The sequence below is a fragment of the Anguilla anguilla genome, chromosome 4, assembly GCF_013347855.1.
Source record: "Anguilla anguilla isolate fAngAng1 chromosome 4, fAngAng1.pri, whole genome shotgun sequence".
Taxonomy (NCBI): Eukaryota; Metazoa; Chordata; class Actinopteri; order Anguilliformes; family Anguillidae; genus Anguilla; species Anguilla anguilla.
The window spans coordinates 10,409,660-10,551,901 of NC_049204.1; the positions used below are offsets into that span (position 1 = coordinate 10,409,660).

General features: G+C 43.0%; 4 protein-coding genes and 1 non-coding gene across 13 annotated transcripts; 3 read left to right on the plus strand and 2 right to left on the minus strand.

The window, feature by feature from the left end:
- Positions 1–975: 975 nt before the first annotated feature.
- LOC118225340 (ecotropic viral integration site 5 protein homolog) lies at positions 976–70,279 on the minus strand. 6 transcript variants are annotated; one of them, XM_035413546.1, is made up of 21 exons: positions 69,782–70,004; positions 47,841–48,070; positions 37,696–37,885; positions 34,177–34,401; positions 32,758–32,832; positions 31,517–31,642; positions 30,812–30,955; positions 30,205–30,294; positions 29,965–30,062; positions 29,382–29,442; positions 28,945–28,998; positions 27,666–27,698; positions 27,064–27,216; positions 24,784–24,918; positions 24,466–24,606; positions 23,977–24,135; positions 22,824–22,970; positions 20,171–20,266; positions 11,588–11,683; positions 3,740–3,749; positions 3,036–3,229 (listed from the first exon to the last, which is right to left on the minus strand). In XM_035413546.1, the coding sequence occupies exons 2-21, from the start codon at positions 47,987–47,989 to the stop codon at positions 3,180–3,182; spliced, it is 2,232 nt and encodes a 743-aa protein (XP_035269437.1). In that variant the 5' UTR covers positions 47,990–48,070; positions 69,782–70,004; the 3' UTR covers positions 3,036–3,179. The 6 variants fall into 6 exon arrangements, with proteins under 6 accessions (XP_035269433.1, XP_035269432.1, XP_035269435.1 ...); XM_035413542.1 differs by lacking the exons at positions 3,740–3,749; positions 69,782–70,004 and adding an exon at positions 70,140–70,279 and having other exon boundaries at positions 976–3,229; XM_035413541.1 differs by lacking the exon at positions 3,740–3,749 and having other exon boundaries at positions 976–3,229; positions 69,782–70,003.
- A 1,888-nt stretch (positions 70,280–72,167) lies between these two features.
- On the plus strand, positions 72,168–79,131 carry LOC118225220 (60S ribosomal protein L5-like). The gene is made up of 9 exons (XM_035413325.1): positions 72,168–72,189; positions 72,867–73,045; positions 73,578–73,647; positions 73,829–73,944; positions 74,679–74,813; positions 75,618–75,820; positions 76,686–76,863; positions 78,099–78,187; positions 78,963–79,131. Exons 1-9 carry the CDS (start codon positions 72,168–72,170, stop codon positions 79,063–79,065), a joined length of 1,095 nt encoding a protein of 364 aa, XP_035269216.1. The 3' UTR covers positions 79,066–79,131.
- On the plus strand, positions 77,596–77,691 carry LOC118226640. Its single transcript, XR_004765070.1, has one exon. It is a non-coding gene; the product is annotated as a small nucleolar RNA SNORD21 (small nucleolar RNA).
- A 1,487-nt stretch (positions 79,132–80,618) lies between the features above and the next one.
- LOC118225638 (divergent protein kinase domain 1A-like) lies at positions 80,619–114,933 on the minus strand. Of its 4 annotated transcripts, none has more exons than XM_035414375.1 (6): positions 114,746–114,933; positions 114,118–114,204; positions 84,044–84,178; positions 82,618–82,725; positions 82,336–82,512; positions 80,619–81,989 (listed from the first exon to the last, which is right to left on the minus strand). In XM_035414375.1, exons 2-6 carry the CDS (start codon positions 114,169–114,171, stop codon positions 81,177–81,179), a joined length of 1,287 nt encoding a protein of 428 aa, XP_035270266.1. In that variant the 5' UTR covers positions 114,172–114,204; positions 114,746–114,933; the 3' UTR covers positions 80,619–81,176. The 4 variants fall into 4 exon arrangements, with proteins under 4 accessions (XP_035270266.1, XP_035270265.1, XP_035270267.1 ...); XM_035414374.1 differs by lacking the exon at positions 114,746–114,933 and adding an exon at positions 114,330–114,704; XM_035414376.1 differs by lacking the exons at positions 114,118–114,204; positions 114,746–114,933 and adding an exon at positions 96,496–97,060.
- A 10,349-nt stretch (positions 114,934–125,282) lies between these two features.
- si:ch73-389b16.1 lies at positions 125,283–127,748 on the plus strand. The gene is made up of 2 exons (XM_035415687.1): positions 125,283–125,555; positions 126,313–127,748. The coding sequence occupies exons 1-2, from the start codon at positions 125,414–125,416 to the stop codon at positions 126,528–126,530; spliced, it is 360 nt and encodes a 119-aa protein (XP_035271578.1). The 5' UTR covers positions 125,283–125,413; the 3' UTR covers positions 126,531–127,748.
- Positions 127,749–142,242: the final 14,494 nt, after the last annotated feature.

The following is a 142,242-nucleotide window of genomic DNA, read 5'->3' on the forward strand; positions in this document are numbered from 1 at the left end:
ACATACTGTGTGAGATATGCAAGTAATGTCAGAGTAATGTAAACACACTGCTGTAAAACTGTACACTGCAGCTATAAAATAATACTTGTTTACAGGAAAAAGTCAGGGTGTCAATTTTATCTTTCAAAAATTATTTAAACATCCCAAACTGACTTGTTTTTCAGCTCTGCTAGTGATCCCAGTAACTCTTGGCTTATCAAAAAAGTAGTGTACAGTCATGGATAGTGGTAATTTTGGTAAACATAGGCTTCATCATCTCAAGCATGATCATGCCCACTTTGAATGATGTTCAATGCCACCGTCGCCATCTGAAGGCTTGTGCTAGAGTGTAACATTTCTTTATGCAGTAATCTTCTCAGTAACTAGCCGTATTTGTCTTCAGATGTCTTTACATATTGATTATACAAAACTTTATTATCTGTAGTTGATTTTCTGTTCATAAATTGTTATTGAAAATATCCATAAATAATATTAATTTGTAAAAATGTTTGCCTGTCAAGCACTTCGATTGAACATGAGAACACCTAACATTAGAGTGATGTCCCTTTAAGTTGAATTGTACATTGAATGATACAGAGCAGTTGATCTGCAATGATCCAAGTTGTTCGTATATTCAAGTCAATATTGAAATATTTAGAGGAGAAAGATAAAGCAAGGAGAACATATACATAGTGTGCGTATATATATATATATATATATATATATATAGAGAGAGAGAGAGAGAGAGAGAGAGATACAGGTAAAGTCCCTAATTGACCATAATATACCAACAAAGCATGAGTCTAACAGACTGACAATTCTGATATTACAGGTGCACTTATCCTGGAAAACAGTTGTATGATCCATGTCTCAGATAAGCTCGGGAGAATTGGGGGGTTCGGATTTATCTGCACGCACCGAGGTATCGAGCTGGGTTGACCTACATTAGCGTTCCTGAAAAAATCTGAACCAGATACGTGTCCAGCTTACCTATGACCCAAATTTCAGCGTTTTAGCTTTAAAGAACACTTTCGCACTGCAGGCTCTCTGCGAGCCAGATTCCACACAGACTACTTGCGCTGGGCTTAGCCGAGAGCGCAGCGGCTCGGTCCGCAACGGAGCCCGGCAGACCGCTCAGAGGACCCGACCAGAGGAAAAAACCATCCTGGACGGCGGGCATTTCAGAGCACGCCACATGTGCTGATACAAGACCACCGGGGGGGGGCAAGGCTCCCACCGACACAGAAACCCTGGAACACAGGTGAGGGCTCTGAATGAATTCAACTCAGTAGAACCTCCGAGATACAAACGCTTTGGGTGCTTCAGAGCTCCGAAGCATTCGTAATTCTGAAACCCATTAAAACATGAATCCATTTTTTTTTCTTTGATGGCTTTCCAAATGATAGAACTCCTGTTGAGTGACCTGCTATATGCATGTCACCTTTTTAAAACTACGTGACTTTGTTCTGGAAAATTCATCTCACCAGATACTGACTTTGCTACAATTTGGGTTTGGATAAGAAGTGTTTTTAGAGCTCACCCCAACTTTCGGTGATGCACCAATATTGAAGAACAAGCGAGATGTGATTAACATACGTACGCAGCATAAAACTAATTTTGTGTGAAGTTGACAAGTGTTAGCAAAAAAATTTAATAGCCCTCTTGCTCTCAAATAGAAACTATTTATGAAGAAAGAAATGCCTTTATGTTGACAACTGAAAAACAGAAAATTACTAGCCAAGTACAGAACTAGGTAGAATGACACATGGGCTGGACTGAGTTTAAAGCATGCGAAGGGCGGTTCTTGTCAGCTTTCTATAAAGATGCTATAGAAAGCATCTATATATTGCATTGAGAAGTTAAGAGATGAGATACATTTTTATAATTGTCATAAAAGATGAGGCATCAGTGAGGGAACATCAAGAAAGCAGTGGTCTGCTAACAAGCTACATGGGTCAACCAAAACTTATTTTTCATAGACCCCAACAAACGGGTACAGAAGGTGTATTTGCTTCACCTGTTGTTTGGGAAAGTGTGAGTACGTTCTGTTCAATGCTTGCCTTTTGGCATCAGTGATTAATAACACACAATATATTTATTTTATTAGGAGGACCTTGATAAACCCTAATTGTGCATGCTACTTCCAGGTTCAAACCCTGTTCAATCTGATGTTTGTATCTCCAAGGTTCTACTGCACCAAATGTTTTTAAGGAACAGCACATAACTTTGTTTTTATTCATTTCTGATGGACAAAACTTTCAATTTTCATGTCCTGAAGCTTAATTAATCCTGGATATGAGGCTACAACTCTGTTTACCAGGAGTTATCCCTGTGAGAAGAACAGTATGGATGGAATACCTTACAAGATCATACCGCTTCATTCGCATTATTTTGAATAAGCTCTTGCAGACCTGTAGCTGTCTTGTGGACTCGATTATTCTAGAAAAAGGCCAAACATAAAAAAAAACAAGTCAACATGCATAAAACATGATATTGCACAAACTCCCCCCGTACGGTAGGTGAGGGAGTCCCTCGGTTGCCTTGGTGGAGTCTTCCTCAGCGTTCAGTCTTGTGAAGTCTCTGCCCACTGTCGCTAAATAGCAGCCATCTTCGCATTTGCTCATCCAGCTGCAGTCTATGGAATGGCAATGATATGTACATCCATTTGATTTTGGCAGAAGTAAGGCAGGTGCAAACAAACAACAACAAAAAAAAAAGAATAAAAACAACAGCAACATTAAGAAACCATAACTGTCTCTTAGGTCAGTCTCTGTGATTGAAAAAGATGGCAGATTCCTCGCATGGAAATCGCGCTTAGCCATCAAAGTGACCCTTTCGATCGAGCCCCAAACGTTTGGCTAACAAGCGTAGTGTTAGACCCCCACCCCCCCCTCTCCCACACCACAGGCAGTCGGGGAACGGGTTCCTGCCTGGGCGGCGGTCACACGGAGGTGGTCTTGTGGCTGTTGTGGGCGTGGCCTCCGGCGGGGGGGACCGAGAGGCGCAGGGACTCCTCTTCCTCTTCCTCGTCCTCGTCGCTGTCCGTGTCCGGCAGGTTGGGGCGGAGCACGATGCGGCCGCCGCCCGGCCGGGACTCGAAGGGCCGAGGGACGGCGCAGAGCAGGTTCTTGCCCACGTCGTCGTCCGAGGAGTGGTAGGACTCGTCGTCTCCGATGTAGTGGCTGACGATGTGGAGGCGGTCAAAAGCGGGCGGTTTGGTCAAGCCCCGCTGGCCTTTTAAGCAGCGAATCTGTACGGAGAGGGAGGCAAACGCATTGAACGGTCCGCAACGGGACAGAACAATTCACACGCAGACTTCCACGTGACGGCACTGCTATCAGGAATTTCGCTTTTTTCCCCCACAGACATGCAGCGCTTTTTAATCTCCCCAAACAACCATGGCGTCCAGTGCTCTCAAATCAGGAGCAATACAACATCTCTACTGAACATAAACCATCTGCAAAATCCACAGGAAGTGGATGCTAAACTCAAGAGCAGAAGATGTGATATCAGGTTATTATCACTGCTAAAGGTCACATCGCATGCAGCGTACTTGACTAGAAAAAGGGCAAATATAAAATCCATTCGACAGTATCATGTAAAAACAAATGTTAAGCCACTGCATGATCGACAAACTCTATTTCCAGGTAAAGAATGCGAAACGTAATTACAAATCCATGCCGAGTGTTAAATCACGAGCATCACAATATGGGACTGTACCAGGACGCACTCTGAAGGGGACACATGCTGACGTGCTTACCTGATACAGACTGCCTCCACACGACAGACATGTGGGGAGAGAGGTAGCAAGACGGGTAGTTTAGAGAAACCACACACACAGAGAGACACACACATACAGACAGACACACACAGAGACATACAGAACGACACAGGCATATAGACACAGACACACACACACACACACACAGACATACAGAACGACACAGGCATATAGACACAGACACACACACACACACAGACATACAGAACAACACAGGCATATAGACACAGGCACACACACACATACAGACAGACACACACATGCACGCACACACATAGACAGACACAGGCATATAGACACAGGCACACACACACACGCACGCACACACATAGACAGACACACAGACATACAGACAGACATCGGCATACAGACACAGACAGACAGACACACACAGACATACAGACAGACACAAGCATACAGACACAGACAGACAGACACACACACGCACGTATGCATGCACACACACAGGCACACAGACATACAGACAGACGAGCATACAGACAGACACACACAAACACGCACACATACACACACTTGCACACCATGGGAGCTGCTGTGTACTCCAACAGAACAGTGAGAAGTGTTAGCGAACCAGTTTGGCTGCTTTGATACTAAATATGAAATATTAAACACTTCAAGAAACAAAGGGTTTATGATTAATTATTAAGAAACTGTTGTGATTTTATTTAATCGAGATAGATAGTACAATGTGGTGACAACTGAAGACTCAATAAATGATGCCCCTGAACGTGTACATATCACTTGCTCGTATCTTATCATATCATATCATAACTACTTGCTCAAGTATGACCTGGCCAGGTATTCTTAGTGTCTTGGACTTAAGCTTATCTGAGAACCATTTTATTTATTTGTAGATCATTTCAACTTTAAATTGAACTATTTTTGAAAAATATTATTTGAGCGTGCTGGAACAGGTATATATTACAAACATATCACTGCTCTATTCATGTCAAATAACTGTTTTTACAAAATGCACTGCTTGCAATGCTATGACACACAAAACATTCTTCAATAACATTATTTCAAGCGAACGCATTCATGAAATGTGAAATTATCAAAAATATTTTGCTAATTGTAAAGGTTTTGTTCTAAAAGCTTTAAAAATCTCTTAAAGCTTAAAAAGGTTTTATTGGAACTGTGAGGTGTAAAAATGAACACGTCTTCAACAGGAAACAAAACACAGAATAGAAAAGCCACTATCGAGGACATGGCAGGGTCATGACGTCTTAATGTTATGAGTCAGACAGGCTATGCTCAGAGCTCTGTGGATAATGGTAACAGCTTACTAATTTATAGAATACAAGACTGAAACCGCTGCCTATAGTAACCATAATATGTTTTGTTATACAAGTCTCTGCACAGACATCATTCAGCCATTATTGCCATTTACACACTGATGATCAATTCCACTGACCGGACAGAGTATTCTTCAGCTGGAAAATTAAATTCCACCGGCATTTAAAATGATTTAATCGTACTGCATTTTATTATGAGTTTAAATCTGTACATGTGGAATGGCAGCCCTAGCAATCCATACACGCATATTTGTCCTTTGACCTCGGCTTTATTTGTGCAATCAATTTCTGAAATAAATGAAGAAACAATCTTTGCAAGTAGGGCCGCATTTATTTAAAACGATGTGAGATGAGTTGCAGTGCACAACTGGGGGAACATCATAGGGTAGAGTGCTTGGGACAGTTCGAGGGAGGGGGCGATGTGAGCATGCTCAGAGTGTGGCCCACCTGATCAGACCTTAGGCCTCACGTTTTGAGTGGAAGATCAGGACTTGGGAAAACATTTTGTACCCACTCAGACACCGGGGATTTGATTCACCAGCTAACCACCTATACGACACTACAAACAGTGCTAAAGTTAGCACCAGGTTCTCAGACCCACAAAGGGGAAACGTTGCCTTTAACAGCATAATGTATTGGGTGTCGTCTTTGCACAGAAAGTTCTGCAGTTTTGTTTTTGTCTCGGTCTCGCCCTTCGGTTCGTGATCTCTGCCTGTGTATAAACGACTCCGGAATTGGCTTAGGCCGTGACAAAGGGGGCGGGGCTGTGGAGCGCCTGCAAACCGCGTCTTCTGAAGGGGAGCTATCTTATCGCTGCACTGGTTCCTTCCACCCACCGCAACCACTTAAATCAGACAGAGGCAGCGAGGGACGCTAGCCAGTGCGACTATCTGACAGTTTCACAAGGGCCAAAACTTAGCTAAAGAGCGAAAAGGAGTGAGAGAGAGTGTGTGTGTGAGAGAGAGAGCGAGAGAGAGAGAGAGAGATAGAGAGAGAGCGAGAGTTTGTGTGTATCTGGGTGAGAGAGCAAGAGGAGAGAGCAAATCTCATCTTTTTGCTCGACTGCACTCCCCAGATAAAGTGCAGGCTGTCAGCTGCAACACAAAGCATGATTTAATACAGCTCTATTTAACCACAAGCCACTAGGCATTTTTACTTTCGACGGTAGGTAAAATCTGACAAAATCTTTGCCTGCAAATCATTTATTAGAAGGAAGAAAACAAGTTTGGTTGACTTCTGAACTTTTGAACCTTTTCAGGGAGGGGGGTGGGGGGTGGCAGGGGGAGGATGACTAACTTATTTCTTAGGTTTGATGAACGTATGAGCAAAGACGCGTACATCAAATTTCATGATGATCGGCCGTGACCCAAGGGAGTTTTTATATTGTAATAGCCTACAGAGCAATACTGCATTTTGATTGGCATGTGGTGGGCATACCATTTTCCCTACAAATTTGGTACTTAGTCATTGACTATCAACCGATACCTTGGCCCTGGAGATCAATTGGGCTGCTACTAAGACCGCAAGCATTCTGCGATTGGCGGGTATGGGCATCGATTATACAGTACAATTTTCTGTGCAAGCTCGCACTCTGGTGTTGAAATGGTTCTGGTGGCTATTCTTATATGTATCCACTGTTAATCATTTTACCTGGCTAATGGGCTAACGCTAGTTAAGCATGGTGGCAAAATCTGTGATGTTAGAATGCACTGACTAATATGAATATGACACTTTTGACGAAGTTTCTCGCGGGCACGACTGGGCTTGCAGTTCAGTTTGCAGAGCTAACCATCATGTTCGAGCTGCAGAGATAATTAACCTGTTTCTCATTTCCGAGTAAGCTCGAGCAGCTGTGGGCCAGTTCACTTCCTGTGTAATTCTAAAAATGGCGGAATTTTGCAGCAACAGCACTGCTCTGTGCTTCAGTGCACTAATTCTATATCTCCACATAGTAGTGGTCACGGTCCCTCAAAAGGCTGAAGTACAAAGCAAAAACAGCCAAATCAGGCAAGAAACTGCCAATCATATCACTACAAATTCCAATCTGGTTCCAAAGAAGCCAGTTGCCATCAAAAATGGTGTTTATTTAGTTTATTTACCTCTTATTTAGTCTTTACAATTTTTGTCAACTATATGTGTTTTCCATATAACCGATGAATAAACAAAGACAAAATATACACTCATAATATGAAGCACACACAAGAGAGGACCTTGCAATTGCCCTGTCAGAATTACATTCTGACAAACTGCACCCAGAGTTGGTTTCAGTGGATGTTAAGAGAAGCTGTTTGTATAAGGTGAAATAGGCGAAACTAGCACCTTTGACAGGCTTTTAAAGACACGCCTATGTCAAAATCCCCCCATCCCCCCGTATGTAAGACGCTCTTGATAAGAGCATTTGCTAAAAGCCTGTAATGTAATGTACTGTAATGTAACCAGAGTGAAACGTTGGCCACCCAGAGCTGCAAAATGGCTGTCATGTGCAGGCGGACCTAGAGTATACAGTATGTAGGGACAGTGACACCAATGGAAACCTACGGGGAGCACATCAGAACCAGGAAGTACCATTTTTTCACTCAACAGACACACTCATTTGTGTTCCTTGGTCACATGCCTAATCACGTATACAACAAGGACAGCGCAAAGCAGTGACGTGAGGGCTACGCAAAGTGCCCCCCCCCCCCACCCCTTCTCCACGGGTGATAATTAGACGGCAGTTTTAATTTCAACGAAACTGACAACAATTCCCTTATGTACCTGGAAAAAAAGCACCCACATTCACAGATTGCAAACAACACTTACGATACCGAGAAAAATACTTTTGGACCGCAAACAATTTACGTTGTCAAAACTGACATCAGCGAGCTCCTAAACTTTTCCGCATCATCGGACAGCTAAAATTAGCTGTACTCACACGGCCGACCGAGATGAAAAAGGTAGTCATACAAAACCTGACTAATAAAACTAATAAAGATTTAGTCATGGGACTTCAGCAGCAGAGTGAAATTTTACCAGTACGCTGGATGAAATGTGGCAATATGCTTGCGTTTGGGCTTTGCATTGTTCTGTGGATGAAAATAGGGGTCTTTGAGCTTAAGCTCTGACGTAATAGCAGTTCACACCTGCCCCAACAGAGTAGAAACAGGGAGGCTAAGAACCCAACAGCTTTTAAATTGTTCCCCTCTAAATTATTACAATACTGTTCTGTGCTTAGGGGAGATGCAAATAAAGGCACTATTTATAGTTATTTCCGAATGTGTTCGCTCTTACACAGTTATTTTAAAGGACGTCTTATTTGGGAATCGGTTGGGGACGGTAGGACTTTCTAAAACGTTTTTGAGGACTTTTTCATCCATCCCCAGTGACGCGCTCAGCATCGCTTCCTTCGGATGCAGATTCTACAGCAGGGATGAGGTCACTGCGGTCACTCACAGCAAAACTAACCACCACGGCTTGAGAAACCGTAGCAGCATTACCAGAAGCGAGTGCAAAGAAGAAGAAATCTGAGAAGGACGCCAATTCGCACAGCAAGAGAAGGGAAACCAAGAACTAGGAAGAGAGCTCAAAATGACAGCGTGCACAAAAATAAATAAAATAGAAAATCACGTGAAAGCACACTCAACACTCTTCCATACACAGCACGAGACCCAGCAAGGCTAACCAGAGCATTCTCTACACGTCTTCTGCAAAAATGACTAGGCCTTTATTTCTGAAAAAAGCAACAACAAAAAAAAAGGGAAAAAGATTTTCGATTTTCTGATCACAGTTTCAAACTTTCAAGAATCTGCTGGCGAGTACTCATTTACTCGAGTAAATGATTCCACCCCTAATTACTACATGCAGCTAAAAGCACTTTCAGCCCTTTTTACTAAGGGTTTCAGTACTCATTTCAATACTCTCATTTAAAATATTACGCTCATCTCCTGATCCAGACCTGGACCACTCATGCCAGTGCAGTTGGCTTCGAATATACATACAGCCATCCTCCAGTAGTGGGCGTACTGCAAGTATTGTATGCGCGCACCTCAAAAACCGCCTGCTCTTGCACACGAAAATCCATTCATCTTGTGCTCTCAAAAACAAAAATCCTCTTCCATCACAAACAGCAAGCAGAAATATCCAAAACCAAAGGAACGTATGCATGAACGCTTCAGAGAAACCGAAAGCTTCTGACCCACAAAAGGAAGAACCAGAAGGACGCTGCAGTGCCGCTACACTGCTTCCAAATTTCTTCTGACTACCCAACATAAACAGCTTACAGCACTTTTAATGAATAAATGCATCCACTGATGCAGCAAGCAATGCATTAAAATGCACGTTTTATTGTCCAAAACTTTATTTAAACCTCAAAGAAGTACTGAGGGAGAGTCCCTTATTTACAATACTACAACATGCTGGTCAGGTCTCAAAGACAGAGATGGCTAGCCTCAAAGAGGACAGTGACGTGTGCCAAATCCATCAGCAGTAATGAATCTTATAGCAGAGTGGTACGTTGCATCTTGAGGTTTAAGGGTGGTAATGAATGCCTGCAAGTAATGTCTCCATAGTCTAAAACAGAGACAAAAACTGGCTCAATTACTCTGTTTCTGCAAAAAGCTGGAAAGGATATTTTATTTCTATACAGAATACCTCATTTTGACCACAATTTTCTGCATTCTATGAGGAAGGCAGCCCCTTGTAAACCCCCTCCTTTCAAAAAACTAATTTTAATATTTTAAAATTAGGGATTTATCTATTTAATGCACACATGTGTAAGTTTGAGGGGTAAGATGTACACGTGTTTTTCCATTTTTTCCATTATTATCGCTACCACACTTACCAATGAAAATCCAATTTCCTTAAAACAGAGTGCACCTCAATTCTTAATCAGAAAAGAAACCCTTCATTTTGTGCCAAGAGGCATGATAACAAGACATCTTTAGGCATATATGACAACAATGTAGGGTTTGCTAATCTCAAAAGCTACTAAAAATGGAATGAGTAGCCCAATAAAACTACATTTCACTTACATTCTCGCCGAAAAAGGGCATGAGAAAGTGCCTAAAAAAGTACAAGCCCTTGTCATTGGGATGGTACCCTACAGGTATATAAAACTGTATCCCTAGCCAGCAATACATAATTCATTTGTAACTTTTTTTGCTTGTAAATTGGACTAAATTAGTACCAAATAGAACACCATCATACTTTCAGGGTATATGTGGGAAATGCGTTCCTTAAAGAACAGAAATCTACCTCCACTGTACCTTTATATCTGACAGTATACAATACTGTAGCCAAAAAAAAAAAATGTTTACGGTTTGGCTTACAACATCGCCCACTGCCCTGGCAAAACGTCTTGGGTGGCACCGTGACGAAAAACAAGAGGAAAAACAACTGCCTTATTGGTATTCTCTTTCCGGCTTGTCACTTTCCGTGTGGCCAAGTGAGATTCTGGATCTACCACCTGCAAAATCCTCAAACGTGTGCCCAAACGGACAAACCAGAGCACGGGCTGTTCGGTGAGTGGCACTGCTCATGGTGGTCTGAAAGATTGATACCCGGTACTTCTTGAAAGTCTAATGAAGCCCATGCTTTTGAAAAGGTGAGAAATGTACGCAGTGTTTTAAAAGTAAAAACGAGGCGTGCTGGCACATTCCACGCCCTCCTCACAGGAAGCGGAGAGCTACAGGGCGTAGTTAACACTTCTTCTGACAGGCAGGTGGCCTCGAAATATAGTAAAACCTGTTCAAAAAAAAAAAAATAACAAAAAATAAAAAACAACGACAAAACCAAGAAAGCCACAGCAAAACGCGCAAGTGGCAAGTAGAAACGAGAACTGGAAATGATGAACATAGCGAAGATCGAGCATGGTGCGTGCTCAAAAAGTCATTGCCTTCTGGCAGCAGGGTAGGAACGTTGCAAAAAAAAAAAAAAATGAAACAAAATAATAATAAAAATAAAATTTTGACAGTCTGGGGACAGTCTGGACATATGGATGTTCTGTGTGCCTCTTCCTCAGCCGCCCCTCCCCCAACTTATCAGCTCTGGGCCTGTAGGCCCATAGGCCACATTCACTCATTACACTCAAAGGCCAGCATGACTATCACAGCCCTGGGAGTGAGACTGAGGAAGAGATTTCCTGATGGGAAAATCTTGTGGAATGAAGAGAATGATGCTTGAAGGTGAGCTAAAATATGAGAAGACGATGGCGCAAATGCGAACGTGCAGCAGTCACGTCAAACTGGAAACAGGTCATGTGAAACCGTGGAAGAGGGAGAGGGAAAGAGCACTACCATTGTTCCTACATTATGACGTTTCCCATTTTTTAATTCCTTAATACTTTTATTTTATTTCTATTATTCTACTACACTGTATGTCCGTTATCTCCTGTACCTCCACCAACCTTGAAAAGTCAATGGCTACATTAGGTCTGCTCAGAGCTTGGGGCGAATCTCTTATCCGCCATGCACACCAGCGCACACAAACCCGGGGTCGTAAGCTCCTCCCCCCTCGCTGTCCCCCAGGCACTCACCTCGTGTTTAAGCTCTGCGATCTGCTCCTTCAGGTCCTGGATGTACTGGCTGGAATCGGAGCTGTTCAGCTGGCCTTGGACCTTGCCTTCTTCTTTCTGCGAGAAGAGGGGAGCACCACCACATAAGAGGGTCACTCTTACGGCACAATCGCAACAAGGCTCCACAGCGCCCCCCGTTTCAGGAGCCTCTGCTCCAGAAAGTTGGCATCTGCTAACTGGGAAAAAAAATTTTGGAGCACATCTACTCATTTTTGACGGTGTGGCGTGCGTCTAAATTTGTCAACTTACGTGCACATTTGCTCCTTCGGAGAAAAAAAAACAAAACAAAAACAAGTTGGCGTAAAGCCCCGCAAACAGGCAGTCGTTCTTAGGAAACTGGGCCCGAGGCATTTCACTGCAAACGAGCGCTCCAGTTCTCAGTTCCCTGCAGTTACGGATTCGCGAGAAAGAGTGGAGGGGAAAAGTCACGGCGGGGTTGAGCGGCGCTAGCCGTCTGCGGCCTAGGGGGGGTGTAACCACCCGGGTTGTGTCAATCGGCGAGGGCTCAGCCACCTCCTGCAGACAGGTTGCCACGAGGTCACACTTAACACCTACAACCTGGAAACACTGGTGGGGGGGAAGGCGCAAAGACGAAGCCCATAACGATCACATGGAAAATGACAAATTGCTAAAAGCGCTTTTCATCGCACAGGCTTCCAGATTTCCAGCGCGAGGCGAAGACGAACTGAGTCACGGACGGGAGACTCGAACGTACTCGAACCTGCTCAAGTGTTTGTTTTTTTCCAGAGGCCCGGAGGAGTTTGGGGAGTACGTTAGTCGCTCAACAGCCAAACCCTCGCCACGTGCTGTTTGCGTCCTTCGCCCGACACATCTGCAGCGCTGAGCCGACAACAGATCACAAAAACCTCAAATCGCTCGCTGCGCGCGGCATCAAAACACATTGCTGGTGGGGTTGGTGAGGTTGGTGGGGGGGTGGGGGTGGAGCGGGAGGAGGGGCTTCACACCGTGCCAGCTGCGGTCACACGAGCAGAAGCAGTCCCAGTGGCCCCCGGGGAAGGGAAGGTGAACTGGGAGGGATGGGGGAGGGGGGGCGGGCGCTGAGGTTGAGGTTGCGACCTAGCGGATCGCCGCACCAAAAAGAAGGGCGTTCCCGGCGCCTGAGCCGCAGCGGGCTTGTGAGCGCGAGCTCCCGATTGGCTGCCGGCGACGGGGATCCGAAGGCCCCGGTCTTCCAGGAATCTGTGTTTTTCTTGAGGTTTCCCCCCCCAGAGAGGGCGATAAGGGAGAGGCGGTTAGCCGCCGTCCTGCGCTCAGCTGCGAGAGCCAACAGGTGCCTAGCTGTGGCCGGGGATGTCAAACGTCTCTAAGTAATGGCTTCCTTGCCCGTCCCCCTGTTGTTATCCAGGAGGGCTGCGGCAGTTGGCCAGTGGCTTGCTTGTTTATTTTTACCACAGAGTCCAAGCTCATACAGCTGGATGACTTCAACAGGAGTGCTAGCGACAAGTGTGTGTTCTATAGTATTAAGCATGGCTTGAAACTGTTTTTTTTTAAATTTTATTTTACCATTTTAATCCTTATGCTCCTGAAAAATACACGCAAGCGACGACATCTAACTATAATGACGGGCCATAATGAAATTTACCACAGATAAAATTTTTTTTTAAAAACAGTAGAATCTTTAAGGCCACCCGTCAGCCATTCCACTTCCATTAAGACCACTTCCGTAGTATCTCATTTTCCAACTAGCCACCTGGCCTCAAAACTAACAAAACAAAAAATAAGGTCTTAACAAATTAGATATTTTGACACTTCAGAGTCCTTACACTTACAAACTTGCACATTTGAATCGGTCTGTCACTTAGTAAATAACGCACAGGCACAAACAGGAAATGTGGCCTCGACAGATTTCCTCAGATAAAAGTGCAGTAAATTTCAAAGATTTCAGCAATGTCAGTCATGACCAAAGGAAAACTTGTCTGCATGTTAAAACATTACTACCATGGAAACGGAGTTACTTTGTTCACTGCTATGAAACGGTAGGGGTTCCTGTCAAAGAGAAGCTGAGACTCCGTAGCAGTTTTATGGCAGTAAGGCTGTGGTTCTTTCAAATTAGCCGTCACCTTATTTGTTACAAGTCTGTTCTCTACAGGATAAACTGTTAATAACAACAGAAATTTTTTGTTGGCATTTGACATCATACAGTTAAATAAACAGATTAGCACTGAATTATATACGCAACGAGTTTAGCCTTGAATTTAATGCAAAACGAAAAAAAAAACAAAAACAAATCATGATATGTTAACTTTCAGTCCTGTTGTTAGTGAGACGTATGTATACGGGAAGTGGTTTCCCAGTATTGAAGACTCAGTGTTGTGGTCGACATAAGGGTCACAGCAACAAAAAAAAAAGAAAGAAAAAAGTGTTTTCAAAACTATGCCTGTGTGGATGAAAATACACAGAAATAGCCTCCATTTGTACCCTTTCATTTCTACGAACATATTCATGCACCTCAATGCCAGCACAGGTCTACTAAACTCTCAAGTTCTAAGGGCAGATAAAGACGCTGAAGTTTTTAAGACGTACCTGAATTCTGAAAGCCTATCGAAAGCACATTGATGGCCCACACCAGCTTGTGCAGACTTTAAATGTGAAACGTAAAGGTGTGGGAAAACCCCTGTGCCAACAGGGCCTCAGAACCCTCTGGGGATCTATGGAACTACTTAACAGTGCCGAGCGATCAGCCAAAACTTCAAGAAGCTAATAATTTATCAAGCTCGGTTCAAATATTTAAGTTGCTGCATCCTTTCAATTGTGCTGCTGTTTCTGTTTCTGAGAAATCAACGGGGAAAATGTATTGAGCCATCACATATGCAATTAACCTCCTTTTGCCAGAAATGTAATTTAATTAAAAGGGTGAATTACCAAATTTTGCAATTGCAGGGTATATGAACTACAGTTCCCAATCTGCATCCTGACAATGAATACAGCAGCAACTTGTAGACAGGTGGGAATGAGACACAGAACTCTAACTTAAAGTAAGGTTAGACTGTAATGGACATGTTTTAAATGTTTTTAAAAATCTTTTGTTCATGGATTCCCTTTAAAATAAACTGCTACTACTATTTTGTATGCAATTATACAGAAAAGATTTGATAATAAGTGAGCCACCTGCTAGAACACATAATGTCTATCAAAAATTATTGTAAGGTGACAGTGCCAGAGTTTCGCACTGTTTAGATGCTAAATTCTTTAGCCAGCTTGTCACCAGTCACACAATCACTTCTGCTGCTTTCACAGCTACAAGCTAATGGGCTTCATCTGATTTTATTAGAAAAATTAATTGGCTTCCATGATCTGTATGTCTTCATGTCAAATTAAGTGTAAAATATAGCTTCAAACGAAAGATGACAAGATAGCACCAGAGTTTTGTTAACCTACTGAGACCTACAGCCACCCCCTTTTGCCACCAGTCACACGTACCGACTACTTTATGTTTTGACTTTCATGATCTGTATGTCTCAATGTCAAATTCAATGTTAAATATAGTTTTGAAGCTTTTAAATGTAAGATGACAAGGTTGCACTGGAGTTTTGCTTCATTTTGAGGCTAGCCAGCTTGACATTAGACACATTCACTTCAGCTGCTTTTGAGGCTACAAGCTAATGCATTGTGTTTCATCCAATTTAATTAAAAAAATGTCTTTTCTTTCATTATCTGTATGTCTTAACGTCAAATTTAGAGTAAAAACAGTTTTATAGGTTTTTAATCTAAGACGACAAGGTCATACCGGCGTTTTGTATAATTTGTAGGTCTAGCTTTAGCACTGACTTGCCTACCTCTGCTCTGCTCTTACCTGTGTACCCCTGCCTGCTCTCATTGCTCTGGCAGTGCAGTGAACACACAGCAACATGACTGACAGGCAGGCATAGCATGTCCTGATTGGTTGCTAAGATTCAGGCCTGGTGAAATTTGGAGTGGTTTCAGATCCTGGGGCAGACAGAGAGCCAGGTTTGTTTCCTTAGACATTTTATATGATTTATTGATATCTGTCGGGATGTGAAGGAAAAAACCAAATGAAAAAAGTGTTCTACAACAAACTTAGATACTGCACCTTTAACACAGTAGAATGATATGTGGAGTTAATGTATATAAGGGCTGTTAATCTTAGGTCCTGAAGGGCCAAGGGCACAGGTTTCGTGGTTTGATTAAAGAGGTATAAGCACTCGCCTACCACCGCAGAGACTCGCGTTCAATCCCCGGCAGGGGCACTTCCGGCTTGGTCAGACGTTCCTGCGAACACAATTGTTCGCGGGTGAGAAGCATTAGCGACTCCTACTAGTTGGTCAGGGTGCGAGTTCTGCGGGGAGGGGGTCTGGGGGCGACAGCGTGAACGCTACGCTCTCCCAGTGAAACTCCTCGCAGTCAGGTGAACAAGCGCGAATCTGCAATAGCTGCGACCAGCCAACAGAGGATAGCGCATCGACCAGGACCGTGATACACACGGGGAATTGGTATAACGACTAAATTGGGGAGAAAATGGCAGCAACAAAAAAACAAAACACATCTGCAACCAATTAAGGCCTTGGAAGCAAGTTGTGTAGACTCAAACAAACAACTTAAATTAATGACTGGTGTAGAAACACACCAGAAAACCAGCCTGAAACACTATGCCTGAAATCAGGGGTCTGACAGTCTTTTAAAAAAATGTTTTAATCCAATTTCCTTTTTCATTTAAATTATGATGAGGTCAAAGCTTCAATGGTGGAAAAAAAAAACATTTGATTAAAAAAGTGAATAAAATGACAAAATCATATTCAAAAACAATTTACTGGCTGATTTGTGTAGTTGCAATTGAATAATCACAGCTTAAACTGGGACGCATTTCCAAAAAATTGAACTGAAGTCAAACTGAAAGCTAAAAGTAATCATCGCTCAGCGCTAACGGAAGACAAAATAACTCGCATCTGTGGCGTGATAAGAGGCAGAGGTAGAGATTTCCTCTGATAATGAAACCTTCCTCGCTTCAGAGCAGGATTGTGAAATGGGCCTGGGCCCTATCTGTGCACTGACTCGTCCGTCGCCTTTCAGAGGGCGAGAAAGCGGTGACGTCACCCACTCGGTTTCCGAGTAATGGCAGATGAAGCTAAGCGAGGCTTAGCGTACGCGCTCATCCAGAGCGACTTAAAATACAGAGCAGAATTCTCTCAGCCATCCTCAGTGTCGGGCATTAGGGCCGTCGTGAGGAAAGGGCAGTCACAGGTCGCTCCCAGTGATCACCTTTGCCTCTGGAAAGCAGGCACTGGACAAAACTCGACATGAGCCGACGGGCGGTTCAGGTCTTCGCTTCTAGGCCGGCAGGGGAGGCGCTGCGCTTGTGGGCGAACCAGCCAGGGCTCCTGCCCACAACCCCCCAGCGCTTGCAACCAGGCACCCAAACCACAGACCGACACTTCACCACCTTGCAGCGCCCACGCAGGCAGGTCCCTCGCAAAGCCAGCCACTTCCTGCTGCAGCTCCCCGGGCCGGGCGAGGCTGAGCCCGGGGCCCGGTTCGGCAGGTCCCAGGCTCGCCGCGGCGTCCCGCTCGGCTCGTATGTGGAAACTCGGGTTTCCTGCTTAGCCAGGAAGTCCAAAAGTGACCGCTGTGTTCTTCTGATAACATTTTAACATGGGTGGGGGAGTGGCCCGATCGCTTGACGTTTACGCTCGGTTGCTGCGGAGGCGCATGGTAACAAAACCCCAGACCACAGTGTGCGAGGGACGACTGACTCAAACATTTTTTTTTAAAACCAATTTTCTGAAAATGATTCCACTATGAGAAGGTGAGAGCTCAGGGCACGCTACTGACACAGATTTCACTATGAGAAGGTGAGATTAAAGCTTTTTTTCATATAGCACCACTCACAGGGCTCTCTGACAAATGAACAAAAAAGGCTCCTCAAATCTTAGCAAGCAGAGAATGGAAAAGCTGCATCTTTGCACTGTGTCACAGACACCTTTCCATTAATCACATACAAACACACACACACACACACACACACTCACACTCACACTCACACTCACACTCACACTCACACTCACACTCACACTCACACTCACACTCACACTCACACTCACACTCACACACACACACACTCACACTCACACTCACACTCACACTCACACTCACACTCACACACACACACACACACTCACACACACACACACACACACACACACACACACACACACACACACACAAACACACACAAACACACACACACACACAAACAACTGCATAACGGTGTTCGAAGCAGCCCCCTCAGGTATAAATCAGTATTCCTGGTATGTTAATCAGTAGTAACGTGGGTGTACCTGTGGGTGTTTTGTAAAACTAGATAAGAAATGTCTGACACCTTTTTCAACCTACGGACAGCAGCATTCTGCCAATCAACGAGCTTCAGAGACAGGCTGAAGTCAAGCTATAAATATAAAACACTCTCCACTCGTGGAAAAAACCAAAAACCACCCATCGGTCTAGTACACAAATGGTACCCTTTCACTAGCCCTGAAAAATGAGTGTGGGCAGACCTCGCATTAAGTGCAGTGTCTCAACGTAGCATACTACTCAGGCTTCAGACCGAAAAGCCAAGCAACATACTGCAGTATTAATCATGGAAAAATGATTTATGCCGAGGGTTACCTTTACATTAAATCTAGAGTAACACATTCCTGTCAATACCTTCAATTTTTCGTCCACAGTTGCGGGGATGATGCACACGTACAGGCAGCTTATGACAGAAGTGAAGTGTCATTTTGACTGAACTGCTATTAATATAGTGTGTTCCCAATTTGAATTGCCCTGTGTTAAGAAAAGAGTTTCAGATCTACAGAACCAACACCTAGACGAGGAAACTCAGAGATTTAAAAATAAACAAGCATGACCCAAAAAAAAAAAAAAAAAAGAAAGATGACGGCATTGGCTAATCAGAAAATCAGTATCACTTCACTCTACTGTCAGTGGAAACTTTTGGAAGCTTATTTTTAAATTGCAGCCACGCCTCCTCTGATCTGATACCCTCCTAAGACCCGGAATATTAATTAAGTACTTTAATTAAAGTGTCCTGGATGACAAAAACATACTGCGGTGAAAGTAATTTCAACAATTTCACTCATTACATTTTTGTTGGATGTCCCTTGTAGCATGGGTTTCAGCATAGTAGACTATATATGGTTTTGGAGATTAAGACCAGAGACTCATGTCCCCTACAGGGGACAAAAATAAATGGCTCGGTCTTAGGAGGATATAGAATCCGCAACCAACTCTAAGATTGCACACTGTGACAATGTCCCATTACACAACACCCAGGATATTTGTCTTTGTGTGACAAATTTCCAGTCCTCAGCAATTTGATTTGATAAATCACTGTATATCACAAGCCTGATTGTATAGCTTTTTGGCATTGTTCCAATTATTATTTTCTTCTGAAAGACAAGTTCACATTTAAACCAGAGTACTTATAAGAAATGATTCATAGCCCCTTCCTTGTACCTTCAGGCAACATAACGCTTGACACTGTGGGCTCCAAACTTGCAATCATCAAACCAATTGAAATTGTCAAAAACATTAAGAAGTATGACACTGGCTTAAAAGCGGAGGAACTGTGAAGTGCTGAAAGAATTTACTGAAGCTGGTAATGAAAAAAGGAACAAACGTACAAAAGAAAGAAAGAAAGAAAAGTCAACCGTTTCTTCTGACTAGCACCTAAGAGGACCGTCACAAAGCCAAATCTCCAGCACTGTCCATAGGCGGTGGCCTACGAAACCAGTCAACAAACTAACTCCTGAAGTAGCAGCGGCGAGCTCGAGTGCAACAGGAAGAGCATGACATCACTCACAGGTTTATTCAGAGGCTCTGTAGGTCTTTCTGCCAGGGCTGCTAGGAACGATAGGCCACTAAGAGGAATCACGTCAACTTTTCATTTTGAGAGCGTCACAGTTCATACCGAAACCGTACAGTTCTTAAATTCTCTTACGAGATTTTCACACCGATTAGCCGATTAAAATAAAGCAATATTCTTATTGTGCTTTTATTAATATGATAGAATCAGAATCAGGAACATAATGTAAATGAGAAAAAATAATGCTGCAGAAGCTTCAAAGAAAATCCACCAACAGAAAATAGTACAAGCTGCAATACATTTTCATGTGCGTGGTGGCTACGCATCAGATATTCATTCTTGTCCCACTGCAGAAGTTTAATCTGTCAGTGGTGGGTCGGTCCATGCGTTCAGCATTGCCTGACCATGAGCTCGACAAAGGTAGCAGCCAAATGAATGTTGCAGTGGGTATTTTTTTTTTTACTGTCAAGTGCTTCTCCTCTAAATAGCATTTCTCAGAAGAGACCATGAAAGCTACTTTTGATCTTGTTCATGTCACCTTAAAGCCCCCCTGGCCCACCTAGCAGTCTTCCTCACACAGACGCAACCGAAATACAAACTCGACTCAACACCTCCCTTTCTCGGGGGCACGTTTTGGCTGATGTGTGTTCGCGCGCGGGTGCGTGCGTGCGGTGTGTGGTGTGTGTCTGTTTCTGGTGCAGTACCTGGATCTCCAGCTCAGAGATCTGCTGCTGAAGCTCAGCCATGGCAGCAACCTTGTCAGCTTCCCGGAGCCTGATGGCCATCACCTCCTCTCTGTTCTGCAAAGGGTGGAAGGGAGGGGGAGAGAGAGAGAGAGAGAGAGAGAGAGAGAGAGAGAGAGATGCCATCAGTACGCAGAGCTGGTGTGCCAGACAACTGTGAGGAAGTAGCGGCCCAAAACATATCTGCTGACGACTACAGTGCAAACTGGCAGCAGATTAACACTGAGTCAGCGCAATAACGTTGAATATTGCAAACTGATTACAAGAACCTACCGGTACTACTTAGTTTCCTAACTGCTTACCTCCTACGGAACCAATGTATGTGTTGTTAATGTGTCAAATCTAGTTGCCCTATTTCAATTACGGAATAGGAGGAATTGAAGCATAGAGCTGGGTCTGTAGCCCAAAAAACCACATTGGAGTCATTGACTCCATACCTAACTTGGCTGGTTATCTAGCCATACCTGCTTTTTAAAATATAAAACAGGCTCAATGAGGAAACAAATAAACTCTTCTGGAAAAACCTTCACGCTTGCGCTCGTTTCACGTTTTGCGAACTATGAAATGAATAATTTACCCCGAAAAACGGCGTAAAGTAAATCAGCGACGGCCCGCCTGAAGGTTGGGCCGGCGTGGGATGAAGGAGAGTTTCTGACAGGCGTGGTGAGTCACGCCGCTAGCTGCCTCGACGAGAGTGAAAGTGCCTTGCCCTTGTTTTGATTTCCCTTTTAGGGCACGTTCTCCATACACACCCGTTTCTGCTTAGCCCTTCGGTGAGTACCCCTAATGGCTGAGCATCACTATGGGAAGAGACCTGCATGACCATAGCGCCGCGACAGTTTCAAAATTCTCGAGAATTTCCTGCCAACTGATTCTTCTGCCAGGTGAAACCTTAGCTTTCTTTAACTGGCCTATTGCATTATGGGAGATTGCACTCATTGCCTGAAGGAGAAGGGAGTCTTGTTGAGGGACAGAGCTTGCGAGATGTCTGTGATCGCTGAGATGGTGTGGGCTGTGGTACAGAAAGCAGAAGACCTTGCTTCCTTTTTCGAACTTCTGGGTCATGGGATGGCACCTCCAGACCACCACTTCCACCAACTCACCGCTGTTGCGATGAGGAAAGGCCATGTCTTAGTGCTACGGCAGATTTACACGGAAGGTTCCGGAAGCCAGGGTTCTCAGGCCAGAGACATACTTCCCGTTCAATACCCTGAATGAAGCAGGACTCCTAGATGCACCCCCATTGAGTACTGGAGTGTCTGAATAATGCCTAGGAAATGGGGGAGTACCACTATGAGAAACCACCTCTGTTCTGCAGTGGTAGTGAGCATGGTCTGGAACCTGCTGAGGACCAAATTAGACTCCCCACAAACCACAAATCAACTGCAAACAGACTGACGACTGCAAACTACAAAACAAAGAACTCAAGGAACTGCAGGTTCAGGGACTAATTACAGGCCCTGTATTTGTACAATTTGAATTTTAAGAAGCCCACTGAGGGTAAATTGAAAAATAATAGAGAAAGGAACTCAGACTATGCATACGTTTCCCCTTGACCTTGCGGATGCATTTGACACTGTCGACCATTGCATTGTCCTGTCTTCCCTGTCAACAGTGGGGATCTGTCCATGGCCCTTTCTGGGATTGCATTGTACATCACTGGATGCTCCTTCCAGGTAACCTGACCAAGCATCTGCAGTCGGTCACTTCCTCTTCATCCACTACACAAAATCCCCTGGTCCCGTCATTGCTTTGTTTATGGCCTGTCATATCGTTACTATAGCAACGACGCTCAAGACTTTCTGTCTTTCCCACCATCTGACCAGCAGGTCTCCGCAAGCATCTCGACTCGCCTGAATGACGTCATGAGCTAGATGGAAAATCGTCGCCTACAGTTCAACAGCACCTGGTCTACAACCTGCCAAACCACTTCCACATAACCCCCCTTCTCACTGCCTTCCACTGGCTGCGCGTAACCACTCATATTAAATATAAAACCATGGTGTGAGCCCACCAGGCCACTGAGGGGACTGTCCCTTCAGGCTTTCAGAAGAACAGAGCGTCTGACCACCCTCTGACCTCCTGACCAGCCTGACCCGTCCGTTCAGACCCCTCCCACTCTCTGAGCCAGCACATCGCGATCGCTTCACGCTGTCCATTCTCACGCCTCGGTGACGGAACGAGCTTCCCACGCCAGTCAGAACCGCAGAGGCGTCGGCCATCTTCCGACGCAGACTAAACCCCCGCCTCTTCACACTGCCCCTCGGCTCCTCCCCGCCCTCCCCACTCACCCTCTGTAGCACTTTAACCTGGCCCAAGCACCTATTTAGGAGTAAATTCTTTTTCTTATCTTTTTTGTTTTCAGATGCTATGGGTCTTCGCTGTCGGCTGAAAGTAGTCAAATGTTCAAAAGGCTGGTCGAGCCTGTCAGTTGTGTGTGCATTTGCTGTTTCTTCGGACTACAACATTCCCCCTCTAGGAAACACTTAGATCCACGATCTTTGCGCATGCACATGTGTTTGCATTGTAAGTTGCTCTGGATAACAGCGTCAATCCAGGTAAAATACATAAGGATATGCATGGGGGGGGGGGGGGGGGGGGGGGGGGGGGCTACCTTGCACTCGGTCTCGGCCTGCTTGCGCTTGGACCGCTGCAGCTGCGCGTGGAGGTCCTTGTTCTGCGCCGTCAGCAGCTGCACGCGCTCCTGCAGGCCCCGCCCTTCCTGCTCCGCCCGTCGCAGATGGTTGCCTTGGATCTGGTTCTGGGCGGGACCATGAAGAGTTGGGGTGGGGGGCAGAGAACAGAGGGAAATTAATGGACGCACCCTGCGTGGGCGTGTAAGCAGTCAGCGGAAGGACAGGGGTGAGCCGAATAGATTTTGGGCCCGCAAGTAGGACGGCAGTCAGACATGATGCACACAGTAATATGAGTAGTCACCCCTGCCCTAAGATTTAATCATTCTCTGCACACTAATCTGCACCCAAATCAGAGTACACTGCATTTTAACACCTCTAGAGATTTACATTCTGTTCCGGCATATTCCAGTGTCAGCCAAGCACAATTGCACAAACGATTCGTCAAATGAAAATAAGCAGAAAACTAGAGAAATGTAATCTAATATTAAAATGGAAATAATATAGACTTTCATTGATAAAATATTTAATTAGAGGGTACAGTTCTAAGCACCTGTACTGTACATCTGTCAAATTATAACTGATACCACTGACTCGCTCTCTGAAAATGCTTTCCCTGTGTGTAACAGCCAGCCAGATTGAAGCCGTTACCTCCTATTAGGGAAGTTAAAGAATATCCTAATGCTTGAAAAGGGCCCCCTTATTCTCTCACAGATCTCCACCGCCCCCTAAAGTACAACGATCGTCATTACATGTTGGTAACACGCAACGTGCGCCAAAACAACACACACACCAAAAAAAAATCATGGGTGCATTAACCACTTAGTGTCAGGGCCAATAGTTCGGCATGCAAAACAGAATGCGGTTAGTGCAACGCTTGCATTCTCTGTGTGCTCTGTCCCCTTAATTTCAGAAACTGAACCAAGCTTTAAGAGATTCACTTGGTGCTGTATGCGCAATTTAGCCCTGTGCTGCACTGCCAAAATGAAGGTGATAAAGGTTTCAAAGTTCCAGGCTGATAAATGTCCGCTGTCTATATCAGAGGAAGTCTGGCGAATACGAAGGCGGCAGCGTGAGCTCCAGACGGCGGCAACGCTTCGGGAAGCAGACGGCGGCGGCGGCGGCGGAGGGTACCTGCGTCTCCATCTCCATCATCCTGTGCCTGTTCTCCCGGAGCTCCGCCTGGACCTCGGCCTCCCGCAGCCGGACGCTCATCAGCTCGTCCTGCAGCTCGCTCACCGCGCTCTTCCTGGGGCTGTCCTTCCAGCGGCCCGTGGTGCGCGCCAGATGTTTCTGCGACGCGCCCGTGAGAGACGTGTTTTAGCCGCTCCATGCCAATGTTAATATGCGCACAGGCACACATACACACAGACACGCATGCAGACGCAGAAATACAGACATACACACACACATCAGAGACGTGTTTTAACTACTTGATGCCAATGACCACATGGCACAGTTTTCACGCAGGTAGGACAGACAGACACACACATACACAGATACACACACACAGATACACAGACACAGACAGACAGACAGACAGACACACACACACACACACACACACATACACACACAGATACACAGACAGACAGACAGATACACACACACACAGGTCCTCACCTGCCAGTGCTCCTCCAGGTCCTTCACCTGCTGCCGCAGCTCTTTGAGGCCGGTCAGAGCCTCAGCCTCCCGCAGCTTCACCCCGATCAGCTCCTCCTGCAGCTGAGCCACGTTGCTCTCATCCGGGAGGGCCGTGTTCCTCTGCACCACACACGCACAGTCACACACACACACACACACGCGCACGCACACACAGTCACACACAGTCAGACGGCCCGAGAACCAGCCTTAGTCAGGAGAAACACGGCAGCGCGCGGCACCAGAGCGCGTTTTAAGCTTCCCATGCCCGCCGTGATGTCATCACACCCCCGCACGCACCTTCTCCATCTCCAGCACCTTGTCCTGCATCTCCTTCATGGCGCACTGCGACTCGGCCTCCTTCAGACGGGCCTGCACCAGCTCCCGCTCCAGCTGCAGGATGAAGTCCTCCGTGTAGCGCGGGTTGCGCTTCTCCTGCAGGGGGCGATAGAGAGGCGAAGGCTGAAAACCCCCGGACCAGGCTGGTGTCACACGGCTAGTCGTGCGGTTTATTGTGGGGCTCCTCTGAAGAGCCGTGGTTTTGTCTGCCAATGTCTTGATGGGAGTGAATGTGTGGAGCAGACTCAGACACTTCTCTCCCATTAAAACGCCAAGAGGAAAACAGGAATTCATTAGGACTCACAAAGCTCATTTTATTTCCCCCGTGCACTGTTGTACTGCCGCTCAAACGTAAACATAACAAGTCAGAACCTTTCATGACCCGAGTCGCATTTCAGAGAGCAAATTGCAGAGGTGGATTCAATACATAGAATTCATACACACGCTCTCTTCCACATGCTGCCAGCAGGGGGCACTGTGTATAACAAACACAAATCACAATTAAACTTATCCAACCGATTCAGACAATTACACAGCACACATTTGCATGCATACAATCCATTTATACAGCTGGATATTTATTGAACCAACTCAAGAGAATAATGGCATGGCCACCACCTAACAATCAAACCTTTGAGCCTTTTGCACATTGCACTGTTATCCTTTCCCTCGTGTTCAACATGCTACCTGACACTGTGCCTTCAGAATATTACTGTACTCTCCCCTAGTCCCACTGCTGTGCGCTCGATTTCAGCAGACAACCATTATAAATCAGTCCGCCTCTCCCTGCAGCACAATGAATGTTTAATGGTGACTCACTGTAGGAATCATAAAACAACATTATGTAAAACACCACATTATAGCAGGCAGGCAACAAGTTACATTATGATGCCTGCATGCAAAATTAGCCCATTAATAGTTAAACACCCCTCTCTGCTGTTTAGCCAAGCACCGAAAGGTTTCGGTTGCTCGAAACAGGGCTCCCAATCAGTGTCATGCCATCCAGAGCCAATCGGAGGGCTGCTTAATTATTCATGAGGCATTTACTGCATGCAAATGATAGCCCAACAGACTGTCAGGGCATGCATGTAGAATGGTTCATTAGGACTAGAGTAGCAGACCACCATAATTAACTGAAGGTCCTACCGATGTAATAGATTCGCAAAATAAACTTTTAAATCAAGTGCAAACAGGGAGATTTACGGTTATCTTCTTTCCAGTTTTTATATTTATTCAGATAAAGGAATTCCAAAATTGAGAACGCATTCTGAACTGAAGCCCACTAATGAAAATTATTTTTGAAAATCTTGTGAGAAGACAGACTTTGATGCAACCTAATAAATCTTGCATTAAAAGCATTTCTTCTTTCTTAAATTCAAAATGCAGTCCAGTTATTTCTTTTAATACTTTTTGGATCCCCATTTTTGAATGCAAAATTCATTGTGCCATTTAATGACCCTTAATCTCTTTTTTATGATGGTGCTTTCCAAGAACTGCGCCAAGAACATTGCATCTGTACACCTCAGGTTTAAAAAAAAAAAAAAAACGTTTCTGAGCTTGTGACGGTAGAGGAGATCAACATTAGTGTCAATGCATCCGTTTATAATTCTCAACTTATCTATAAATTGATTAATTTGTTGTTTCTAAAAACAAAACAATGTTCCTAATTTACTGTATTTATTTCTCTTTCCAATAGAAATAAATGGCTTTCTTTTTTAATGTAGGAATTGTGTGCAATACATTTTTGCAACATGCTTGTGTAAATCTTCAGGGTAATGGGGAAATGCACAGGTAAATATAAGCAAAGTACAATATCTACATTAATTTTCCTGTAATCGTGTTGTTGTGCATTAAACAGCATCCCTTCTCCATCCCGTAGTGAGAAATTTTAGTCCTATATAATTTCACTCTTTACCCAAACATCTTTAATGCGTTCAAAAACAACAGTACATTCAAAACCATAGCAGCTGCATTGCTGAAGACCCATTGTTTTTGTTAATTGGTGCAAATAGTCTCACTGTAAACGAATCACTCCCGTGAAGTCAGTTTCCAATCGCATGGGACGACACAGCCATCGAGTCTTCGCCCGCCCATACCATCCCTACCACCGGGGGGCCGGAAGGTTCCGACGATAGAGTACCCGGTGCGTGTACGTGCATGTTTCTGCAATCTCCCCCCTCCCCCCACGCGCACCTGCCCGTCGTGACCCCCCTCGGCGGGGGCCGCCGAGCGGCTCCTTACCCCTTGTGGCTGCTGCCGCTGCTGGAGCTCGCGGAGGGCGATCTGGGCATGCTCCAGCTGGGCGCTGGCCTCCTCGCTCTGCTGCCTGACCGTGGCCAGCTCCCGCTTAATAAGGTAGTTTTCCTCGGCCTCCTGGGCCCTTGTCACTTGTCCCTTGGGACATAATCGTCGGGGGGTGAGCAAGGCGCGAACGGGCGTGACCGAAAAAAAAACAAAATGGGGGGGGGGAGGGAGGGGGGAAGGCGGGGGGGGGGGGGTCGGGATGCGACGTGCCAGCATGCCATCTAAGGAGGGGCTCGAGGCTCTCCTCTAGGGGCTTGGGCCACCTAAATTACGCTTTCTGATTGGTCGGTTTCGGATTGGCCCCCTTCTGGTTGGTTGGAATTACGTGGGCATGCGGTTGTCCTGACGTTCATGCACTGCCCCTGTGTCCCTGAGCTTCATTCTGTCATTGCTCGGCGGGGGAAGTTACCTCACGTTTACTCTGACCCCGGGACTATAACAATCAAAAGGTAGTGACCCGCATGCAAAGCTAGGGGGAGCTAGAGGCCTCAGAGAGAGGGAAAGGCAGGCAGACAGACAAGGAGAGCGTAAAGATATACCTGGATCAATCTATCTGCCAAGGAAGCACTTTCCTACAAAAGGGGAAAACAAATCCATAAAGAAGCACAGAAATAGAGAAGAACAAACCAAAGAATAAATTTCAGCACACAAAAAGTGACAATACTGATTTTTGACAGAACACACAGAATGTTCCTTTTCCACCCTCTTATTTTGGCTACATTTATTTCCAATTGCAATCGCTTTTGTCTCTCTTTTCGTCCATAATTTAGTCTAGGAGGTGTTTAACTTTTTGTTAGCATCTGAGGAGGGTGGAGAAGAGACAAAGCCAGAGATGTGGTGGCAATGAAGTGTGGGCAAAGTGGTGGTGAAGCGGACAGCGGATAGCGACGTAGCGCGCGGTGACAAACTTCAGACAGCGAAGCAGAAGACAGCCAATGAGGGCCAAGCAAAGGCAAGCTGGGCGCTACTGTACTTATAACTACTTTTAATATGTTAGAGGAAAGGCCTTAAGCTCAGCAGCGCTTTAGCAAGAAGAGACTGCGCTGGCGATACTGTGGTATGGGCGTATGCGTTCCTCCAAGCAGTACCCCAAACGTCAGTGTTATTAGCAAGTCAGTCCGAAGCACGCATCATCTGCAGCCTTGTGTTGGCGCACAGCCTGCTGTTGCATACCAGATTAGGTGAGCATCATTAGGAGGCAGGAGCCACACTACAGATCCCAGCATGCACTGATATTTCAGCTGTCAGCCTATCAACATCCGGGATGTCATAGACCAACCTCGCTCATTAGTGTCACGCGTACTGCAGGCGTCGTACAAGGTTCCTTGTTAAAGTTACAGTGCGTACACTTCTAAATGTAAAAGCCTTAGTCGATTCTGACTTACCTGTTCAAAAGTACACTCATAATTACACCCATGTACGAAAACGAGAGTCGCCAAACGTGCAGGCGCCTTCCCAAAACGGAATGGTTTGGACCACGCGTTACTTTTAACATCAGGCAGCAACGAATTCTTGAAAAAGTGTCCAGTGTTTGCAAGCGTTTTAGTTTAGTAAACCATACATACTGTAGTTTGCAAAGCCCAGTTAGTGAACAAGATGCATGTGTTTTAGTAACCCACAAGAATCACACACACACACACACACTCACACACACACACACACACACACACACACACACACACACACACACGTGCGCACACACACACACACACACACTCTGGAGGAGCGTATGCAGATGGCGTGCTTCTCTCTCGTATGAAAGCCCCCGGTTGGTTGGGCGATATGCAGGATGAGGGGCGGAGTCACAGCAATACTCACTTTCTCCAGGGTGTCAATTCTCTGCTTCAAAAGCCTGTTCTCTGTACGGAGCCTCTGTAAGACAGTTGCATCTCACAAAGTCACAAACAGGAAACAACATCAAAGTGCTTACATGGCCACTAAGCAACTGTGTTTTCAAAATAACTTAATTTTAGAAGCGGCAAGCAGAGACGAAGATCCGGAGTAACTATGAAGTAACGGACTGAAGGAAGGAAGCGATAAATGATTTGTTTCCGATCAGGCACTGAAACCAACTTCAGTGAAGGTACTGGAAGGTAAGTTGCTCTGCCAGACTATTTTATTCCTGTATTGTCTCCATAGGTGAGGCAAGAGAGACATTCCAGGTGACGTTCAGTTCTGCTGCACCGAATGCAGTATTCATCTTCCATTGTGTCTACTGTAATTGATATCCTCATAGGCCACAGTGGAGGACTCACCTTGATTTCCACCTGCTCCTCCATCTCCTTTGTTTTGATTGTAGTGTAGTCCTTTTCTAACCTAATAACACAATATCAGAATACATCATTAAACAAAAGCCACAGGAGGAATTTCACCCCATGCCAATTCACTTTTTCCACACACAGTTACGGTCATTTAACGTGCACTGAAACTCAAGTACAGAGATTACGTACATACTGAAGGATCTTCTAGCAGTGAACAAAATAATTACATTTGCTGTCATTTGTGTTAGTGCCACGATCCACACTTTCTCTTTATTTCAATGAATGGGTGTCCTTGGTTTTGGATTTGGATATTGCAGATTTTAGCTGCAATTCTATAAATTAATCAATTAAAAATGCAACCTCTTTCAAAAGGAAGTTACCCACCAATACAAATTATAGAGAATTAAAGGGTTAATTATCGGAGAACTGATATGGGCAATCGTCTAAATGAATATGGAAGAGCGCCTTGAGTGGTTCAGGGCTGGAGTGCTACGACACAACCCTGATGTGCTTTGGTTCGTGGAAGACCCGCAGATTCCACCTCTACTGTAATGATGGACCCCAACGGAAAACCTACTTCTTCATCTTCTTTGCGTTGTACTTGACTTGATACGCGATCAGGATCACCCTGTCAGGGCCGCTGTCCAGCTGCTGTGGCACGACCTTCTGAAAGTGCTAGAACAAGTACAGGGCAGTCAGTTAAAAACCAAGTATAAATCGTGTGTCTGTTGATGTCACGGTTGTCAAAGTAACCAAGACGGACTGAAAAGACAGCGGCGACGGCCGGCCCCGAAACGCGGGGGCGAGAGGCTCTGACCTGTAACATCCCCTCCATGTCCAGCTGCATGAGCTCCCCCTGGTTCATCTGGAGAATGGCCAGTCCCACGCGGAACACTATCTCCAGGCCCTGCGGATGGAGTAGGACACAAAGGCGCTTCACCGCCATGTAATACCCACATTCGGTCACCAGGGGGCTCCCCTCAGCTACTTTTACACAGGCACGCTGAGATTTTCACAATATTATATTATAAAGCACGGATACTCAAATCTGGCTCTCGAATCCAAATCCGGCCCTGGTTTTCTTTTCCGCCCAACTAATTAACCTAAAGCTAGCGCTACTGACTGGCCAGGCTGGCTCCACACCTGAATCCCAGGTAAAGGGAGGGTGGAAAACCAGAAGTCCTCGGCCCGCGAGGAATGCGATTTGAGTAACAGGGTCATGACACATTGAACAGCCGCAGTTCTCAGGGAGACATTATTACAGTCTCACAATGAAGAAATTATTTTTATTACGGCTTTTATTTACCGCTTATTAAGGTAATCTTCTATTACTGCCACCATAACCCTACGCTGTCGTCAGGTGACCCCCGATCAACCGCCAGGGACATTCTGCGAAAACCATGGTGGCCGCGCACGCGACTGACCTCGCACATGAATATGTCGAAGATCCTCGTGGCGACGGGAAGAGAGAAGGAGGTGAGGAAGATGGTGAGGAACCAGGAGGAGGCGTACATGGAGGTGTGGAAACTCTGGGACTGGAAGTGCTGGTGGAGCTCCGGGAGCTGCTCCTGCAGGAGGAAATGCGATCAGGCGACAGGACAGCAAACAGCATTCAGCAGAAACGCCCACACCCAAGTGTTTAAATGATATTGTCTGAGTCACACGCACATCAATTATCTTCATTATCGTAGTCATACTACCAGCTAACTATTGTTCACCATCTTAGTTATCCATCCATTATCTATACCCACTTATCCTGGGCAGGGTCACAGGGTAAGCTGGAGCCAATCCCAGCGTGCATTGGGTAAGTCATACATTAACCAATAAAATCCACGATTTCTATTACCTCACATGCGTACCGCCAATTAAATCTCGTTCATGAAGTCAGCCAAACGATCAGTTCCATAATTTCACATAATACAGATATAACCCAAAGCTAAATAATATTCAAAATCCTACACGGTTACCATAAATAATGCTCATAATCCTAGAGGGATACCACCAGCAAAACAATATTCACAATCTAACAGGTACACCCACAAATAAAATAAACAAAATCATTTTCATATTAATAACCCTATTGGCACAGGGGGAGAGGCAGATTTCATAGAGGACCGGTGCTGTCTTACCTGGATCATATACTCAAACTGGTACATGCAGAGTCCCAGCTCGGCCATGCTGGGCTTGAAGAGCTCCCTCAGTCTGTAGTCCTGCATCAGCTTCACAAACACGCAGAAGGCCTCCTCCTCCGGCATCTGCGCACAGACGAGAGAGCCTCGTGAGGCCTGACTGTGCTGCACTGTACAGCAGTGTACTACACTGAGCACAGACAACACATGTCACAGTCACATGGCCTGGCTGTACTGATCTGTACTACACTGTACTACACTGCACACAGACAACAGTCAGATGGCCTGACTAATGCACTGTACCATACTGTACCGACTGTACTACACTGCCTGAGTCTGCAGTGCAGGTCTGTGCACAGACAACAGTCACATGGCCTAACTGTACTGATCTGTACTACACTGTACTACACTGCACACAGACAGCAGTCAGATGGCCTGACTAATGCACTGTACCATACTGTACTGACTGTACTACACTGCCTGAGTCTGCAGTACAGGTCTGTGCACAGACAAGAGTCACATGGCCTGACTGTACTGATCTGTACTACACTGCACACAGACAACAGTCAGATGGCCTGACTAATGCACTGTACCATACTGTACTGACTGTACTACACTGCCTGAGTCTGCAGTACCTGTGCACAGACAACAGTCACATGGCCTGAATGTACTGGTCTGTACTGCACTGTGCAAAGACAACAGTCAGATGGCCTGACTGCACTACACCGTGAGTCCACAAAATCTGTGCACAGACAACAGGCCCCACGGCATGACTGTACTGAACAGTTCATCAGTATTTATGACCTGAGACAACGCTTAGGAAATGACTCCAAAAAAACTGTCAGAACAGCATGAAGCTTCTATTCTCAATGGCAGACTACCGCAAGGGACGTGAAGATGTGTGCGTGTTTGTGTGTGTTTGTATATGTCGGGCTGGGGTGAATTCAATCTCAGTTCAGTCGAGCCGAAATTCAATTTGTTAACCGTAAAAAAAAAGCCCACAATGTTCAGCAAGCCTTTTACAACCAGTGAATTAAATGGCAATCCATTTCCTGAAACGACAGAATTTAAATGGAATTTACCACAACTCCAGGGTTTATGTGTGCGTGTGTGTGTGTGTGTGTGTGTGTGTGTGTGTGTGTGTGTGTGTGCCTGCGTGTGTGTCTGCATGTGTGTGTGTGCGTGCGGGCGTGCGTGCATGTGTGTGCATGCACATGCAAGTTGAAATGTTATTACATTACCTGCATGAGCAGCAGTCCGACAATGAATGCGCTTCCTTGACAGTAACCAACCTCCCGGTCCACGAGAGAGTACGCCTGCGACAACAAGGAAGTCACCTCAGGTGAACAGCCAATCACGCGAAAGGGAAGCTCCTTGCCCCGAGACACACAGCGCTGCAGATAGTGCCTTTAATAGTTAAGGGTGTTACTGCAGACATCACACTTTTCCATCCTACCGGTGAATGAAGTCAACCGGCTTTCCACAGAAACCCTGCCTCCGACTCAGCTGAATAATGCATATACACAAGCATTCAATTATCTTCTTGATGCCTGCTGCCAGGTAACTGCCTGAAACCGATAGCACTCTGGGCAGTATAGCATCCTACCGCTGAGGACACGGCATTAGAAGCTTAACTTCTAATGTTAGCACGGCTACCGTCATAAAAGATATTTCATAACACAATAATGAAAAGAGATTATCGAACTGGATGCAGAAAGAACCAGATAATGCAGACACACGTAATGTAATGAAGCACAGCATAGTTTCCTCTCAGCACAAACACTCTGAGATGGGAAATATGTAAGTGCTTTGAAGGGATACCGTAACTTAAACGATTACCAATTTTGCCTCGAAAGGCCAGCAGGGTGGCAGCAGAAATTAGGGCTTCCTTTCACGTCGCCTTTTATAGTGTGACAAATTTTCAAAGACAACACCATTTCTGACAAAACTAAACGATCTTGCATGCATTTAAAATAATTTAAAAAATAGGCCGCTATTGTGTTTTATGCTAGTGTGCCGTCAAAACTATATTATCACCAAACCTGAATGTTTGCTTACCAAAAGGTAATCCAAAGCAAAAGGGTGGCAGTATAATTAAACTAGAACACACACAATCATAGCTGCAAATTAAACTGGAACAGAACTGAAACACGCGATTGGAATGTGATAATTCAAACAGGCGCGGCCAAAACAGGAGCAACAGGCTATGGCCTAACAAAGCCAATCTGACCTGTTCCATTTCACCTCCATGCCTTTCACCTTTCCCTGCACTCGACAATATTACTCCAGAGTCAAACTAATGCGGTATTCAGACAGGGGGAAATTCCCTTTATGAGGGACGGTGTCAGAGGGACTCCATGAGGGACGGTGTCAGAGGGGCCTCTATGAGGGACAGTGTCAGAGGGCCTCTATGAGGGACAGTGTCAGAGGGCCTCTATGAGGGACAGTGTCAGTGGGCCTTTATGATGGACAGTGTCAGAGGGGCCTCTATGAGGGACGGTGTCAGAGGGACTCCATGAGGGACGGTGTCAGAGGGGCCTTTATGAGGGACGATGTCAGTGGGCCTTTATGATGGACAGTGTCAGTGGGCCTCTATGAGGGACAGTGTCAGAGGGGCCTTTATAAGGGACGGTGTCAGACAGCCTTTGCGAGTATCTCACCTTCATAACGTTGAAGAGCACCTCCTGGCCCAGGCTGTCCTTCTCCTTGAAGAACTCGTGCTCAGGGTATGTCCGGGCGATGTCTCTGCGGATGAGCCTCTCACAGGGTGACGACATCTTCAGCAGCTCCGAATACTGGTCCTTAATGGGCATGTTCTGGGCATTGCACAGCAGCTGCCACACTATAGCCCTGAAGTGGTGCGGTATCCCCTTCCTCACCAGCTCCTATGAGGGACACATCAACAAATGCTACAACTCTAGCACTGGATGCTAACAACTAGAACACTAGATGCTAACGACCATCCCTTTCCTCACCAGCTCCTATGAGGGACACATTAACAGATGCTAAAACTCTAGCACTGGATGCTAACAACTAAGCACTAGTGCTAACAACCATAGCACTGGAAGCTATCAATTGTAGCACTCAATGCTAACGACTATAGCACTGGATGACAACGACCAGCATTGGATGACAGAACCTACAATTATCACTGATATTAATCAAATTGTCTGTTACACTATAATTAATTCTGACAATGGTTAGGGATCTGAACAAAACAGCTCTTAGTTGGTAGCCCTGGTTTTGTATGTTTTGCTAATCTGCAAGATGTCTAGCTGGTGGCTTAAGGATCAGGTAGCGTTTGATTCAGAAGGTGTTTTTGCAAGCATTGAGATTTCGGGCAACAAACAGCTACTTTGGGTTGCCTCAGCTGGGAAAATATGCCTGAGATTGTTTCACAAACACGGAAAATCGATCTTCCTTTGCAAGCTGACTAGATGAAAGCAAGAATAAAAAAGAAAACCTCGTTCTCATTTGTGCCCACGCTGATCTCATGCTTTCTGTACAGTGCGAGTACCTCTGTCACAGATGATACAATTTTGCGCCGCTATATTTACCCTTGACGGCGATGCTAGCTGGGGAGCCAATTTTCCCCCTCAGCAGCAGAGTGGATGTTATTCAGTTAATGCATTTCCTCCTCTAATGACCCACTGAGAGACAACTGGCAAGTGTGACCGGTTTCGGTGGCAAACAAGATTAGCTAGCTTATTGGGTTTTGACTGAGTCTGGATCTGGAATCCGTGGAAGGAGAGTGGCTTCCTCAACCCACCTCATCGCTCTTCTCCCAAACGCAGAGGCCAAGAACAGGTAGTTCAAAAGACTACAGCAGTCGATAGCAAAACAAAATTTTAAGTGTGTAGAAAGAACCATCCCAAAGTCACTGGAAGTGAAATCAAAAAATTATCTCCAGAGTGTGGGGTGTAAATATCAACTTCCACAATCTGCAGAAGACTTCAAGAAAAACACAGAGGCTGTACAGCCGGGTGTAAGCCCCTTATAACAGCTGCAAGAACAGACAGGCCTGATTGGAATTTGCCATGAAATTCGGAGATGAGCCACAGGAGTTCTCGAACGAGGTTTTATGGGCCGATGAGACCAAAATAAACATCGATGAAAGCGATGGAAGGCTTAAGCGTGAAGAAAAACAGGAACAGCCAATGATGAAAGCACAGCACTTGAACAGCGAAGCATGGCGGAGGCAATGCCCGGGCTTGGGCCTGTATGCCTGCTTATGGAATGGGCTCTGCGTTCTTTAGTGGCGATGTAACTGAAAATGGCAGGAGTAGGATGAATCTGGATATACACAAATGGATCTTGTCTGCAAATGTAAATAAAAATACCACCAGACTTATTGGCCAGCAGCTTATGCAGCAGGAGAATGACCAGAAATATACTGCAGACTGAACACAGGAGTTCGTCAGACAAACATACCGCACACTTAACACAGGAGCTCATCAGACAAACATACTGCACACTTAACACAGGAGCTCATCAGACAAACATACTGCACACTTAACACAGGAGAACATCAGAAAAAAAAAAACATACTGCAGACTCAAGACAGCAGTTTATCAGATAGAAACATACTGCAGACTTAACACAGGAGTTCATCAGACATTAAAGGTGGAAAACGTTCAACTGGCCAAGTCAATCACCATACTTGAATCCCGTAGGCAGAAACCCTGACCAATGAGCACAAGCTTGAAACAGGCCTGGCAAAGCATAAAAGCCTGGCAAAGCACCACAAGTGAAGAGTCTGGTGATGTCAGTGAGACAGAGGTTTGATGCAGTTGTTGCAAGCAAGGATTCTGTAACAAAATACCGACTTTTTCCACATAAGAATTATCTAATTACCTTGCATTTTAGCACTGACATTGTTTTGCCTTTAATTACATCCCTGGTTTTAAGAAATCTTAAAAAGCTTAACCCACAGGAAGATCATTAGAAAAAATCTTAGATCTTAGAAAAAAATCTCAAATCATGCTCGTTTTCATAAGCTGTCATTTTTTTTCCAATGTAAAGCAATTCAAGTAAGGTGCCTTGTTCAAGGGGAAAAAGATAGCACACTTGACCTGAGGATTGAACCTGGAACCTCTGGGATGTAGGCCCAGTTTCTTAACCATTACACCTGACGAGCCATCAAGCCACAGTTTGCACAGCATCATGGGATAACAGACGCAGAACATAGCCTATAATGTATAAACCCAAAGGAATTTGCCTTGTGCAAACATTAGGCTTTACATCTTTAGTCCGTTTACCCAGCAAAAAGCCTCGCACGGAAAAGTACACCCATCTTTCCCTCCTCTCTCTCAGAACCACCCAACTCTTAGGAGAAGGAGAGACACGTGGATTGCGTTGGCAGAACCGTCCACTACGTTGTAGAGAGAGAGAGAGAGTGAGAGTGAAGCACGTGACTGCAGAAAGCACTGTGGACAGGACGTACGACTGCAAGAAGAAAAAAGGCACGGCCAGCCTTCATCTTAACAGGAAGCAGCCGCGCGAGGCGAGAGGAGGTTGCGATTTCAGTGTGTTCAGTCACACAGAGGCACGCTCGGCGGCTACGTCCTCAGTAGGCTAACAGTCAACACCACACGGCCGGGTAATGAGCAGTTACATTGGTAGAAACAGGACACTCTTGATTGGCTGACTGATGGCCTTATTTGGTAAAGAGTAGAGATCGTCTCCGATTCCCCAGGCTTGATGAGTTGAATATTTAAAGAGACAAAACCAGAGACAGACGAACTACGGAAACACTACAGAGGGAAAAGCGTCTGGCTTGTATTTAATTGGAACAGCATAAAATATTCCCTAAATCACATTTTCCACCCCAGTAACCGTACACTTAGACGGTTGTGGGAATGTTTGCTAATGAACAAAACAAGAATGGTGCACCCAAAATCCTCCTCAAATACTCCTCAAAGGAGAGTACTGCTGAGCTCTGCGCAAAATAATTTATATCAATAATTTTCCAGTCTTAAAGTGACAGTGAATGCACATCTGTGTGCAGGGGGTAATCATTTCCAAATGAAAAACCCCCTTGCTTCACTACTCATGGGGGGGGGGGGGGGGCTTTGATGATTCGAACCACCTGACTTCAAAGCCGGAAGGGAAGATTCCCAACGCAAGTCCCGCACGTTGCATATTTATTCGTTCACGCGCTTATTTATTCCTTCTTTTACCTTGAGCTGCTTCTCCCTCTTCTTGCGCACGTCCTCCCAGTCGTTGACGATGCGGCCCCAGAGGATCCAGGTGTCCTCCTCCAGGTGGGAGAGGTTGGAGGAGGCCGAGGAGCTGGACACCAGGGAGGCGCCGCTGTTGCGCCGCGAGCCGTTCACCGACTTCAGCGACTTGCTGTCCGTCTCCAGGAGCCTGAGAGAGCAAACACACGCATGACCATATGCACACGCACACATACACACACGCACGCGCATGACCATATGCACACACACACACACACACACACACACACGCACACACACGCTTACACACGCACGCGTGAACATGTGCACACACACATAAGCATACACACACGCACACACACATAAGCACACACACGCACACGCACGCAAGCATACACAACCACACACACACACACGCACACACACACACACGCTTACACACGCACGCGTGAACATGTGCACACGCATGTGCACACACACATAAGCATACGCACATGTACACACGTATGCAAGCATACACACACACACACACGTGAACATGTTCACACGCATGTGCACACACACATAAGCATACACACACACACACACAAGCACACACACGCAAGCATACGCACACGCGCGTGAACGTGTTCACACACACGTGCACGCACAGGCACACGGACACACACACAAGCACACACACGCAAGCATACGCACACGCGCGTGAACGTGTTCACACACACGTGCACGCACAGGCACACGGACACACGCACGCGCACACACACACGTAAGCATACGCACACGCACACAAGCGGTGAGGTCAAACGCCGGTCTTTGGCTCCCACCCACTTCTGTCGACAGTGCAGAACGCGTACTCGCAGTATCACACACAGAACAGTTAAACGCCAGTCGTCGTCACCGCTGTACGCAGCGCTGCACGGACTGTGTGCAGAACCAACGGGCTACTGGACACGCAAACACGAGCCTTCAGCACCTACCGTAAAAACGGCTTTCACGAGCGCGCACACGATAAAAACAAATTCTTAAAGCAAACATACGGGAGCAACGCACGCGCACGCAAGTGCACGCACACGCACACAAACACCAACGCACACAGCTTCTTCTGACCTTTCATTTGCAGCGGCAAAAGAGGTTTAATAGAGTGAGGAAAGAAGTCAAATTCCAGGCGTAGCACAAACTGTCAATCGGACACAGTCCGTTTGCAATCAAACCCCATTTGTCTCACAGTCAGTCATTTTCCTGACACAGAAACACCAGCATCTAATCTGGGAGAAAAACGTAGGCCTTACATCTAACGCAACATTAGGTATTCCACACCACGCAGGCCCCTGGTGTTTGGAAGCAAAGACATCACATCTTGGCACCATCTTGGCAGATGACAGATCTAATTCTAGACAAAAACCTGAATGGAATCGGCTGCAGCACAGAGATTGAGCTGCATCCCGCTCCCCCTCCTCCCCAGTTCTGGCGATACTCGAGGCGAAAGTCGCGTGCAAGTGGTCAGACTGCACACGGAAGAAAAGGGGAAACAAATGGTCTGTGCAATACCGCTAGGAGAGCCTCAGAGACTATCAACAGAGTGCCAAGAAACCCGTTTGTACAATGATCCGGGATCCGGTAGGTCTCACCTCACATTATGGCAAACAGAGAAACCAGGGGCTCAACAGAGAAGCCAACGCCAATAAGAGCAGAGGTCAGGTTCCAGGGTCCGTTTCAGCGAACCTTCCACGATTTCCCTCTACACACCGTCCGCCTGCCTGTACGCACGCACGGCCGTGCTACACGCTAAAGGGGGGTTCCGCTAACGTGCTCCAGAGCCAGAGACGGGCTAACAGGTGCTGCACTCTGAGAGACCCCTGCCTCCCCCTGAAGAGCACGGTGCGTGACGTTCCATAACGGAAACAGTCTTTGTCTGACATAATAATGCACGCTTGACCGTAACGGAAAAACTTAAACGTACGTGAAGAAACATAAGAATAATTCACATGCATGTCAGTTGGAGAAAAATGTAAAAAGGGGACGCTTGGCAAGACTTCCACGTTCCCAACAGGGAGCCACTAAAAATGTGGGGCCTCAGAAAAATTTGTGCAGCGATTATTAGTCCTGAGTGGACAGTGCTGTGTAAAATGCCTGACAACACACTAAAAATGAAAGAGAAAAAAATAATTAGATTTTTAAGTGATTAAAGGGCTAAACTTAAAACATGCAAAGGAAGTCAAGTGCAGAGTCACCATTCTTTAAAAAAGACCTAATCAAACGATCACTGTCGCGTGCTGGACGACAATATGAGCATAAAGGCACAAGCAGGTCAAGGGAACCCTTCCGACAGGTTAAACAGAAACACCAGGAGGGGGAGGCGGGTGAGAACAGGGCAGGACGGCACGGGCCACGAACGGTTAACAGCGGACGGGCACCGGGGGGTGGGGGTTGGGGTGGGGTGGGGGGGAGCCGTAACCGAATCTGCCGCGCGAGAGCGGAACGGCGCACCCCTCCTCCTCAGCGGGCCACAGTAGCCAATGATAGAGGAGCACAGGCACCGAAACTCGATCTCGGAAAAAAAAAAAAGGCCCCCGCTCCTTGTGTAACGCCACCGCGGAGCTTGGGGATGGCTACCATTACGCCCCCAGACGTAACGGGATTCTAGAATAGGGGGAGTGTAAAATGATCACATTTAGAGTTAGCAGCCACTGTTAGCACCTTTTTGTATTTGTACTGCTATTCCGTACTCTGTGTCGCACGCATTTCAGGTTCAGTATATTTTTTACCTCCTTTGACCCATGTCCCCGTTGGGCTTACAGCAGAGCAGATGGCACCAGGTAACCTCAAGCCGGGGCTGTGTGGAGTCTCATATGAGCTAAGAGAAGAAGCACCTCAGGTGCGAGTGGATAAAAGGCCCTTTGGGAGACTGCTCCATCCACAGCACCGTCTCCTGTGAGCATTCACAGAGAGCGCGCTCGGCAAGTGTAGCCAGCGAGTGCGTTCAGTAAGCGTGTTAGACGAGCGCGTTCAGTACGGGCGTTCGCATTCGGCGAGAACGTTCCGCCCCTCCGAAAAACACACGCAGTGTACTTCCATTGGGGTCTTGCACAGTCACAGAGAACCTTCTCAGAGTGCGTTTGGGGGCGACTGCAGGGTGACGGCTCTGCGAGTAGGTCTCCTTCACAGCAGGGTCAGCTAAGCTACGGCTAAGGCGACAGGGAGGAGGGAGGGGGGCTCAGTGCGGGTTCACGCACAGCAACAGACTTCGCAGGGAGCGCTAACTTCAAGCGGGCCGCCTGGTTGCGACTGCGGCTCGCGAGCGCTGAGAATTTCCTCACGCACAGGGGCGGGGCGCAGTCAGTTCAAACCGCCGTCGAATGATGTGGATAACAGACACGTCGCCATGGCGACGCAATTCTGTGCCCCAGAAGAGAAGAGGAGTGCAACTGTCTGAGAACCCACTTGAAGTACTGCACATATTTTTTCAGAGAATGCACATATTTTTTCAGAGAATGTAACATCTTGAAAAAAAACAAGCAAAGTGAACACTGAATATCCAAAACAGTGGATCCAACAAGTGAAAGAAATGAATTTAATTAAGGCCTTTCACAGGCAGGTTCCATTTATTCTACCATCTCAATCCTTAGCGCAAAAGAAAAATGTAAATTTCAATACTGCATATAACAAAACAAAGCATCATTATAAGTTCTATTGAGCTGTAAACGCCCCAGACGCATTTGTGTAATAACGGGTAATCAAATGAGCGTTAACCGAAAGAAGGAAAGCTCAGAAAGAACTGATTTCAAATCTAGACCTGACGGCATTGCAATCTCCAGCTTCTGTGCCTATTGCTTCCCGTACCTCTCCGTCTGCCTCTTCCACAAATTCAGCACACTTATGTAACGAAACTGTGTAAATGTGGACGTGCTCCGCATTCAGAAAACGCGACGACCCGACTCCATGCTGCGAGCGCCGCGTCTCTGCTAATTATTTACCAGAAGTCAAACAAGAGGACTGGACAGTTTTCTGACTATGAGAACAACAAACAAAACGCAACAACAAAAGTACGCTTTTCACCACACAAAAAAACAGCGAAGCGGCCCCGCAGCGGCTCACGCAAAAGACCCCGCGAGGGAGGCGAAACGAGAAGCGAACGCGCAGCTAGCACGGGGGAGCGACGGGTAGGTTTCGTCAACGCGAGGTTTCCGCGGGGCTCCGCTTCGCTGGCACGTGCGCCATTCCGGCTCTGAAGTCGCGACAGCGGGTCCCCTGGGAGGGAAGGAAGTGCGGAAGCTGCTTACCACGAGAGACTCATGATTCCTTCCTCATGCCTTTGTTATCCCTGTCGTCGGGGAGCCAGGTGAGCCGTGACACCCACGGAAACGGCTGTCGTCGCGGCAGCTCGGGCTGAACCACAGAGTGCAGGCGAACAGGGTAGAATTATCTCTCTCTCTCTCTCTCTCTCTCTCTCTCTCTCACAGTCTCTCTTTCTCTCTCTCTCTCCCTCTCCCTCCCTCTCTCTCTGTCTCTATCTCTCTCTCTCAGACTCTCTTTCTCTCTCTCCCTCCCTCCTTCTCTCTCTCTCTCTCACACACACACACTGTTGTTATCGACACAGTGCAAAGGCCTCACCACCGCACACAAACACAGCCCTAAATCAATGGGGGGCCTCCAAATGTGTGTGATGTGCATTCAGAAGCATTCAGAGTGAGCTGCCTTCCTCCCACAGACACACAACTGCCTGCTTCTGAACTCTCACACGCTTCCCCTCTGCTTGAAACTAAGCAGACAGCACGGCAGCTGTATGAAACATTTAAAGCACTTCATTACACCTGCCCAACTGGCCCATACCTTCACAGAAAGAGTATCAGAATCAATAATTGTTATTATTACTTTTATTACTGCTATTGTAATGAAGAAGTAGAAGAGGAAGAAGAAATCTACTGTGTAATGTATATTCAAAACATTACCTATCTTCTAATTATAATCAGGGAATGCAGGGGAGAATGTCAAAGTTATCAAATTCCAAACTTTAAAGATGCACGATAACTGGGATCTCATACTCTATATGACCAAAAGTATCTGGACACTGGGTCTGGGGCTGTTTTTCATGGTTAGGGCTAGGCCCCTTAGTTCCAGAGAAGGCAAATCTTAGTGCTACAGCATACAACCACATTCTAGACAATTCTGTGCTTCCCCAACAGTTTGGGGAAGGCCCTTTCCTGTTTCAGCATGGCAATGCCCTCAGGCACACAGCGAGGTCCATATAGAAACGGTTCTGTAAAGAATGGTGTAGAAGAACTTGATTGGCCTGCACACAGCCCTGACCTAACACCCCACCAAACACCTTTGGGATCAATTAGAAAGCCAACTGTGAGTCAGGCCTAATCGCCCAATCAGTACCCAACCTTACTCATGCACTTCTGGCTGAATGGAAGCAAACCCATGCAGCAATGCTTCAACATCTAGTATAAAGCCTTCCCTGAATAGTGGAGGTTGTTAAAGCAGAGGGTGGACCAAGTCCATATTAATGCCCATAATTTAGAAAGAGATGCTGGATGTCAGGTGTCCACCTACTTCTGGCCATGTAGTGCATCTTCTGGGCATAACAGATGTATTCTTCACTTGACCCAAATGTTTACTATGTCTAATGAGTGATGCATGGCATATAGCCCCACTAAGGAACTGAAAGTCCACCCCGCAAAGCTCACAGAGAAGATCTGATCACCCAAGAACCACCGAAAACATCTGACCTCAGTATAGCCCTGTGAGGTCTGGACTGGAGGATGGTGTGCTCAGTTTGGGATTATTGTGTTTGAGAGTGAGTCTGGCTGGGGATAGAGACTAACTGCTATCTAATGGCCTTCACAGTAGGTTCAAGCCAGAGGAAAAATTTGAAACCCAAGATATCTTTGGAAAAAAACACACATTCTTTGGCACTGTGAGACATAGGCTACATATACACCAGTGATGGAGCGGAGAAATTTCTGGAATTTTGTGGGGGAATTTGCTACATACAGTGAAACTGAGTCAGAGATACAAATCCCTGTTAAGGACTGGTCGGTCAATGGAATTGGTGTGAAATCAGAAACAGCATATGTAATTTAACTTTGTGTGAAGTCCCTGATTATAACTGATGCAAATATACAAATGAAAACAAGACATTTTCCACTGATACATCACTTTTACTATTACTATTAAGATAGCAGATATATTTATTAAATAATATATAACATTACATTACATTCATTTGGCAGACGCTTTTATCCAAAGCGAAGTACAAAAAAGTGCATTTTATGGTCGTAGACAACTGCTGAACACGGGTTCAGTAAGGTACAATACTTATTTTGAACAGCTATTTCTAGCCGAGAACAATGAACACTATTCTGGCCTAACATAATTTATCCAAATTCACATAAGTATCATTTTGTTTTGTTATTACAATGATATATAAATCTACACAGGCTAGTGACAGTACGCTTAAGTTAAACATGCGTGGAAATCCACAAATCATCAACAAACTCACTGTTGACACACTGATAACGGCACAGATCGTGCTGGGAAAGGGATCTCTCCACAAGCGGGAAGCGTCGACTCCGCAGGAGCGGGAAAGAGATTAAAAAACTACAGGGACAGGAAGAGCCTAGTCCATGGGAACCAGTAAGGTCAACGGAGTGACGGTGAGCTCTGTGCCTTTTCAGTCAACCTTCACTCTCGAGAGCCCCGCTGAAGCAGCGTTTTCATTTCGAAGTGAACTCGAATGCCACTGCAGGTGTCGGTTCAGCGGCTAAGTGAATTTCCTGTGTGCGAGGGTTCATGCACAGCGCTAAGTTCTGTGCAAAGAAAGCTGGAAGAGACTTGGCTTCTATGGCCTTCTCCCACAACCCAGGAAACTGGGAACAGCAAAACAAACAGTGGCTTTTCATCAGATCAGATCAGACTGGATTGGATATTTTTTTAATTTGAAACCAGAGACCAGAATAATGGCAGAAGGGTTTAATTTTATTTTGCAATTACATGCATCAACAGGCAGTGTGTAGGCTTTAAATGAGTATGTGGAATGCTTGTTATATGTCTCAGCTGTATTTTAATACATCGCTCCGTATGCAGGAAACCAAAAGAACAAATTCCACCACTTGACAATAAAACTAATTCTTGACAATAAAGCCATTCTATTAGGCCTATATTCTGTTCCGTTATGTGGAAAACAAGACAGCCATAACAACTAAGAACGCATTCCATAAACAATAATAATGATGAACCCATTGTCTGGAAAAACGTTTGCTGCGGATTTGACTCATCTTGTCCATTACTGCAAGGGCCACAGTGCAAAGCAAACAAACTGCATCTTTCCCATCTTTTCACTATCATCTTTGAGGTAACGCCCAGATGTGCCTTCAACCCATCCATCAATCAATCAATCAATCAATCAATCAATCATCCAAGCATTATCTAATCCACTTATTCTTGATCAGTGTCATCGGGAGCTGTGGCCAATCCCAGCATGCATTGGGCGAGAGGCAGGAATACACCCTGGGCAGGTTGCCAATCCATCGCAGGGCACACACACCATCATCAATCAATCGATTCTATTTTATTTACGTATTACAGAATGAATATTACAGAAAGAAACAGTCACAATATGCTTTACAGTATTCCCGGGCCTGTGACAGCAGCACCAGCGATAATCACAATGTTGCAGATAAACGGCCCGTTGAAAGGACAGCCAATGCAACAAAGTCGTTAGCTACGTATTTTTTTTGGCATCAATCCCCATTCTGGTTTAAGCTCAGCCAACACCCCCCACTGCCCCCACCAAAGCCCTGCCACGCGATTGGCTGAACGCCGGCTACATCAACGAGCCAATTGCGTGGCAGGGCTGTGGTCACGGCTTTGGATAAGTGCCACCTGTTTCTGTGCAAGCTCAGCCGCCGCACAGTAAGAGCCCTTTATCTGACTCCGTGTACCACGCTAGCACCGTTACACAGAAGACAAAGCAATGCAAAGCGTGAGCCCGTCAATTGGGGCTCAAAATAAGATGAGGTGAGGGAAGGAGGCTGACACAGCGTCTGAACACGCAGAGCAAACACAACGCCGCACAATGCGAAACCGAGCCCGACCCGTGTTTCTTTTGTCACGTCCGTTGATTTTATTTTATTTTTTCTACATGAGACAGGACAATCTGGCCGTCTTTTAAAAAAAATTGTTTTGCTCCATTCAGGCAGACTGAGAGCAGCGAGGTTAACGGACAGAGGTGGGGTCAGAAGCTCAGAAGGTGTGAGGTACCTAACCCCCCCCGTCCACACGAGTGGGGGGGTGAGGGGGTTCGCGTGTGGCTCAAGAGCCAGCCGCCCTACCGACCGCACCACAAGTCCGCCAAAGGTGCCTTTATTTACTTTTTATGCCCTACGCCATCTCTCTTTGAAGCATGCCTTCCTCTGGCAAAACACAACAAGCAACTGCACACAACAGAGGAAAGGGGGGGCGGGGGGGATGACTAAATTCTCTCAAAAACAGCCACAGGTTGAGTATTCGTACACCTCCAGAGGTCGGTTCCTCCCACGCTAAGGCTTCAGGTTGCAATGCTCGTAGCCATTTTGCTTGAGGAGTTCTGCTATTTTTGCGGTACGACAGCCCGTTTAACTAAAACGCTAAAAAAAAAAAAAAAGGACAGGACATGAGAGCGCTCCTCGGTTCGTTAAGTGAAACTTGTTACTGCCCCCCCCCCCCCCCCCTCGTAGAGGCGGGGAAGGAACGGCACCGTCACGCTTCTGTTGTTCACAGTATTGGGAAAGCTGCCCGAACATTCCACTAACAATTAGGCTACCCCCCGGCCACACATTTGCTCATTACAAGCGGGCCTCAGCCAATTACGGCTCACAGTAACCCATCCGAAAACTGGTGCACCGGCTCTCCAAAACCAATCTCAAGTTTTCACACAATAGCCTCTCAGCGGGTCTAGCACTGTCGTGAGACTATCGACGCGCTCTCTACCATCGTCTGAAGCTGAGCGAGGGTGAAGCGGGCTTCAGTCTGCAAAAGCTGGATGGGTGGGGGGGGCGGGGGGTTCCGCTAACTCAGGCCAAGGCTCGCGTAGCCCCGTTAGCCGTTAGCAACATTTGCAATGTTGTTATGGCCTCAGAGCAGTGTGGAAAAGTCTGGTCTGGGAGGGCCGGTGTGTGTGTGCAGGTTTTTGTTTCCATCAATTACCCTGGCTTAAATGGGATAACTGGCTGTATACACCTGCTGTGCTCACAGTAGATTAGACCACGGCAAAGCGTTTCATAGGGACACAAGAACAGTCTTCGGTCATTCATGCGGTTATCAAAAAACACAGCAATACAGCTACAGCATCGGATAGGGGAAATGTGATGGCTAATTAAATAATTAATACTGGAAGTTGGCATGAAATCCAGAAACAGATACAGCCCTCCTAGCTAGCCTCAACTACAACTACAACCTTCAAGAACTGTTATAAGAACTAAGTCTCCAGTCTCCAAAGAGGATCGGGTTCTGTGTGGTTCAACAACTTTATAAAAATTTAAATAATGCAGACCGAATTAGCTTATTTCCATGGGGAAAAATATGCCTGGCTATAGCTAACACAGGAGTGCTAATGAGCGGCTTTCTTTACTCCATTTTCAGCTATTAAAAAGAGTCTTCAAGCAGCTGGAAATCCCGAAATGACCCGTAGCACACACATATTTCCCTAAAAATTAATGGATCCTCATTCAAACAATCAGTTACAGAACAAATAGTGCCTTTTGTCGCAGAAGAACTGTAGATGAATTGTTGCACAGAGTGGTATAGTCCAAATATACCGTAATCGTTCAATATACTGAAATTGTCTTTGCGAACGTGGTGCCTGTTCCAGAGGAGTAGAGAATGAACAACCAAGATGTCAGGCATTAACTACCTCACCTAATGAGCCCACCAGTGAGCAGCAAGAACATCCCTAAGGTCAGGCTAAGGGCTAACAACGATAGCAGCAAGGCAGTCTACATTAGGGCGAGCATGGGGTGGGGCAAGCCAGAGAATGACCACCTGACCCTGCTCTGCTCCGCTCCGCAGGCAGGTACAGAACGATGAGCACCCCGTAGCGACGTGGGCTCGTGGGATACCACACGAGGAGTCGGGGGGTTTGGGTCCCGGGGGGGCTCTCTCACCGGTTCTGCTCCTCCAGCTTGGCCAGGAGCTCCACCTCATCCGGGCTGAGCTCGGCGGGCGAGGAGGGCGTGAGGGCGGGCGAGGACAGGGTGGTGGAGGAGGAGGCAGTGGTGTGCAGGGAGGAGGGCGCGGCCACCTGGCTAGCCATCTGACTGACGGTGTGGGAGACAGAGTTCTTCACCCATGAGAGAGTAGAACTCAGCTTGCCTGCAACCTTTTCTGTCGCCACCTGGAAGGGAACAAGGCAGGCTAGGTTAAATACCCCTGTCTGTCCATGTACTTCAACAATCAGCATTTTTGTACTTTTAGGCCTATATCATGTGTATTTCAAGCTTTTCAGGCTAAAAATCCCATGCTAAGAATTCCTGTTAATGTACTATTTGCCTGTGATGAATAATGCAGATATTCTTAATATATAGCCTATTTATTTACAGTACAGATTCATTAAGTCAGAAAGAATCATAAATTATCATACATTATTTGTTTCCCATGAGCGGTTAAGATTCAATTTAAAACACTTAAGTGCTTGTAAAAGACGCAAAACAATACTGATGGCCCAATGAAAAAAAACCATGAACATTTCAGCACGCGGTATCCATGTGACAAAAAAGAACCGTCCGTTGTATTTGCTTCTATTCATTCACAGCACCAACGTGTTTTTGTGACCCTTTTGTGATGCATATTAAATGCGCTCTTTATGCCTCTCGGTGGGTAAAGGCTTCACCAATAAGCCGCTGGTTGAGCCATATACTGGATACACAGGCCATGCAAAGCTTCCGAAATCCTTTTTCTCATTTCATCTGCATTTTAGTTTCATGCTCTGTGTTGCATGACATCACATTGCATTATTGCTGTCTGCCAGACGCTTGCATCTTGACAGACTTATAACACGGACAGATGTGCACAGATCGGGGACTAAGGTGCAGTATTAGGCCTACCTCATGGGGAGGGAGAATAAAGCCCTCCAAAGACACAGACAGTGATGCGAAAACTGCAGGTACAAAAAGTGAATACAACAGGTTCCACAAACTAGAAAATAGGTACTGGATTGCTGGGAGAAAGGGAGTCAGGGTTAGCCTGAAGATCTAGGTCTTCCGTCCGCACATTGCCATGCAGGGGTCTGTTGTAATGATGCAATACCGTACACATGCTGTTCATTTCAGATGGGAAATGCAGGTTTACACATACGACACAATCAGCTACTGACATCCCCATCCCTGCCTCTCCTGTTATATGGAACTTCTATCCCCTTCCCTGTCTCTCATGTTATATGGAACTTCTATCTCCTTCCCTGTCTCTCCTGTTATATGGAACTTCTATCCCCTTCCCTGTCTCTCCTGTTATACAGAACGGTTATCCCCTTCCCTGTCTCTCCTATTATAGGGAACAGCTATTCCCATCCCTGCCTCTCCTGTTAAATGGAACTGTTATCCTCCTCCCTGCCTGTCCTATCTGCTCCCTTACTGATGATTAAAGCTCTCCAAATGGAATAAAATCATGTACATGCACCTTTGCCACCAGAGTGAAAACACCACTCAGAATGGAGCGTCTCTCCAAATCGGAGAATGTATTTTTAGACAGGAGAGATGCTTGCCAATTATGCTCACTTCCTCTGATACCAAAGCACCTCCAGGGCTTTTTATGGTGCACTGAAGCGCGGATAAAATGTTTTTATCATCTGAAAGGTTAAAATGTGATGGACTTGCCACATAATTTTAACTTTCAAATTTGAAATAGTTAGGCTATGAGCAAATATTCAGACCATAGTTGTAGACAATAGTTCCTACCTGTAAGAAGGCTAACTACTGATGGCAGAATGTTTTTGTTTTTTTTCGAGAATACAAAAGAAAAAGGAAATGCCCATATTTCCTGAGAAGTAGGACTACTACAGTAGTCTTACCCAATAAACGCAACAGGAAGACCGCACAGAAATGTGCATTAAAACACACAGCCACTGTCTAAAGCTAGGCTATTCTCCAGCACAGAGCCCCTCCTGTGTTTTCCGTAGACAACACAGCTGTGCTGCCAGGGTGACGCTGACAAATGCTTCGGCTTTAAACGCAGCCTGAGAGCGGTTCACCCAGACACTGTGCCAGTGCCGCTCTGGGGGAAGGGGGTCACGCCAACGCAAGGCCCTCCCCCCCCCCTCCCTAAAGTGCTCTGAGGTGCCGCTGTTGCCACGGGGTGTTGGCTGAGAACTGGCCATCGTGGGCGGGGGAACTGACCCGTAAAATGGGAGGACTTCCAAAAAAAAAGGGGGGTGGGGGTGTCGTTGCGCGCCAGGGCGTTGCTTCCTACCCAAAGCACCGTTCGCTGGGGAGGACGAGGGGGTCAAGTTCAGGGCTCGGACAGAGTCTGCTCACTGCCAGGCACGCTGCCCGGGAGATGGTCCCAACTGACGCAGAACGTTCTCGCAACGTTTCCGTAACGTTGCAGCGATGCTTTTCGCGAGCGTTAGCTGTGCATTCATTTGGGTAAGAGGGGCTGACATCAGAGAAACAGACATCACTGAGGCAGCAGATACAATGAGTTTCTTTCTACACATTGCTACAAAAGGTACTCTACCTACGCATCAGGGACATCACTATAGAAAGGACAACTGTTGAAAGACAGCAAATATTTCTCAGGTAAGCTTAAAAGAAGCATATAGGCTAGCAGCGACATTTCAGAAGCATTTTAATTTGAAGAATGAATAAGAAAAAATTTTTAAACCACCTTTATCAGAAACCAATCTATACTAAAACACTAAGTTCAGACACAAGGGCTCTTCCAGGAGAAGAACAAAAGTGGCTGTTCGGCGGCTTCTTTCTGGTCCGAATTACCAGTTTTGCCAACAGTGTGATTGAGAGAACAGCTCCTGTTCTGCTGCTTTAGCTTCAGCCAAGTTAAAAAAAAGCAAACCAGGAGGTATCTGAGAACAGCGCACTTCCTCACTTGTGTTCAGAATTTTCTTTCCCCCAATAACAAGCAAATCCATGCGATGTACAGAGAAGCTGATCGAAGGACAGACAGCGACGCTGGGTTCGAGGAGCGGCAGCAGGAGCATCTCGTCATCCAGTCATCTTAAAGCCACCCACTTTCACAATGTTCTCACGGTCTAGCCGCATGGCGCCTCAGCGCCATCCACCCAAAAAGCTTTGAACCTCCTCAGCTCCCTGCAAGCGCTGAGGCCTCGGTGACAGACCGCACAGGCTACGCTGAATAGAGAAACCACAACCCGTCGTTCGTTTTGATGAAACTGACGTGCTGGAGATTAGCCTGCCCCCGTTCGACACTTACACTTCCTGGACCACAGGAAACGCGCTCACTCCCTCGCTCCTCTTGGGGGAAACGGCAGCAGGCGATAAAAGGACTGGACCAGCGCGTCGGCGGCGAGCGTCGCAGGTTCGAGTGAGCGACGCCGCCAGCGCTACCGTGAGACCGCGTGAACCGAAAGGAGAAGTTTGTACAAGCACTGCTGGATCATTACTCCTCCTCGAGCAAGTCACTCCAGTCATTTTTTGCACATAGGGTCTTCTTAAGAACACTGAATGTGTGAGGGGAGGAAGAAACCTGCTTAGTGTAACATGTAGCCTAGGTAGCACTGCGCAGGCTAAAAGCCTGACTGTTAGCTGTCCTGCTCTTAAGCCTGGCTCAGGAAACCATGCAATGAACATAATTAAGGTGAAAATTCTGACCGGCCAGAAACTTGAAAACAAGCAGCGTGTCCATCGGTGCACACAAGACCATCTCACACGAGTGGCTACCTTGTTGTTTCAATGCCATTACGCCAAAGTACGACTTCAGTGCGCACTTGACCAAACGGCAAAGAAAACAGTTCAGCGTCGCAATGCTGTAACGGCTGTTATTGCACTTCAATCAGTGCTAAAACCCAAGATGTGTGTTCTAGGCTTAAGCTAACTACCCACAGCTCCGCACTAGCTGCACAGCCTCGTCAGTAATCAGTGACTGTTCCGATAAGCCAATGTCACAGGCTACGGAGCGTGGCAGCGCCCGAGTTGGAATCCGTTCACGAGGTGAAGGCAGGTCGTGCCTCCACACAGGGATGAGGTGTCTGTCATCGTGACAGTTGGCGAGCAACCACACTGCACCCTCTAAGAATAGAACAGGAACGGTCGAACCAGGAGCAAGGACGCCGTCGCCAAGCGACTCTGGGCTCTGCCTTTGCTTCAGGTGCCCCCCCGTTCACTCCATCGACCGCGGAGTCGTGCCTCACGTGTGAAACTCGAAATCAGGGGCGCCCCATCTTATCTGAAAAGGGTCGATGTGGGTGCAGGGCTTTTTTTTTTAGCGCAGAACCAAGACACCTGATACTGCTTATCAAGGCCTTGACTGGAGACCATGATTAGTTCATTAGTTGATTGGTTGAATCAGACGTAGTAGTGCTGGGCTAATACAAAAAACCTGCACCCACACTGGCCCTTTTAAGATGAGGACACGCCAACTCTAACCGTTCTTCTTGTGTGTGTGTGTATACCACTGTGAATTCCTGTATGGACAGCCTAAAGATTTCTAATTCACGTGAAGTGAACTACACACTGTAAATTCTCATATGGACGGCCTAAAGATTTCTCATTAGAATGAATCACACTGTTAATTCCCATATGGACTGCCTAAATATTTCTAATTTGCATGAATCACAGTTAATTCCCATATGGACAGCCTAAAGATTTCTAATTATCACAGATCACACTGTAAATTCCCATATAGACAGCTTAAAGATTTCTCATTTGTGTGAATCACACTGTAAATTCCCATTTGTACAGCCTAAAGATTTCTCATTTTTTTGAATCACACTGTAAATTCCCACATGCTAGCACAGTTCTTCTTCTCTGGATTTCCACTGAAGAGACAATGTCTTAAAGAACCTGGCTGATCTCTCCTGCAGTCCCTCACCCATAAGCTTCAACTCTAAAGTACAGGGGAAAGGGCAGAATTACTGCTAAGTAATTGCAAGACTGGGGAAGACCTACTACTGGACTGAACAAAGGCGCAGAGCTGACCACTGCACTAACATTAACCAGAGGGACTTACGGAAGTGGAGAACAGTGTTAGTCTCATACAGTTGTTAAAATCACCCAAAAGCCACCGAAGGCCCGATTAAAATCAATACGTGTAATGTTAACCTAGCAAACGGCCAGGCTGTTTGCACTGCAGGTTGCACAGTATTGTTGCGAGGAGGCCTGCGGAGAGGGGGGGGGGAGGGTGAATCCGGCGCTCTCCCCGGCTCCGTTACCAGGCTGGCGTGTCCCGGCGACGTCGGCTGGAATTAATCACGCTGAGAAAAGGCTCGCCCGCCGGCGCCTTTGTTTGGGCTGGGACAACGCCGCTCGGGCAGCTCTGGCGCTAGCTCGCCAAGGCTCCGTTAGCATCGCCGGCGGATCGCTTCACTCCGACAGAAGGATAAACGGTTGGGAGTCTGCGCGATTTAACCGCTGCCACATTAATGCCAGGCTAAGGAAACGATTAAAAAAAAAAAAACAACTAAATGAGGAAACGAGTCTGGCCTCCTTCATTTTCGGCATTAAAACTGGTTATTAGACCGCAGGGACCTTTCCCTCTTTATTGTCGTTCCCTATGTGGACAGTGACTTGAGCTTCTACTGTGTAATGCGGGCTTTCGTCGACAAAAGAAATGCTCTCCGCTGTGGCCCGATCCGAAACAATGGAAGGACAATGACGGAGAAAGATGGCCGTCCCGTATCAGGCTGCAGTCCGCACTGGCACGCAGCGCCTACCGCCGCTGCTCCGTACGCCGCTCGCTCGCGTTTCCTTCACAAAGACGCGTCTGTATCGTATGACCGGCCTCTTAGCGCTACAGAAACAATGGCCTCAAACACTCGAGAAAGAAAGGGTGGCTGTCAGCCCTACATGGGGATGTAGGCCATCTCAGATAAGGCCGCGCTTTCTTTCGGTGACCTTTAAATCAAGCTAGACGTTTGCAAAGAGCAGTGAACGTGTCCTGCTTTGAGGACGGAAACAATGCGTCAACTCAGAGCAAAATTCAAGTCAGCCGATTAACTGCTGCCCAAACGAACAAAAAGCAAAATGCGCCGTGGGGTTTAAAAGATGATAAATAAAGCTTCTCGCAGCAAGCGCAGGGGAAAAGAATAAACAAATGTCCAAAAGCAGACTGAATTTATAGATGTAATTAAATGCTACCTTTAATGGCTTTATGCCCTATTTGAACAAGAGTCATAAATTCAACATATCCCACAATGGGATTCAAACCAACAATTGCCAGGTCATAAACTAACCCATTATCCCATTCTGTAGCCCAGGTTCCAGAGCCCCTCACTGCTTATGAGTTTTAGCAGAATTCTTTCTATAACACAAAGTTTTAAAAACAACCATGTTGCCTATGAATATTATATCTGCCTTGCCATGAAAATATATTGCTATTGCCCACTGGAAACCTGTGAAGCTGACCTCAATTTGAACAAACATTAGGATGTATGGTCTCATAAATTTATAATTTGAAAGCTGACAAAAGTAACAGCCTTAAATGTACAGGGCCTAAACCATCTGATTAATGAATCCGAGAAAGAGTTCCCTGAGGATCATTACGTAGTTAGCAAGGAGGTCATTTTGAGTGTGCCATGAGGGTAAAATCTGGCAATGAAATTGCACACTTACTTCTGTTTGTTCTGCACAGGCTTCAAAGGATTCCATTACAATCTGGCACAGTTCCTGTGTCTAGTATTAAACACACATGCAAGCATAATATTGGGTCTCCCTGAGGTCTAAGTTTTGTTGGTCTTATGTTGGGTCTCCCTAATATCCAGGCTGTGTTGGGCTAATATTGGTTGTCCCTAAGGTTCAGATTGTGATGGGCTAATGCTGGCTTTCTTGAATGCTCAGGTTGTGTTGGGCTAATGTTGGTTCTCTCTAAATCCCAAGTTGTGTTAGACTAGGGTTGGTTGTCTCTAGTTTCTAGGCCCATAAATGTCTATGCAGAACCAACTGCAGATGGTCCTCCACTCTCATGAAAACACCAGCTGCTGTTCTTTATCGTGGACTAGCCCCCAACAAGTCCCCCTTGCCAGGGCCCACAACAGGTCCCTCTCTTCTATACAGGGGATGGAGTGAGACAATGCTGTCACACCTTATTAATTTTTATTACACTTTCGAAAGACCTTAAATCACAGGCCACCCTGTGATGGCTTTATGGAGTAACAGGTCTTCATTTCCAGAGGACTCGGCTCGCAACAGAACAATGGCCGCCCACTCCAGCCATAACCATCTGTGTTTACAGAGCCTTTGAGCAGGGGAGGGAATCTAATGTGAGCCAAAACCAGAGTCACAGAACAGTGTACTCTAAAACCAAAGCAGGACGTCCCCATGATATAGGTCACCTACACAGAGAATAAGTGGGTGGTGAACATGTCGTGTGGGAGCTAGGTTTCTGCACTGAGTCATTAAAGGCGTACAATGACTGTCTTTTCCCAAATTAAAACAATTAGCTTAATAGCTGAAGGTACTTCTGCTGGAGCCAAACTAGCATAAAGACTCAAAATTAGGGGGAATGCTGAAAGAATAACTGTATTTCTAAAATAATTGTCCTCCACCATCTTTAGCCAATGAATGAGGGCAGATGGCTTTTAAATCCGCCCACTCTTAAAACACAACAGAGGACTGTAATTGCGCAACAGACAAGGTCCCTCTGTTGGGGTTTACAGGCTAAATGTATCAAAGCAACTTGCCTATAAGAAAAACATGAACATGAGAATCTTGGCTTAGAGTGAAGCAATCTGTACATATTCACCCCCCATCTCTGCACTTGACATTATAGATGCAGCATTTTGCTTCAAAATGTTCCAGAATGTTCTCCATATGGAAAGACGCAATGGGAGAATAATTTATGGAGGCAAATGGCCAAGTGAAGGGAAGAGCATGAAAGCAAGGCTAACCTTAAATACACTGTCTGGAGCCAATAAGAGACATCCCTTCTATTTCAAGCATCTATAATTAAAAACGTTTGGGAGAGCTAGTGGACTCATAACTTTCACAAGCGTAGAGAAAACACACACAAAGAGAAGTAGTCCACGTTTATCAACAGCTACTATATGTAGTTTGAATCAAACATATTAAGAAGGATCAAAGTTGTGGCTGTCCAACTTCAGATAATCAATAAGAGTGGATTTTATTTTTTTATTGAATAGGAATAATCAATTTTCATTCATAATTAAAATCAATGTCAATAATCTACTTTGAATGATGAGCTAATGAAAGTTTGTTCAGTTAAATCGGTGTTTCCAGACGACGGCACACTTTATAATCAAAAAATTCCACGGCGCACCACTATCCCATTGACTGTTAAAATGTTACAAGATGTCACACACGGTCAATTGCGGTGGAATTCAAAAACTTTCCACGGCACACCTGGTAAGCACTGAACGCACACTAGTGTGCCGTGGCACACAGGTTGAAAAACACAGGGTTAAATTCTCATTACGCGGGTGAAATCAATTAAGCTAAACATCACAGCATTACACTTACGTTTCCCTTAATAAAGTAACACAATAACTTGCACTGCCCCTGGGGGATACCTGATTTTAACGCACGTTAACAAATTGGCGGCTTGTACAGAAATGAAATGTCATCGTTTACTCTTCCCCGTCCTCTTCAATTATTCATGCGGGAACAGTCCTCTGGGCTTGGAGAGGCCTGGAGCCGAGCTGACACTTGCCAGCCCTCACGCACTGCTGTCACTTTAATGAGGAGTTTATGGAAATTAGTCACTTAAGTGTACACTTCTCATGAGCCGGAATTAATGAAAAGGCACCTAATGACAAAATGGCTGCCGGTTCCCAACCTGTTAGGTCCAGGTTCCTCTCTCATCTTCGTGAGTGGACGGGCATGCCGGCGCTCTTCTCTTCAGTTCCCCCTTCCCGTCCCTCCGCTACCAAATCAGGGTCACCGTTATTCACGGTACCGTTTGCATTATGGCGGTAAAACAGGAGGGGTGAAACGGTTAGGCCTATGTCTCTCCTGGCTCCGCCCAGCCATGGCACGCTCACTGAGAGTCCAATCGCTGCAGTCCTGGCACTGCCTACCTGTCCTTAGAGGGTCATGTTGACAGCGCCTACATCACTGAAGGGTTCACACCAGGAGGGGTCCCCTCTTCTACTGAGTCCAGTGAAGTTCATCCTCAGGGCAACAATTTTAACATGGAATTTTTTTTTTAAAGCAAACATCACACACAGAGCGCGAGCAGATAAATCACAGAAGATAAGCCGAAAAAACTTAAAAAACGCTTTAATAACTTTCAGTGACTTAATGCAATTCCTAAGACATAAATAAACTATAATCCTTGATCTGTAAATTCATCCACTGGCAGGACAGTTAATGTTATTGTGTAAACCTCTATCCTCTGTTCTGGAACCCGCTAACTGAATTTCTACAGGCACAGAAAAATACATCCTTCATCAAGACCGACTTATACCAGTGAGTGCCATTTAAGTTCAGACTGTACCTGAGGGCTAGCATGACCAGAATAGCTAAAAGCACAGACACAAAACAAACGCATTCAATGAAGTCAATCATTTCCCAGCATGCTGACGCATCTCACGAAGCCCAACTTCCAATTTACTTTCCAGGAGGGAAGGTAATCCGTCATGAGGGAAAAGAACTTCATCACGGTGCCTAAGCAACTGGCAAGTAGTTAACGTACACAATGCTCTTTCGAGATTTTAAGACTTTCATTTCACTTGTAATCTTTGGGGACATCGCTCCTTTCACAGCCCTTAATCTGTGCGAAACATCTGCCACTTTCATGAAACGTTCCTTGGAAGCATCCACCGAGACGTCTTTCTGCAATAATGTTACTCGCACTGCCAGCTTCTTTATGTTTATTTATATTTTTTTACAGAAAATTGAAATTCTGCACACAGGAGGTGTCATTATTGCAAGTGATTAGCTGAGACACTTGAGCGCTTGCCAACAGGGCAATCAATATCCTTTATAATAACCCTAAGAAAAGCAGGCTGTTTCTTGCCATTTTTACGGTTTACCTGAAATCTCACCTGCTTAGCAGCCCTTCATTTTCATTCTAGCATTCACGATCATAACTGAAACTTTCCAACATTCCACAGTACCTACTTTCCCCTCGATGTAACAAAGATGAACCATCAGATAGCCTTTGTGCTGGGTAATATCACTGAGGACATACAAAATATACCCTCTTAAAACTTAGTGGCTAGTAAGTAAACACTAAAAACGATTATTTAAAAGTGACTTAGCCTGCAGCTCAGATACTGATAGCCCAAAGTATAGCCTAAAATGAACTGACAGACTTCTCCCCGTGTGTAATTAGTAGCAAAAAGCAAAGATGGGCCTAGGCTACAGTAGTCTCAACAGTATACTGTGAACAAGGCTGTGAACTTGAACAAAGCATTTAGCCTACTATGATTCAAAACTAAAGGTTAAGCAAACTAAATGGCTGCATTCACTCAGTACAAACAAGTTCCTAATTTCCATGACCAGTCCACAAAAAGGAATTTCCCTTTATGCTTCAACTCATCTCTTAGAATCGGTGACCTAAGATGATCAGCCTTGGCAATAGCATGGAAAGAAAAACCACCTATCGCAGCCAACTACGGATTTTTGTCGAGCACAGGGTACAAACGCATCACACTTTTTTGGCCATCTCTCGTTTTCTCTCCACTTTGGGCTGTCGTAAATCCCCTGGTTGTTGTTGAGAAAAAATATTATGCACAGCCAACAGGTCCACTTTCTTTTTCCAACCGAAGCCGCTAGCATTGTCCTCCACAAGGTTACCACAATATCGGGGGATACCCCATAACCATTCACTAAGGAGGCGCCCAGTGAAAGTAATGTGTTTAGAAAATACGTGGCTTAATATGAGCAAACATGCGTGGTTTGATATTAGCAAACGCATTGGTCCGTTTTCCATCGGCCGTCTGAGCCGAATTCCGGTAGCGGCGGCGAGTATGACCATTATTACGGCGCAGAAACATGAGCCTGTACTGTATGTGCAGCTGCAAGGAAGCTGCCAATATGACAAGCGACACACTGACTGGTGAAAGCGTCGTGCGCGTAACAAGTTAATTTAGGTTTTCACAGCATTGTCTGTTCTGCTCCACATGCACAGAACAGTATTCGTTGACTACATGCCGCTTCATCCATACATATGCCATACATCCTGCCTCGCGCTAAAAACAGGAAATAGTTCCCGCAGACGAATACCAATTTTAGAACGCAGCAAATGCACCAGCTCCCATAAGAACCCACAAGCTCCACACACTTCACGGCCAGGAAACATCACTGAATACTGGGTTAAAAGGGAAACCAAAACCCCAGGAACAATCAAAAGTGGTTCGTTTACTAAGAATAAAATCTCTTTGCTCCTGAGAGTTTGAAACTTGATCTATATCTTTCAATTTTTTTTAATTTTGATTCCTCGGCTCCTCTTGTTTTGCAGTTCCTTGGTAAACTGAAGTGGTATGAACAGCAGTCCTATTGTTCCATTATACACATTTACAGAGGCCTTGTGCAGTCCAGCTTTGTCAAGGACATAGAGATGTAGCAAAAAAAAGAAAAATACACACAGTTAAAAAGTAACACTGCAAAATATACTGTTTATATATTTACAATTTCAATTTTGTGTGAAATAGCCCAAGTCAGTGGGTGCCTACATTTTATACTGCCACAAAATGAAGTTATTAAAGTACATGTTTTCTGGTTAGTAGTTTGAATTAATTTTCAAAACTCAGCACCTACCCTTATCAACAGTATGGTCAGAATTAGCATATGCCAAGCAATGGGGATTATTCTCATTGAAAAAAAATAGACTATTTATAAGACATATTTTTGTTCTAAAAATAATTTAATTCAACAAAATCTGTCGTTTTACTTACATTTTTGTTAAAGCCTTTCGGGAGTTTTTACTTTTATTAAGAGTTTAATATACTTTTCAAAAGACAATATCCTATCAACAGCAATCCATTAATTTTTTATCAAATGACAAATGCCATTAACAGAGTTACTCTATCATGAGAACAGGACTTTAACTTTTTAAAAATAGTTCCATGCCCGGTGGGAACGAATCCCTGAGGCACTTCTCTGGGCCTCATCTCAGCAGCGAAGGTGATGTCATACGGCGACCGTCTCATCAGTATTCCGGCCCAGCTCTCCCAACGACATTCCTCCCCGGCCCCTCCCCCAGGAGTCCACCCTCTCTGATCAATAGATACAGTGTGAGAAGAGCATTTCCGTTCAGGTCTGCCCTTTCGCAAAGACACAGGAACCGTGCTCTGCTTAATGGGCCTTTTTGGGGCGTTTCATCTCTGAGGAGCAGTAAGGCAAAGTCACAGTGGACAAGCTCATCCGCGAGTCCACAGAACGACGCCGTCCCCAACACCAGCGATGACCGAGTGCATGTGGTGAAAATATGAAGGCTGCAACAAAGGGAAAGTGGTCCCCCGCACACTAGGCCAACTCTTTTAGTTTGGAATGGGTACACTGTAGGTAGACTAATTCTCTCAGACACTGCGCAATCACTTATTCTTGTATTCAAAGCGCTAGTTAATCCACAAAATAAAGATTTTATTAACCTTTTTTTCCCAAATGCATAAACAGGAGAAAAAAAAACCACATCCTTTAAATATTACAGTGGCCTATGTCATTGCGAAGCATGTGAGCTGAAATATGACATGGCATGTCCACTGTGTGTGAATAGCCACTTCAATTTGACCTCTGATTGGCAGCCTACTGAACAGCTGTATTGCTGATTGGTTAGAATGAAAAATGACATGTTTGCTAGGCAACAAAAACGAATACCCGATACATGACCTCCTGCGGTAGGCAGCTTGAGAACCTTTTGTTTTCAGGATAAGCGCAAACTTGAATTTTCAACAGAAAAATAGGCTTGTCCTCATATTTGTTCTCTTTGGCTTGTTATGTACAGTATAATACGACTACTTTAAAAATGATGAACTGATTGCACAGGGTCTCTGACGTTCAGACTTTCTATGGGAACCGGAGTGGAGCTGTATCCACTTAAGCAGTGGCAGATGATTAACACCTCATTCGTTTGTTTAACTCGGTAGGGAGGGAGCAACGCTGCTATCGCAGGGGTGATGGGCAAGCAGATGATGAGAGGACTGTGCTTCCAAATGGTTTTTCCAAATTTTTTAAAAACCAGCAACAATGGGATCCCAATATGCTATGCCTAGATGGGTAAAATTACCTCCACCAAATCATGTGACTATGTCTCCCTTCCAGAATTTTGGTTACTGGCTGCAGTACCCCTTGCTGATGCCTGAAAACTTCCTACCCTGAGACTCACTTCTCAATGCAACAGGTTTGCCCCACTGTGACCCAGGAGGGATGACACGTCACTCTGGGGCTGATAGGGATCTCTGCGTCATTGTGAGGAAACTGGCAGAATTAAAGACGACTGTCCGGGATCGAGGCCAAAAAGAGGAAGGAAGATGCAGCGCGATAGAATTCGGCACGCAAATATGCAAAACAAGAAAAATCGCAATAGCAGCATCAAAACCCATTTAGCAACGTCAACTCCAAATGATGCACTCCTAATTTAATGGCACTGCCAGCATGAAGTACTGTATCATACATGCCGTTCACACAAGGTTGTACGGTCAGCATCTGCAATATGTTAAAATGCTGGCAGGAACAGCTGAGAGAGAAAGACGCTAGGTTCTGCAGTTTTCCCTCAAGTACAAAATAAGTAATGCCGAATTTTAAAAGTAAATTTGTGTTGTGCTCAACCGGCTCACAGGTCAGTACAGTGCTCCCATTTTAGGAGCATTTGCTCCTGAAAACTGATGCGTGCTAACTGGAAAAATAATTTAGGAGCACATCTACTAACTGGGATTTATATTACTGTGATCACATGCTCCTGGGAAAAAATGCGAAAGGCCCGGCTCGTTGCGATGCCTGCTTTCTCTCCTTGTTTACCGGGAGCAGTGTGTGAACGTGACCCGGAGACGCATTCTTTACAGGCCTAGCGGTGGGCCGAGAGCCTGTCTGAAGAAAGCTTCGCTCTGAGTCCAGAGCGAAAACAACCTCAAGGGGAATCGGAGGGGCGGGTTTGCCTGAGGTTTTGAGGGCTGCATTTTAATCTATACTCTGCTGCATAACGGGGACCCAAACACAATGGCATCCTTTCAGTATTCCGTCATGGAAGAGAAACACGCAGAAAAGATATGCACAAAAGGTCCGAGGAACCATCAGAATCGCCACACAAAACCAATGAGCCTGACTCGCATTGTTAGCTTGGAGTTCTAATGAGAGCTCCATTTTATTATCATCTCAGTCCTTTTCTAAAAAAAAAAAATACTGTAGCAATTACATACCGCCTGCAGCTTTTGAAAATGCCACCGAGTCCATGAGGCCCCATGCAATTGCTTTGCACTGAGAAACAGGTAACAGCTTCCAACTCTATGTCATAGTATGGTGGAACGTTTCAGTCGCCTGAGGTACCTCTCCCGGTTCGTCGAGCACTGTGTTTTCAGAGCTTGTTAAAACGGGGCTTTAATGTGTTTGTGCGGATGATTTTATTTCCCCGGCTCGTAAACGACCCCGCCTCCCCCCCCCCCCACCCCAGTTCAAAAGATGTGCCTTGAATCGCCAGGCCCCGAGTCTGAAGGCTGCAGAGCAATTACTGTACGAAGAGTGTGGCTTCCACTACTAGCGTGCACTTAGCCTGCTGTGTGGGAATGGGGAGAGAACACCGGCGGATGGGAAGGGGCTTTGCGGAAGAGATCAGCTCTTCCAAAGAGGCCCGAATACTCTCCGCAGCGTTCAACAGCAACCTTGGATTGGGAGGGGTCTCTCTCACAACCTTGCATTTTAGAATGAATGCACAGGAATAGCCTACAGCCTAGATATTATAGATAGCCTATATAATTATTTTTTTGAGGCCCCATAGTAGGATTCCTAAAACCATCTCTGAAAACACAGACATTCCCTAAGAACTGACAAGGTCAATGAGTCAAGTGTGGAAATGAGTACACTGCGTAGGTTAAGAGTGCACTACAGGGACGACACCTGCGTGACACTAAGGGCACTTTTAACCTCACCACAACACCTGGGAGTTAGACTCCTGTGGTCAACACTGCACACACTCCCTCCCAGAGAACACAAGGTCTTCCATACAGGCTGGAGAGGTCAGCTCTTCAAGACGGTCGTCTTTCTCACAACAGGACAAGCTACAGAGTTAGCTGAACTTCACCTGAAGACCGACCATCATTTCTGTTCTCATAAATAATATCTCAAATTGTTAGATTAGGTTACAAGACTTTCTTCATGGAAGAAGGACCCAAAATGCACACTGCATATTGCATTCTACACTGGTATGTGGACAGCTATGCATTTTAGGCCTCAAAACTGCACCACCCCCCTACCCCTCCAGAAATGCAAACAACAAACTCTTTGTACAACATAATTATATTCAGTATTGCCTGCAAATTAGTGGCTAAATCTTCAGAGTCATATTCTTGGCTGAATTAGTTTTTCCAACCAGCCTATTGATTTTATTTAAAATAAATCAATGACATTGTTCTACGTATATACAACAATCACCAGGCAGACATTCCATGAAGGTATGAATGCTAGCAGATGCTCTTATCCAGAGCGACTTAAACAGATTACATTAATACATCCAATCCACTTATACAGCTGTATATTTTACTAAAGCAGCTCAGGTTACTGTAAGTACCTTGCTCAGAGATACAACAGCAACACACCAGCTGGGAATTGAACCCACAATCCCTCAGAGTCAGAAGCTTGGTTCCCTAACCATCATACCACCCATCAGACCAAGAACCACAGAGTGGCTTCAAATGCCTACGGTGGTTTGAAAATAGCAGGCGAAAAAATAATGAAATCAGAAATTGATGTGCAGACTAAACATTAAACGTGGATACATTTTAAATTGATGTTTACGTTCAGCAAGTGATGGAGCCTAACCGAAAACTAGAAAGGGGAGCTGCAGAATATTTCCCTTGACACCTGGCAAGCATATTCTTGAGGAGCAGTAAATTCCTGCTGGAACGCCCAGCTGGGTTCTCCTGTGGAAACTACACTAAAGTTTCCCCTAAAATAGCAGAAATTAGAGAGCCTTTCGCGTATGAAATACAATTGATTTGACGGGCAGGAGACCACTGCTGGTTAACGAAGGGGAGGCATAAGGAATGTTAGCCCTCTGAGAAATGGAAGCACTTTATGCATTTAAAACAGCTTGAACACATTGGGACGAACCATCCAGGGATGTTTCATCAAACTCGATCGCCTATTCAGCGACACTAACATTCATGTGAAGGAACATACACTTCTCAGTTTACATTCAGTAAAAAAAAATAAACATAGCCTTTAATTACTATGCCAGTATGCTTGTTGAAGACAACTGAAATGTTGCAACTTCGTAATACGTAGTCTAGACAGCACGAAAGAAAATACTTCTATGAAATGGGGAAGTGTATAGTGATAGAGGTTGGCAAAAAAAACAAAAAAACATCACAACTTCCCTTTTCTAAGAACATGAAGCATGCAGGCAAATTACTAGACCCGCCTATGGCCATTGGCTACATCTGAGGGAGCACATTCTTTAGTGCAACTAAAAAAGGGGAAAGCCACTGATTTTGCCAGCAAAGTGACGTGATGCAGCAGTTTCCATGAACGTAAGGGTTCCAGCGTAGTCATGCAAGTTCCTGGGCCCACACAAAAAGGGCAAAAGAAATGCCGTGAAGATCTGCATGCTAATATGGGAGCAGCTGAAAAAAGTAGCTTCAACAAGAGACTCAAAATACATTGCAAAGAAACTGCAATGTGTCCTGTTGTACTGATGCAGTTTTGAGGATAGACGCATAGAACAAAATTATTGGAGGTTGGGGGTTTGAAACCTAAAAAAATAAAAAACAAGGAAAAAAAGATTTTATGGGACCTGAGCAAAGAATCACAAAAATGATGCAAAACAATTTAATAAAGAACATCATGTTTGTTGACAGTATTCTCTAGCTTAATGTTAAGCCTACATTTTTACAGAATGCTACCACAGCACTATAACTGCCGGAAAAGCCCCTGACTCAACTTAGTCAAGGAAGGTCTCAGTTTCACGGTGTACTTCAGGATGAATGATTATCACTTGTACCAGAACACTTGTGGATTTGTACCAGATGTACACACAACAGCACATGGAATTTAAACAGTTCTCCAAAATGTCAACATTCCCCAATAGTAAAGCAGGCTCGGAAATAGACTTTTTTTTTTTGGTATTGCTTTACAATTCACAGTTCAAATTGTGTTGAAAATCATACAATCTTTCATTTACTTTGCTATAAATATTTTCATTGGCGGCAACCACACTTCATAATTTCTGCAGGAATTGTCTAGTTTAGAGTAACAGTTTTAAAAGGAGAGGAGACGATATGGGATTGGATCAGGTAAAATTCTTGATACAGAATTAGACACAGACAATACCTTATCAAAGAGCATAACTGTATATAGCATGTCTGTGGATAACACAAGCAAAGCCACTGCTCATTTAAGCATGACAACATTGTAGTTTTCTTTAAATATAGCCTACACACAATCCTCACAGGTGAAAACTTCTCTTTAATCGTAACAGCTGAAAGTTGGTAACATAACGTGATGTCTGGCAAATTAAAGTCTACGCAATAAACTGTTGAAAGGCTGAGGAGAAACTGTAATGTTTTTTTTATTCCTTTAAGAAGGGCACACCATGCTTAATTTAATTAAAATAAAGTACTAGGTCTGACTTTATATGCCTCCTGAAAATTGGTCTGATTTAAACATAAAGAAGTACACTGTGCTCAGACAAGCACGCAAGAAATCTTACAAGCAATTAATCGGAATTTAAATTACGATTAAATATGTTATGATTTCAAACAGAATAATAACCACAAATGTTAAGCTGCATTGCTGAAGTGGAAAAGGGGTTCTCTCATTTTCATTATATAACTACCAAATTCTAGAGTGAAGAGCTCAACGGCTTTGCTCCAATATAAATATATTGTACATTAAACTTGTATTGCAAGTTACTTGTTAGAAAACGTAGGTTGTTTTTGGTAGGCTAGTTAATGTAACCTTTCCCCCAGCCTCCACAATGTCCATACAGCATCATGTACTACATATAGACCTGGCTACATCCTGGGAAAGACTGAGGGAAAAAAAACAGTGTCTAACTGGGCGAGTGCAGACAAGTGTTCTTCTGTAATCCAACAGTCATTTCAAAATCCCTGTCTTACTACTCGATTTCAACCTGTGCACCACGAATCCCAAGACGAGGGCTGTTAAGAATAGGCTTGGCACCTGAAGACTGTTATTGTCACGCAGTCCGAGCCAGTAGGCTAATGCTTGTGATTAATCATAGTATATAATCGTAATGGCTAATTTTGCCAAACAGGCTTCTATCTCACGCAAGAGCCTTTACAGAGCCCCGTTTTCACTGTGTTACCAAACAGTTTGTCGAGTTACCAATTCTGGTCTGGGACGATCCGTGTGAACCCTGGCAGGACAGGAAGCAGAAAATCCTCAGCAACACAGTAACCGCACACAGCGCCAGACCACGGTTGAGCCCAGCTGGGTGTGGATCAGCTGTACAGTAATCACACACAAGCTTGTGTTGAGTGTGTGGGGCGTATACTGAGAACCCAGCTACACTTCCATCTTAGGTCAGGACAGCACAGATGAAAGGATTTTTTTTCCAGCATGGGATCTGCTCTCAAAAAGCGAGAAGGCACCAGTGTTTGAAATTCCTAGCGAGGCTGTAAAATGAATTAAAATGTAAATATGAGCAGCGAAAAAGCAACAGACTTTGAAGCGGAGTGTTCAAATCTTCTCACGATCTTTTAGGCCTGTGCAGTCGAGCTCAGGGTGCTCAGGCCACCTCTTAACATGAAAAAAGCCTAACACTATTCATTCACTGCTGGAAAATAAATGTTGACCTACAGTCCAAGTATTTCCGCATCCATTCTTGTTTCAAGTGACCCCCCCCCCCTCCCCCCACCTGGGAAAAACATTCTGGAAACAGGAGATGTATGATGCATTGTCACTGTGTACAAGACACTGAGGGAAATAGTGGCAGTATGTGAAATACACATGCTTCTGGTAGTCCCTCTTCTGTATTTTTTTTTAAAGCAGGAAAGGCCAGCATAGCATGCACTGTGGATGAAGGAAGAATTTAGGGGTTTTAAGTGCTCCTGATGGGCCATTGCAACTAGCTATTAAACAGACAAGAAAAAATACATGCTTGGATATTTTAAACTATCAGCTGTAGCTAATCAACATCAAAAATTGTATTGGTTTGCTAGCCTGATCTAACCTGCATCATTAATAATGAATATGCATGATTCAAGTGTTTGTCTGAAAGCAAAATAATTTTTCATAAACTTAAACTTTCAACAACCAGAAAGTATTCATGGCTATAAAACATGACTTTACCAATTTGCAGCTACCACATGCTGATCTATAACAGTCACTTATGTAACAACAAAGACAAAGCTAATGATTATGCTTTAGCCAAGTCTAACCACGCTACAAAGATAAGTCATGTTCTGTCTGGTTAGCTTGCCAGACCTAGCCTAAGCAATAAAAATAAAAAAAATAAAAAAGCTGTTCTCTTCCCTGTGGTCTAGAAAAAATGCCAAGGGCAAATCTAGCAAACAAATCCAATAAACCTTAAAAATGCAAGAGAAAAAAAAACATTTAAAATTATTTCTCAACAAACATTTAATAAAAGCTTATATACCCATTTTAAATTGTTGAATCTAGAGCTCCATTGGATCTCAAATTGAGTTTTACTGCAGAATGCAGAAGTCTTTTGGGTCGTTGCTGTCATTTTTTTTTTATTGGTTTTGGCTGCAAGCATAAACAAGCACTTTGAATATTTCTGAATCACAGCAGGTTGTATCTGTTTTTGCCAGAGTGATAAACTAAAAATAAAATAATTACCCTAAGATGGACACAGCTGTTATTCCAACTTTCTCCCAAGAAAATAAACCTTACTACTTCCCTGGCAACCATGAGGGAAGCTTACATAACCTGAAAACTGTGCAAACCCCCCACCACTGGAGTCTTTAGCCCCCTTACTTCCTCCCAGAAGCTCCATGGAGATGACCAAAGATGTCTGGGCCTCTCCTCCAACAGCCAACATCTGAGAACTTCATCAAGTTAATAAAACAATGCCAACCTTTAAGAAACATCCAGCTTGACAGCTGACCCCACATCATTCGTCTTTGTCCCTTACATTAACCAAGAACTACGGGTAACGTTATTTATTGTCAGAGAAATGTACACAATAATATATAGATGCAACGGAAATTGTTCTGTACCAAGTTTTAAATAGCATTTTACACATAAATGATACAAATGCATCAGAGGGACCGTTTTTGTTTATTCTATTTTATCCTTCTGCATTCAGACCACGTAGCGATTTCTGAATTTACCGCATCCTTTTCACGCGATCTGGTTAGGACTCTTCACCGACAGCCCCGCCGCACGACCAGAAATGTCTATTCCTCGGTTTCACCAAAAAAAAAAAAAAAAAAAAAGCTCTCCAATAATAACCGCTTCTGGTGGCATTAAGTTACGAACATTACACTGGGGATCTAAGACATTTGCAAGGTACATTTTTTCACAATATAACGTACCAAATGTATATACCAGAATTTAGATCCTCTGTACACAAAGTTTTCTTTCTTAAAATATAAAATCTTATGTACAGAAAGCAAATCCCACTCATTTCAGGATGACATGACTGTCTTGTTCGTACATTAAAACTGCAGTCGTGTTGCACTGCTAGGAAACTTGATTTGCAACTGGCTTCCTAAGCTTCGTGATACCGCTTGCATCTACATAGCAGCTTGCTTGTGAGCAGGAGCATTGTATTTTACAGCTAACTAGCTTGACATAAAACTAAAAGAGCAAATAACCAGCAGTAATGCAGCGCAAGTTACCTATAGTTGCCCATCACCAGGCAGGCCAGTCAGCTAAATTAACTAACAGCTATGCCAACAAACAACTTACGATTTCTAATTAGTGTTGCTAGCTTGCAAGCGAAAACTGGAGAAAAGGGTTAAACGTGCACGTTAGGCATTTGGCTACAGTTTGCTATCTACTTGGAAAATCGACCCATCCCATTGCAAGCTACCTCGTATGTCATCTACCGCAGCAAATATTATGATAACTAGACTAGCACAGCAAAATAAAGTAGCTAATTCTAGAAAAAAACTCTCTTTTGCAAGGTAGCAATCAAGTTAGTGGCATATAGCAAGCGTGAAGCTAACGTCAGCTAACCTAAACAGAGTCTAGTATTTTGTCTTCGGGTCACCGATAAATAAATAAATAAATAAAACAGACTGGTAAATAAACTCGATAAGCTCAACTCTGAACTAGTCTAATCGCAACATGAATTCTACATGTATTTTTTAACGTTATTTATTAATTCTACCCTACCAGACTCGAAGGTAATATCAATATTGAACACTGTTTATATACTGACGGCGCTTCACTAGACTAGCACCAAAGCGAACAGGTCACATTTATCAGAAAGTAGCTACATGATGTTGGCTAGTATAGTTAACTTGCAAGTTTGCCCTTTTCTTCAAATTTGTTTCATAACGTCAGTCGCCAAGTAGATCTAGACCAGTCTACTCATTCAAAACACAAACATGCCACGCCGAATGTCGTTGTTTAATAAAACAACTAGCTACTGCTACAATCAATAAAGATGGTCAGACAAGTCTAACGCATTACGATATCTAGCTTGTCTGCCATCTAGATAGATAGTGACAGAAAAAAATAGCTAACGTAGCTGACACTTGGCAACGTACAACAATGTAGCTAGCTTGCTTTGCTAGTTAGCTCTGGCAAGGCAAAGCGTGGAAGTCCTCGTCACTTGCGCTCCCTAGCAAAACAGATGACTGCACTCGTCTTACCTTGAAACCGTTTTACAATCCCTAAAATTAAACATTAACTTCCATGGATCAAAGTACACGCATGTCGTGTGGGCAGCAGGATTTGAAAGCTCAGAAGTTCAATCCCTGGTCTTGAGGTTTTTCCACGGGTTGCGGGTTGTTAGTTCGTTTCGTCCTCTGTACTCCACGGTTGGCACCGCTGGATCCAGTAGCTTTAGCTTACTATCATCTACCAGTCAAAGCAGTGAACGACCAGAGCCTACGTCACACAAGGCCTTGCACTAGACATGCGCTTCAGTGAGAGGACACTGCCAAGGAACAGTTTACCAGCCCCAAAGCCTCGCTCTCCAGCTGTCCAAATGAAGAATAGGCTACTCACCCCATCGTCACCAAAGTGTCTGAAAAGTCCTCTCAGAAGTCGCGTTTTACAGTCTTGTTTGTTTTTAAGGGAGAAGTGCAGACATGCTATCCAACAGACGTCTTGGCCGCTCCAGCTGACTGAAAGTGTTACAAACTAACTTTTCTGGTTTTACACGGAAGCTCAGTCAGGTTGAGAACACCACTTATTATTCATCATGAAAGACACACCTTCGTTGTGTCCTTACAGGATTAGTGACGAAACTGATTTAACCATATAGTAGGCTACTCAGTATCGTATTCAGTCTAAATTTAGGTTGACGCATGTACAACAGAAACTGATGTAAGAGAAAATAATTGCTTCAATGTGACGTTGGCGAGACAACAGCCTGTTTTTGGAACTCACAAAATTTGCGGAAGGCCTTCATACCAAGCCTGTATATTTCACAGCATGGATACAAGTAGGCTATCAAATTAAGTAATCTGACACAGATTTGTTTTAAATCCAAGTGAGTCTCAAGTTCAGCACTATTATCTCAAAGCAGCTGACAGCCTCGCCCGTACAGTCTGTTTTCCTTTCTGTGTAATTTATGGACAACTGCTCGCCAAATTCCAAATTCAACTCAGTATAGTTCCTTCACCACATACTAATCTTCAAGGCATAATCTCTCTGTCTACAGAACATCAATTTTGATATCTGCTCATTTAACACTTTCCAAATACAAGAGCATGAAAGTTCCTCTCATTAGGCCTACTTACAGATCATAACAATGATTTAAAGCGGAAAAAATCACCAAAACATGCAGGTTATATGTCCCCATTTCAATAATTTAGTATGGACGCAAAATTAAAGTCTAAATTACTGAGACACTGGAGTTCGAATAAATGTAAGTGATGTGTAGGCCTAATTAGATAACTTGATGACAGCCAGTATCTGCATTACAGTCATTATAAAATCCATAACCGATTTAGAAGCGTAGCAACTCCCTCTGCTGGTACACTGTTAGAGGTGGTCATTGCCTCAAGGCAAGGCTCTGTTGTATAACCATCAGAAACATCACGATTGTAATTTCACAAATAAACACTGTAATACACGTTTTAGTTTATACAAATACAAAATATATATTAAAAAGTAACAGCTTTTAATTGGACGTAGAACCACAAGTAAACTGTACTAAAAAGGCTGATTTATGTTGACATATGTATTTATGTTTATATGTTCATCTACATTTTCTAGGTTATTATCTCCATATACTAAAGAGGCTTTTCAAATGAGAATTTAAAATGACCTTATTCTGATGACATGAAAACTGTTTTAAGCCTGTTCTTATATATTTAACATTGGAATTATGTTTGTTTTAATTTATCCAAAGGACTATGTGATATGTTACTTTAATGCCCGTGTTGGTTGTGTGAGTAATTTTTTTTTTTTAAACTGTCATTATTTAGACTGAGCTGGGCATAATTCTCTTGGGTTATTTCATACGCAGTCTAGCAATAGACTTCATCCAAATTGAGACTGTTTGCACATGAAGAATCTGTCTGTCTGTGTAAACTAAAATTATGTTGTGTGCTTTTGTTTTTCGTAATTGAGTTTCTTTAAAAGATATGTATATGGACTCTTTATACAAATATTTTAGGTGCTGTTAGAGGCTGTCCAGCTGTCCCTGTTAATGCCCCTTTTCCCCAAAAGGACCACAATGGAAATAAGCCATTGGTTTAATTGTGTTTCATACCTTTGGATAATTTTTAGTATATGGGGTATTTTAAATGATCAATAAAGAATTTCAATCAATCAGTCAAACAAGCAATTGTGGATTGTGGTGTGAAAACCATATATGCATGGCGTCACATACTTGGGATGAAAGCATGTGTTTAACTGCTCTCTCCCTGACTGACAGCAATGAGCAGGTCTGGTGAATGCAGGTGAGTACTCCAAATTGTGTGAAAGAGAAGAAAGCAGTTTAAAAACCATATGTTATTGGAGACTTCCAGGCAGCTCAGTCGGTTAAGCTGCCTAGATGAGCCAGTCTCTGATCAAATCCAGACCATGTCAGTACCGACTGTGGCCGGTAGCTCCAGATTGGCAGGAGGGTTCAGTCAATTTGGGGTCCACATTTCATTGCTCTCAATTGGGCTCAGTCCTGTGGACTGCATGCCAAGTGTTAGGTCTACCTCTGATGTGAGTTTAGGTGTGACACCACTTGTTTTGGAGGATAACTGTGGATGTCTTTGCTGATTGGGAAGGAAAGCGAAGGAAAACATATGTATTTTCTTTAAAATATACTGTAATGTAATTCGACAAAAGATTTTTGCACTGAAATTTTTTAAAACGTCAGTGTGTGTTACCTTGCAAATTGTCTAGACTGGTCAAGACTCAGAAAAATCTGATACATTGTTATTGAGGTGGGGGATGGGGACAGACTGTCAATTGGGGTGGGGTGAGACACAAGTTGTCATTTTTTATTTATGGAATTTTATTTATGACATGGAAACAATCAGGTCTGCAGCCACTTTTGACCACAATGTCATCTTCATTGCTACTCATAATGAGTATTGGTGTTTACATGTGCCAGTTCTTGCAAACTAACTAATAAAATGTAATTTGGTTTCGCAGCTCTCCGAATGTTTTTTTTTTTTTGTACAAGGAGGGCTTAAGCTATGTAATTATTGCTTTTCATATGGTTTTTTTCAATGTTTCATTGATACACATTTATTGATTAACGTCATGATGCAGTTTTTCATCCAGTACAGCAGGGGACAGGAGCCGTTTTTATTTTTAGTCCAGCGCTGCACTACTGTCAGTGGTGCGCGACGGTATATACGGAGCATGCGCAGATCATTCTTCCTTTTTTCAGTGCAGCGGAGTCAAAACCCCAGTCTTTGACTCCAGTCTCCGGGCAAAGGCGCTCGAAAGACTGCAAAATGGTTAGTAAATCGTCACGATATCTTCAAATATTGGTACATAAGTAATCACTTGCATGGTATATGCGACATACTGTATTAATATACATTTCTAAATACTTGGATGATAATAGATTAGCTCCGATTTGCTCAGACCGGGGTATGTTCCAACGTGGCCTAATGGCTGCCTGCACGTCTTGCTTGAATTTGTTCTCGCTCACTGACACAGTCACTCCGGAGACGTGCCGAGAATGCCCAAGGCATATGATCCCTTTTCCATTGATTCTGAGAGAATCCTGATCCAGAACTGTGTACAACTTTCCGGCCTCTAAAAATCGGTGAATTGCTGAAGTAGTCTGCCATGTTTGCTGCCCCTACCTACAGTTTAATTGATCGGTTATAGGCCATAGCTAAGTCCCTTCCAGTATCTAAAAGATTGCCGGCTTGTAATACTGAATCTCCTGTACATAAGCGTTCAGCCACGACGGGAAATACGTTAATGTTAGCGTGCTAATTTATGATTTGTTAAAGTAGAGCAATTGACACTTTCTTACAGGGTTTCGTTAAGGTGGTCAAGAATAAGTCCTACTTCAAGAGATACCAGGTGAAGTTCAGGAGGAGGCGAGGTAAGTGCTTATTTTGATTATATAATTTGTTTCTTACAGTTGTCAGTCTAAGAACATTGCACACTTGATGAGCACATGACTTGTCGAACTCTGGCAAATGTTTGTGGTTCTCACTCGCTTGGTTTTTGGAGGGGAAAAATAGCCTTGTACTGAGGCAGGATTATAATTTTGTGATCATCAGAGGGAAAGACCGACTACTTTGCCCGCAAGCGCCTGGTCATCCAAGACAAGAACAAGTACAACACACCCAAGTACAGGATGATCGTCAGGTTCTCCAACAGGGACATTGTCTGCCAGGTACACTTCAGTATGATTCTCATTATTTTGATTTCTCTGCAATATTTGTTTCAGGGCTCTGGAGGGGCACTGTTTTTGAATAAGTTTATATTTTATATTGCATGATAAATAAGTGCATGATATAGGAGCAGCATTAGGCTTTAAAGCAAGGTTATGACTGGTGGGGCACACTGCCAATAAGTGAATGTACTCCACAGGTGTAGCCTTACAGAACTGAATCAGTATGTGACGATTGATTATGCTTTACTATGCTCCGCGAGATGATTTTTGGGCCAGTAGGCCTGTACCTGTAGATGTAAGCAGGCCTTCGTTTATTCTGACTGTACAGGGGAAGCTACACCTGCACATTGTGGTCTTGGTCCCTTTAAGGACTGATTGAACTGCTTAATTTAGTGTCAGCCTGTGATTGACTTGCATGTTTGCAGCTTTATAAAAAAAAAAAGAAGAAAAGAAACCTAGAAGAAAGCTGCTTAAAAGCCTTATGTTGTTGGAGACTTCCAGGCAGTTCAGTCAACCTAGAAAACAATGTCAAGTGAAGCAGTTTTGTCCATCGCATCTTTGGTTAAGGTGAAACTGCATAATGTTCTGCACAGTAATTAAGAAGCCTGTGTACACGTGATGGGAGGGGTTTTTTTTTGATGGCCTGCCAACTAAGCTGCAACTGGGATTCAGTGTGGCGTTCCACCTTTGGAGGCGCGTGTTAACCGCTCGGCCTTTGCCGCGGATCGTTCCAGATCGCTTACGCCAAGATAGAGGGAGACGTGATCGTGTGCGCTGCCTACTCCCACGAGCTGCCGAAGTATGGAATCTCCGTGGGGCTGACGAACTACGCGGCGGCCTACTGCACTGGATTGCTGATGGCCCGCAGGGTAAGGTCCCTCGCCCGTCCAGCCGAAACGGCGCCGCTCGCGGTCAGTCTTCCACCAAAGGCTAGACACACTTTACGCCCACGTTCCTCTTGCTGTGCTCTTGTAGTCTTCAGTTGCACAGCTGTCCCTTTGGAGGCTGTCTGAGGCTGCCGGACTGCAATGTAATTGTGCATGTTGGAGTAGTGCTCTCAAAATGGTTTATGGTCTTTCTCCTTGCCCAAGAATGCCATCTTATAGTGGATGATATAAGTTGGTATTCTACACTGAAGGGCCACCGGAAGTATGCAGAATAATAAAATTCTTAATCGGTTTCACTTTCCGACAGTCTCTTATTTTGAGCATTACTAAGTCAATGAGTGACTGTTTGATGGTATGAGAATGAAATCAGTGTGTGATGCTCGACTGTTTGATTTGAATGTAAATAACCCTGGATTGGAGGGTAGAAATTGGTTCACACTAAAGCTGAACACGGTGACTTTTGAAAATCACGTGTTCTACTGTAGCTGACACATTAAGTGTGGCCTCTTTTGGAATTTGGTGAGTATGGGACCTGTACGCCATCCAACGTTCAACATTGGGGAGTCCTGTTGTCAGTGCCTTGCCTCATTTTGCATTAAAGAAAATGTTCTTTGAGTTTCCTATGCCGTGGAAACCTAAGTTCAAGTTTGGAGCATCACAGGCTAGTTGGAATGTAGCCATTCTCGAAATTGGCGCCCAGAATCATAGAGGGTTCATAGCACTATAGTACAGCACCTCAACCTGTGTTGGATGAATGGTAATGTTTCCAACTCTTTCTCCTCATAGCTTTTGAACAAGTTTGGCCTTGACAAAGTTTACGAGGGCCAGGTGGAGGTGACTGGAGATGAGTTCAATGTGGAGAGCATCGACGACCAGCCTGGTGCTTTCACCTGCTACCTGGACGCAGGACTCGCCAGAACCACAACCGGAAACAAAGTGTTTGGGGCTCTCAAAGGCGCGGTCGACGGGGGGCTGTCCATCCCTCACAGGTGAGCTACGGCGGCTGTTTCTTTTCACAAGTCTGGCGGCTCGAGGACCGGACGTACGGTCGGTGGCGGCTGCTCGCTCAGCGGGAACTAGGATTGCGCTCAGCGACTTCTCTCTCTAAATTGAAGAAGAGTCGTCGCAAAATAATTAGTTTTTGTTTCCGACTTGTACGGTTGTGTTCTATATCATGTGCAAGCCAGGGGGCGCTTGTGATATTTTAAAGGTGAGATAAATTAATTGTGATGAGTACACTGGAGCCGTTAGGCTGCTAAGTTGTTTTAAGTAGGGGGGGAATCCTTGTTTTGAGTGACCTCAAAAGAAAGCTGCTCGATGATGATGTCTACAGGACTGAGCAAATTGTAGTTGGTCCTTCATTTGCATGGTTGATGTGTAATCCTGTTTCAAGACGGGGCTGAGAGCAGCTTGATTTGGTTAGTTTATCGTGGTGTGCCGAGTCCTACAACCGTTTTTTATTTTTATAATTTTTTTGGTACAGATGGGTGCCTCTGCTTGGGCATTGTATTCTGGCACTGACACCACACAGCAGCAAATACGGTTTCACTTAAGTCTTACTTCTGCATGCTGTTTTAACTCTTCCAGGTTTGACATTTTAAAGTCCTTGTTATGTATCAGATTTGCATTTGGACTAGATTTTAGCTTTTAGGTTTTCAGAGTGGGAAAGCTTCGCCTTATTTTGTATTGTCGTTTACAAGTGATCAAGTGACCGAAGAGCAGCCATTGTGTAGTTAAAATTGAAGCCCTTTTTAAATTTGCTCACTTCCGTATGGAGGTGGGCAGCTTCTGTCCTGTAGAGCCCGTTTCCCACGGAGTAACACACTGCTCTTGTGACCTCCATGATTTCCCCAGCACCAAGCGCTTCCCTGGCTACGACCCCGAAAGCAAGGAGTTCAACGCGGACGTCCACCGCAAGCACATCATGGGCATCAACGTGTCCGAGTACATGAGCTACCTGATGGAGGAGGACGAGGACGCCTACAAGAAGCAGTTCTCCCGCTTCATCAAGAACGGCGTCACCCCCGACTCCGTAAGGCCCTCGCCGGAGCGCTCTGCCCGAAACGGGCCCAGTTGCACCCCTGCTGAACGTCCAAGTCCGTTCTGCTAGGCCTCAAGCCTGAGCCTCACCTACCCCTGTCACACGTCAACTTTTAAATATATCTGATGCAGCGATGGAATGTGAACCTCGGGTTTTGCAAGGGAGTTTTTCCTATCTGCAAACCAGTCCGTTTAATTTTATGGAACACGCGCACGCAGTCATGTACTGAATGGGCGAATATCAGCAACTGTTTCACGCAAACATCTGTGCAGCAGATGTCTTGGTGTGCAGATTAAACTTACTCGAGTACTAAATACCACAGTGTTATTTTGAACAAAAATGCTGCAGAGACATTTTATGAGCAGAAGCCTGTGATGCAATACATTTTATTCATTACAACTCACACGACACCTTCTGCTGGGGACACGTGACCCAGGTCATCCAATGGGACGAGAAACTGTCAGAAGGACGTGATGTGTGAAAGGGGTGTATGAGGCTCAAAGGTATAAGTTTCATCGAAAAAACAGGATGTGCAGCAGGGGTCTGAACTCTGGTTTTTAGTGTTAGCAAAACCTAAATTCTGAGGCTTTCAGAACAAGGCTTTTCAAGCCTGATTAGTTTATTGATTAGTTTATTTCTTACCCGCAAAATTAGGATTTTGGCCTTTGCACACTGTAATATGTGCTTCGCACTTGATGTACCCTGTGAAGAGATCGCACAGCTGCTCGATGATGATGTCTACAGGACTGAGCAAATTGTAGTTGGTCCTTCATTTGCATGGTTGATGTAATCCTGTTTCAAGACGGGGCTGAGAGCAGCTTGATCTGGTTTAGGCTCAAGGGCAGACAATCAGTGCACTTAAAATGAAATTCTCTGCATGTCCATTTTTAATTTCTGTGCTTGTGCACTATAGGTATTCATCCTACCACAGCATATTACCCATTTTTTTTAAATGTGGTTTTCTCCTTTGAACAGTTCTTTTTCAGATCAGATTTGTCTAGGTACTTGGAGGGTTTTTCCCTCCACATTCCATTAATCTGTAGGACTAAACAATTGAAATTTGGACTAGATCTTTCTTAGTCAATTTAGCTTCTGAAAAGTTAACTGAATCACTTAAGAGTTTTGCAGTGTCTGGAATTGAGCAGTATTGCAGTAATCCTTGGATTGTGGTTTAGACCTACTGGGAAAGCTCACATGGATCATGGCTCCTGTCTGCCCTGCTACAGGTGGAGGAGATGTACAAAAAGGCTCACGCCGCTATCCGTGAGAACCCAGTCCACGAAAAGAAGCCCAAGAAAGAAGTCAAGAAGAAGAGGTGGGTTTACTATGAGCTCTGAGTTCTGTCGGTGCTTCTCTGCATAAACGGGAGGTTCCCCTAAGCATTTTGGGCCGTAGGTCTTCATTTTGGCACGAATTTGGCGTAGGCCTGAAAGTTGCATTCTGTGCTTAATGAGATCCCAAGGCTCTGAGTCGTAGGTTAAACACGGGGGCTTAATTCCTGTTTCCGAATCAAATTTGCTGTGTTGGTGTAATTCCCATTAGAAATTGCCTGTGGTTTTAAGACTGGTGGTAAGGAGTGTAAATTGGTATACAAAAGTCTTTAGGGGAATATAATATGCCGTTTGGAAAGCTATTAAGCACAAATCTTAGAGATGGCTTCAGGCATTCAAGTCCCCGTATGGTGGCTGTTTGCTGTTCAAACATTTGTACATAGTGTTTTCATCTTTTTCAGAGTGGTTATTATGCCATTGTGTTTTCGTGATGCTTGGAGATGTAAAATTGATTTTGTGAATAGCTCCTCTCTGAGAACAGAACCATGAAGTAGACTTGTTTCATTTTGAATAGATGATGGATGAATCAAAAAATCAAGCGATAAATCCAGCAATGAAGTCAGCTTGTAGTCTTATAAAGATTATATTATAAAAGCCAGATTTGTCATGATAAATCTGGGTTGGATTGATTTTTGTTTGAAAACCTGGGCTGTGGGATTATATGGGTATTTGTCTGACATGCATGAGTGGATTGTGGATCAAGGAGGTCTGGCATAGGTGCCGTTCACATGCCCTAACCAGATCGTTGTTGTGCCACAGGTGGAACCGCGCCAAACTTTCTCTGGCCCAGAGAAAGGACCGTGTTGCCCAGAAGAAGGCCAGCTTCCTCAGGGCCCAGGAACAAGAGGTTGCCGACAGCTAAATCTGCATCCTCTGCTTCTATGCACGGCAGAAACATCCATTCTAAATAAATCTTTTGGAAAAGACAGCATGTATGCGTTTTTAATGGTTATTACTTTATTAGACCTCTGGTACTCTTGTGCATTTTTACCTTACAAGAAAAGGTTCTTTGCAGTCAAATAGATATGTATTATGCTAGCGTGCCTAAGACTTTGCCACCTCTCCCTAATTGCACCTTAAATTTAGTGATGTGATGGTGTAAAATCTGTCCCAAATACCTGCTGTTGAGTAATTCAGTACCGACATTAGACTGGGTGAGAAACTATTGGGTACAATTCTCAGTTTGCAATCACTGAAAATTATAAATTCACTTTGCGACAGATATGCTCCTGGGTTGTTGGCGTTCTGCTGCTTGCATGTGATTAGGGAATGGTTGAGCTTGATTAATCACATTAAAAGAATACTTTTTCGATTATGCAAATTTCACTGGTTATGCAACAGCTCAGAATTTGGAAGTAATGGTAAAGAAATGTGAAGTATTGGGGCATTAAGGACCCTATATAGATCTGCTAGATATGCAGCTTACCAAAATGTAGTGGGATTGCTTGCTATGTGTTTGTGCGTAAAATATTTCACTTATTTCTTTTGGAAGAATGTGCTTCCTGAATATCTCATCCGTGTGCTAAACCAAATGCAGAGAAAGCTCCTTTGTATACATATTTTATTTCACGTGAGATCACAAACAAATTCATGAATTTCTAAATGAAATAAAGGCACACAGAGTGCATGTTCTCCTTCAAAGTCTGTCATGCGAACAGCAGGTGTGATGAGAGGCTTAAACAGACACTTGTGCAGGACCATGATTTCAGAAACGGGGGGCCTAGACTGGGGGCCCATCCATGCACTAGAACAGTGCCTTACCAGGATGAGCAACCCAGCAGCCATTTGAAATGTAAATAGTGTAAAATATTTAAAATTTAGCTTGTGTGAAATATAGTAGGCTAAATGCTGGATGGTAACATTGCTGTTTTAAAGATGTGCAGTTGGATTGTACAGCAGGCCGCAAACTGAAACCGTTTTACACAATGGGGTTGTTCACCTCACATAGTTAACATTCAACAGTGTGAATGGGGACCTCAATCAAAATGAGGTTACTCTTGAGTAGATGGTAGGCTTTAGGATCATGAGTTGAAGTATTTCCTGTTTGCTAAATCTAAGTGAATGGAATCTTAAGTTGTGGTTTTTGACGAGGTAAGAATGAAAAATTAATGGCAAATTGAAAGACGCAGGTCTACTTAATTTATTGTGCAAATTCGTCATGCTACTTAAAACAAACATCTGGGATTTCAGTTCATTCTGTGCCTGCAGTGGCAGTCCATGGTTTTTATCTAGAAGGTTCCTTGATGGGTACAGCTAAAATAAGTGGCAACAAACAAATGAGGCAAACAGCATCAAAATGCTGTAATTAATCAATCAACTTCCTACAGAAGTGAAAAACATCCAACTGGCTGAGTGGATTTAAGAAAAATTGTTCTTTGTTAGTAAGTCCAATGGTGCCCATTTTTCCCACTCCCCCTATCGGGCCCACACACATCAAGATCACATTTGTATGGCACAAATAAAGAACCAAGTACAAATAACAAGTAACATTATTTTAAAAAGTGATGTTACTAATAATAAAATGTACACAGTACACAAACAACGCAACAAGAGAAAGGCCACAGCATATCCCTCCATCCTGCTTCGTGCCATTTTCCCATCTCAGTTTGATTTCCTGTTGCCTAAGGCCTTTCCATTTCCGGCAGAGCTAAGGCCTAATGCTGGGTCCATAACCCTGTTTTCTGGAGGGCTGCGAGGTCTGCTGCTTTTGGTTTTTACGTATAAGTCAACCAATTATAAAATCAAGAAACCGTGTGAGGTGAGTCAATTAATCAACTGCTTTAATTATGCAGTTGATGAGCCTAGTCACCAAAAGATAGACCTCATCAGACATTCTCATGTTCTCATTCTAACTGACCAATTAGGTGCTAAATAGCATAACCCACAGACCCTGTGGCTCTCACGGACCAGGGTTAGAAAACAAGACTAAGGAAAAAGCAGGAGAGGAGAATAATGCTCGTGTGGCCATTTTCATTAGGAGTCTTTAGTGTGCGAGATCTTTTTCCACAGAAGGGTTTTAAGGCTGTTGAGAATGAGCGAGTGCTCCATTTCCATCTGCTCGGCAGAGCCCTTGAGGGCGAGGCAGGAGTACAGCTGCTTCTCCAGCTCCTCGCGGATGTCCGAGGGCGCCCCCCTCAGGAGGTAGTCCTTGAGCGCCTGGCAGGCCTTGGCCAGGTTGGGCCGGATGGCCTCGGGAGTGCAGCGTCTCTTGGTGAGGTCGCAGGACGTCCTACAGTCGGCGCCGTACACGCAGTCCTCGTCGTCCTCGCAGTGGCGATCGCGCATTGCCTCCCTGAAGGCGGCCTCGGGCACGACCTTGCGCATGTCCACCATCTTCAGGTCGTGCTTGTCGTTGTAGCCGAAGGTGCCGGCGCTCACGTCGCACATGAGGAAGTTGCCGAAGGTGCCGTGGAAGACGTCCTCCACGAACTCCAGCAGGCCGATGGAGATCTTGGCCTTGCGGGGCCAAGAGGGGGTGAACCACTGGTCCATGCTCCTCCGCACCCCGGAAGGGATCCATAGCTCCATCAGCCAGGGCACGGTGATCCCATACAAAGAGGTGTGCTGCACCTTCTCCGTCACGTACAGGTCCCCGCAGAAGCCCAGCAGCTTGGGCGTGTGCTCCTTGTCCTGCAAGATGACCATGAGGAGGAACTCGTTGAGCTGGAGCAGGGCCCAGGCAGACTTGGCCTCGGGCAGGGATATGTGGCCATCTTTGTTGCTGTCAGCCACGGATAGGACCAGCATGGCCAGATCCTGCAGGTTTGCTTGCTCGCCCACTTTCACCTGTTCAACAGTGAAAACAAAAGTCCTTTGATTCAAGCTTTTTAAATATTACTCATATGTATTAAATGCGTAGAAAGAATCTTATTTAGACAAAAAGTAACTGCTTTTGTGTGGGCCCCGCGTTATACTCTTTTTTTGTATGTCTGAGACACTGCCAAGCCAATTCATCACCAAGCAAAGATTTATCATCTGCCAGTCGTCTCCCGCAATTTATCAAGGTAGAGATTTGCCAGCAACATTTAGCTATGTATTGTCATAGATGATTATATACTAAATCTGAGGAAAGACACTGCATGGTGGTACTGTTTTGACACGAAAGGTGACTAAAGCTGATGTATTTGCTTGCCTTCAAGTGGCTGAGGACCATCTCTTTAAACTTCTCCATGGACGTCCCCCTCGTGGGTTTGTCAAAGAGCACGACCTCCTTCCTGGGCTCCATTTCAGCTCCCAGGTCATAGTGCAGGATCTCCTCCATCTGGCACTTAATGACCCCCTCCAGGTCGCCCCAGACGCTGGTGTAGACCTGCAACACATGGAAGAAATCAGTCGGCCTGCTGCCTCCGCAGACAGGAGTAATCGATCAGATGCATAGGGGGTTGGAGCAGGGATGAGCTGTACAAAGGCTGACCTGGTTGTTGGGCTTGGAAGAGAGGCACTTCCCCAGGTACAGTGTGTTCTTGTCGCACAGGCTGCTGCAAGCTGAGCCATCGATCACACCTTTCCTGTATTTGTCACACTGACACAGGGACAGCCAGTGAGCATTTCCAGAACAGTACTTAATAGGAAACCTCGAACACCGACCATAAATTGCCATTGCTTCACCTCCCACCTGTAAAAGGTCAAGTGTCTGCTAATACTGTGGCTGGTAGCGCCATAGGGAGACAGGCAATTGGCGATTGCATCACCCAAGGAATCAGAAGATTCCTTAGACTCTACTCTGTGAACTTAGTTGTAGTCTATGGTGTGAAAAGAAGCAGCTGGCAACACTGTTTCAGTGGAGAAACTAATCGGTGGTGGGGTTTGTGCATGTACGGTTTGCAGTTGCAAACAACTGGCAACTTCAAATTAGGGCGGGAATTGGATATGCTCAGCCCTACTGCTAAAAGAACTTTGCTTCTCAGAAAGGAGCCATTTTACTAAATCTCAGCATTATTGCCATTTCTTTCTCATAGCTAAATGGGTAAAATGCAGATTGAAGCCCAGATTCAATCTTGTCTCAGAGTGCTCTGTGATGCATGTTGCTAGTGTCTGTTGCTTTGAAAATTAGTTACATTAATTTCAATGAGCACTGAACTCATACTTCTTTCATTTCATGATTCCGTTTAAGATAATGGAAGACACGAAAGAGAATAACATCCTCAAATTCTCTGCTAAAGTTGACGACGAAATATTTCTGTACCTCACCACTCCTGAACAGTAGATGGTGCCATTACACCATAGCCATTTAGAGTAAATCCACGGTATGATCTGTTGTGGTACACAGTGTCCACACATGACCTTAAACTTCACCTTTTCCTAGCTGACAGAAAGAAATTATAATCAATGTTGTGTTATGCATCTGGCCTCTGCTCATTGATATCTCAATGATCTATTACAGCGAACTATAGCAGCCACCAGGGACACAGAATTAATTAAATTCAGGGGAGCTATGCACACATTAAGGAGATAGCAATCTCCACATTGCACGTCCATGTCACTTCTAGGTAATGCGTAGAGCAGGACATGAAGACACCTAGGGTTGATGATTAATGTGACCATTACACTGCTTCAGATAAAACCAGCCACCAGGTGTTACCTAATCAAAACACATCTCTCTGAATGCAGTGGGTGGTAGGGTCAGCATATTAGTTTTCATATTAGTGATCGCAAAAGTATAGCATTGTTATTGAAGCTGCTCAAATTGGCTATCATGGACAGAGCTCGTAAAATACAACTAAGAATGTTCTTCTACAGTGCAGTGGCACAACCCTTCTTCGTTCCCAGTAAGAGGCATTTCACGTGAGATCGTCAAAGACCGCTGTGGTTCTGGCCATCGAGCCGCAGGGGGTACTCACGATGGTGTCCTTGCACTTGTGTCCACGGCACAGCTCCGTGTACGACGAGTACTGCACGTACACCACCCAGCTGCCGACGAACACCGCCAGCCAGGAGAAGAAGAGGTACTTCATGCGCAGGTAAGAGAAACGCGCCTGAGGAGAGAAAGAGAAACGTGATCGGAAACCCTGGAGGTAAAGAAATACCTGAACGTAAACCATAAATGCAACAACATTCTAAACGTGGAGTAGTTCCAGGCCATTCCAGATTTGCAACACAGACTTGATCTAGTGTCACAGTCAGTGACATTATGATTGGACCTTCTTGAGCATAGAAACTGGTACCGCCTGGTTAGCCTGTGTCCTGACTGAGACAATATTCATACTGTCTGAGTGCATGTTTTTTTCGTGCCTTTATACGCTGGATAAAATTGGATTAAATAAAAGCTCTTCGTGCCAAAAACCTTGAGGACAGAACAGCATGTTGCAATTCAGACTGAACACATAATGTGCTGTTGCTGCACACCTGTCAGGTTATCGAATAACAACTCAGTCCGAACCTCATAAGCACGATACGTCTCCTTGGGGATGTACAGTATTGCAGAATATTTGTCCCTCTGTTATCCTTTCCACCCCCAGGAGCCCAGAGGTGGCAGCTATTCATTCTGGCCATACTGAACATGCACACAAAGAAAAGGAGACTTGTGACAAGAAAAAGGCCAAAAAGATTCACCATCACCCAAGGACAGGCAGTCTGTCTGCCGCTTGTCTCCTCTCCCCCAGATACAGGCGAGGTAGCCCTGCAGAAACTTCTCTGTCAGTGATGTGCTATCAAGCAATATAATACCTCATTACTTTTAGGAATGGTTTACAACAAAAGTAACAATCCCTCCTATTCAGAGTGCAGTATTTCAGGACTTCAGTTTTTTACTTGACATGCAATGGCAATTTGAGAGCTGTCCCTGTTCTATTCAAAGACACAAATGCAATCTATGCCTCTCTGAATGAACTTCTTGCCAAAATAAGTCCAGCGCTATTCACTGACGTGCAACACCTTTTGTTCCACTGGAGCTAGGTCAAAACGAGGGCATGATAATTAATGTTTTAAATGGGGTTTTAGGCATAGCCAGAAATAACTCAGATGAAAGCAGTTATACATGAAAGAGATTTCAGTGACGGTACTGTGCAATTTTGATTGAGAGCCCTTAACGATGTAATCAGTGAACACCACAGGAAGGATTGCTTTTTATTTTCTGTTTTAGTTGGAACATTTAATGTAGCATGTTCATAGGAAATACTTTGAATGCAGACACATGTACAAAGAGGGAGAGAGAGAAGGGGGTAGGGGATGTAGGCATTTGCCTACTTGTGAAAGGCTCATTTACAGACATTTACTGTAGCTACCTCCATTAATAAGCCAGTCATGTCAGAACACTGATGCTTACCTGAGTGTCTCATGGTTAATCAAAGGAGGCTTTTCACACCATTCTCTGTGACTGTTTCATTGCTCCATTATCCCACCCAGCACATCTAACCATGACAAAACCCTTCAGGTGGTTATGTTAATATTAAGAGTGAATACAGGTCCAGCCACAACACCATTCTTTGAAGCAGGGATGTATCACAAAGTCTACTGCAGACTGGCATGGTGAGGAGAATTATTGGCCTCAAGGAGGGAGGGTTTCATTAGATTACATACACATCTGTAATAGAGTACCTTTCGTCTGCTTATGCGAATCATGCCAGGACTGAAATTATTACACTCATAGGATATTCAGTTCAACTTGTGCACTGCAGAATGGGAAGTTAAACAGCAGCTGGCTGGTTGTGTTACAGTATTCAGTCTCCCGAATAGACAGATGATGTCGTAGCAATTTAAACCCTTAAAGCCCAATGGCTATGAAATTTGATGCCGGGGTCTAATAACAATCCCTTAAATCATTACTTTAAAGGTAATTCAAGGTACAGTGCTGAACTCATACACCATTGTAAATCTTAGACTCTTTGAACTTTGATGCAAAAAAAACCCTATCTTGATCCATAAAACCACAAGATAACTAAAGAAATAAGGCAGTCCCCCCTCCCAAAGGAGGGCTGAAATTGACATCCCAGGTTAATAATTACAATATTTTATAATCCAAAAATGTCCACAACAAGACAAACGGCTGCTAATCCTTCTCTACTGGGATTTATGTAAACAAATTACCCTCTAAGACAAAACAAGTGCATCGACTCTTTGGAAAAGTCGATGAATTATTTTTCATTGAGCCGAACGCCTTTTCAGGAACACCTGAACACAAGCTTTTCTGTAAAGGTAAATACAATTTCAAGCACCTAAAGTGGTGTCCTTCTAAATAAGCAATTTCTTGCCTTACAAAGCAAAAACACGATCTCTATCAGACATTCTAGTGCTGAGTAAATAACCTGAAAGCAAGCTCCAACCAGGAAAAATCGACCTTCTCTATAATATACCCATCATGATGGGCCCTGGCAGGAAACCCATTATATGTTGCAGTCACCTGATAGTCTCATATTCTTCAAGATCATTTTCGCAGCATTCAAAATTAGTTTACAGCTTCCTTTTAGCTGATAAAATCTATTTTGATATTCTATATTCTATAGATATTCTATAGCAATTCGGAGAAGCTGACAGTTTTGCACGAGGTACAGCATTGCGCACATACTACATATTGTTTATAAGGGCTTTGTTAACGTATGCTAGCTAAAGCCAAATCATGGCAAGCATGCGAAAGAGGAAGATTTTGAAGGAATTGGAGAGAGTAGCGACCGTTGCTCTGAGTAGTTGATTGCCTCCACAAGAATGACTGATGCTCTCCAGGTACTGACAGAAAGTGAATCATAATCTTCTGAATAATAATTCTTTTGAATAATAACTCACCTGACGAGGAAAACCTGTTTATCATATCTGAAGTCTGAGTAAAAACTTACCCAACAGAAAATGACTCTACCAGTGTTGGGAAATAGGATTTTTATACAGGACCTTCTCAAAATTAAATTTAACACCTCACTTTCATGTTTTGTTGAACTTTTCAACATTAGAAGCCATTTGCTGGTACATTACGGAGGCATCTCTAATGACTGCCAGAAAGGTTTTAAAAAAATCCAAAAGGACAAAAGTAGTCTGTGTGCTTGCAAAGCTAGCCACATCCTGTAAACAAAAGCTGTTTGAAATCCAAATACCAAGCTAAGAAATTCAGGAGGATTGTGTTAAACCCTTCGTGGCTTGACATTTCTTATCAGAAATTTAAGACCAAGGTTTAACAGTCTTAGACCGTAGACAGCAGAACCAAAACCTTAAGAATATAGGTGAGAGTTTCTAGAAGATAAAAGAACAGAATTTGCATGTGTGCTATATTGAGGAACGTATGCAAAATTCCCTCCTTGTCTGTCAGTGGCCTGTGCTTTGGGAAATTAAAAGCAGCTGTGGGCGTTGGTATAGGCCCATTCAACTTTATTTTCCTTGCAATACAGTATAGCTGTCACTAGAGGGAAGAGACAGATGAGTGTGTGGGAGCCAAAATGAATGGGAAATCGACCTTAAAAGCTCTTGTTGAATAAATTCCCTGTGATGACCTAATTTCATTGTCCATTGATGTAGAAATAATGATAACATAATATTGACAGATCTTCCTTACAGGACAGGATTTTTCGAGAGCAAAGACAATAGCACTGTGCTACCTTGGCCGAGCATGGTCATGAATTATAAGTAGTATATTTCAACATTACACTGTAGTTCTGCAAACATCCAAGCAGCTACACTCACAGTAAATTAATATTAATCTGATAACAGTGTAAAATACAAGCATGACAAACCTTTCACTTTGTAAACAAATATTCTTAGGTGAGAGAGAGAGAGAGAGAGAGAGAGAGAGACAGACAAAACAGGCTTTCCCCTCAAGAAGTGTTGAGTACTTCAAATATACTGCAAATACCTGCCACCTCATTTTTCTCCTGTCTTGACCCCTCTTTTAGGTGATATGCCCTAATTCCCATACCTCTTCAGAAGTATATGCTTCTGAAATATTGATTAATCTCATTGATTAACAACAAACCTGATTTATAAATGGAAAATAATGAGAACACACATATTGTGATGCATTTCCACACCAACCACACCAGCAGTAATATTTATCATTTTAAATGGTCATTGTCTTATTATCGCTACACCCATTCATAATAATAAAAACAGCAAAAATGGCAAAGCCTTTAGTGGCCTCGCCGGCCCATGGAAAGCTGTGTCTTTGGAATGCAGGACCAGGGCTGTAGTGGAGGGTAAACGCACGTAAATGCCATTCATCCACCTTAAACTTTAAAAGGAGGCGGAGCGTTTACTTGCCTATATTCCATTAAAGAGTGTTGATTAGCCATTCAAATTGCTGCGGTTTTCCACAAAGTAACTGCAATGCATTTTTCTTATAGGTTTTCTACATGACTTAACTTTAAGGTAAGGTAAGGTAATCTTTATTATCCCCGAGGGGCAATTTGTTGCACAGGCAGCAGTAAATACGATCATCATCAACAATCAACACACAAAAAATTCACACAAGAAACAATTCATACTTTATTGTATGAGAGCAACATATCATCACTGTGCCCCGCCACTCTACAAAAAAAAGTATACATCACTCATGCTCAGCATGCACTGGGCTATATATTTAAGCAATAAGGGGCAAGAGGCAGAGCTACATTGTGAATATAGCCATGGCTAAAGGGCGTTGTTAGGCACGATGCAAAGCATCTGTATATTAATCTGTTCCCCATAGTATTGTCTATGTAAATGGAATACAGACACCACATAATTTAGGGGATTTGTGTTATTTAACTGAGAAAATTGATATCGAAAAGCGATTGAATTAAGGAATTGGTTATGGGACGGGACTGAATTGAGGGAACAGTTATGGACAGAATTAATGAGTGAATTAATACGAGAAGACGGGAAACAAACGACATTAACTTATCCTGCAACGTGTCCGAACTGATCTGAAGAAGGGACTGATGGCAGCCCTGAGGTGAACAGTAATTAAACTGTCAATCTTAAAAGAGGGTCAGCTCATTTTTGAGCTGCAGTTAAACCAGCCATGCGAAGGTGAGCCCAGCCGATGTGCCAGCCACTTGTGCCAGGGTGGGAAATGCCCAGGACCAGAGTTAATCCACTTTTTTTTTTTTTTTTTACCACTACAGCACTGCAGATTTCTCATTTTCAAAATCTGTGTTTACCCTAATTCACTTGCATTCTAAGAAAAATAACTATTTTTGTGATATTATGCTGACTCACCATAACGGCACAATATGGTGCCATTCCGCATTACGGTGGCAAAAAAAAAAAAAAACACAATTATGTAAATATTTTTCTTTTTAAAATCAATATTACAGCAAGACTAAGTACATAAGAAGGAGAGTACAGGCTTCACATAAACACACAGATGGTGATGTAATGGGCCTGTCTGCCCCCTTCCCAGTACGATTTCAAAAATATTTTTTCATAATGGCACCAGCATGCCCAATAGAGCAATTTGGGTGAACATTTCCCCCTGCAATTATCGGATATTGCAATGAATCCTTTTCAAACAGTATACATCTATGTAAATAATCTGAGCATGTGGCTGAGTGGATTCTGGTTAGTTCTTTTACACATACTTTTACATAACCGACGGTCGTGTTTTTCTGCACTTAAAATTGCATTCTTCAATTTCCCCCTCAGGGATCAATACCATACTCATGAATTCTTATGAATTCACTCATGAATACCTCTTTTACGTTGGGGTATCTTCACAGTGTAGTGGAGCGCGTCTCACTCTCCATCTTGTCCCACAGTGCCCACTCAGTCAGTATTTTTAGGCAAGCCATGACTTTCCTTGCTGCCCTTAACTGTCAAGCAGCCTTCCCTGTGGTCTTCCCTTGGTCTGGATTAGCATCGGCCTCGAATTTGACAGCAAATGGATATTCGGCCCATGTGCGCTGAAGCCTGTCCCAGCCTGAAAGCACTTGCATGTATTTTGTTTTAGTTATGTCAATCCTGTTGTCTCACCTCCAAAAACCTTCCGAGGCACTCAAGGCATCTGGCTCTCATTTTGCTCCTGATAAACAAATCTGAGTTTGGTTATGAGACCTGTTTTTGTTTGTTTTAACATTTGCTTTATCCAAATTTGAGTCTGGTTAGACACACTTACACTGTCGTGCTTATTGATTGCGAGCTATCCTATACGATGTGTGCACTTGTAATTACATTTTCTGAAATGTATGGGTCATGGGAGATTGATTTTTTTAAGTACTCATCATTTGAAACTTTTCTTTACAGTTTTCAAGGATTTCTCCCCAATTTGGAATGCCTAATCATGCTCACGCTGCCACACTCATTACAACATACATATTCAATTTGCGAAAACAAAGGCAATCGTGTGCCCAAAAGTATGCGCTTGTTGCCACCACTTCTTCTAGCATCATGGTCAACAAGTCGGGTTTGCACAGGCATGTCGGAGGAGGCCGCTTTCACGTGCAGCTCAACGCGATCACTCAATCAACCAGCAGGCATCAGGGGTTCACTGATACATCATCATCCGAGCCAGCCAAAACCCACCCTCCGAGCCGCAGTTCACACTGGAATGGTCCAGATTATTATTATTTTTTTTTTTGGAAATGTGTTGTTATGGGATCCCGGCCAAATTCTGAATCGTATACATTTGTATACATCTGCACAATAAATACGGTATGTATATACTATCGTGGTATCCGTTTCCTCCTCCAGGGTACATTGCCCTCTTGTGTGCAGCAGAGCGCTTTTTTTTCCTTTTGCATTTAGAAAACCTTGCTGAACGCGTTTTATGATTTGTTTAAAAGATGCGGTATTTATTCCCTAACTCCCGAACAGATTTTATCACAGCTTTATACAAACCAAACAGTGATACTGACAAGGATTTTAAACTGGTTTTCTTGCATGGAGTTGTATATCAAACCTTGTAATTCAGCATTTAATTTCTTGTCATGTTGAAGGTCATTTCAAGGTAAGCTGTTTTCCGAATGCGGCTGCCATTTTTGGCAGATACACTTGGATCTTTTTTAGGCCCGGTGCTAGAGCCCAGTTAATGTTCTGTGAAACTGGATTCCATTGTTCCCTTGGAAGAGTTAAAACAAAGGTCTTAATCCAACCCATCAACATTCTAGCTCAGAAAGCATGCTGCAACTAATATCTCTATTAATCGGTGTTCAGTTGCTGGCTAGCTTGCAAAACAACTAACTGTAGATACCAGATTATGTTTCTATAAATAACTACGTACACAGGTTGACAATGTAAGAAGGATATGGGTGGGGTGGGGTGGGGAAAGGGGAAGGGGTTCAATTTTGAACTACCACACTCCTCACTTCACTCAATCCAGGGTTATTCCACTCACTTGAGAAGTCCAAGTTCTTGTGAGGTCACGTGAAGTGTTCCGCTTGAGCTGAGAGATTAAAGGGAAGCGTGTAAAGTTTGAATTGGAACAAGGCCCGGGTCATTTAGGGCACTTCTGTCCCACTGAGCCAAAAATGAAGCCGAGTATTGTTACAACAGCTCTCTTACCTGAAGAATGTAATTACTCAATAGCGTGAAGTTGTGGGGACACCTGTTGAAGCCTAGCCTGCATACTTGGCTGCATGCCATTGGCAGCAGTAACCCAAGCTCACATGCAAGGGCGCATCTGTCCTACTGCAGACTACCGTGTATCCAATACCTTATTTGCACGGTGTATAGTTAGTTTATTACACATTAATATACATGTAGCAAAATGTCCAATACTAACTAACTCCAGCAGTGTCCATGAGTCCTGTGGGGATCAAATATTCTATATCAGAATATTTGATATCAAATATTGAGTGTTAAAACAATCTGATATTGTTCTAACACTCAATATTTTACTGGTTACAGGCAAACATTTTAAAGAAAATATCCTGTTATTGATTTCTGTTTCAAGGGCATGGTGTTCAAAGCAAACTTTGGAAGCAATCCACTTCTGCTTTGTGCTGAATTAATACTTTCAGATTAGTAATATTCACATTTGACTGTATCAGTCTTATTAAATAAGAAAGGAATGTAGTAAGAAACCAACATGATCACAAAAGGAAGCTGAAATTACTGGACAGAATAGGAACAAAATCCCTTCAATTCAGTTGGATCACTGATAATCTATAATTGGTCAAATAACTCACTCTGGGCAAGCCCATATATATAATTTATTTGTACAACTTACACTGCACTTGTGTGTCTCAGTTACCCAGTTCAGAAACATGCTGATTTTATTAGCGTCTAGAAGGATGTTTCTCTCTGACAGTAAATGCACTGACAGTGGAGCCCATGCCAATAATGCTATAGACAGCTCCATTTGTCTAAAGAGCTGAGCAATAAGTGCACCAAATGTACAGAGGAATATAAAATCTTTTAAAATCATTTTAAATGGCCTATGCATAAAGTGATTTTTTGCATGCAGGACAAAAAGTGTACAGTGCAGCTTTAGTGGTGGCTCACAGGCCTGGTAACATAAATCAGCCATTAGCACTCTCAGCACATTGCTGGAAGTCAGTCTTTATTTCTGTATGACAAGTGAACCATCACTCTTTACCCCCAAAAAGGTCTGCGATTGTTGGAAAAGCTGACAACTCCCCAACAGAGAAGGTGATAACAGGATAGACTAGTATCTGCAACCTTAACGGCTGGCTCTTCATTTACATGCAAAGAATGCCTATATGCATCTGTGGCATTCTTCCTTTGCTTGAACAGTATGCATTTATTAGTGAAATAACTGTCACTGATTTGTCAACTGCAAACTGCTCACTGTTTTCCCCAGAATTGGAAAAACAGTGAGCTATAAAGAGGCAAGTGACCTTGGTATTTGTCTACTGCCCTGAGCCTTCATCCTCCATTTAGGCAGATATCAGATTCCTATTGGATTTATTTCCATATATGAATGTGGCCCAAAACGAATCTGAAAATATCCGACTCCATGTGCTTTTCTCCTGTTTACACGTTTACACGTTCATAATACACATCTGATCTGTGCCATGAATATGAGCTTGATCTGTGTGCAAAAAATTGGAATTGGGTCACTTTTACCGGGCGGTGTAAACTTAGTCTTTGTCTGCACCGTAGAAGTACCGGCTTCCCTTTGTTTGTTATTCCCTCTCTACATCTGACTGTCTCCTGCTCTCACTCTGATGTGAATTACTGGCTGGGATGGCCCACTCTAATGTCCCTCAGTCTGCTGTGCCTGTCAGTCCCAATGACTCAGGTGATCTTCTGTCTCAATTTATGTTGACATCCACCTCACTTACTATGTTCGACTGAGTGTTTGTGTGTGTGTGTGTGTGTGTGTGTGCGAGTGTTTGACCAATGAGCTCTGTGTGTTTGTTTGACTCAGTTCCTTCTTTTTTGTTAAACTCTGTGTGTGTGTGTGTGTGTTTTACCAACTTCTGTCTTCAAGTTTGACTGAGTGTGTGTATGTGTGTGTGTGTGTGTGTTTGACTCACTTCTTTATGTTTGACTGAGTGTGTGTATGTGCGTGGAAGGACAGAGGGTGGGATCCTTCTCTGGAAATCGCCGGACTTCTGCTTCTGTGTTATGATTATGCATGCCTTCTCTGGCTGACAGGACAGTTGTGACTCATGAAGAGGTATTTACAGAGCGTTCTGAGGCAGTTCAGAGCCTCAGACACTGTACCATCCAGTCAAAGCCATGTATTTACACACCCATCCTATGGGCTGTTGCTGTGGTGATCAGATCAGAACTCAGTTCTGAGCACTTAAGACATAACTTTGGCTGTGTCTCAACTGTGAGGCCACAACCTCTAGTGGATGTATTCTCAATGGGACTGTCCTACGTACTGTAGACCAGAAGGCTAGACTGATTTGGAACAACAGCTGAAATGAAACAGCCTATGAAGGAATCACGTTTGCATCAGAGAGTTCCTGCCCACAACATCACCAGAACAAAACAACCAGCATGTCAGAAGCCAGTGAGAGAATCACAAGAAAGTAAAACATCATCACCAACTGAACAAAATCGCATCCATTCAAGGTACATGGAATGTCGCCCTGTGTATTGAACGTTGAGGTACATGGAATAGTGATCAGACTGTTTGATTGGAACTACTTCTTCCAGGCAACCTGTGCACAAAGAAATATGAGGCTGCAAAAGATGCACCTGGTGCATCTTTCAAAATCAGCCAAAAGTGATCAGGCTACATGCAAACTAAGGAAAGTAAATGCTTGATTGCATTGTTCACTAGTTCATATTCAAAGCTGCTCTGGTATAATCTCTTCAATCACTTGGCTGTCACTTGGGTGCAGTCAGGGGGATCAGAAATAATGCTGGCCTGGTTGGTTTGCAGAGTTCAGCCCTGCTTCTTGATAGTGCCATCAAGTTGTGGTCTTTGCCGAGACACAAAGGCGCAGTGTTCCGACAGTAAATTTGTCTCCCTGAGGACCTGTACCAGTTAAGCCCTTGGCTACTCACCACACATGCTCAATCATTTAGGAAATAAACCGTTTTTTTTTTTCTTCTCCTTCAGCCCAGCAGTTGCCCATCTTCTCTGTGTGCTCATTCATCAGGGAAATCAGCCACACATCCCATCTACCTCAGATCAAGGAACGGACTCCTGCATCTGGGTCATTTGCTGCATGCTATGACGGTTTATTGAATCAAAGCAAAGCCGGCGTCTTCTCACCCGGCAGGCGCTAAACATACCCCTTACAGCTGTCTGTGAAAGGAAGAAGGAAGTGGAAACACAGAAACTTTTAATTGGTAGTCTCTTGGCTTCAATTACAAGCTCAGCTAATGAGAGCTTGGGTTATAGACCATATTAATGTAATTAAACCTTTTCCATGAGGTATGTTAAACACTTACTTCCTAATAATCTGCAGCCTGCTGTTTCTAAAAAGATCTCTCTCCCGCTTCATGTAGAGACAAATTCCATTAATAGTACTGGTACATAAAAACATGCAAGCTTTGCTTGCTAGTTAATAGACACAACACTGATAGACAGCTCTTAAGAGGTCTTCACAGTCATGAGTAAACTCAACAAAATTCCTGGAAATGCTACGGTAGACAGCCTTGAGAAATGATGCAAAAAAAAAAGACAAATATTCTGCTGGTTTTTTAATGCAGGAATCATTTAGACGAATCCCACCCCCAACTGTACACCCCGGTTCACTTCAGGTTGACCTTTGTCAACCTCAACTCACCCTATCATACACAAGAAACTCAAACTCAAACGAGAAACTCAAACCCTGATAAATGTTACAATGCCACTTGGCGATTCAATGTCGACCACAACTCACAGTCCCAGGGTCCTGTGTTGTACTGGACTGGTCATGTGATTTGCGTTCCACCGGTTCACACAGGCCAGCCTTTTCCGCTGGCTCCTGCCTGTGCACTAGTGCTGAGGGCCGGAGCTCATAAAGCCATCGTGAATAGGGAACGGGTCCTTTTCACTTTTTTAGCCAGGAATTCACTTCTGCTAACTGGAAAGTACTGCTGTCATTCAACACAATGTCTGAGAGTATGTCTGGCTGAGCTTGTGTAGTGTCCCAATGACAGTGTGGAGCAATGAAAAAACAACCATATTTACAATGTATTTGAGACTGGTTGTTGAAACAACAGATATCGAGTTTCGAAATCACTGTTTTAATACGGAACTGAACAGTCCTGAGATAATTTCAAGGGGAAGCATTCAAGGGGAAGCTGCTAGCCTATAGTTTTCTGCCATCATTGTAAATCTACATCTGCAGCGTCCAGCGTTTGGCAAGAAAGAGGAAAAACTTCTACCCACCCAGGCGTCACTTCCAGTTTGCTGTGAAAAGGGCTCACTGCACACACACCAGCATCGAGAGCCCTCTTTTAAACGGCAGGTTCTGCAGCACTGCACTCCTCTGTATGGATGAAAAATCTCATCTTGCCAAACTGGGGACAAAGATTGTGTCCTCTGTGCGCCAGCATATATATGAGAGAACAACCCCCTGATGCCCTGTGTGAAATTCTGTGAAACTCAAAAAAGCCCTCCGAGACACAGCAGAGGATCAGAGAATAATTCCTCTTTATTTCCTGCCCAGACACTACTTATCGTCTCATCAAACTGCACCACTCAAAAAGCAGGATGTCAAGCCTGCTTTGATGTGCACTGGGACGAGCATTATGAAAACACATTTGCAAGTCTGTTTATCTCGTAAAATGGCCAATATCTACAGCCAGCTGCTCGCCGCGTTTCTGGATGAAGGTAATGAGGTTCCCTGGATCTTTATCAGTTAAGCTCGAGTGGGGAAACAAATCATGCCAATGCGGTGTCAATAGAGGACGGCTGCGTCCAGCTTCGGATCGCAACCGTCACCGGCGGTGTGTTGCGGTTGCCATGGCGACTCAGGTGAAAAAGAATAAGAGCGCGCAGTCGACGGATGCCCTTTTCGATGCGCATGCACGCCGGCTGACTTACCTGATTGGTGTTTACGAGGCTGAGACTCTGCTCTCTCCGTATCATGTTGTGTCTGTGCCGTTCGTGCTAGGAGGATGTAAAAAATTCAACAGCCCCTCGCTGTTATGCCACTGAGCTGCTCAATGCCCTGAATTTCAATTACCAAAGCTCTCGTTTTAGCACTGAGGGCTAAGACAGCAAGCATACTTGCCCCTCTGTTTAGCTAATGTTGAACTTATATGATGACAGAGAAACACAGAGCAAAATATATAAGAGGCTGTCCAGTATTTCAACAGCAAATGTAGTAGGCTTGTTTCTTGCACAGCCCTGTTCCAGAATGTTCCGCCTCTTTCTTTAGGCTAGCAACCGCCGGGGGACGAGTGATACGACAATGCCAGTTTTTACAGGGCAGTTTCTCTCTACTGCAAAGTGCTCAGTCCCACCAGATGCCATAAATCCCTACCCAACAGCCAGATACTTCAGTTATCCCTGGGGCTAAGCCGTCAGGAAAATAGTGCCAGACGTATTTCCATCCATCGGCTGAGGCCATTTTATTTCACTTCAGCTTCAGTAAACATTTACAGTCTATAGCTTGATCTCAACAAATGGCATCACACCTGCTTGACCCGGAACCCAGAACAATGTAGGGGGAGCTACAGTACCAAACCACTCAAAAATTCACCACTCAGATCAGTAATGTAGGCTTGTTTGCTTAGAACTGAGCCAAATCATACAAGATCTTATTCATACTGAAAGGGGATTCGGTGAGGGAGATAAGAATTGTAACTACAAAATGCAACCTTTACTTTATGATGCGTGCATTGAGCTTGTTTGTCAGTTTCTATTCTATTTTTAGTAGAATGAGAAAAACGTATCTGAATAAATGGGCTGCGACTGGATTGTGGAGAAATATGGAAATTTCAAAATGATGTATCCAAAGTCAGACTGGCCTTAAATCTGGCTGCATAAAAGCAGAGTAAACTTTGCTGGTAGACATTCCAGATAAGAATGTGACCTGAAAAGATTCTTTGACAGTACCTGTTATCATATGCCATAAAGAGTAATATAATGGATTAATGACATGATTGCTTGCCAAGAGTATGGAACATGGTAGCTATGGTTTAACAGGCCCACAAATCATGAATCTATGATGTAAGACCTGAGGAGAGGCTGTGGTTTTAATTATAAGAGAATGCCATAACTCTTAAAAGCAGATTGCATAACCTACAAACATGCCGTTACTAAGCAGCCAGCGCTACATGAGAATTTAGCATATTGATTTTGGAGGTGTATAATGCAGCCACTGCAGAACCATTTTGAGGCAACACTTCAAAGACAGCAAATATGTACCTATATGTCAGATAAATATTCAGCTTAAATTTTTTAATGAGGATGGCTACTCCCCAATAAAAGGTTTAATGGCTGCTTGTTGGAAAAAAAGAACGCCACCAGGAGTTAATGAGAGCCTACTGACTGAGTCTTTCCTTTCTGCATTTCATTAGAGAGAAGTGTTGATATCATACGTCTACTGCAGTGCAGAAATGTGACTGCTGGTCACTGGTCTCTTACATGAAAACTGTTATTTCTCTACAAAGTAGCCACAGCAATGGGCAATCGAAGGGAGTGATCCTGCTATTACTATATAAGACCATCGTGATCATATTAATATGTAAATAAATACAGTATAATGTAAGTATATTCAAATAAAATACTGTTACTGGTCTGACAGTCCATATGAGAGATGTCCCTATTTCTCTCCAATGCAAGATCTGGGTTGATTTACTACTATCTGGGAATGGCCTCTCCATTGATTTTCATCATCTACTCCCAGGTAAAACACTACAAATGGTAAAGTAGCACACTGGTAAGATAACAGTGCTGATAAAAGCATTCTCCATGTTCACATCATCTCTTTCAACAACCTAGCCCTGTTGCTTACTGTCTGTGTCCCTGGCTGACCGACATGTACTAGTGGCTGGTAAATAGCTTGTTTGGATTCAACTGCAAAGCAAAACTGATCCCGCTTTCTGAATCCCAGTGATGAAATCTTGCATACAGGCCAATAGATCGGTATAAACTAAATGTACAGCAGGAGTATATCTCCACACGCTCCCACTGCAGGGAAAGGGGCTGCCCATGGAGGAAACTCCTACTGTGTAGGAAAGAGATACTGTTAAACAGCACTGAAACAAGGTTCAATGGCCCACTTTATGTTGGAGACCTTCAATGAAGGTACGTGATGGCTTAAATGTTCCTGAAAGGGGCGGTTGTTCCAGGATGAGATCTTGAAGTCTCAACTGAAACCCTAGCCATTTTCAACAGAATGCAAATACTGAGCCAAGAACACTTTACAAGGGCACGAATGAAATGTGGGCCTAAAGATTTTCAGATGATCACAAAAAGCACTCAATTCAGGGGCCCTAGCATATTCTGTCATAATTTTTTTTTCCTCAAGAACTTTCTATTGATATCAAAATTTGAGGAACTCTTAAGGGTTTCTAAGGAGTGTGAGACTCCTGAATATTGTGTTTTGGGGAATTTTTCACCACAACCCATTACTTTAACTACACTCAACGAAAAATGAGAATTTCCAGAGTGGCAATTCTTCTTCTAGCTGCTTATGGCTAAATCCATTATTCATAATCCTAGCCCCACTCCACAGAGGCCTGTTTCTAATGGCACCCTTCCTAGCACTTAGAAGACAGGAGGGGGATGAGAGACAGCTTGCATCACATATTCAAAAAAAAGAACATAAACTTTAAATTTTAATATTTCCAGAGTGGGAGCGTAAATGAGCTCGCTTTGACATTGGGGGATAATCAAGAGCAAATATATCGTGGAACAGATGGGGAGAGCTCTTTGAAGCATTTCCACCTCCTGTCTTGTGGAGCTTGGTACCGACTGCGAGGGCACAGCTTCACTGCACCTCTCCTGCCACCGGGGGAGAGCCACTCTGCCGGGGGGCCGTGTCTCACTGGAGGTGAGGTCAAACTTCGCTTTGTCTCGTTTCAGTGCTCACAGAAGGCCTGCGGAAGGTGACTGACAGGCCACAACAGCCAAGCCCCTCCCCCCCCAACAGAAACTCCATACGACACAGTCTTCAACCACTGAATAGAACGGGAAGACCAAATGCAAGGCAAGAGACCACAAAGGAAACAGGCATTTAACAAGTATATTCACACATTCACTTTTCTCTTCTTCCCTTTTTTGATTGGGTAATACTGTACATCCTCCCCGCTCTACTTTCTTAGCCAGAGACCTTTCAAGCCAAGCCTTAACCACTTTCCACTGTAAATGTTTCCTGGCAATAGTGCACATTTTCTGTTATTTTGACACACTATTAACATCAAGGCTAAAAGTCAGTGTTTTGGCCTTACGTTAATTCACACTCTAGCATTGTTCTTATTGCTTTTCTTAGCATGAAAAATTGTGTGTATCAATGCATTCTCTCTTAGGGAGCCAATGAGCTGGACAGCATAGATCCATAGCTGTAGAGAATCACATCATTAGAACACACCTTAATCCAAGCTGTCTCAACACTTACAACATCTGCGCGCCGTTTTTGCTGACAATAGAATTTTTCCAATAGGGACTTGCTTCCATTCAGCCAGAAGAGCTATTAGTGAGGTCGGGCATTGATTGGCTACTTAGGCCTGGCTCGTAGTTGGCTTTCCGTTTAATCTCAAAGGTGTTGGATGGGGTCGAGGTCAGGCCTCTGTGCAGACCAGTCAAGTTATCCACACCAATCTCAACAAAACCACATCTATATGGACCTCACTGATGGTTTCCTGCTATGCTTTCAACGTGTAACTCGCATTTTCTAGATGAATGACGTCACGTTGTTGAAATCCACATCAAAGCGTAACAGGCATTTCTTGATGCCATCCACAACTGAGCAGGAACTTACAGCAGCAGGGTATAACATGCCAGCAAGGAGCAATTCCAAATTTTAGGCAACTGATTTTCCTCTCAAAAACAAATAAGACAAGCATGCAAAACATATCTGCCGCTGTCGCTGCCATCTGTTGACTCATCTGTGACCACCGCCATGCTGTCAGATGACTACACCAGCATTATATTTTCTTTATGTGCGTTAGTAAAAACTTTAATTTGGTTTTCTTTTGTGTGGGCATGATCACTTGCAGCTTTCCACCATTGTTGAGGCCTACATGTGTCAACTGGCTTTTTAATGAGCTGGTGCCTTAATTGAGGATCAACTGGTTGCTATTGAACTCATTTGTGAACTTGCAGGTTCTTTTTTTAAAAAAAGCACTTGTGACTTGCACAGTGTGGCTCCTTTTTAACGCACTGCAGACTTCTTTCGATTCTGCAAATAAATTGCTGCTCAAGCGAATTTTGATTTTGGTCTTTTTTGAAAACATTTTTCCTTTATTTTCAATTTCCTCCTGCTCCTGTTGCTCAAGGTAGTTTCACTATATGCTTCTACAGCACGACAATATCTATGACTATGCTTATATAATAAAGCAAAATCAGATTAATGCATTTGAAAAACAGTTCATTCAGAATATATTTTGAAAGATGACGATAATGTAATAGTTTTGTTTTTGTTAGAATGCATTTGCATGCATAATTCCACATGCCCACTGTGCACAAGCTGGTGACAACAATGGTGTTAATTTGGAGTTCCACACATATTTTAAAATCTCACTGACAAAACACCACAGAAAACACTTCTTAATGAGGAAGCTTAATTAGCTATTCTTCAAATTGATTTCAGTGACAGCTTCTTAACCGGTAATGAAAAATGCATTCAATGAATGTAGAGTTTCTGGTTGCAATTAACAAGAAAATCTATAGCTGAAAGCAGGTACATCAGCAACATAATCCATTTTCATCTAATTATGATGTAAATCAGGAAAAAGCTGAAAATCCTTAGAAAATGTTCAGAATTAAATTATCCTGCATTCCAAAATTATTCAGAGTAATATTTTTGATAATCAGCCCTCTTTAGCAGTGTTCCTTATCATGCCTTTGAGAGTAGTTTATCTTTATAATTTAATAAATACATTTTACTCTTTGGTTCGGCATATGTGAATGAACTTTAAAAGGTCCATAACAAATTATATCTATAGTCAAATGAAATTGGTTGCTAATCTCACTGATCAGCATATTTTAGACCTCTGTAACTTTCTGACCTTTGTAACTTTGATTTACACAGAAAGGTTTCTTCCCATCCAAAATTCCATTATAGCTCCTGAGTCTTATCAAAAATGCTGGAAATGAAAAATGTTTTCAAAATGGAAAAAATGTAGGAGGCTGGTTATATCAGAAAAGGCAGAGATTTATCAATAAAGATGAATGCCTATAGCCAGCTAAAATATTAATGTCAGTCCATTAAATGCTTTTGAATTAAGAGTACTGGAGGGGAATACATTATATCGTTGTTTTTAGAGCAGACCAGATTAAATGAATGTCACCAAGCCTTTTTAATTAAATAAACATTTTATTTTATTAAACAAATTTGGCATTGAATGAATTTGTCACATAAATTTGCATCAAATCAACTCCACAAGCTCAGTATTTTCAGCAAGAAATATCCTTAGAAAACCTGAGGAGCAGAGAATAGGGAAATAGGAGATTAGAACTGAATGGCAATGTCTGAAAGACCATTTCCTGTAAATTAAGTTGTTACGAGAAGTGAGTTGTTTCATGAGCAAACGCAGGTCAAACAGTTTCATCCACAACTGTCTGGATGTCCTGACTAGCAACAGAACACAGTCGGGGGAGGGATCAAAATTGTTTGCTGCATGCACAATTCTTCATTTACAATGTAAGCAATACAGACAGGTCAAAATCACAGGCTTGAAAACATTAACAATTATCACAGAAACAGAGCTCATAATTGTTTTGCTGAAAAGGAAATTAACTTCAGAACAGGTAGAAATTTACCTGCTTTCAACTGCATTTCATTTTCAACAAAAATATTTGTGAGAAATATAATTGACAGAATAAAGCAGGTTAAAATATGAGGTAGCTTTCCATTTTCACCCCCTCTCCTACCCTCACTACAGGGGACTTCCTAAAACCAGAGATTACTCTCCATTCCCTTGGCAACATAAAGAATTTACCATTCGCTTCAATACAAAATCATGCCTACGACAAACACACACACACCCACTGTTCATGATCTCGTGAGGTAAAGTTGATCCGACTCTACACATATTTGAACTAGACTTAAACATCCTCAAGTGCCAATTAAGTTATACAGAAAGGGCAGTGGGAGCCTCTGCTGTATTTACACACACATCAAAAATGTTTGGATCAAAGTCAGAGAGGAAGTTACTGAAGCCATGCACAGAGGGACAAAGAACCAAGGAATGGTGGAAAGATGAGATTTGACAGCTGCTCACAAGGCATCTCATGCTTCCAAATGATGGACTGGAAGAACTGAAAACAGTTCTAGACAAGTAATGTATCCCTTTAAATACCCCTTTAAATCAGGGCTTCCCAACCATGCTTCTGGAGATTCCTTGTGTATGCTGGTTTTCATGGCAACCAATCTCTGAATTCATTAAGATCACTGGTCAAGTTCCATAAATCTGGAACAGATTTTAACAGAATGCACTTTTGGCGTGTCATCAATTGTATTTTCTTCAAACTCTCTTCCGTCTTCTGCATATTCTGCATACAGAAAGTAAAGCATTAGTAGTCTGTGAACTGATCTGACTGATCAAAAGTCCATCAAGAAACATCTCTTTATACATTAGGGATTGTAATTAAGGTCAAAAGGAACTAATATTCATGGGAGTTCCTCAAGCCCAAGTTTGGGAACCATTACTTTAAATAATTACTACTTTACTACTACTATAATAACTACTGTATACTATTTTTAGGTTAGGTTAACTTGGATTTAATCATCCTAAACTTTGAATCACAGTGAAATGCAATGATTAGTTTTGCCGTTACAAAAACAGTTTGGCAAGTTAATTTAAATGAAGAACAAATTGATCATTTGCAGGGACGCCAGATTTCTGCCAGTCTTGTCCTTTAAGCCAGGTGCAGATTGGAGTCCTTTAAGCCTGGAGGTCCATTAGCAGGCATCTCAAACACTGACGCCAAGCCTAGATTCTTACTTGAACTAACAAGATGCTCTATGATTTAAATGTCTCTTATAGTGCTCGGTTTTCTTTCAAATGCTGAATTGTGTGGCGAGACTTCTCACACAAATCTTTCCACAGTAACTTGTAATTCAATATTTTGTAATCTTGCAAGAAAACGTACATCGTTATAAATCATACATAACTGCTATATGAATGTCAGGATATGGAAATAAAAAACATTAAGGCTCAAATTTAAAAACATTAATTCGGCCATGCCTGGTTATAAAGCAGTATACAACATAGAAAGCTACCAAATAGTTAAGGTGTTAAGCTTTCTATAGCCCTCATATTTCCACCACTCAATAAATTCCTAATTTTCCACTTACATTCTCTCCAGCATTGGGATGCTACAATACACATTTAACAGCTTACCGCCATGAAACATTTCTGTGTCACCAAGAGCAGTGGAAAACTCAGATGAAACAAGAACAAAACTGGAGGTAAACGCATTTATTGTGTACCAGGTTTCTCTACTGCGGTAAATGCATCCCTTTTGGTTTTGTTCTGGCTGTTGCAAGAGACATGTAAGTTCAATACTAACATGACTGCAGAGGATATAGAAATACGCAAGCCTTGTGTTCATCAAAAAAATGATTTATGATGCATAGAGCAATGAGTTATAGTGTTATAGTGTTCTAACCTTGAAAATACACTGCATCACTGAATCTACAGGCATGAATGCTTTCTTTTCTGATTACCCACTCAAATACACGTGAGCCTTGGGGAAGGGAAATGCTACAAATACTAACATTGAAGCTTAAAAAATGATCTCCACATGACAAATATAAAGATTATATAGAGGCTTTAATCAACAAAATGAAAAAAAATTGCAGAGAAGTGAGGAAAAAATGACCAAACTGAACATATGTGGAACAGTGTAAGCAGCTTTCATAGACCTTCAAAAAATCCTCATAGACACAAAGCCATATGAGAGGCTACTCAGTAAAGCAATCTCCACAGCTGCAGCCTCTCTTTAATACGCCAGTCATGTTTGTATTTTGCTAATGTTCTCTCCTTATATTGGGCAAGTTTCTTTCAAAAGCCCTTGATCTGACATCAGACATGTCATATTTGAACGCCCCCTTCAACTACGCATATGCCAGCACAGCAAACCTGCTGATGTTTCAACCTCAAGATGAAAGCTGTCGCTATACCGCAGCACAAATCTCAGCAATTTTGCATTTCGAAAAGTTAATGTGACACAAATGCATGACGTCCCACTCACAGAAGGCAGTGACATTCAGCAACAGATCTTACGAGCAGTCCAAGATTTATTTGAAACACCCCCTGTTGTTTTGGAAGGAACCTTATCCTCAGTTTGACAGAGAAGTTTAACGTGGGTGTTTCTGAGAAAGCAGGCCTAAATTTCCCCCGTCCTTATAATGTGAAGAATACGTACAGCAAAGCAGAACATAACCAAACATAAATGTGATACTATGAAAATACAAGAAACAAACCAGAGAATCTGGGTTACATACTGTAGTATATTATTGTAATGTAAGGGTATAATATAGTATAATATTATCATGCATTATTATAGTCTGCAGTTAGTGATAATCTTTGCCTTGGGATCCAGGACTCATTTTGTCATATCATAAATAAAAGTGATAAATAAAAACGAACCACCGCACTGCAATACCAGAGCTTAAAATTAATCTTCCTTATATGTGAGCCATGCTGTTCCCTTGTCAAATATCAATGCAATCTTACTTTTGATTAAGTTTGGCTCCCTAACTAAGCTCCTGTTTAAACTTTGAGGAAAAAAAGTGATATTGCCTGAGTGATATTTCAGAAGCATCCCAGATGTTTACTGATTTTGTGTTTTGATTATGGCTGCGTACAATCAATGTACAGTGCCGTCTGAATATTTGGACAGTGACACAATTTCTGCTGTTTAGGCTCTCTACTCCAGCACATTGTATTTGAAATTAAACATTGCATATGAGGTTACTGTAAAGTGCTGACTGTCAGCTTTCATTTGAGGGCATTTCCATCCATACGGGGTGATTCGTGTAGGAATTACAGCCCAAAACAGCCCTATATGTGACACGTAATCTTACATAAGCTTACATATTACCACTAATAGCTTATGCAATTTATTGCCAACATGTGTGGCAAGCATCTGTGTCTGTGTGGATTAATTACAATATTGGGAAATACCCAGAAGACAATTTCTGGAACAGTGACATTAACAGCAATGATAACAATACCGGTAATGGTATGTGACAGAAGATGACTAAATTTGCAGGGTAGGCAACAGAATCAACTTGGGTCACTGTAACCCCTCTTTCCTTATCAAAAGCTATCAAAAGGGCATGGACACCATGTACTAAAGTCTGTCACAAATAATTTTAACAAGGGCAAGTAGGACTCCCAAAAACTGGCTCCCTGCAAAGGTATCCGCTCACAACAGCTTGATTATACTGTGGTTCAGTGGTCCTGAAAATGGGACTGTCAACTGATGTTGTTGAAATTTGAAATTCAATTTATGAAATAAATGCCTAGAAGACAATATCATGTAAATTATAAAATAATACAAAAATTAAACAGTGTAAAAAAAAAAAAAAAAAAACTCCCTTTGCAGATAGCCAATTAAATTTGGGCACACTGTGTAGACTGTCATAGCAAATTTGATGTCTATATTACTGAACCAAAGGGTTTTATAATTGTCTGTTTTACCCTTCCAATTGCACTTGGAAGGCAATTTGAATGAAATTTAATTACACTACGCATAACTGTCAGTTTTCAAGCAACTTATAGTGCCGTGAAAGTGGCCTTTTCATGATTTCCTCTATTATTGCATAATTGTCACACTGAACGGTTTCAGATCTTTAGACAAAATTTTATATTAGACAAAGGAAAACTGAGTGAGCACAAAACACATTTTAAAAACATATTATTTCATTGCTGACATTGTATTTACTCTGTTTTCTTTACTCTAATATTACATTTTGTCTAAAGATTTGAAACCATTTAGCTTGGCAAATATGCAATAATGGAGGAAATCAGGAAGAGGGCAAATGCTTTTCACAGCACTGTGCTTATTTGTGCTGGTGTCTGGCTACAATTACTTTCAACTGAGGCAAAATGGTAGCTGCAAGGGAAGGTAGCAGCAGCTAACAAAGTAGGTCTGCTCAAAATGAGTCAGAATCAGAAGATCAGGTAATATTAAAAAATGAGTCACACTAGTATCAGCCTATATGCTTGTCTCCTACCACTAGGGGCAAATTATACAACCAGTTTTTTCGCTTATGTCATTTTGAACATTTTGAACACCTAAAGTCATCATCCTCTACCTCTTCCATCATGTCTCCTCGAACAGACTGCTAGTTTTCAGTATTGGCAACCAGCTAATAGCGAGTGGAACAAGGCTTAGCAATTAAAACGCAATCATTCAAGGTAAAAATGAGTACACTCTTGCTTTTGGGGGGGGGGGGGGGGCGAGGGGTTGAAATGGGGTGGGAGTACCATCTTCCTTTTGGAAATACAATGACCTCAAATGAATGAATCTGTTATATATTTTAACATGTGCTCATATTAAAACATATGGAAATATGAACACATGTTGTGCAATTTAATCACAGCACGTAATACACGGCTGGAGGCTGCAGTTGGTGCAGCTCCCATAGCACCCCTAATCCATTGCCCTTGGTCAGCACTAGACCTCATGAAAAGGAATCCTTCTCGTCATGAAAGAAACTGTTATTAAAGGGAAATGGTGACGGGTAAATTGTGGGTGGAGCCCAGTGCATTCTTTTGCCCTGTGACAGCTCCAAAAGGATTGCACAGCAATAGGAATTCCAGGTCATAAATCATTTCACGTCGCTGTCACAGGAAAAGAATACTTTTAATAATATTTTAACAATATGGTCTGTTTAGGTGGGAAAAGCAATAGCGAATGTAGTGGCTGAACTCTTTCATCCTTTTAAAACATAAAACATTTCAAGCAAATAAAATCTGTGAGTTTATTGTCACTGCCCCCTTTTTTAAAAGCACAAATGCATTTTCTTGAGCAAAGTGTCATTGGGACATTATGATCAATCACCATCTGATTGAGGGCGCTATCCTTTTTCTTTTCAAAACACATATTAATCTGACAGGAACCACTCTAGAAGCTGCATCTCTATAACACATACAGTCTGGTTCATTACCACTGGGTACAGCACTGCCCTTGTATTTTATAAATTTCAGACAGCTAAATTCAAATAAATACGTAATGATATTCATGGAGGAAATTAGGTTCATACATATCATTCACGTTCGTATTTATTTACCCTTTTAAAAATGTGCTCAGGTTAGTGCATATATATATATACTCCAAGAAGATTTGTCTAAGCAAAATGTCTTGCAAAATACAGGTATGCATCAATTTGTGTGAGAGTGTGCATTCATTTTTCTGCAATGTTCACAAAACACACTTATGAAAGCTGGAAATTGTACTAATAACAAATGTTTTTTTTTTTTTTTAAACTCAAACAGTTGCTTTAAAACCACCATCATGCAATACTACCCCCTCTGGACCTATTCTGCAGAAACCAACCTTGGCAAGAATCCACGGTGCCAGCAATACATTCAGAGAGATTCTCCACTAACAGCTGCACACATCAGTCTGAGAGAAAAGCATTTCCACTTCAGTCAGTTGAAGTATCTCAAAGAATTTTTCAAACCTCAGGCAGGCCAGAGGGCCTTACTGGTGACAATGCGTCTCTCCTCTGTTCTTTGTGAAGACATAACAAAAGAGCAGACTGCATTATAGCCACGTCTGGCTGGCAAAAGTCAATAGCTTGATTTATATTTACAATTTTTACTATTACGTTTCCTCAAATGATATTCAGGCCTAATAATGTTTCCATTATTCTCCCTGTGTTAAAAAATTGATTGCCCCAGAAAAATTATGCTTGCACAGTCTGCTTGTCAATAAAAGAAATGAAATGAATGTTCAAAAGAATAAAAGATCACTGAGGGCAAGAAGTGATATTTGTAGAGAGAAAAAAAGTATTTCTTCAATGTTCATTTCGAAATGTCACCTGCACTTGGAGGTTGAGTGCTACCATTCTGCTATCAATTGCTTATATACTACCTGAGCTTCCCTATAAATTTTCAGAAATTCATGGACTAAAATCCTCAGCTACACATATCAGTCCCGGTTAGCTCAACTCCCGAGCTTGTACATACTCTTGTGTAACGTCGGGCACACATTCACTGTGAAATTTCATACGATGCAGCAATGCACAGTCATCATATTTTAATAATGAACTGTGCATTCTGGGTCAGTGCAACCAGCAAATCACTTCAATTGCCATCTGAAACTAGCTTCCCGCAACAACAGGATTCAAGGTTGTGAGCATGGTACTCATACGTACAGTATATACCACATACAAGGTTATGGAGGACAAGCACATGAGTACTGAGGGATTGTGTGAAACCATAGGGATACACTGTATATGTAGATAAAAAGGAATTCAGCAAAATGTCTTTACTCGCACCATGAATGATGAACACAGACAGTGCTATTCACTTCATTCAGGAACAAATAAGGAAAACAAATTGGAAAAGGAAGGTCTGTAAAACAGCAGGCAACTCCTGAGAAAGCCAGCATTACAACTGAAGAGACTGCTAGAGTGCCAAAAACTGCAAGGGAAAAAATAAAATTAGACAAAGAAAGAAACTGAACTGGAGTGGATTACCAGGCCTAAGAAATGGCTCAGTAACCCTTCCCTGACTGATATACTGAAACTGCTTTGAACAGGATGTACAAACTAGTACTCACCATTTGTGGATTTAATTTGCAGTGCTGGATACTCACATCATGCCGTACTCCCGTTTATTGTAAAATAAATACAGAGATACTGTAGTTCACTTACTTATGGCACAGCTGCATATTGTTCACTTGTTAATTGCATAATTATCCTGTTTTATACTCAAATGTGCTTGTTTTTGAGCTATGGTACAGCACAATGCAAGACAGTAACGATTCACTAAAGCTGCAGAGCGTATAGTCAGTAAATGCCAAAGTGCATGTGGAAGCTCACTGGGACATTGGAAAGAGTACATAGAGATAACAACGTCGTTTTTAAACTTTCCAAATGCTGTTTAGACAGCTGATACGATGTACTACACATAGACATGTGTGTGTGTGTGTGTGTGTGTGTGTTAGTATACTATATGGCCAAAAGTATGTGGACACCCAAACATCACACCCACATGTACTTGTTGAACATCTCATTCCAAAACCATGGGCATGAATATGGAGTTGGTCACCCCCCCCCCCCTTGCTGCTATAACTCTACTCAGGGAAGGCATTTCACTAGATTTTGGACCATGGCTGCGGGGATTTGCTTCCATTCACCCATATTAGTGAGGTCGGGCACTGATGTTGGGTGATAAGGCCTGGCTCGCAGTTGGCATTCCAACTCATTCCAAAGATGTTGGATGGGGTTGAGGTCAGAGCTATGTGCAGGCCAGTCTTCCATACCAAACCCAGCAAAACCATTTCTATATGAACCTCAGTGTGTGCTCTGCAGCATTGTCATGCTAAAACAGGAAAGGGTCTTCTCCAAACCGATGGGGAAGCACAGAATCATCTAGAATGTGATGCTGTAGCATTAAGATTTGCCTTCACTGGAACAAAGGGGCCAAGGCCAAACCATTAAGAACAGCACCAGGCCAGGGGGTGTCCAGATACTTTTGGTCATATAGTGTATTTAGACATCGTATTAATGTTACAGCTCACCAGAGAGTGTACACCACAACCAGCAGAACAAGTGACTGGAGCTGCCCTTTGATGTCTCAAAGCTCTGTGTGATCGCCTGAGCTGACAAGGAGTTGCTCAAGAGAAATAACTGAAATGGAAAATCACTAGGGTCCTCTATTTGGGGAGCTTGGTTCCAGCTCCGCGGGGTAAAAAAAAGTAAAAGATTATCAGCGAACTACAAAGAGGCACTTGACACATTATAACACAGAACATTCCAGAAACAGGCCAAACACATGAATGAATTGTGAGAAACCAGAGGAAATGTCACTCACAAAGGTTAATAAACAAATGCAAAATCATTAAAGTAGCAGAAATAAAAAATATATTTTTGCATATCAGTAAAACTACAAAGATGCCATAAGGAAGAACAGATGAAATGTCAAAGGAATGAAAAGAGCACTTTCATCAAACCGCCAAAGAGAAGATGTTACCATTGCGAACACTTAAAAGGATAAATACTTCTCTATGTACCACGGGAAAGACTTCAACCACAGCACCAAAGCACAGCTGAAAGCTTCTGCAGAAGTCAAACAAGTCAAAACAGTTACAAAAACAGCATCCTAATAATATAAATAATTGAATCTAAAAACTTGTATCCAAAAAGGATTCTCTTTGTAGCATGGTTATTTGATGTCTTGGATAAATGTATGCATAAGATGCACCAGGCTGATAAAAGGCAAAGTTCAGATACTGCTAAAAATCACTGCCTTAGGATTCTGGGCCAATTTTTGGTCACTCTTTCTTATATCTAAGCACTGAAAACAGTAGTTAACCATCGTGGTCACATGATTGCATTGGATTTCCTATTGACTCCACATTCCCAAGTGTTTGCTTCTCAGAACAGCACACCGCATCCAGCAGAACATTCCCCAGTTCCCCTTCTGGAAAGCACGCTAGACAGCAGCAGCAGCCAGCCTGGCATCAGCTGCGCGTCAGCCACCAGCAGACTTTGCGCTTATAAGCTCCTTAACTCCCGGCGTGAGGAACGTGCTGGCTGCCAGAGCCAGATAACCCTGACTAAGCTGCATCCAGCGTGTCGGATTATTCCGCTGTTGGCGGATAAACAGGCCCCACTGAAACCTTTTCGTGCGGCCGGACCGCTGGGTTCTCAGGGCTCTGGAGGCAGCGCTCCTTCAGCCTGCGCAGAAGTAATTAAACCTGAGACGACTGGGACCACCTAGCTCCCACGCAGAGACAGCTCATAAACTACAACCCACTGGCGAAGGCAAGAGGCCTGCATGAGCCCCCCCTCCCCCCCCCCCCCCACACACACAGACACACATGTAAATTAATGTCAATGAATGATGCATCTGTGCACACGATAATCAACAACAGTTCCAGCACAGTTGAGAAATGGTTCTGCTTCACAAGTTCATCTGTGGAATGAGATAACAGCATTCACCGTGTCAAAGAACTGGAGGAAATGCATAACTGAATATGAATGCTGCCTCAAACCCATAAGCAGGTACATCGTAGGGCTACTCAAAGTGTCACAATTAACTGTGATTAAAGCTCCCAATCTCATCTTACAGTAATGCTTACCAGGCAATTTGTTACCATGCTTGAAGCCTGATTTTAGCTCAATTTAAACACAGCACTGTTTCATGTTCTAAGACAATAGAAATCTAACATCTATTGGACTGACATTTAAGGTCCAGGGAGGTCCTTTGTGAATAAGCTAGCCTTATATACATGAATACTTGCAAATGGAGAGAACTGACATTATCACTGATGGCAACAACAAATGTAATGCAATGCAAATGTAAATGTAAGCACAAAACATCTAGACTGTTTGAGGACACAATGCTCTAAATGTGATGACTATTCTCACTCAGGAAAGTCTGGGCTGTAAATGTGACTGCGTATGAACCCTCCCTTGGTTGTGCTCACTGGGGTGAATCTGGCCCACGAGGACGAAGGACAGCAGCCGCGAAGCTGCGACTACCGTCACGCGCGTAATGACCCCATGACCTTGCCCACCAAGCCAGCGACGACGAATAGAGTGTGTGCGAAGGAGAAAAACAAACAGGCAGTGGTCCGGTTCTTCTTGCCAGGGAAGACATGTCTCAACATTGAGACTACAGCTGGGTGTTTACAGGGCCTGAGCGCAGTCAGGAATGTCTGTTAGCATATCTGCCCAGACAGCAAATCAAGCTCACGAAACAGCTGACTCAGCACTTTAGATGAGGCGCTTATATATATTTTTTCCAATAGTCTGACATGGCTGACCGTGATGTAAGGTTTATGATGGAAACCAGTGCTTCTGCCCAACACGTATTCCAACCCTTGAGTACAAAACTGAAATTTAAGCCACATTTCAGTCCTCCATCGTCAAGAAGCCAACAGAGTCCACTTGACAGGCTAAGGATTACTTGGATAGTAACCATTCCATTGCCAGGGAGTTTCTCATATCTATGATATCAGACAGGATTCTAAGTGATTCTGCATAAGGCTGTCTTTTCTGTCTGCAAATTGTGCAAAATCCATTAAATCCATCTGTACACAGTGTACCAGATGGATACTGTTTCACTCTCCCTGTATTAGGTGAACTAGTTTGTGTTTGAAAATGTCACCATTAGCCACTCAATCGTATAATTAGTCACTCAAATGTGCTGTTTGAGTGTCTACAGGGACCCCTGGAGGATAATAATTTAAGTACAAGTTTTAAATCCCAGCCAACCAAGTGAGAGGCAAACTGGTGGCTCAATGTGTGATACAGAGTAGCCTAAGGGTTGTCCTCCAGTATTCTGATTGTTGTACATCATGTCCTGAATCACTACAACACATGCCAATAGCCAGCCTCATTTAATCATTTTTTGTTGTTCGTGTGGGAATAACGTTAGCGTACTGTTATTGGAAATGTTATTGGAAATGGGTTTAATATTGAATCTTGCTGGCTCTGATCTCCGTGCCCTGATATTCTGAATTTTGAAACATTATTTTTCAATTATTGATTTTTTAATAATTATAAACCCAATCAATGTGACATCCTGCAAGACAACCGTCCTCGGTGTATGACACGATGGGTCACGATGAAACGGTGGAGCATTGTTACTATAAAGCATTATGCACCTGCACGGTACATTTTAAATATGCATTACACTAAAAGAACATGAAATATGAAAGCACCTGTCTGTCTATATGACAGCACGATTGTTAATTTATAACCTAAACAATGTTTATTGACTTTGTGTTTCATGCACTTGAAGCGTTTCTAGTTGACAACTTTCGTTTCAACATTTATTAATGAATTATAGCCTAAATTAACCATTTAGTAGCGCAACAACGCGGTTATTTCGCTGCATCAGAAACTACAGTAAATACTAGGGTAATTACGTTACCTAAGAACCGTAGACAGCATTACACAACATAGTCTAACAGTTGTATACATATATGTAAACGTCATTGATATGATTTTAAAAACTGGATCCTGTTTTACGAGTTACGATTAAAAATGCACTTCACGCAAATGAACCGAGAACAACCATGTTAGAAAACCGTAAAGACTGTTTTGACAACTTTTATAGACATAGCCTATGATAAGGGCGAACATTATTAGAGAAGTGAAACATGTCAAAGTACCATATTAAGGAAACTGGCAACAGCAGCAACAGACTGTACTGCACGTCTGTTTAGTCAAAGCCGGAGTCCTATCATGCAAATCAGCGCATAGGCTAGAAAACGTCCCGCAGCCCGCTGGGCATACATAAAAATTGAATCCGTCACTCAATACGCAAATTTTACTTCTGGAATTTCTTAGTGGCCTACCTGAATGTAGTAGGGCTTTTTCAGCCAGGCCCATGATAGCAGACCCCTCGCCATGACAAATATAATTGCACATCTCACACCACCGACCTGCAGAAAAATCGCAAATTAACTTAGCAGAATAATGAAACGAAATAAAACGTGTTCTTTAATCTCCGTGCAGCTTGTTTAGAAATCGTAAAGGGCTACTGTATGGATCGTGCGGTTTCCGTTACCAAGTCATTTTAGTCTCCTGTTCTGGACGGGTTTCTGCAAGTCTGCTTCTTGCTACAATACAGCACCTCCTCAATCACTGCTGTCTTCCACGAACTGCTGCGGTTAGCCTGAGCTCCAATGCTTAGTTCAATCTCGTACAAGCGATAAAGGCAAAGGATGATTTTGCCGACGTAAATTAATACATTGGCTTGAGAATTAAAAGTGTCACGGTTTAGCGTTTCTTTGGTGTAAACTAAGTAACTACTTGAGCCACAACGCCACACATAACAACAGCTTAAACTACAATGTTTTGCTTAGGCTAGCCCAAATAAATACTTTATAACAAAATGGCATCAGTAGTAGCTAACCGCGCTGTTAATGTAACCTGAAATTAACGCAGCAAAGTGGTCCTGTAACAACCAACAAGCTCTCTCACCTTTCTGAAAATAGGAGAATTGAGTAATTCAGGAATACGCTTTAAAGGTGAAGTATGTAGCTCCAGTGTTGTTCAATAACGAAAGTCGCCCATTACGCTACAATGTATTTTAGGCTATTGTAGCTGGCCACAGTTTGAGAAGTAGGCTACGTCTTATAGCAATGTAAACAGCTGAACAATATCAACTTAAACACGAATGCACTAAAAATCTGCAAAGACAGAGGGAAGGGAACGAACTAGAAAAAATGCCTACCAAAAGAGGGGAGCATGGAAAATGGAAATTTAAGCTATGTTAGGTAGCATGCTCTACAGATAAAGACTGTGGAAACAAGCGTTTAGCATGTTTTTATTTTAATACCTCCTCAGGGTATCTTCACTGCAACGGTCTGGCACTTCGACTTGCGCAGAGGTCTAACATGGACATCATGTAACGGGAGGAAAACTCAGTGATCAAATGTAATGTTTCCAGATTTAATAATAAAATATAAACAATCTGTGCTCACCTTTTTATGATGTTTATTGGTTAATAACATTCGTAAATAATAATAATGAAAAAGACATTGCTTCTGTACCCTTTCATTATTATTATTATTATTATTATTATTATTTTATTAAGTTGTAACGATGAAACTTGTAAGGCTATGGTTATGGAGTCTTAGTACCTCAGCGGATTCCCTTCAAAGCAATGGGGCATTTATTGTTAATGATTTGGTCACCACTGACCACTAAATCAAGGAGACAAGTCCTCATCTATAGATCAGTGAAAACTGGCCAATATAACTGGAAGAAAATGTTGGTGAAATGCAATATGATATGAAATTAGAATGCATGCAGAAGTTGAGTGAAAACAGACTGGCTTGCTTCAAATGTGAAATTCTTGGCATCAGTGACCTCTAGTGTTCATCTGCTAAACAAATTGAATTTCAAGATTGTCAGGAATGGCTCGTGTTAAAGGGACAGTTCACCCAAAACGGAAAGTAAGGTAGCCTACTTATCAAATTTCTATTCTGGGTAGTTTCGCTAGGATACTTTGGGCATAATTGCCAGTGATCTAGTGTACATAGCTGTAAGCAGGATTAACATACTTTTATGTAACCAAGATGTTGTTCTTTATGTAAGAGAGGAGATTAAACAGTCACAGCTTAATTAGAGTCACAAGACCAACCACCGACATGTACTGTATATGTACTACTGTTACAAGGGCCCAGGAATTCATACCTCCCAGTAACACATATGCATACTGTATACAGACACACCAAAGAAACATTCTGGAGGACCTAGAAAGAGAATGCTCCATGTAAACAAACAGTCATCACTGAAATGCTGCATTGCGGATGTAATTTCATTTTTGAGGAAGACTCCCAAAACCAATTAAATTTGCTCAATAGATGTGTTTTATTGCAGGTTTAATTTCAAGTAAATCAATATTGAAGGGCTGGGATCAGCCTGCTGTTTATTAAAATCAGCTTGGTTGGCCAATTTCCGTGATATCTCGACTATTTAGAGGTCTTTAGCAAGGCTGCTCGTGGGTCAATTGTACCACTTTATGTTGGTCAGGTACTGTGCATATGGTGGTCAATGTCATTCATAATATGAAGCTGAGCTATCTGTATCCTTTTTGTCCGTGTTCCACTGATCGCAATGTGTCTTGTTCTTTTAAAAACATTCAACAAATAATTAAGAAAATATGTCATGTGAGCGATCACAGGCCTAGCATCTTCCCAGGCAGTTATAAATGTAAAGAGTTCCATCTCTGTGGAATAGGCATTGTAAAATTGCTAATTGAAATTTCACCTTGCTTTAAACTTGAACTAGTGTTCCCCCTGAACAATAAACACTAATTGTATTGCAATTCAGTAAAAACTGCATTAGTCACTGGTGCCACATTTCTCTGCCACAAATGGAATCTACTGACATCTTTGACTCAGCTGAGACTCAGAGTTTTCTGGTAGGAATGGATGCCTGCAACTGAGATAATATAGCATTGTGCTGAACTAAATTTAAAAAAAGTGGTATTATACTTATGGGTTTCCAGAAATTCTGCACCCCCCTCCCCCCAAATTTGAAACTATACCCATATAACTGCTTCCTAGACAGTAAAAAATAATGCAATATACAGTAGTACTAGCGCAATGTTCTTAGAGAAGTATTGCACTCTTAAAACTTTTACTGGTACCCTTTACAGTTGTTGTATCTCGAAGCCATTTTTGTCTGTAAAAATGCATGCAAAACAATTATCTTCTTGACCACAATAAGTAATGACATTATGTGACCATCAGTAATTTGAAATAAATATACAAGTCATAAAAATACAAGTTTTCTTTTTGTGAATGTTATCATGTAGAAAAATTAGACAAAGGACAAAGGACATGTTCAAGCTGATTGTAAAATTTCCAGCAATAAGTAACATTAGACTGCTCAGTTATGTAGGCATCAACTGATACATTTCAGACCATCAATTATTCCTTCATTTTTGTTTTATGTTGATATTGCATTTATTATTCCAAAAAAGAGAAATTGTTGCAAAATACTGTATTAACCATTTAATGATCAAAGCCCAAAGACACACCCTCTCCCAATGAATGTGTAAGTTTGCCAATGTCAATGTATCAGGTACGAGTCCCCATGACACCTGTCTGTTGTATCCAGGGCACGGTTTGAGAACGTAAGCGTCTTCAGTTCAGATAATGACAGATTTATTCTAATTTGCAACTTGCAAAGAATGGAGAATCGTACGGGTGTCTGCCTCTTCTTGTGTAGATTCCTCCCAGTGATCTTTGTGATGCAGTAGCAGGCTCATTTTGAAGTTTCCCTCTGCATTCTGGCTGCTTCCATCACTCAGACAGGAAACTGATGAGCCTCGTCTTGTTCATAGGGTTACACAGGAATTCCCTCCTCTGAAAAATGGTACGACCTGATGTGATGGTTTTCCACTGCATACCTGAGATGGACCCTCTGCTGCATCTGTACATTTTTTATGGACCTTTCCCTGCAGAAAAACAAAATTGATCTCATGGCAATTTGTTCCCTCATGCAAGGCACGAGATGGGATGGAGTAGGCCAAATTTGCAAAGGTTTTTGCCATCTCCTTTTATCTTCCGCACTAGACTCATCCCTGGAATTGTTTCATCATAGATACACAAATATGTATGAAATTGTCTACAGGCAATGTAAAGGTTAAAAAAAAAAAACAATAAATCAGTAATCTGGGTAAATGCAAAGCAGTCAGCTACCACACAAATATTCTCACCACTGAGCAGGTGAATAACGGGTCAGCATGCATAGGGTCATGCATTAAAATTACCTGGTTGCCTCTAGTTATGGCTTGTGTGGCTGCCAGAAGGAGACCTCTGTGACTTTGAATGGGAGGTGTTCGGGTGTTTGACAGGAGCTTTGGCAACTGAGACAGCTAAACTTATTGTTAAGGTTTCATGGGCAACAGTGTCTAATGTGGGAGTTCCCATTATTATTATTTTAATGAGACATTCTGGAATAATGCCGGAGACTTTTGTTTTCTGGTTCATTCAACTAAGCATGAGTTGCTTTACTTTCTTATGGAAATGGTGGAGTAGCTTTGCATCCATCCTGCTCAATTCCATTTACTGGTAGACTGGCTACAAGTCACAGGCAGATTCTATTCAGTGTTTCTCTCATTCTAACACCTATTGGTGTTTCCATTGTGTGTGCTCTACTTGTATTTCTGCATGTTATATAGACACAGTTTGTTCAGGGATTTTCCATATGTATATTTTATGCAGACTTCCATGACTGCCCAAGAATACTGTTCAATATTAAAACTATATAAATGTAAAACTATCTTTTTCAATTATAAAACGCCAAATGCTGAAATCATTGCTGGTGTCTACTGGCTTTTTTAAAGGTGGTGCTGCCGCAAATTGACTGTATAGCAAGAAGTTTCAGAGAGGAAAAAGATACAGAGATAGTGCTCTCATACAAGCCATAATTCCGTCCTGTTGTTAGTTGAGTTCAGCTGTCTTTATGTTTTATTTTCACAGTCTTCTGTCTATCCAGTTCTCAAAAGCCCCCTTTTATGCATCATAGAAAAAAATGTGGTTTTCATTCACCAGTTTTGGCTGCCAGGATTATGATGGCACATTGCAGAGAACAGTCAAGCGGCCAGCAAAACAACAAAAATGTAGCAATATGGAACTGTTTCTGTTGCTCATAACAACACATGTGAAAAAAAATATATGGGTACTGAGTCAGTCTTCACACTTTATCTCCTCTTCATCTAGCTCCATTCCCACTCCATATTTTCCTCATCTGTCCAACTGTTCTCCCACTCCATCATATTGTCCTCTGCATAGCTGTTCTCCCACTCCATTATGTCATCTTCTGTCCAGCTGTTCTCCCACTCCATCTTATCATCGTCTGCCCAACTCTCATCCTCTGTGCAACTGTCCTCCCATTCCATCTTCTCATCCTCTGTCCAACTGCTTAGCATATTTTAACAATCTGTATCTATTCATTTGTTGTTCATTTCTTTAATTTCATTTAATTTTATTTAGTTAAATTTTATTTTTGCCTGTGCACTCTTAAGTTAAACTTGGGTCAAACCATGTATAAAAAATGCATACTTATCCTGAGGGTGATGACTTGCTCTGAAATCAGAAGGGAAGGTAACTCTCCCTTTATTATGTCAGTGGCATTACTTATTTCAGTTAACAGTTCACTTGTGACGTCATAGACCGTTCGCAAATTAATGAAAAAACAGGAGTGTGTAGTGCTATTCGGTTTTCAACAGAGGTGTTAATCTTTTTTTTTTTTACATGAAAAGTCTGCAATAATCTTATTTTGATATTTAAAAATAATAAATAATAAACGAGCCCACTGAACGAAATTTCAGATTCACATATAAGCCCAGTATTAAAATTTCTTGAATATAACATTCCAGACACTCCACTTTTATAAAACATGTATTAATATTGTGGCAATGTCCACAACTAATATTATTTAAAAAATCTGTTAACTGGCTATTAAAGCAAAAAGAAATTAAGGGAATAATAATATATAATAGTAGTATACAATAATAAAAGTAGCTCGGTTCAATCGCTAGCGTTTATTTTTTCTCATGGCAGGGTGACGTGGAATAGTTTTTCCCGAGCTGTAAAACTTGTTTTGCAAAAGTGCAAGGTTATATAAAACATCATGTTGCCGAACTGCTCATTATAATCATTATTTTTTCTCGACAAATCAATCTATGAATTATTTTGAATAACTGCTGAACATCTTTTGCTGCGCTCTTTTACAAAAAACTGCTCTCATCTGGTCGGTACGAATAGCATAATTGTAACCCAATTGCACCACTAGGGGGCGCAAATGGCAAAAAATAAAATGTGACTCGGAACTGAACGTTCATTTGGTATGATCAATTTTCCGACAGGAAATAATTGGTCATGTACAATGAAAAGGTCGTTTCTGTGAAATTGTTACAACGTCAGACATTATATAATAGGGGTAAGGGTTGGTCAGTGTAGGCCTACTGTAGCCTCATTTTGAAGTTTACATTTCCTTAAGGTCAAACATTTCATTTGGCTTGAAAAACGGTTCAAAATTCCTTATTGGAAATTATACGTGTTATTTCTGTCTTCCTGTTTTTTCAAGATACTCAAACTGCCTATAAGTGTATAAGGCTTGTATAAGACAAGCCTATAAGGCCTATAAGGCTTGTCTTACTCAAAGTGTCTTAGTCAACTATCATCATAAAATAATTCTTTACCAGAATGAACATCACATGTCTACTTGACTTACTGTTTACTAAAAACTTCTTCAACTGGTGCCCAAACATTTTCTGGTGGGATCAAGTTTCATCTGTTCAGCTCTGATTATGGAATATGTGTGAAAGTATGCATTTAAAATATTTATAATTGAAGTAACAATATCCATGGCACATTGTAATTTTGCCAACTCCACAACCCCTCTTTCGAGCCATATAAACATTTCTACGGAGCTGAGCTCTGATACACAATCAGTTGATACAACCATTGTCTTACCCCAGTCATAAAAAGAACATGGTTTAAATTAATCAAGGGTTAGTTCCCCATAGCATATTTAGCCTGCATCTCAGCAGTCCAACATCCAACTGGTCCCACATCATAAAGTGTCATAATGTTTCTTATGGTCCCGACACCTTTAATAGATTGTGGCTGCACACATCTCTCACCTCCTGCTCCCCAAGGTCCATGATCGGTTTCCTTGGTGTCATGGAGCGACCACTTACATGGCAAGGGAGAGAGTTTTAAATATACATCAATTGTTTGCCTTCACAGTAAAATAGCGCAACCTCTTCCAGTTTGTTGTGAGTGAGTAAGTGAGTGGAGCCGACAAGCAAGCACATAAATAAATAATTTATTAACGGTGGTGCAGTGGGTAGCACTGTTGCCTCACAGCAAGAGCCTCCTGGGTTAGAATCAGTCCTGGGCCTTCCTGTGTAGAGTTTGCATGTTCTCTCCGTGTCTGTGTGGGTTTCCGCCAGGTACTCCGGTTTCCTCCCACAGTCCAAGGACATGCATGTAGGCTAATTGGAGACTCTAAATTGCCCATTGGTATGAATGATGAGTGAATGGTGTGTGCCCTGTGATAGATTGGTGGCCTGTCCAGGGTGTATTCCTGCCTCTCACCCAGTGGGCCCTGGGATAGGCTCCAGAACCCCTTCCTGCCCAGGATAAGCGGGTATAGATAATGGATGGATGGATGCATAAATAAATAAATAAATAAATAAATAAATAAATAAATATTGCCAGCGGCCATGCCACATTGCAACATCCTTCTAATGGAAAACAGATAAAACAAAGTGAAATGTGGGCTTGAATGAGAGACCTCATGGGAAATCTAAGTTGCCAGCAGAGGTCACTCTTCCCCCTGGAGCAAATAAACCTTGTGCCCCAACACAGTGAAGAAGCCATTGGATCAAAACATATTTACATTGTGCATTTTAATTTGACCTACCTGGGTAAATAAAGGTTATTCAACTACGGATTTACTTCAGCCATCATAATACAGTTTCTGCAAGGCATTTTCAGGCATTTGAAATTTAATATGATTTTTCAGATTTAACCCCTTAAATTGCACCATCCCATATTCGGACCAGAGTGGGTTCATTTGCATTCATTCAGTTTTTTTTTTTTAATGGTGAAATTATCAATCAATCAGTTCACACGATACACCATTTGAAAGTGAATGCAGATTGTGTGTTCTCTCATTGATTTTTAGCATGTCTGTCTGTCTGTCTCTTTGGACCATAAACTGACCTTATATAAAATAAGATTTTGGAACTGTCAATGTCAAACACACACACACACACACACACACACACACATATACACACACACACAGATACAAGCTGCATAGTTTTAATTATAAACCATTTCTACTTTCAGTGAACTTCAGTTAAGAAAAAAAAACACTTCCCTAGGGCAAATAAGATCACACTTTTTTAAGTTCTGGCTGCTGTTATTTATGTGTGGAGATCTGTAGAAAGAAGCCTCCATGGTTTAGATTATATAGAACAAGGGTTGTGTGTCAAGGCAGCTTTCTTTACAGCCCGTAAAACTGCTGTTAAAAAGTAATCCAAAATCCTTTTTGTATGACATGATGTCTACAGAAACAGGCCATGTGGGTGTGAATGTTCTGGGATTGGTTTTGGAAATATGTATAGCACACATATGCTAGCACACATTGTGGTTGTACTGGTTATCTGGGAACTGTGAAAAATATCAATGTCATAATTTTTTTTAATTAAGAGAAACAGACATGCTGTTATGCTGTGAAACATACTCAACTAACACTATTTTTAATACTTTGAGCTTTTTCCTCTTTCTTCCTAGAATTGTCTTCCTATTGATTTGTAAATTGAATTACTTGCATCATTTGTATTAGCATGTCTAATTATGCTTTGTTTTGCCATTAAACTACTAAATTAGTTGATTGCTTCTAAACTGAATGTACTTGCTAAGAATTTATAATCCCTGATTAATACACCACTGAAAGAATACCTACGGGATAATAACATCTTGTGTACAGCACAGGCTGGATTTAGATCTGACAATAGCACTACAATGCTGCCACTGAGGTGTTTAATTACATTCTTCAGTCTTTTGATAACTGTGCTGCCCTGTTATTGATCTGTCAAGCATATGCAACATGGTTAAGCACACTGTGTAGATAAATAAGCTGCTGAACAGTGTTAAAAGACTGCAAAGCAACCTGCAGGGCCAGGTTGTTGCCACAATGCGTCACAAGAGAACCTCAGCTGACCATCTATGGTTGCACCAAAGTTCTTAGCTGTAGCAGCAGGATGAATTCTGAATGAAGACAAGTGAGCCAGTTCCACTGACAGCCATACATGCCTAAGCTATAACAATACCTCCAAGTATCACAGATGAGGTGGTATGCTTTTGGATCATGTGCAGTTCCTTTCTCCACACTTTCCTCTTTCCATCACTTTGGTACAGGTTAATACTCATCTCAGCTGCCCATAAGACTTGTTCCAGAACTTTAATTTTTTTTTCTTTATAAATGTACTTTGTTGCTACCTCTGACCGGGCCATTTTATTCATGAGGCTTACCAGAGCTTTGCATCTTGCGGTGAATGCTTTGAGGTTATGCTGGTGTGGTCTTCTTTTTATGGTAGTCTTTGACACATTGATCCCTACATAATGGAGAGTGTTCTTGATTTGTTCAACAGTTCAAAATTGAGTTTTCTTCTCAATTGAAATTATTATTTGGTCATTCACTACAGTGATCTTCTGTGGTCTACCAGGCCATTTGCTATTTCTGAGCTCACCAGTGCCTTTCAATGTATCAAACAGTTGATTTTGACACACCCAATGTATTGGCTATGTTTCAAATCAGTTTATTTAGATTTTCAGTTTCAGGAATACCCGCTTTAACGGTATTTGAGAGACAACAGCCAACTGATTCCAACAGACTCCAAATACAAATACCACACCTAGAATCATACTATGAATAGATTCTAGACTCTCTTTTTTTAGTTTTCTTGTATATGAACTAATGATGCAACAACATACTGTACAGCTGGCTAAGAAACAGTTTAGCAGCCAATTTTACAATTACATTTGGTCCCCTAAAATGGGGGTGCTATGTATAAAAAAGCTGCAATTGACAGTCTGCACTTTAACCTCATATTCATTGTTTAAATTCCAATCCATTGAGCTGGACTACAGAGCCAATAAACAAAAATTGTGACACAGTACACTTACAGACAGGGCTGTACATATGCGGGCCCGCACATAAGTGGGGGGAAATGGTATGAGTGTCAGGGGCCCTGTCAGTGGAAAGGGCCCAAGAGAGGACAGGTGGTTTTGTTTTTCAATTATAAATCCTCCCCCCCCACCCCCCACCACCACCACCACCACCACCACTCCCACCCTTTGAATGGGGCTCTTGCAATGATAGCCACAGAAATAAATTGGGGAGGGGCTCAAATAAAATTTAGGTTAGGGTCGCCTAAAATCTGAGGCAGCCATGTATGTGTGTGTGTGTCTGTGTATGCGTTTTTGTTTACATTGTTCACATTACAACACATGAAATTAAATGCTCTCGTATAATCGTGTGGCACAATCGTGTTCAGCTTATATTATTTTTATAAGTAAGGTGCCATAAACAGCTTATTCTCTGTAATATGGCTGAAGTACTCAGCTGAGGTGCTCTTGCACGCAATACATCACCAAAGAAGCACTTTGTCCTCTGTGCAGTAGGGGAATGTACAGGTGGGGGCCGTTTCTCCAGAATGCGGGCGCTCTGTAACCTTGGAGCCTGTGTGCAAGAGCGTCTCAGAGGGCCTGCACAGGCTGCATTTCCTGTCTCTGGCTCTGTTTTGAAACGATAAGTCTTGGCTCAACAGCGGTCTCTGCACATGTACTTCTGCAGATGTGGCAGGGGGATGCAGGGGATGTAGCACAGGAAGAGAATCTGTCCATCATGTGCATCGGGCTGTTCCCACTCTACCAGCTGTTGTCACGCTGTGTGCAGCTTTGTCACCAAAGCCATATGGCATAACAGGAAGCCACAGAACAATTTGCTCTTATATTCAATGATGCCACTAAGCCCTGGGTTTCAACAAGGGGATCCACAGACCCCTGGAGGCCCTTGAAGGTACTGTAGGTGGTCCCTGCCCAGACTGATTAGATTTGTAAAAAAAATATTTATAAATATAAAAATTATAGCCATACTTAACTTATGATGGGGCCTGGCTGCCTTTGAGCCTGGGAGGTGGTCCCAGGATTAGAAAAGCTGGATCAGCTTTTATATAAATTGTTGTTACCAAGCCGGCCCAAAGTATCTATCAGCACACACGGCCCAATTCGCTGTGGGCAGGAGTGAAAAATATCGAGTGAAAAATAGCTGCAGGGTGGCGGGTGAGCAAACCTCATGACTTGAACTGAAAGTAGGCTCTGTACTCCGTGAGCATTTTTTGTGCGATTGTTGCTATTTTCAGCATTGTGATGGGTATATAATGAGCCATGCTACGGGGAGGATGGCTCATTATAGAAAGTGAGGGGCGAGCTAACTGAAGGTATAGGAAGGCGAGGACCGTCTACTGGTGTTTTCATTAAGCAGCGGGTGGAGAAAGCCCGGCTCGCGTAGCGTTCGGTGCCAGTGTCCCGCAGGCGGCAAACGGTGGAGATGAGCGAAGGCCGGGTCGAAGCGGTGGAGCCGGGCCAGGAGCCGCCGAGTCCGGACGGAAGCACCGGGGCCTCCCGGCTCGGCCAGGCAGAGGAGAAGAAACCGGGGTCCGGGAGCCTGCTTGACGGGAAGTCTGAGATGGGTATGGCTACAAGGGGCAGTATGGGTCTCTCGATGGACGTAGTCATTATTACGTGCCTCGCTCACTGTATTTCCAGAACTTTTGAAATGAAATACGTTAATGGCAGTATTCGGTCAACATTGATTTGGCCGTAATTTTCACGCCCATTAATGTAAATGTTTGTTTGTTTTTTCTTAGCAAACACAGCTGGGCAAATTCAGACGTCACTGCAAATATTATAATCGAAGCTTTTAAATGACGTAGTCCTTCCCCAGCATTGTTTGGGCATATGGTATTTATCAGCAGTTTTCATTGAACAACTCCTAATTCTAACTGCTAATAGGAGAATTAGCCATTCGGGCTACAGTGTTCCATACAATCACTCAACAGGTATTTAGTGGTATTCTGTGTTCAGTGTGAAAGTCATCTTGCTGTAGTAAGAAATATTTTCCCACAGCTTGATACCTTTCGGTGCCACAGAGAACACTAACGGAATGTAGTTTGCTTGAAAATGTGCAACCCCTCTGTGAAGGGGCTCGTTTTAAAAAGTGGTCTGACCAGTGACTCGCAACCGAGAGTGACAATCATTCTATTAAAACTAATTTTCATTGACGTTTTACTTCTTCTTAAAGCTGACTTTATGGGGATAAGGCACTGGATTGATAAAGAGGATTTTAATGAGTTGCAGGTGCCCTCAAACAGTCTAAACCTGTTTGATTGTATCCGGCTCGATGCCTGCAAGCATCTGGCTCTCATCACATCCCGTGTGCCCGTTTAGTGCTGGACCTGGAGGAGAAGGTGCAGCGCAGCAAGAGGGACCGTCGCAACTCCCTGCACCGCACCATGCTGCTGGAGAGCCAGATGAAGACGGTCCGCGGCGAGCTGGAGGACACGCTGGACCACCTGCAGGAGCTGCGCAACGTGCTGCGGCGCTCGCAGCAGAACGCAGAGGAGCGCAAGGCGGCCATGGAGAAACTGGCCGCCGGGCGCCGGTGAGCACCTTGTCCTCCACCCCGCCCCTGACTAACGCAAACACGCCGCGCCCCTCTGTCCATCCCGCTCTTCAGTTATCTCAGTGTGCTCAGTGCTCAGCCACTGCGTTCAGATGATAAGGCCCCTTCTCTAATTACCCCTCCGCAACCGCCCCTCCCCTTCCGTGTCTACTGTTCCTCGTGTACACGGCCAACGTCTTTCGGTTGCTCCACAGGGCTGAAAACACACCGGGGCGCGCCCTTACTGCGCTAAGCAGCTCAATCGAATGACCTAATGACTGTATGAGTATCTGTGGGAAATGCTTCTGAATGTTTGCTTTGAAAATGATGAGACAGTGGCAGCCCTATCTCAGCATGTACATCCTGGTTATAAAGTATGAACTCCAGTTAACAAATATGATTGCCAGTTGCTGTCTCTCTTGTTTGCCCCTCTTTAAACTTGTCTGTATTCATTGATAAACATTTCAGGTTTGGTTGAGCTGTTCTCATCAGTTTATTGCCTCTGTATATGAAGTACAAAACAAATTCCTTTTACACTGGAAACAGGAAGATGGATACCTGTTACAGAACTGCAGGCCTCTTTGTTGTCTTAAGAAGTAATGTCAAGCAAATAACACTTGTGTAAATTTTTACATTTTGTAACATTACATTTTCTGTTGAAGAAAGTATCATCTTACTCTTGTCACATTTTTGAGGCAGTATTGCATGGTAACACAATTGTCAGAATATGAATATGTAGACAAATAAGTAGATCATTCATTCATGCAGTATGTATACTGTATACAGCTGAACGACTATCCCAGTAATGCGCTGTTTGAAGAATCAGTGCGTCCACTCATTAGAAGACCGTTCTTTGCACATGGTGCAAATTCCTGGTATAAACTATAATCAGGTTCTCAGCTGGATGAAAATCTGATTATAGTTTATCTCTCTTGTGTGTGCGGGGAGGGCTATCTAGCATCAGGCACATTACTGTCACTAGTTATGCCATCCACTACTTGTATGGAAATTTTCATCATCATCAAATCTATGTTATGGCAGATTTTCTTTCCATAACACCAGAATCATACCTTTCATATAGTTTCAAGAAACTGAGCAGTCATTGAGTCCTTCCAATTTTTTTTTTGTATATTTGTAGGCCGAATGCAAGCCAAGAAACACATCTGATTTCTGTCCAGTGATATACAAATATTAATAAAATAATAATATTTGTTCTTTTGCATTCATATGTGTTGCCTTGGATGGGTCCTAATCCTTTATTGTGGGATGTGGTAACAAGAAAAAAATATTTGTCATGTGGGAGGCCCCTGGGCTCCTGTGGTTGCTATGACGGCCACCATAGGCCGGCTTATCTCGCTCACGGGTGTGTTATGAAGCAACAACAGACTAATGAAACAAAATGGCTTCGGTAATGTTTGAACAATTGTTTCACATCGTTGAACTTACAAATAGTACAACCTTGCTACACACGGCGCAAAATAAAGAAGTAACTTACTGTATCTCCGTGGGGCTGCTGTTTTAGGGCACCGTGCCAGCGCATGTGTGTACCCCGCGGTCTGTGTTGTACCTGATCAACTGTGGCAGAAAGCCCCGCTGGGGTAGCAGTACAGTTGGCTCTAGTCTTTCGAACGACAGCGTAGTAGGAGGCGGTGGCTGACATCCCCTGCTTCGGAGCAGAGCACGTGCTCGTCCGCGCTCTTCCAAATCGACAGTGGACGTTGTGACGACGAGCGCTGATTAATTCAAGTGGGCAGGCCAAATCCAAATTAGAGAGAAAAAAAAAGGGGGGGGGGGCATGAAAAAAAGAAAAGAAGACTATAAACTGCCTGCTGGCTCCAGCGAGTCCACAGCCACCTTAGGTACATTTAGCTACATTTACCTGGCAGGTATGATGGCTATCAGGTCCATGGCAACAGTGCAAATCGCCCTTATTTAGACTGCCTGAGTAAATACATAATGAGCTTCTCTGTTTTGCTGTAAGGATCACCAGCAACGATTCCAACTCATGATCTCCCAATCCACAGCCGTAATTAACTTGGAAGAGCGAGAACAGGCCTGTGAGGTATCAATCTGTTTTTCTTGTTGCATCATGTGGAGTCACGAAGAATGCCCTGGGGAACTGGAGTCCATGTTTTACGTGTTCACCGGTACATGTTCCCACTCAGTTCCCGCTCCTGCCTGCGGCATATTCACAGTCACGCTATTTAACTGAATGTTGACTGCACTAATTATAGAGCATAACCAGTCCTAGGTCCGGGGCTGTCATATATTGTCTGTATCTGAAACGCCCATTCTCTGATTATAAAGTTATTGAAGTGGGAGTGCTATAGACACTCCTCATTATTCAGCACTGGCCATGAAAAAAGACTATGGGATGGAGAAGTGTCCTTGGTCTTACTGTGTACTGGTGTACCAAACATTTGGTGGTGCATAAAATGCTTGGAAATGAGCAATTATCTAATTTCATTCGTAAGTGCGTTCCATTCCAGTAGTAAAGTAACAGAAATAACAAAGGGAAGACAAACAAATACCATTAGCCAATTTCACTAAGTCCATATTTGCATAACTAAAATGTTCAAAATCTGCATTTAATAATAATAGTACATTGATGCTGTCTCCTCCCCCACTATAAACACAGAATTATCAAATGTGGAAAGACCATGTCCTCTATGGACCAGGTTATCACTGTAGCTTAAATCTGTGGCAGCAGCATTAGATTGAATCAAGGTGCATGAAGTGCATGTGCATGTGTTTCACGTGTACGGGTGTGCATGTTTGCGCGTGGTGTGTGTGTGTGTGTGTGTGTGTGTGTGTGTCTGTGCAGACTTCTTTTTTTTTTTTACTTGATTCAATTTATGTAATTTATTGAATTTGTCTATAGGGTGTATTGTTCTGTGTGAAAGATTTTTTTTTTTTTAAACTTCAAATGAAACTGCAGAGGTTGAAGCAGCCAAGTTCTGCTGCAGCAAAGCCTGAGGAATTATTTAACAGCCAACACTAAAGATGTTAAGAGGAACACACCTCCTCGGTCTGATTTATAACGCTCAACAGGAACAGCCTGTTCCCTAACTGAACACTCGGAAGGTTTGGGCATCAGCAGTGAACTGCCCCGCAGTTATCTAACTGAGGATATGCGCAGGGAAATCGGTTTTCCCAGCTGTTCCTGCACATGTCTCTTATACAAGATTCGTGCGTGAGAACCACTTATAGATATTTTCTTCACATCAGTAAAAACGCAAAGTGGACAACATTCTGACCATTGTTTTTAAGTCCATTAACAATGACCAACTGATTGTTACCAGTTGGTCATTGTCCACCAAATTGTTTGCATTCAACAGTAATCAGTCTGTCAACTTATGCCGACCTTACAGAATCACGTTGCACTGTGGAGTACTAGAACACCTGCATATATGCTTTATGCATGATAATCGCGTGTGTGGGTGTGTGTCTGTGTGGGGGTGTGTGTGTCTGTGTGTGGGGGGTGTGTGTCTGTGTGTGCATGGTATCACTGCACAGGGAGAGGAAAGGAGTGATAGAGAGCCTGTCAAATCAGGTTTCATTCCGTGCACGTCTGGAATGCATTCATCTGGGAAATATAGTACAGTACATGAATTAAATAAATGGTGTCAGTTGCACTCATGGAAATTTCCACTCTATATTCATATACCCCATGAAGTATATTGTACAAAACTTTAATAAAACAATGTGACATAAGCCACACCGTGAATAACACAACTACCCTGTGCTCCATAATGTTTGGGACAAAGTTTTTTTTTCCTTCTTGATTTGGCTCCGTACTCCACAATGTTACATTTGCAATCAAACAATTCACATGCGGTTGAGGTGCAGATTCTCAACTTTTATTAAACTTTTATTTTTATGCATTTTGGTTTCATTTCATGGTTTCAAATTACAGTACTTTCTATACATAGTTTCCCTATTTCAGGACACAATAATGATTGGGCCAAATAGCTTCACAGGACTTTCTGATTTGTCAGATGTGTTCAATTGCTTCCTTAGTGCAGGTAAAAGCAATCTTTCAGTATCTAGTCTTGATTCTGGGCTATTGATTGTCTGTGGAATCTGTTATTGGCCTTTGTCAACAATTGGCATTATGAGGCTGAGAAAATTTTTTTTCAAAAACAGTCATAGACATAGGCCAAACCTTAGGCAAACCAAAATCAATTTTTGGAATTAAAAATTAAAAAGAAAGAGAGCACTAGTGAGCTCAGTAATCACAAAGGGCCTGGTAGACCAAGGAAGAACTCTACAGTTGATGACCGATTAATTCTCATCATAATGACGAACACCTGTCCGCCAGATTAGAAACATGCATCAGGAAGCAGGCCGGGATGTGTCAGTGACAACTGGATGCAAAAGTTTTCACAAACAGAATTACAGAGGCTACAGTGCAAGATGAAAACTACTAGTTAGCCGCAAATACAGGACGACCAGGTTGCAGTTTGCTAAGAACCACGTAATTACTCTTCAGAATTCTGGAAAAAGATCTTGTGGGCAGATGAGACCCAGATTCTCTTGTATCAAAGTGATGGCAAGAGTAAAGTCTGGAGGCCAAAAGGAACTGCTCAAGATCCAAAGCAGTCTAGCCACCCCCACCCCCTCCCCCCCCATCCTTGAAATATGAATCTGTACTTCAACTAGATGTGAATTGTTTGATTACATATCAAAAATTGTGGAGTACAGAGCCAAATCAGGAAAAAATATGTCTTTGTCCCGAACATTATGGCATTCACTGTAGAATGTTAATCTCACTTAACCTCAGATTTGTAATGTATAGCTGCATAGTTGCGGTCTTGTGGAATGTAGAGTCTGTCAGAGGAAAAATTCCTTGCTGCATAGTAAGTGCATCCCAGGCAACACAATTATATAAAATACTCCTCAGTAACTGATAAACTGAGAACTTGCAAATTAAAAAGTTTGGTGGAGACAGCCAGACTCTTGGTCGAGTCCGCCTATATCATTTATCCAAAGGTTTACATAAGCCATCATTGTAAACCCAATGACTGCCTTTCCTTACACTTCCCTCCTTCCCAAATCCACCAAGGCCACACTGTTCCCTCACATTCCAGCAATAAAACTTTTCACCGAGGCATCCTGTGGTAAAGCTGGCGTTTGGACAAAGGGTGCGTGGGGGGATAAAATATAAGATATAGATTGAGTGCCTTGGAGTTTGCAATGAGAACCTTTCTTTTTTGATAATATTTTGATACTATCTGAAGCCAAGGCAGCATTCCTTTTTTACCATTACCATGTGTTTTCCAAATTGGTATGAAATATAGTACTTTCAATAAGCTATACTTCAGTTGAACTATTGTATATATACAGTAAAACTGTCCACACACACACACACACACACACACACACACACACAACGTGATTTTACAGTAAATTGTGCATCAACACCCTTTTCTCCTTCATTTTGCATAAATAAATGCATAAACTGACAGCAGAGTTATTCTAGTCTGGGTTTGTCTGGATGTCAAATCAGAAAGCTCAGGTCATCGGGGATGTAGGTCCCAGCAGTTTACTCATGGGTAGGTCTGGCAATCTGAGCAACAGACAGCTCTTCCTTGCTCACAGTTACAGGACTGTTGCACTCAGTCTGGCACTACCAGGTGAAGCCTGCTGCTCAAAGCCAAAATGTCTTTCATGGAGAACTGATCCACACCCTTTTGCCCTCTGTGTTTAATGGCTGCTTTGTTTAGTGCCCCCTGCTGTTCACAGAAATTGTTGCTTTTAACTCACTCTCAGACTGCTTGCTTTTATATTCCAGGTTTATGAAAATAGTAAAGCTATATAAGCAGTGTCAGTGTAATATGCATGATACTAAATTACATACGGCTTCTTAGTTTGTGAGCCCTTCAAATTGATATCACAGAACAACAACAACATGTTACTTTATTTATTTCAATTGAATACATTGACCCATGTAGACTTAGCTTCACTGTTTTTTGTTTATTCATTTATTTATTTGCCACAATACTTGGCATACTTCACTAGCCATCTTATGGTTACTCATACTCCACAGATGAGAGGATTGAAAGACACACCTATCAGTAGGAGAGAAATGGGGTGCTGTGATAAAAGAGGGGAGATCACTAAGAGCCATTATGAAATGAATGACATCTATATTGCCTTCCAGAAAGCGGACCCAACCATGCCATGAAAATGCACGCCCACACCATTCCAGGACCACCAGGATCCTCCACTATAGGAAACTGTCATCTTCTAATTTTATATTCATACCTGTAGCTGGATGTTTGCTAATGTCTGCAGCTTGCATGACAGCATTGGCTCCACACCTGGGCCTCCACCCTGCTTTCATCAGGTTCTTTCCTTCCTGGATGAGCCACTTTTGCTGTTAATCCCACGCCCTGCTGTTGGAGCCAATTTGTCACAGGATCACATTGCCCAACACTACCTTCAACTGCTTGCTCTTCAGGCAGGTGAAATGTGAGGCATTGAAATGGCGGTACGTGCCAGAAATATAGATCACAGAAAGAATAACTGAAATGAGAGGGAGATGTCTTCCTCGGAAGGATTCACACAGTGTGAATGCATTGCTGAGACTGTCTTGAGTCATATGGCTGTGGAAGCACTCTGATCCATGTGTCTCAGGCTATGGAACTCAAAATTGGCAGCTAATGGAGGATGTGAAGCAGGTCAGGTAGGAGTTCTGTGTCAAGAACTGGCTGGAGAGCTCACTCACCACACCACACCTTTTAAATGACATGTAAAATCTTCCCTTCACGGGCTGTTTAGCCATCTCTGGCCTAACATTTTTCACCTTTCTAAACAAATACTCAACTGTCGTTTAACCGCCTTCAAAATCCCATTTGTTTGTAAGGCCCATTATGGAATCTAACCATGTAGACTTCCGCCCATTTCGCTAAGCCTAAGGAATATAAATAGTATAAAATGCAGACAAGGTTTATTGTACAATACTGCCCAGTCAACAGTTTGTTCATCAATACAGTGATGGACCCTGCTGTTGCATTGTTGACTAGGCATTGTTACATGGATTTAAATTCCTGTTCATGCATGCTGTGTACCTCTGACAGTCTTACGTATGCTTATTTTTAAAGTAAATCTGCTTCCTGTTTATAAATCTTTCTTTACTGTGCTGAAAAAAAATATGCATTTGAGTCCAGGGAAATTATTAAGAATTATTGTCATATTCAGCTATGATCTTCATGTAAAACTGCTAAATAATGGAAGCAGTTTTTCTGAATAGAAAACCAAACTAGGACTAATCTTTATTTGGTCGGCTTATGGTGCTTACCAACAATAATGTATTGTACATTATGGAACAAATATGCATTAATCTCTTGGGTGGCAGTGTAGTATAATGGGTAAGGAACTGGTCTTTCAACCTAAAGGTCACAGGTTCAATTCTTGCATAGGACACTGCCGTGTACCCTTGAGCAAGGTACTTAACCTATGTTGCTTCAGTATATATCCATGCTATAATGGCTGCAATGTAAATGTAAAAAAAAATTGTGTAAGTTGCTCTGGATAAGAGTGTCTGCTAAATGTTAATCTGTATTTATCTCAGTACGCTTTAGCTTTTATTTTGTGCATCCGTGTTAAGATAAATATAAAACCAAGCTTCAAATGATTATTAGGAAGAACATTTTAGGCAATCCCAGAGACAGTGAAGCCTGTTGAACCTGTTCATGAAAAACCAGGGAGCTGCACCGTATAGCGTGCCGGCTTTCTCAAGCATACCACCAGCTTACACCCTGTTTTATACTCTCTTTCAGTCTCCTCGTTTCATCGGATGATGTTCACAATGGTTGTGAAACCACACTGTTCTATGGGTAGGCTGGTAGTCTACAGCCATAGGCATTTTTAATGCATTTTTAATGCCTCCCGCTATTAAATGAGCAACGTTGTCCCACAAAAGTGCTCTTTGGCTCTGAACCACATTTGTACCACACCCTAAAGCCTTATGTAATGAAGGCCTCGTTGAACCACAATGTTAAGGTAATTTGCTGTGGTTTGTTGTCCCAGTTTTAAGCCCTGGGATCCAGCTGCCAAAAATGCAGATATGAAGAAGACAGGTTGCATACTGTATGCCTCCACAAATGACAAACACCTCTGTGCACATACAGACTTTCAAGGTGTCATGGGCGTTGAAGCTAGCTAATTTGCTAAAATATTGAGGCAAGCACAAAGCCCTCACTTTTTGATAGATGAGGAGACAGTTGTCTTCATTTCTGTATTATAAGAATTAAACATTGTTAAAAACATGGATGGCAGAAAACAACTATTTGTTTAAGGCTACAGGAGACAAACTGAAAGATTGAGTTGAGCACAGCAAGTTAAGTGTAGTCGAACCAGAGACCAATTAGACACTGAAAGCAATGCATTTCAAGTCCAACTCTCAGCTTCAGTGTGTTAACTCATGTGGTTAAGCCAAAATAAGAAAATGCTATTAATAAAAAAAGTTTAATGTGTTAATCCTTAAAAATGAATTGGAAGCTAATCAAGTATAGAGGTATATGAATGTGCTGTTTCTTTCATGTTGCATCAAGTAAGTACCATAATTGGAATATGAACCAAACCAGAATAAGAGTCATTATTCGGAATATGATGTACATGTAAACATGGTCAATGAGGCTCTGCTCATCACAGTGGACCTGTAATGACTTCTCTGTTTTCTTTCTCTCTAATTCCTTGACCTCTTTTTTCTCTTTTTTCCCATACATAATTCCCATACATGAACCAAACATGTATAAAAATACCCGTAAATAAAAGCTGAGAATGTGCACCTTAACCACATGTGAACTGTTTGATTACAAATCTAAAATTGTGGAGTACAGGTATGTCCTTGTCCCAAATATCAGCTCACTGTATATATACATATAGTTGTAATTGCTCATAGTACATATGCATATAGTTGTAACTGCTCACTGTATATACATGTAGTAGGAATTGTTGTTCTTTCTGCACCCCAATCAGTTCCTACGACACACCTCATCACATTAAATCCCCTTTTGTATTTATTTCCTGTATGTGAATTGGCCACACTAATCTCTCCTAAAAATGTTTTTAATCTTTTACTCTTCCTGGCTCTTTCCTAAAAAATCTTTAACTGGTTCCCTATGTTATTTCTAGTAAAAGAATTTTAAACAAAGTTAAACTATCAACCAAAAATATAAAACCCAATTTCAATGACTGAATGGTGTGTTTGAATGGGCCTCTGCTCACTCTCTTGTGCTCCGGGTAGCATGACCTTCCTACTGGGTAGAAAGTCTCCAATGATGAGAGGCATTCTTGGCTGGTAAACTTGTTTACCCATGCACTGGGATTTCTGCAAAATATGGTTGTAAGAATTCCCCTGCTAAAAAAATGGGACAGAAACCAATAATCTGGACTGCGGTAATTTAAATTTAGGACTTCCTGGCTAATGCAAGACTGTTGCCAAGCCTACCGCAGGAATGACTGCCACAGTTAAAGCCCCACCCTAATTTACATTCACACAACAAAGCTACAGTCCCTTCAGAGTGGAACAATAGGCTGACACAGTGACATATTAAACATGCATACACATACTTGGTTTGGTGACAGTCCATTTTGTCCAATGATGACCAAATTTTCCATTACATGTGAATATTCAAGTTAATTCTTGAGCTGCAGTTGCAAACTGTTCAAACCTTCAACTGAACTGGTCAGTTGAAGGTCCATTCAGAGGCAATACTGCATGCCTGTTTTCACCTTGCATTTATTTTTATAATTTTCTAATCCCCTTTGAACAGGGGGAACAATGTGGAAGTAATCAAGTTCCTCTATTTTTGAAGAGCTGACTTTGCAGACTCTTCAAGGTGGTTTTCAGCTGGTCCTTATTTAGGATGCTTCCATAGAGTTTTATGAGTGGGAGGTGGGTATGAGGTGTGGGTGACGTTGTGCACTGGAGGATTCCAGTATGTGGCACTAGGTCTTGCCAGGACATGTTGAGGAATCTCTGGAGGCACTTGTTGTGGAAGGCCTCCAGGCTCCTTATGTGGCTACTGTAATCTAGGTTTCACACCCATATAACAACGCGGAAATACAGAATGCGTGGTGCATTTGAACTTGGGCACCCAGGTTAAGGCTACTATTCTGAAATACCCTTTTCCTGAGGCAGCCAAATATAGCAAATGGTGCTTGAGGCGGTTTTGTTTTTTTTTTTTTGCATATGGTGCCACTCTGACAGAAGGTACCTGAAAATTGCGGAAGAAGACACCTTTGCAACTTCGAAGTTGGTGAGAGTGGTATTGGGCGGGGGGGGGGGGGGGGGGGGGGGGGGGCATCAATCCAAAGGCAAGGATATTCTAAGATGGCTGGTACCCCCTCACAACTGCAAGAGGTTACTGGAAATCCAGTGTATCAGAAAACTGCCTTCAAGCTTACCGCCAATGCTTGCTTTTTGGTCGAGGTGCGATCCTTTAACGTTTGACTTTCTGGGCTTACCTATAAGGCACGGCGGGGGGGGGGGGGGGGGGGGGCATCAATCCAAAGGCAAGGATATTCTAAGATGGCTGGTACCCCCTCACAACTGCAAGAGGTTACTGGAAATCCAGTGTATCAGAAAACTGCCTTCAAGCTTACCGCCAATGCTTGCTTTTTGGTCGAGGTGCGATCCTTTAACGTTTGACTTTCTGGGCTTACCTATAAGGCACGGCGGTGTTTGATAGACACCAGGGCGTGTCCATGTAGTTGCACAGTATCTCTGGGGCTGACTGTTGCTCTGAGATCCCATGCCAGTTAGCCTGAAGTCACTACACACACACACACACACACATACACACACACACACTCAGACATGCAAAGACAGGGCCACATTTGAATACATACGATGTGTTAACTTTTCCGCCAGTCTACTCCAATCCGTGCAACTCACTTGAGTACTCCTCAAGTCTGTTAGATCACATAACAGTGTGGGCCTGTGTGCAAGTCTTTGCCTGTGTGAGAGAGAGACAGAGCGATAGAATTGGTGCAGCAAGCAGAGACACGCTATAAGGACTGGGGAGTTCCTGCCTTCACCAGAGGCACACATCTGCAGCCGTCCGGGAAACTGTCCAAATAGCCCAACCCGATTGCACCAGATAACATGGCACCAGATGGACATGTATGTGCACCATGTAAAACACTCCGAGTGAGACTAATAAAGATACAGAATAAGAGGGTTTACTGCTTCCTGTTTCATAGAGGAATGCCTTTACTCATTTGCGTGCACCTCTGCATCATTCGTTGTTTGCTGTGGATACCAACATTGTTTAGCTATGCACACATTTACTCATTTTCCTGTTTTCAGAAAAGAGGATGTGGGGTGCGGATATGTGGGCATGGCACTGTTTTAGTGCACAGCACAAGCTGTCAATGCATTCATGTAACGTGCCTAGACTTTAATTATCTTAGAATGCTTATATTTTTTCACTTAATGTCATTATAAATATTCTTAGAGACAGTATGATTTAATATAACACAGCTTGCAAAATTGGAATTTTGTTTTTATTTATTAATGGATATTTCAGGCAGTAGACAGTCCTACCGTCGTATAACAAGATTTACACAGTTGAAAAAAAGATACTGCGAATGATAAGCTTGCGAGAAAGGTAATTCTTTATGTGAGCAATAAAACTGTAGAAGCTACACTAGCGATCAATCTTCCGTTGCATAAGAAACCACAGCTTTAAATACTATTTTGAGTCATGTGTATGACTAAGCTTTTCCTCTGTGCCTTGGAAACTCGTTGTAACGTTAAACTGTATTCACTAGACTCATGAAGATTTTCCTAAAAAAGAATAAGCTGTATTTCAAGCGTCCTGAAAGCATTCCATAAAAACAAGAATGCACCAATTAAAATGATAAAATTTGATCAAATTACACAAAATTCATTATGAAGAAATAAACTGATCATGAAATTATTTACAAATAGAATGTGGTAGATCAAGCAAAAGTTTTTTTTAACTAATTAATTTTACAAGAATAAGGGAGTAGTCATATTTCTATTATTTATATTTATATTAGACGGCCCAATATAACAAATTCATTATTCACTTCAAAATCCAGTATAGACTGTACTCAGAAAGCATTTAGAGAGCTAATGGTATATCCATCCATCCATCCATCCATTATCTATACCCTCCTATTCCTGGTCAGGGTCACTGGGGTTGCTAAAGCCTATCCCAGCATGCATTGAGTGAGAGGCAGGAATACACCCTGAATAGGTCACCGATCTAACACAAGGCACACACAGCATTCACTCACACACTCATGCGCTCATAACTATGGGCAATTTAGAGTCTCCAATTAGCTAGACATGTCTTTGGATGGTGGGAGGAAACCAAAATACCCCAAACAAACTCAGGGCCTTCTTGCAGTGGAGCCACAGTGCTACCCTCTGCACCGCGGTGCCGCCCTAGATCTCACTTGCAATTTTTAAAAGAAATGCTTGAGGTCTTCCACGACTGGTTTTCTGCCACAGGTTTGTGTCAGTTACAGGAAGCAGCATCGCAGTGAAACGCCTAATTGGCTGAAAGGCATCTCATTCTCTTTCACAATTCTATCTGCTTTTTTTTAATCTAAAGGAACACGACCTGATTGTTAATAATTACAGGGTAGGGTGTAGATTTGACCAGGAATGCTGCATTACATGGTTTGTTCCAGCCTGTCTGTGACTGCAAGTTTGTTCAAAAAGTCATTGCTGAAACAATTTTTGATATCAAATCAAACCAGCAAATTGAAATTCAATTTCTCAAAAATCCACAAGTTTATTTTTTTGATACAGTGTGAATATTGTTTCATGTGAATCAAGGTTAATTATCAATTACATATAATTATCAATTCTATTATAGTCAAAAATTAGTATTGTATGCCTATGTATTAAGAGGCATAGTCCTTACAGACTGATAATTTTGTCATGGGTAGGAAAGGTTATGATGAAAGGTTCTTATTCACTCTTAAACACTATTGGCTATACCTATGTAATAAATCTGCATATATCACTTAAGTCCTATGCTAAAGGAATCCATAATATCTGTTCTCCTAAATGTTCACTTGCTTTATTGTAGCTTTCCATTTTCACTTATATTATCCGATAATATCAACTAGCAAGCCTTGTTGCTACATTATTCTCAATTTCAATTGGTCCATTTTCAGCTCTTTAATATCTCATTAAATTTTAATACTGCAATTATAAGTTCGTGTTGAGAGCAACTGGAAATAAGCATTTCTCCATGGCTGCTCCTTCAGCGGGAGGTGCAGTGGTCACAGCAAGAAGGTCCTGGGTTTGAATCTCGGGCTGGGCCTTTCTGTGTGGAGTTTGCATGTTCCCATCCCATTGCCCATAGGTATGAGTGCGTGTGTGAATGGTGAGTGAACGGTGTGTGCGCACTGCGATAGATGGACGACCTGTCCAGGGTGTATTCCTGCCTCTCGTCCAATGCACGATGGGATAGACTCCAGAACCCCCTGCAACCCTGATCAGGATAAGCGGGTAGATAATGGATGGATGCTCTTTCAGCCTTACAAAAACAAAATACACAAGGAATATTATAAAATTGAATATATGTATATGCTGCTTTCTGATATCACTATACATTGTTATGCCTTATATTTAACATTATAGTCTCCAAAAATAATTGCAGTATATTCCATTTAAATTGCAGTTCAGGTCGCAGGCAGGAAAGGAAGGTGATGTTCAGTGGAAAGCATTCCTACATGTCAAAGCCTAAATTCTTGCAACAATGGGTGACAAAGCACCATCCAAAAATAAGTCAATGTAGCAGGGTAAAAGCTCTAAAACCTACCTGACTGGTTTGTTTCAAAAGGGTGAATAAAAGTTTGCATCTGATATAAATAACCAAAAAAAAAATAATAATAAAAAACAGTATTACAAAATAGAAGCTCAGGTACATAAAGACCTAGCACCAAGCCACCTTCAAAGTACACAGAAAAGAATACAAGTATACAGGGGGGTTGAAGTCATAACTTAAATTTATTATGGAAAATCATGATGCTTTTTCCACAACGGAATGCAGAGTTAAAAGTCATGGAACCAATGTGACCTGGAAATCCAATACACTAATTCATTAATTGATAAGGTTCCCCATTGTTGGGGAGGGGAGGGCTGGACCACACCGTTGGCCTACAAATGCTGGGCAAACACCAGCCACAGAGATTTGCACAAACATCACTTTTCATTGGGTGGTTCAGACCCAGTCACCATCCAATGGGTGATCTGAGCCCCAGTGAAAGCGAGATTACAGAGACAAACAAAACGCTTCCTGTGACACAAAGTGATTGTAAAGGGAAGATTAGCAGGGAGACTTTTCCTAGAGTCGCTTCCAGCTATCTGTCTGGGAGTCCACACACCACCCTCCATTCTTGTATATTTTGAAGCAATGGTAGTGGGGAGATGGTGTTCAGTTATCTTTGTGAGCCAGTTAAAAATCAGTCCTGTGCTAATGCTAGCTATCCACAAGTGCATACACAAAGATGTGTCCTCACCTGCAGCTAGTGTTCATAGATATCAATTATGCAGTCTGTTCTTGACTTCAAGCATTATCAAGGTATAAATTAGATGCTATAATTACTGCAATATCCTTAGTTACCTATAGTTAATTTACGGATCTATGAATACCTCTGTAATTCATAACAGTGCTTATAAATGAACACATAGTCCTTTTATGTTCACGTATAAGCATAAGCACATTCAGTGCCACTAACTTTATGTGCTCAAACTAAAACCTGCATTCAGTGCTGTACTGATGTGTATGAGTTCTAAACCTCAGCCAAACAATAAACTACCATATTGTGCTTCTGTACTTCATTGTGTTAGTGGGCTGACAAGAAGAGCTACTTCTTCTCATTTGAAATTCTCATCTTCCCTCTGGGTGAGGGAGAGTGAAGTGAACCATAGGTATGTAAAAATGTGTAATTTAGAAAACTGACTGGACTGCCTGATGCCTATACAGCACTTTCCTTTCTGAAAGTGCATCTAATGGTGCTTATCCAAAAACACTGAACAGCCATTTCCATTATTTATTTGAAAATATCTGTGCTGTGACTATTAATTCACTGAGTAGAAATTTGCACTGAATGCCTGTGTTATATGCCTGTAAGCAACTTTTGGGTTAGTTGGGCATTTCAAATATTCCAGTGTTACATTACGTGTTAAGATTGAAGCTTGCATGACTATTTCAATACTTCCTTCCCCTCCCCCCTCACCCTCAGCGAGAGAGAGAGAGAGAGAGCGAGAGAGATTGTGTGTTAGATTTAATACAGACGAATGCAAGCTAACTCAAGTAAAACTAAGACACATACAGTTTTGCACATAAAACTTATTAGTTCCATATTTCTGAGCAGCAAAATATTCATTGTGCAATTACTGAAGAAAGTGCCTTAAAGCTGCCTATTCTGGTTTATGCACTGAACTTGGAAAAGAGTCAAACCCATCAAGCACTACCCTGAGCGTTTATCTATGTTTACTATTACACTATCAACCACGAATCAAAAGGTTTTATCAAGATAGCTGATAACTAGCTTATTTTATTGCAATAGTTGCGTATAAAGCAAATATTCCGTTGAAATATTTTTTTATAAACAATAAATTGAAGGTTAATAACAGATACGTACGTTTACTCATTCATATTCTTGGTTCCACCAACACTGTGATACTTTCCATTTTCTCATTATTGCTGGAGTTT

Coding starts and splice junctions, on each gene's coding strand:
- LOC118225638 (XM_035414375.1), bottom strand. CDS start 114,171: ATGGCGAGGGGTCTGCTATCATGGGCCTGGCTGAAAAAGCCCTACTAC. Junction 84,179..114,117: donor AAAAGCCCTACTACATTCAG/GTAGGCCACTAA, acceptor TTCTCTCCTCAG/GCGCGTTTCTCTTACCTGCG. Junction 82,513..82,617: donor CTTCCAAGCCCAACAACCAG/GTCAGCCTTTGT, acceptor CATGTGTTGCAG/GTCTACACCAGCGTCTGGGG.
- LOC118225340 (XM_035413542.1), bottom strand. CDS start 47,989: ATGGCTAGCCAGGTGGCCGCGCCCTCCTCCCTGCACACCACTGCCTCC. Junction 30,295..30,811: donor TCGACATATTCATGTGCGAG/GTCAGTCGCGTG, acceptor CTCCATCCGCAG/GGCCTGGAGATAGTGTTCCG. Junction 24,919..27,063: donor AGCGGCAGCAGCCACAAGGG/GTAAGGAGCCGC, acceptor CGCCCCCTGCAG/GAGAAGCGCAACCCGCGCTA.
- si:ch73-389b16.1 (XM_035415687.1), top strand. CDS start 125,414: ATGAGCGAAGGCCGGGTCGAAGCGGTGGAGCCGGGCCAGGAGCCGCCG. Junction 125,556..126,312: donor TGACGGGAAGTCTGAGATGG/GTATGGCTACAA, acceptor GTGCCCGTTTAG/TGCTGGACCTGGAGGAGAAG.
- LOC118225220 (XM_035413325.1), top strand. CDS start 72,168: ATGTCAGTACCGACTGTGGCCG. Junction 72,190..72,866: donor GTCAGTACCGACTGTGGCCG/GTAGCTCCAGAT, acceptor TTTTTCATCCAG/TACAGCAGGGGACAGGAGCC. Junction 75,821..76,685: donor GGGCTGTCCATCCCTCACAG/GTGAGCTACGGC, acceptor TGATTTCCCCAG/CACCAAGCGCTTCCCTGGCT.